The sequence below is a fragment of the Aedes albopictus genome, chromosome 2, assembly GCF_035046485.1.
Source record: "Aedes albopictus strain Foshan chromosome 2, AalbF5, whole genome shotgun sequence".
In the NCBI taxonomy this organism is placed as follows: domain Eukaryota; kingdom Metazoa; phylum Arthropoda; class Insecta; order Diptera; family Culicidae; genus Aedes; species Aedes albopictus.
This window is the reverse complement of record NC_085137.1, coordinates 538,405-682,583: the sequence shown is the minus strand read 5'-3', so window position 1 is coordinate 682,583 and position 144,179 is coordinate 538,405. Positions and strand designations below refer to the sequence as shown.

The window sequence follows — 144,179 nt, the reverse complement described above, 5'->3', positions numbered from 1 at the left end:
AGCTTATTGTTGAAGTCTTTTAAATGAACAATTTGAAAGCTGCTTTTATGGCGGGTTTTATTATGGATGTTTGAAATTTATAAACGTTATATTTTCTCAATTATGAATAAAGAGATGAGTCTAACTACTAGTATTCTTTTTATCTAGATGAACTCAATTATTAACAATTAAAAACTTATTCATGTAAGCTTTTTTAGATAAACATTTGTTGCATTCGTGAAATTAATGTCCTAAAACCTTTAAATCTTTTGGTCCAGTTACAGTCGGACTAAAAGTTGAGTCACACGAAAGACTAACTGGTGGACTAACTTCGCCCGATCAAACTTTGCTTCTGTTGCTAATTGAAATAACACAAGCGTATAGAACCCCAACCGGTCGAATGAATTCGGGCAAAAGAAAAAAAAACTTTGGTCGATGTTGCAGCTGAATTCGAGAAACTAATCCGTTCGGAAAATTGTCTTCTATTCTGGTATGTACACCGGTAGCGCCGGCATCTGTGTATTGATACCCTCAGATGAAGATGTACAGGTAGGTCGGATAACGATCATTATATGTTTGAGAAGTTTTATGGTTGGTAGTGATTGAATTGAAAACAAATTGATTGCAAAATGTGAGAAAGCCACAGTTTCTTAGTTACTGAAATAATTCATTGTCCGAATCTCATTTTTTGGTGTCAAACTATTGAGAGATAAGCAATTCAACTCTAACTTTGCGCTAGTGAAATTTTAAAAAATAGCATTGTGCCAAAAAAGTTACTTTTATATAATTATTTTTATAACCAAACAGAGTGCACTATTTTTTACTTTGGGACTTTGAAATGTTGGAATTCAACGGCCCCTACCCGAGCAGGAATGAATAACTGCCACATAACTGGAGCATACCAAAGTCAGGTATCATACCAAGACAAGGTATTGGTCGGTTGTCCAGGTATTGAAAATAACTTATTTTGGTGTTTTGTAGGTATTGATACAATACCTCAACGAGTTATTGATTTGGTGTTGAGGACTGCTTGAGGTATTATTCAAGTATGTAAAAATTGCAATTTGTATGGAAAAATCGCCGATTATTATTTAGGTATTGCCATACCTGATGTTATTATTCACGCGTTATGCACAGAATACACACCAGTTATTATTTTAGGTATTTTACCTGTTATGTAGGGCTACTTAATACCTCATTCAGGTTGTAGGTATTCGGTTTTCCATACCTTAGTTAGTTATTCTTCAGCTATTTTCTCCTGCTCGGGTACTGCATATCAGTATCTATGTTCTCCCGAGCAGAGAGGAATACCTTCCAAATACCATGCAAAGAGCAGCCTGTGCTCTAATACCAAAAAATTGTAATTGCTATGTTATTCTACGAAATTTTATGAGAACATCATAATAACAATTGGAGGTATTTGAGCAGAGTTTGGTATTGATGCGGCATTCGTTTATTTAGCAGTGAAAATGACCGATGAACAAGTTATGCTATTACATCTTAGAGCTATCTGAAAATGTTCAATTTAATAGCAAGAAATGTTATTACTTTGTTATTCAATACCTTTTGAATAAGGAAAACTGGACTTGAAATTTTAGGTATGCATTCATTATCGAAATAACAAGACTTGTTATTTTCTAGGTGTTCCTTATACTAAATTATGGTTTCCGTTATTTTGCCTCTTATTACAGCCTAATTAAAGACGTATCGAGATAATTTATTTAAGATAAAAACCATGATATGTTATTCAGTTGCTATTATTTTTTGCTCGGGCTCTTCGCTATTCAAATGTTTGCCATAGTGCTACTTCTACCTTTCAATTGCTTTACGTCTGTCCCTCAAGAGGCTCCCGTCTTTATCCCGACATATTTCAGCCTGCAAAACGAAGCCGTTGTGATATGTGTTGAGCTTGTGGAAGAACTTTCATGTTTCTTGGGAATAACAAAAGTTTGTTTCTCTAGAAAGAGGAAAGGCTACTGTTTCTGCTTCTGTAGGTATCGTTCCATGTTCGAAGCTCTGTTAAAAAAAATCGCTCTGCACCCTTCGCAGAGCCACCCGTTCCATCGACATTGCTGCAAATGTAAGTTTTTGCTCCAGAGATCAATAAGAGGTACGATCTGAATACAAGGTTTCTTAAGAAAAGCGATGCACAATTTTAGGCGCGTTTCTTCAATTATGTGATGTTTTCAACTTGATCACATTTACAGAAATTGTGACTTTACTTACAATTTAACTGAAAAATAGAATTTTGATTTTGCAATCACCGCATTTTCCTCAGCGGTGGCCATCCCAAGCCCCCCAGCCACCCTACGAAAGGAGGCCATGGAGGATTCGGTGATTCACAACGCGGCAGACCATAGCATTTTCATTTGAATGTACCTACATTTTCTACAAAACTTGTGAATATTTTTCATTAAAACTAAACAGTTTTAATCAATTGCTTGATATCCCTTTCGTGACGAACCATCACAATTGTGCTGTTGATCAAAAACAGTTTTACATATTGTTTCATCTGTTTTATCATTGTTTTATGTGATGTAAATAAATTTAATAATTGAGCCATCACTTATACTTGTATGTGTACAAGCATTCGTTAGTTTATGTTGCATGCTAGATTTGCCACAAAAATGTAAACAAATCTGAAAACATGGAAAAGTTTTATCTGTCCATTTTTTTTATTTTCGATTTTCCAAGGTTGGCAAAGTTAGAAATCAAAAGATAAAGAGTAGTTCTTCCAAACGTGGAAGAAAAAGTGTTGTGTTGCGAAGAGATATTTCGGAGGTATTGACTTACATTTTAGTCTTATAGTTCACTCACAATCAATTCGTACAGAGAAATTCAAACTGTATTCTTAATACTACAAATGAAGACATGATTGAAATAACATCTACACTCTATTAAACTCTAATAAGGCTACCTTGATAATTCACAATAATCCACTATATAGCAAAACAAGATTTTCCAATTCACAATTACGAATTACTTTGACTTTAATTTCGTTTGTCATCGTCGACCCTCATTCATCACGGTACCGACCATCGACCGTCGGTCGATGACAGTTCGTTGGGTCTAGGTAGTGGTTCACGTTGACTCGCTACAGGGTGTTCCGTACGAGAGGCTGTTGCAGCGAACAGTTGTTTTGTTAAAAGCTCTAAGAGTATTGGAGAGCCAAAGTTTAGCATTTTCTATGGAGATTTCACTTTTTTGTGCTCCATCTCGAAAGGGATATGTTTTGTCAAAATCATCCTGGAAATATCAGAATGTGTTCTGATGGTTTCTTGACAATATTATTATTTGCAGAATCAGCGAAGATATCATACAAATATGAAAAACGTCAGGTCCACAGTGCAGATTGATGGGTTCAAAGAAAGTTCAGAAACTTGCGGCAATCAGATTATTCGCTTGTGAATAACATAACTCCCTGCTTATCAGGTTATGTGACCCAGTCACTCACCATATTGCTAAATATGATCGTTGAAGCTGATCGGAAGTTCTGGAAGCAGTCTGGAGACATTTTCATTTAAACGGAAAATCCAAGAGGCACGGTGAAGAAAAGAAGTGGTTCTTCAACGGAACCAACATTGACTTCTGGATGTTTGGATGAAGATTTTGCTGAAAAAGAGGAACTTGATAGACTGTATAGATCTTGATACACTACCCCAGCAAAGGCGGATAACAAAATGATAACAAGTTCTGTTACCTGGTTATCATTCGTTTGATAATTGAGTTTGTTATCATTTAGGTTGAATTAAGAGCCAACATAACAAAAATGATAACTCATATTTACTTCTCGAATACAAAAATGATAAGAAGTTAAGTTATCATTGAGTTCAAGTTGATAACTAATTGTGTTATACAATATTTTGTTCAACATTATATTTAGTTATCAACATGAAAAAATACAGCTGATTGATAACTGGTTTTGTTATCAATTAGTTATCATTCAGTGCTATTTTATCGACCAAAATAGAAAAACAATCTACTTTACCGACATTGCCACCTATTGAAAAAAGTTTCTTATAATTTACAACCAATGTTTTCAACTATTGCGCCCAGGCGGGTCTCGAACCCTGATCGAGTGATTGTCGGCCGATAGCCCCTATACCAACGGGACTCATTGAGAGTGAGAGTAATAAAAGGCTACGCTTTCGTACTGCAGTCGCATTGAAGGTGGAAAGCGGAATCTATTTTTAGATTCGAGGTTCATCAGACTCTCAGTTTTGGGAAAGCTTTGAAATATGCGTTTGGAAACAGATAACATATTTTGTTATCATTTAGTATTTTTAGGTTATCTCGATATACCAAAACGATCGATAACTAAATTGGTTATCATCTGGTTATCATCAATTGAAAAAGATGATAACAAAAATAACAAAATGATAACACCGATAACACAGTTTATTATCAAAGAGATATCACTTTGTTATCCGCCTTTGCTCGGGTAGTGTATCACTGTTCTTGCCTCATAATATACAAATTCATGTAATGGCAGGTAAAGAAAGCCCTTCAATTTATAAATGTGGAGGTGCTAAAAGAACACTAAGTTGAAGAGTTTCAGGTTCAAGTTTCAGTGATAATGTGCATGCAATTATCAATTGAGGAAGAACCGTTTGCAAAATTTTTGGTAATCGATACTAGACGTGAAGAATAATGGTTCCAGAGGAATCGGGAGTGCAGGTCGGTCATCGTGCGTCGAACAGAGTTGCACTCTGTCACTGTCAATGATAAGCAAATCGCTGATTTTGATAGGCCGACTGCGATTATAGTCAGCGTGTGCTCTATAGGGCACTGCATTGTTTTGATTTTATATGGGATTTTGACGTTTCTTGGCCTTGTTGTTTACAAAATTTCTGTAAGAGTGAAAGAGAAGGAAAGATTTTCATGCAGTCCCCTATTGAGTCACCATCACTTTCCTTGTTCCATCAGAACTGGAATGACTGTGATGGTGTAGGGATATCACTGATAGGCCATCTTTAAAGTTCGATTAAAAATCCAAATGAAGATTTACCAAGATAATATTTATGCGTTTTTACAAAATAACAAGTTTTACATGTTGGTCACAAAAAAGTTTGAGTTTTGGCGATAATTACTAAAATATCACATCAGTTGAAATGATTGTGATCTAGAGTGCGGGTCAATATCAAGTCGTTGCCTGTCATTGTCATTTTGATATTTAGTGATAATGACGAGGGTGCAATAGCAGTAGTCATCTAACAAGACTGATAATGCGCAACTCTGGCGTCGAATCGCTGAAAGTCATTTGAAATACGTCAGGATACGCTATGAAAGGTGTTTCAACGAAAAAATTTCGGAAGTCAGATTTTTTTTTTGTAACGGAAGCTATTTATGATGAAGATAAGTGAAGGCGTTAGAATGCAGAACCATTTCCTGCATTTCGACAAGCCGCTACGTGATCTGTGATTCGCTACGGAGCGAAGATAGATGAGTAAGATACAATTTGTTACCTCATGTTGACATTACCATCTTCGTACGACACGCGTGTTACGGCATTGTTCTGTATGACGGAGGGAATGAGAGACGAGACCGCACTGCTAACTTACCGATGTACTTTATTAAACGGTTGAAATACAAAAGAGGCATATTCTAGGTGGTGCAGGCTATTTATATCTAAACAATCGGAAGTCAATAAGTAGATAGACAATAGGCAATATAATTATTCACAATCAAGAAAGAAAGCTACTTCTCCTGACATCTATTGCTAATTCTACAATATCATAATTATAGCTATAAAAGTAGGCATTTGATACTGTGATACCGGATTTGTGCGAACACGTCTGCTGGATGAGGAATCTAGGTTAGCGAACAAAAATGCGGGTGAAGCTTCGGGAAGCTCTGAATCTGCGTTTGTGAGCAAGAAATGGAACTTTAAGGCGAAACTGGAAGCATTTCCTCACTTTTTGGTTTTTGATTTTTTATTCAATAACGAAGCAATATTTTCAAAATCGGTTTTCGTGCACATGTAGAGTATGGATCAAGGTATCTTCTGAATTTTTTTTTGTAGTGGAAAATATTTTTCGTTTTTGTAGAAACCATTTTTGAATAAAATTCTACAAAAAAAATGGTTTCTGCAAAAATGGAAAACATTTTCGACCTCAAAAAAATTCAGAAGATACCTTGACCCATACTCTACATGTGCACGAAAACCGTTTTTGAAAATATTGCTTCGTTATTAAATAAAAAATCAAAAACCGTAAAAATGAGAAAATGCTTCCAGTTTCGCCTTAAGTACTGTAACTGCGGAAAAAATAGGGCATCAACAATCGGAATGGAAGGAGTAACCAACGAACGAAACAAATCGCAATCAATAAAGTAAACCAAACAATCCGCGATCCAAGTTTGAAACCTGAAGCAAAGCAAATATTGGTATGGAAGTAGACATTGCGTTTTTGGCTACGTGTGGTGAAGAAACATTAGTTGTTGGAAGCTCTGAAGAGGAGAAGCAGATTAAATGGCATGTAGACTCCGGGGCGTCGAACCATATGCTGAACTTGGAAGCGTACTTTTAAGAGCTGCATAAACTACCAGAAACTGTTCGAATTGCTGTAGCCAACAGTGGAGAATAACAGATGGAAACGAATCTGACTATAAGCGTGAAAGCTGAAATGCTGGTTGCGGGAAAGCTACTGAGAGCTGTTCTGGGTAATATACTATGTTTCCTAGCTACGCTGTTTTGTTAGAATGCTGAAGCAAGAAGGCAAGAAAATAATTTGATCAACGGATAGGTTCTGATTGAGAAGAATGATCAAGTTGTTGCGACTGGCACGAGAGGAAGATATTTGTTCAAGCTGGAAGTTCATCTGGGGAATCGTGAGGAGAATGCAATGTGCCGAAAACTGATGACTTCCAGCTCTGGCACAGGAAGCGCTTTGGACACGTTGGTGAAGCCAATCTCCGTAAGCTGTGGATGTTCGACACGGCGAAGAATAAGGTGAATCAAGTGAGTGGTACTGATAAACGGTTTTGTGGAGTTTGTATAGCGGATAAGCAGACAAAGAAAATGATCTTGTACCGACTTTTCGAACCCTCTACGCAGAATACCCTCTTCGAATGAGTGTAATCAGTTTCGTACCTTTTAATTCCGCACTATGTTGCTTATTCTTTGACAGATACGGGTATTTCGACTACCGCTTGTAATCTTCCAGTGGATAACTGACACTGAGGAAGATTACAAGCGGTAGTCGAAATACGCGTATCTGTCAAAGGATAAGCAACATAGTGCGGAATTAAAAGGTACGAAACTGATTACACTCATTCGAAGACGAAGAAAGCCTTTGACGAGGTGCAAAAGCCGAAATCCCACAGACCTCTCGAGCTAATTCATACGGATATATCAGATACGGATGATCAGATCAGAAGTGGTACTTCGTAACATTTACGGATGACTACACGCATTCAAATATGACTTATCTGTTTCTATAGAATTCAAAGAACATGATACTTTAACATTTAATCGAGTATTAAGCCAAGGAAGCAAGATTGTCAGGCTGAGATGCGATAACGGAGGAGAATGAAGCCTGTAGCCATAATAATCGGGACACAGAAATACGGCTGTAGCTCTGTAATGAATCGGTAAAATTGGCCAAATAATTGACTGAGAACTCTTTGGTGTATGTTTATTATTTGTGCCAAATTTCATAAAAATCGATGCATTACTTTTAACTATGGGTGAAAAACAAACAGACGTGGTTTTAAGCATTTTGTACAATCATGACCAATATTCATTCGCATGATAGATGGTTCCTTTCCGCTACTGTTCAAAGTTCTGTGTTGATAATTATGAAATTTCGTTAGCAGTTATGATACTTATAGAGACACTTTCTTGCAAAATTTCATCAACTTTGATTAATTGGTTTGAAAGCTACTGGAGTTGATAGGATTGAGTGTTAGTGAAAATTATTCTTGTTTTTTGTGTGCGATGTTTGCCTATCCATAACTTTTGAATTTCTCTGCCAATTTTCATGAAATTTTCACAGAAGGTAGTTGATTATATGTATTTTATGCTTGCAAATTTTGATGATTATTGGTATAGTACTTTCAATAGTACAATCGAAGCAATAAAGGGTGCTGACTAATTGCTGTCTGAGAGGCTAAAATTACGTTCAGTCCCAATACATGTTTCGACTATAACATTGTTGATAGTGCATCGATTTTTTTGAAATTTTGCCTATGCAACAAATGTAGATTGAGAGGTTTGTGTTCAAAATTTCAGCCATTTCCTTTGCCAAATTCAAAAGTTACAGCGCCGACAAGCAAAACTAGGGGCTGTACAAAATTCATTACTACAACAAAAAGAACTGCACCGATTCTCATGAAATTTTGTAGGTGAAATGAACACATCTTAAGATGTTATTAAGCCAAATTTGAGCAATTTTAATGAAATAAATAAAAAGAAAATCGGGTTAAGTACGGTTCCTTTGAATTCCACTAAGAATTTGCATCCTTTGACAGATACGTATTTCGACCTCAACTGTAAGGTCGTCTTCAGTGTCTTGTACTAGACTCGTACTTGACTTGAAAGTCGAGTCAAGTACAAGACACTGAAGACGACCTTACAGTTGAGGTCGAAATACGTATCTGTCAAAGGATGCAAATTCTTAGTGGAATTCAAAGGAACCGTACTTAACCCGATTTTCTTTTTATTTACAGATATTCCCCTAACAAGCCCAGGTTAATCATCAATTTTAATGAATCTATTGCAGAGTTACAGTTGTACTTCTGTGTCCCGATTATTGCGGATACAGGCTTTACAGCAGTATGTATAACGATTAACAACACAAACAACGGTTATCGCATTTGGAATGTCGAAAACAGGAAGCTTTTTATATCTCGGGACGTGGTTTTTCATTAAAAGCCTTCATCGTCCATACTGAAACATTACGTGGAGATAATTGAAGAAGAGGAACTCTAAAGAACGTTAATAGAAGAACATGCTAGTGATGTTGTTGGGCCGGAAGCTCGACCAAGGCGTACCGCTTCGATTCAACCTTAGTATAAGGACCATAAAATGTCGTTGCAAGCTGAAGAAGAAGTTAATCTGAGCGCTGAGGCTTTCGTTGATGACCTGCCGTGGAGCGTGGATGATATGAGCAATCGTGATGACAAACAGTTCTGGAATGAGGACGACAAGATGAAATCGTTGTATAATCAGAAACATGGGAACCTGGTCCCAAGACCAACTGGTAAAAGCATTGCATTGTGGACTGCAAATGGGTATTTCGGATTAAGTGGGGTTCTGAATTAAGCAAAATGCTACTCACAGCGGAAAGATTTTGACTACAATGAGACGTTTGCCTCGGTAGCGCGGATTACACTTACACGAATTCTCCAGGCCATTGCAATCTAAAAGAATTACCATATCCACCGAATGGATGTGAAACCGCTTTCCTGAATGGTCATTAGAAAAATGCTATTTTTATGAAACAACCTGAAGGATATGATACCGATCGAAACCTTGTAAGAAATCCTATATTGCATCGTCGCGTAATTTACGCGTCAGGCAGTTCCGCGCAGCCAATCAGGAGTAAGACAGCAGAAGACGCCAAAGGTTTGACCAAGAACCCTAACTAACATTTGCGTGAGAAACTTGGATTATTCTATTGAGGGGGATGTATTATGAGGTGACAGCTTAAATACAATTTATTAATTCATTACTAAACCTCCAACAACAAAGGACGTGTTCCATTTAAATTCTTAATTTATCTGTGGTCGTGTAGAATTTCTTCCCAACTCATGACAGGTTTAATATTTTCACATTTTTTTCACTTTTGTTGTTGATTTTCGCAACTTTTTGTACCTATAAACAGAGCCCTAAATACGGATCGAACCATTAAAAAATCATGCTGATCGGTTCAACTTATTTTACATATAGGGAAAATCATTCATGTTTTGGAGATACGTGCTGGCCATGGTGCTAGTGGGTCGCCAAATTTTATTGCAATTAAAAGTGGGTCACAAGCTAAATTAGTTTGAGAACCCCTGGCTTATGCAATTTATTTAGTGAATGCGACCTTAAAGTTCGTGTTTTTGATTCTATCTCTACAAAAGTTTTGACTTTTCCAATGTGGTACTTATCATTTTTTTTCATCCCACGCTCATTCTTTGCCAATAAACTAGCATCAACCACTGACTATGACCCAACCGGGATGGTATGAATATTTTTCAGCTTGCTCAAATTATCATGACCTAAAAAAATCAAAGATCAAGTCTATTTCAAATGCTGTGTGCAATTGTGCATTCACATTGAGGTGGAGTTCATTGATTATTCAAATTCAGCTCTCATCAAAATTGCATTTTTGTCTCGGTTGCCTCCCTACTGGAAATGGAAGAAAAGTTCATTGGAGAAAAATCTCATCATAATATCATTCGCACGAAACGATGATTGAAAATAAAGGAAGCAAAATGAAAGAAAATAATATAAACCCAAAAAAAAAACAAAATATTTTGTTAATTTTAACCTTGAACTATTTTGTTAAAATAAAAAAAAATGAATGAAAAAATAAAAGAATATTGTAAAGGATTAAATAGAATTATGTGTAATGGGAAAGATATCCATTTGAAAACTGAAAAGTGGATGTCTTTCTGAATTGCCAGTATTGACGTAGGTACAGTCTAGACTCCTACTACACGGCTTCCGTCTACACGGTCACCTAGTACACGGATTCCCATTACACGGTAGTCCGTGTTGTGGGAATCACAGAGCTTATGGGATTTCGCCTAATTGGGGGTGTGAGCGAATATCTCAGGCGTATTACAAGATACCAAGGATGGGAACACTCACTTGCAAAGAGTTACACTCACTTGCTATTTCCTCAGCTCAGAAGCATACAGTCAAAAAACGATGTATGGCCGACTTTTGCATTGTGGTTTTGTCTAAAACTTTGCCGAATATAGTAGGGGTCGCACACGCATACCGAAGTCGTGAGGGAGCTGCAAAGGCAACTCTCCACGAGGTGAATGTAAATTACACTCACCTCGTGGAGAGTCGCTTTAACAACTCTGTCACGACTTTGGGATTCGTGTGCGACCTCTACTCTATTCGGTAAAGTTTTAGAAAAAACCACAAGGCAAAAGTCGTCCATACATCGTTTCTTGATTGCACGCTTCTGAGCAGAGAAAATAGCAAGTGAGTGTAACTCTCTGCAAGTGAGTGTTCCCATCCCTGCAAGATACCACCATACTTTCTTTGGCAAAGTTGTAGTATTAGAATAGATCTACCACACAATGCCAACTATCATCCAATTGGTTAGCAATTTGGCCGATAGAGGCGCTATGTAAAAGTTGTTGCTATATACACTTGCCAGTAGAAGCACGCATAAGTTATCACATGCGATATCTCTAGATCTACTTTATTTGGAACAATGCTGTCTTCGGCAAAGTTGTTCAGTAGGTCATAAACAATCTGGTGATTCAACAACTAGTTTGTGATTTCGCCGCTAGGTGGCGCTAGTTGTCAACTAAAGTTTCAAACTTCGCTATCTCGAGATCCAGAGCAGATAGAAAAGTGCCGTCTTCAGAAAAGTTCTTCAGGAAGTCAAGAGCAATCTGGTGATTTAACAATAATTTGGTGATTTCGCCACTAGGTGGCGCTAGTTATCAAGTAAAATTTCAAACTTCTCTATCTGGAGATCCAGAGCAGATAGAAAAGTGTCGTCTTCGGAAAAGTTCTTCAGGAAGTCAAGAGTAATCTGGTGATTCAACAATTAGTTGGAGATTTCGCCGCTTGATGGCGCTAGTTGTCAAGTAAAGCTTCAAACTCCGCTATCTCGAGATCCATAGCAGATAGAAAAGTGCCGTCTTCGGCAAAGTTCTTCAGGAAGGCCAGAGCTATCTGGTGATTCAACAATTAGTTTGTGATTTCGCCGCTAGGTGGCGCTAGTTGTCAAGTAAAATTTCAAACTTAGCTATCTCGATATCCATAGCAGATAGAAAAGGGCCGTCTTAGGCAAAGTTCTTCAGAAAGTCAAGAGCTATCTGGTGATTCAACAATTAGTTGGCGATTTCGTCGCTAGGTGGCGCTAGTTGTAAAGTAAAGTTTCAAACTCCGCTATCTCGAGATCCACATCAGATAGAAAAGTGACGGCTTCGGCAAAGTTCGTTAGGTAGTCAAGAGCAATCTGGTGATTCTACAATTAGTTGGTGATTTCGCCGCTAGGTGGCGCTAGTTATCAAGTAAAATTTCAAACTCCGCTATCCCGGGATCCAGAGCATATAGAAAGTGTCGTTTACGGCAAAGTTCTTCAGGGGCCGTTCATAAACCACTAAGACCAAAATTTGGTAATCTTAGTTACAGATCCTCCTCCCCCCTCGTACACTGTTGTCCATACAAAAAAAATGAAATTTGTATGGATCGTAGTCTTTAGCAAGTCTACGTTGTTCATGAACGGGTCCTCAGGGAGTCAAGAGCAATCTGGTGATTCAACAATTAGTTTGTGATTTCGCTGCTAGGTGGCGCTAGTTGTCAAGTAAAATTTGTAACTTCTTCACCTCGGGATCCACAGCAGATAGAAAAGTGTTGTCTTCGGCAAAGTTCTTCAGCAAGTAAAAACCTATCTGGTGATTCAACAATTAGTTTGTTAGTTCGTCGCTAGATGGCGTAAGTCTTCAAGTAAAGTTTCAAACTTCTTTTTCTGGAGATCCACATTAAATAGAAAAATTTCTTCTTCGGAAAAGTTCTTCAGGAAGCCAAAATCTATCTAGTGATTCAACATTAAGTTAGCGGTTTTGCCGCTAGGTGGCGCTAGTTGTCAAGTAATGTTTAAAACTTCTTTAACTCGGGATCCAGAGCAGATAGAAGTAGGTCATCTTCGGCAAAGTTCCTCAGGAAGTCAGCCACCTGATGATTCAACAGTTAATTGATGATTTCGCCGCTAAAATTGCTAATGAAATGGAAAAAAAATGACAATATTCGCTTAAGTGCGAACATACAGCCTCCATGAGTCGATGTTCCATGAGTCGATATTTTCCAGCAAAGGAGCCTCAATGACACTTTGAAGATCACAACTGATTGAAGTACGGTGCGCGAAGTTTTGATTTCCGGTGCATATTTTCGCATTGGGTTCAATTAAATTTTGAAGTTTACTGTCCATTTAGGGAAATAACTTATTCAAAGAGAAACTTGTCGACCCCGGGAGTAATGTGCGATCCTGGAAAGAACCAGTCTTGACCTCAAATTCCTGGTCTGGACAAAGGCAGAATCGTAGTTCTCTGGGTGCAAATGATCGAAAAGTTTTTGGATGGTACAAAAATTACATTAACTGGGATCAATTCATTGCTCGATGCTGGGGGCGATGAAAACCGGATGGCTTGCTCAACCGGATGGGCTAGCACAGGTACATTGATTAAGGTAGTCGGAATCAACGGCAACCCACGTATAACGGTGCATCTTACGGCGTTGTTTTGGTCAGCCAGCGATTCTCAGCATCCTAAACACCAAAGATCCTCCGTTGCCGCAAATTTGCCAAAAATTCGGGCATATAACTCAGCTTGATTGGAAAGGATTTGAAGCCAATTCTGAGCTCAACAAGTTTAAAAAAACCATGAAGAAGAGAACGAAACTTCCTTAGATAAATATATAAACTAGAATAACATATGCACACCTAGAAAAAATCATGTAATTTTAGGTGTCTTGAACCTGACATATACGAGCATCTTCAAAGACATAAATTTAGAGGTCAAAACATGTAAATTTACGTCCTCCAGGACTTATGTTTTCTTAGCGTCTAGCAATCGCTAGAACCGATCTGATAGATAAAACATAAAAAAGTAAAATATTGACATGCCTGGATTCGAACTCAGGATCTGCTGATTGAGAGCCATACTTCTTACCTCTCGGCTACTTCACCAAGTTAGAAGGTGGCAGATGAATATGCTACTGATTCTACGTTTCTGGTGAAGTGTATTTGTTGACATCTAACGCAACCAACCAGGACTTACATGTCACGCGTAAAATTGGGGGCAATTTGTGATTCAGTCTTGATAGTAATTACGTTCTTTGAAGTTTCTGTCAAGTGCAAATTTCAGAATTTTTAAGTGTGTGTGTAAGCTAGATGAAGCTAGATAAAAATATAATTTTAATTAAAAAGTCTACACTGCCAGCTGAGTCAAATTTCATTTTTCCTTTTTATATCTTTGGTAGATCGACTGGCGGATTAATCTAGGAATCACGGCTACGCAGTCTTTGATTTGGGGAAATGAGGTTTATTATGTGCCCGACGTTTCAACACTGGGGACTGGGGTTTTTTGTCATTTCCAGGTGTAATTAATTTTTCGCTTTTGGTCTTATGTTGCGTCTAACTGTAACTGTCTTGTCAGGTTGTTGTTGCTACATAACTGAATAGGTTTGTCTAGTTCTGTAACGAATTATACGCAAATGGTTCAAATCTACTTCGTTTTTACAAATTAAAAGCCTGCGTAGCCGATAAAATCGAAGATTTTCTTTTGCCTGAAAACTCTGCGTATGTTGGAATTTTTTTGTATGCATTTAAAACTACGTATCTAAATATACTCTTATATCTGCTCTGGGTACCGAGACAGCTAAGTTTGAAACTATACTTGCCAACTTTCACCACTTAGCAGTAAAATCACAAACTAATTGTTGAATCACCAGATTACTCTTGACTTCCTGAAGAACTTTGCCGAAGACGGCACTTTTCTATCTGCTCTGGATCTCGAGATAGCGGAGTTTGAAGCTTTACTTGACAACTAGCGCCGCCTAGCGGCGAAATCACAAACTAATTGTTGAATCACCAGATAGCTCTTGACTTCCTGAAGAACTTTGCCGAAGACGACACTTTTCTATCTGCTCTGGATCTCCAGATAGAGAAGTTTGAAATTTTACTTGACGACTAGCGCCACCTAGCGGCGAAATCGCCAACTAATTGTTGAATCACCAGATTGCTCTTGACTTCCTGAAGAACTTTGCCGAAGACGGCACTTTTCTATCTGCTCTGGATCTCGAGATAGCGGAGTTTGAAGCTTTACTTGACGACTAGCGCCACCTAGCGGCGAAATCGCCAACTAATTGTTGAATCACCAGATTGCTCTTGACTTCCTGAAGAACTTTGCCGAAGACGACACTTTTCTATCTGCTCTGGATCTCGAGATAGCGGAGTTTGAAGCTTTACTTGACAACTAGCGCCACCTAGCGGCGAAATCGCCAACTAATTGTTGAATCACCAGATTGCTGACTTCCTGAAGAACTTTGCCGAAGACGACACTTTTCTATCTGCTCTGGATCTCCAGATAGAGAAGTTTGAAATTTTACTTGACGACTAGCGCCACCTAGCGGCGAAATCGCCAACTAATTGTTGAATCACCAGATTGCTGACTTCCTGAAGAACTTTGCCGAAGACGGCACTTTTCTATCTGCTCTGGATCTCGAGATAGCGGAGTTTGAAGCTTTACTTGACGACTAGCGCCACCTAGCGGCGAAATCGCCAACTAATTGTTGAATCACCAGATTGCTCTTGACTTCCTGAAGAACTTTGCCGAAGACGACACTTTTCTATCTGCTCTGGATCTCGAGATAGCGGAGTTTGGACCTGTCCATAAACTACGTAGACTCTTAGGGGGGGACGGGGGGTCTGATCAAAGTCTACGCTCCATACAAATTTCAAAAAAATTGTATGAACAAAAGTCTACGGAGGGGGAGGAGGGGGGTCTGAGATAGCCCAAAATGAGTCTACGTAGTTAATGGGCAGCGCCTTTGAAGCTCTACTTGACAACTAGCGCCACCTAGTGGCGAAATTACCAACTAGTTGTTGAATCACCAGATAGCTCTTGACTTCCTGAAGAACTTTGCCGAAGACGACACTTTTCTATCTGCTCTGGATCTCCAGATAGAGAAGTTTGAAATTTTACTTGACGACTAGCGCCACGTAGCGGCGAAATCGCCAACTAATTGTTGAATCACCAGATTGCTCTTGACTTTCTGAAGAACTTTGCCGAAGACGACACTTTTCTATCTGCTCTGGATCTCCAGATAGAGAAGTTTGAAATTTTACTTGACGACTAGCGCCACCTAGCGGCGAAATCGCCAACTAATTGTTGAATCACCAGATTGCTCTTGACATCCTGAAGAACTTTGCCGAAGACGGCACTTTTCTATATGCTCTGGATCTCGAGATAGCGGAGTTTGAAGCTTTACTTGACAACTAGCGCCACCTAGCGGCGAAATCGCCAACTAATTGTTGAATCACCAGATTGCTCTTGACTTCCTGAAGAACTTTGCCGAAGACGGCACTTTTCTATCTGTTCTGGATCTCGAGATAGCGGAGTTTGAAATTTTAGTTGACAACTAGCGCCACCTAGCGGCGAAATCACAAACTAGTTGTTGAATCACCAGATTGTTTATGACCTAATGAACAACTTTTCCGAAGACAGCATTGTTCCAAATAAAGTAGATCTTGAGATATCGCATGTGATAACTTATGCGTGCTTCTACTGGCAAGTGTATATAGCAACAACTTTTACATAGTGCCTCTATCGGCCAAATTGCTAACTAATTGGATAATAGTTGGCATTGTGTGGTAGATCTATTCTAATACTACAACTTTGCCAAAGAAAGTATGGTGCTATCTTGTAACACGCCTGAGATATTCGCTCACACCCCCAATTAGGCGAAATCCCATAAGCTCTGTGATTCCCATAACACGGATTCCTACTGCACCCCCGAACCAACCGTGTAGTAGGAGTCTAGACTGTAGTTGTTTTTGCTATTGGAAAGTTATTGGAAATATCTATATCAACAAATCCAAATGGAAAAATCGGTTAATTAAAATAACGAAGCCCCAATAATGAGCTCTGATGAATCGATATGTGAAGAATCTTCCTGTGACTGGTTACCATAAATGTAGATTGTAGGTACACCGCAAAGGACAAAAAAACGGTGAACCAGAAATGTCCATCACTCCATCATCACGCCCGAATGAATAAGCCATCAGAAACGCAATAAAGGAAGAATCCGTCCGCATAGCCAAGGGCAGCCAACCGGAATTTCGCGCACCACCTTTCACTTTGCGTGACGGTGCGGTGGTGGGTGTTGAAAGCACATTTTATTTTCTGATATGTGTGGGAACGTTCAACGCATGATGTGTTTTGTTTTTTTTGTCCGCTGTCACGAAAAAAGGGTTGGATTTTAAGGCCAAAACTGGCACATTGTAGCACTGATTGGATGTACAATTTAATGCAGGAGTTATAAGTTCTATTATGAGGTATTCTCTGATGTTTTATAAAAATTGGAGAAATAAAAAGCAGTTGGAAGTTTTATCACAAGTGCCACCGAACAACATTTTTTCAAACTGCAGAAATTTTGCAAACCACACATTTTAAAATGTTTCTTTTTTCCCACGCCAACAGAGGTAGGGTCTTGTACCATTTGGGCATCTGTACCTATTTTGGGCACTTGCCGCTATAACTAAGTCAATTTCAAACCGATTGATTTGAAATTTTGTCCAGAGTTAGGCACGTACAGTATCTAACTCTGTACAAAAATTCAAATCAATTGGTTTGAAATTGACTTAGTTATAGCGACAAGGATTCAAAATAGGTACACCTGCCGAAATGGTACAATACCCTATGTAGTTTAAAACTGTAAAACGCGGAAACATGTTCTATTTATTATTCAAAACTAAAAACTTTCTCACTTATATCAGGGGTTCGAGTCCGATGGAAAATAGACAATAGTTTGAACGCACGTGTGCACGCAAGCATGAACGCACATCCCAACAATAATGTCAGAAGTAATTAAATTTTGAAAACCAAAAAGCAGCGCAGGATATGAATATAATGAGAGCTAATGCTTAACGCAAAACATTAGTTTGGCGTAATTTTACACATGATTGAACTCTGATCATCGAACTCATTACAGTTTGCAGTATACAAAGCAGTTACTCGCCATTCAGATAGAAATTTATGGCAATTTGCAAATGAAGCACTTTTTTCTGATTTTGCAAATGTTTGTTCTGTGGGTAGCAAATGCGGTAGAAAAACAGCAGAAAAAAATGGGCTACATTTATCTGGATACTATTCAATTTTTTTTTTTTTTTTTACTTAATCGTTTATTTAAGGCTCATGCGCCATCAGGCATTACGGAGCCGAATTCATTTTGGATCTATTTTACAATTTCATATTTGTGACTTATTAACTAGGTTAGCTTTGGGGAACCGTAAAACTCGCGGTTTGGTCGAGGTTAGGGGGAACAATAATGTTTAAGGAAGGGATGGGGTAATAGGGGCATTCGTTGACTTTCAGCAGCGTGGCGTGGCGTCGTTGATCGGATACTATTCAATTGAGGCAGCTTCACACTAATACATCGCCGTTACCGCTAGCCCGCTGACTTTGTTCTAGGTCAGAGATGACGCCAGCAAGTCTCGTTAAAAGTTTTTTTTTTATTTCATCATCAGGGGCATACAACATTCGCATTCAGAGGAAGTTACACAACCTTGAAAGCTTGAAATAATCGTGTCTAGAGCTGAGTATATCTTTAAGTTCAACATTCAAAGTGCAAGTATTCATTGCACTGAATATTAAACGGTGTAATTGCATTAATCGATACCGTCGTTGGAAGTGACAATGCAATGGGTCAGAAGGGTGAGATTCGGTGAAAACATTTTCAGAAATATTTCATCATTTTCTTCATTTTTGGGACATTTGTGACATCGCCATAATAATAGCCAATTTCATCATCTACCTGAGGGAAAAGGAAGGAAAAACCCAGATTAATCCACCTAGTGGTGATAGTGCCTTTCTCGTCGAACATGTACTCATGATCTTTCCTTGATTGGGATACGATTGGGATGATTTTGCTTCAGAATGTTGGTTTTGCAGTCATTTGGGGGAATCGAAAACACTTGTTTATGATTTTTTTTCCGACGTATCGATCCGTATGGGGTCTTTTCAAGGGTTCAATCGGTCAAGGTTTTCTAGTGAAGATGGCTTTGCTAAATTTAAAAATGTCATACGGAAGTTTTGCTATGTATTGAGTCCGTTCGGTTTGAAACCGTCGTGATGCGGACAACCTCCTACTAATCGGGTGGTCTAGAATTCGGTCCCTGTTTTTAGAATCTTCCACTATTGCTTTGTTTAGCAAGTTTCTGTGCATGGGCTATCATTCCGAAGCATGATCTTTCCGTCGACGCAATCCGAACTCTTTCTGAATCCTAAAAAATACTTTATTTAGAAAAGCAATAATTTTAATAAATTTGGGAAACTTATTCATGGAACATATTTCGACGTTATGTTAAACGAATAGACAGAGCTGAAAAGTATCGAAATTTTCAGTTGACTCCTTAAGCACTTTCACTACATCACTGAAGGCCGATCAACATCAAGACAATAATTACAAGCAAGGATATAACTTCTTTCACAATCACAGATGACTTTACGGTCTTCGAGAAAGTTTTTTCTCCACACTTCAGGCTATATTTTATTATCATCGGTCACAAGATTCATGTAAAATTTGACAAAAAATGCAAGCAAGTGAAATTTACCATACTAAATTCCATAAAAAGTTGGATTGAAAAACTTTGTCCGGGGTTGATGCAATAATTTTCATTTTCCCATATATCGTTGACCCATCCTGTAAATTTTTACACTTCAGGAATCTGAAATGGTGTGATTTGATGAGATTGCTTTAGTGCAGATAAACATACATATCATTTGGAACATATTTCCATTATATTCATCGTCACGAAAAAATAATCTCCAAATGCTAATCAGGTTGCGTTTCACAAGCCGCTGCTGGCTTGATGGCGGTAGTTAGTAAACGTTAAACGAGCAAAAACGATTCATATTTGATGCAACCGTTGAAAACAGCACGATGGGTAGTAAGTAGAGTGAGACGTCTGTATGCATGTCCCAATCAACCAGTAATCGTATAAGATGTTGAATAAGATGTTAAAGTGGAGGCGATATGCGTACATTTTACATGCGCCTAAATGGAGGCATGCACGCATATGGCCTCCACTTTATCATCTTATGCAACATCTTATTCGATTACTGGTTGTCTGTCTGTCTGTCTTCCTTAGCTCAGTCAAGATTTTGTTTTCTTACACATATTTATCGCTTGCATTGACTTTGTTCACTTTTGTAGTTCCTGCGAAGCACCCCATGCTGGTTTTGCATCACTATCGGTAGCCTCTAATGTGTTCTGAGCCTATTTTCTTGCTAATCGTTCCTCAGGTTATTAAAAAAGCCGCGGTTTGATGAGTCGCATGCATTCGTTTGGTTCACTTTTGTATTTGGCCACATTCGGTAGGATACCCGAGAAACCGAATCCGGAACACTACCGGTAGTTTTAAATGCGGTCTAAGCCAATTCGGGTTATCGAAAAAGTCACGATTTGATGTATAGCATGCATGGATTAGGATCACTTTTTCATTTGATCACTTCCGGCGGGACACCTGGAACCGATTTCGGGACAGAACCGATTATCCTTTATATGGTTTGAGACTAGTTTCTTGCTAACTGTTCATCAGGTTTCCCAAAAAGCCATGAATGGATGGGTTTGATTCATTTTTGCATTTGACCACTTCCGGCGAAACAACCGAAACGGTCCTGGAACACTACCGATATTGTCCAATGTGGTCAGAGCCTATTTTCTTGCTAACCGTTCATCGCGCTATCGCAAAAGCCACTGCCTGATGTGTCGCATGCATGGGTTTAGTTTCATTTGGCATTAGACCACTTCCGGCAGGACACCCTAGATCGGTTCCGGAACACTATCGGTAGTCTTTAAAAAGATCTTAGATGTAGTCTGAGCCTATTTTCTTATTAATCGTTCACTACAATATTGAAAAAGCTGCTGTTTAATGTGCCGCAGATTTGGTTCCCTTCTACATTTGACCATTTTCGCCGGGACACCCAGAAACGGTTCCGGAACACTATCTGTTGTTCCAAATGTGGTCTGAAACTATTTTCTTGCTAACCGTTTATCAGGTTGCCTAAAGGGCCGCGATTTGATGCGTCGCATGCAAGGGTTTGGTTAGCTTTTATACTTGGCTACTTCCGGCGGGACATCTGGAACCGGTTCTGTAACACTACCGGTTCAGATATGGTCTGGGAATGTTTTCCTGCCTACTGTTCATCAGGTTATTGAAAAAGCCGCTGTTTGATGTGTCGGATGCATGGGTTTGGTTCACTTTCATATTTGGCCACTTCCGACGGAACACCCGGAACCGGTTCCGGAACACTTTCGGTTCAGGTATAGTCTGAGAATGTTTTCCTGCCTACTGTTCATCAGGTTATCGAAAAATCTGCTGTTTGATGCGCCGCATGCATTGGTTTGGTTCACTTTCATATTTGGCCACTTCCGGCGGGACACCCGGAACCGGTGCCGGAACACTACCGGTTCAGATATGGACTGAGACTATTTTCATGCTTACCGTTCATCAAGTTGTCGAAAATGGCGCGGTTTGATGTGTCGCATGCATGGGTTTGTAGCGTTTTCATATTTGGCCCCTTGCTGGGGTACCGATCCGGAACACCTAAATGGCCATAACTCCGGAACGGCTGGACCGATCCGAACCATTTTCAATAGGAAACAATGGGACAAGATGCCCCGTTGAATGAGCCATCGGTCGTTGAAATCGGTTGATATTTACTATCTAAAAATGAAGTGACCTTTTTGTACACACACACACACACACACGCACATACGCACACACATACATACACACACACACATACACACACAGACATCATCTCAACTCGTCGAGCTGAGTCGATTGGTATATAAGACTTGACCCCTCCGAGGGCTCTATCAAATTTTCGTTTTTGGAGTGAACATATAGCCTTTCGGTACACCTTGGTGTACGAGAAAGGCAAAAAGATTTGGATGGGGATAGGGACAGGTAGGGAAATAGTAAAAATACCCTGGAAGAGGGTACTAGCGCACAAGCGTACCACACTAACGCATAAAGCGAAAGAAAGCCTATAGCTCTTTACCACAGCGGGTTAAGAACAACAGAATATCCTGAATATTCAGGTTTCTGAAGTCGGTTTCACTTAATAAGTGTTTACCGAATACTCGAAAACGCAGTTGCGCAAAAACTGGACATTTACATATCAAATGATACAAAGTTCCATGATCGGATTCACAGCTATCACATGCAAATGAATCAGCTCGCTGAATATTCGCCATGTGATAGCTGAGTCGGCAGTGGCCAGTCAATGCTTTGACCAAAATGCTGCAATTCTGCTTTGACAGATTTGTAAGATACTTCGCCACCCTTGGAGATGGCTCAGTACAATGCAATTTGGTTTGACGACATGACTCCAAACTATTCCAACATTGTCTGTGTTGAGTGACAGCCCAGGTGTGAATCTGAAGCTTAATCCAACACTTCGATATCGGAATAGCTGGCTCAGGGCCAATGAAGTCATGTGATGCTCCAGAGCGAGCTAACTCATCAGCCAATTCATTTCCAGCGATGGAAGAATGGCCAGGTATCCATACAAGGTGAACAGCGTTTGCTGAATTCAGCTCTTCGATTTGAGTTCGACAAGCGATAACTACCTTCGACCTAAAGTTGGCCGAAGCAAGTGCTTTAATAGCAGCCTGGCTATCTGAACAGAAGTATATTACTTTGCCCATTACGTGCTGCTGAAGTGCTGATTGCATTCCACACATAAGAGCAAAGATTTCGGCCTGCAAAACGGTGCAGTGTCTTCCAAGCGAGTAAGATTGATGTAACCTTAGCTCACAAGAATAAACACCAGCACCTGCTCGACCTTCGAGAAGGGAGCCATCAGTGTAACATACGATGCCGTCTGAAATACTTCTATCCAGATAACCACATGTCCACTCTTCCCGGAAAGGAAATTTCGTGGATAATTGACAACTTTGACCCAATTCGTCAAAAGTGGAAACAACGAAGTGTGTGTTGATCTACGGTTTACAGGAGTTTCCTATAGTAGACCGAGTACCCGTAGACGGTAAGTGCAAAAAAACGCTTCTTGTTTGAGATGAATGTGTAGTGGGGCATCGTCAAAGAGAACTTCAAGCGTGCCGTAGGAGTTGCAGAGAACGCTCCAGACATCGCCATTAAGCACATCCTTTGGAGATGGCCTAATTTTGATTGGACCGTTCTCTCTTCGCCCTTTTGCCACTACACAAGACATCCATAAGCCAATATTGGCCGAACCACAGTTGTGTAAATCCATTTGATATACTTGGGTTTTAGACCCCAAGTTGTACCAAAGGTTCGCCGGCATTGGCCGAAGGCCGTTGAGGTGTCCAGGAAAGCTTGGAATCAAGAATGACTCCAACGAACTTTACCTGTTCAGTCACATTGATTTCAGAATCAAAGAGACGCAAAGGTCGAACGCCATTACGGTTTCGCTTTTCCGTGAAAAGAACAATTGATATTTCACTCGGATTTACCGAAAGGCTATATTGGCGACAGCAACCCTCAACTACCTGAAGAGCGTTTTGCATCGGGTCGAAAGGGTGGTGATACACATACCAACTAACAATGCTAGGTAGTCGTCGGCAAAACCATAAGTAGGAAAACCGCTATTATTGAGTTGCCTCAATAGCGTATCTGCTACGAGATTCCACAAAAGTGGCGATAAGACTCCCCCTTGGGGGCATTCACAAACACTCAGTTTCCTAATCCCTGCTAGACGCAATGTCGAGAAGAGATATCGGTATTTGAGCATTTGGTGAATCCAATTGGAAATCATTGGAGATATACTATGACTCCGTGCGGCTTCCAATATGGCATCGAAAGGCACATTGTCAAAGGCACCCTCGATATCTAAGAAAACACCCAAGCAGGATTGCTTTTCAGATAATGCCTTCTCGATATCGTAAACAACTTTATGTAAAAGAGTCACAGTGGACTTTCCAGATTGGTAGGCATGTTGGTTCACATGAAGAGGCACGTTGGCCAGATGAACATCACGGATGTGATGATCCACAATGCGTTCTAAGCATTTCAGAAGAAAATAGGTGAAACTGATAGGTCTGAAACTCTTTGTTTCTTCATACGACACACAATCCGCTTTCGGAATAAACTTTACAGTAACACCCCGCCAAGGTTTGGGAATATACCCTGTTGCAAAACTGCAAACAAGTTTTTTTTTTCAAAACATGTTTGAAATAATCAAATCCCTTCTGAAGCATAATAGGATAAATCCCATCTGCCCCACGAAATTTGAAAGGAGCAAAACTATTTAGTGCCCACTCAATCGATTCTATAGTTACAATACTCCGGGCCGAAGCCAGAGAATCATAACTACAAGAAAAGACATCAGGTTCATCTGAAGATGTAATACCCACACATCCAGGGAAGTGTGTGCTGAATAAGCATTCCAGAAGTCCCTCATCAGAGGAAGTGAAATCATCATTTGGCAAACGAAGTTCGTTCACTCGAAAATAATTAGATTTCGCAAGGATTTTGTTTAACCGACTGACTTCACTCAAACTGGAAACATTTGTACAAAGGTTTTTCCAGCCGGATCGTTCAGCAGATCGGAGAGCTTGCGGGTAGGCCTTGCGAGCCGACGAAAGCCTCTGAGCCAGCTAAACGCCGTCTGTTGCAATTCTACATTGTTTCCTGAGCTTCGCCAGATCGGAGTTCCACCAAGGGGTTCCTCTTGTGGTCTTCACAAACCGCAGAGGGCAAGTTTCTTCAAAAGCTTCCACGATGAAAGTCGTTGTTGTATCGACGGCATCATCTAAACCACTTGGAGTGTCAATGGATGGTGAGTATCCATGAAATTTGGCTGCAACCAAATCAGTATAGAGCTCCCAGTTTGTTGACCGAGGATTCCTGAAACGCAATGTTTGCGAAGTAACATTTAAATGTTCAAAAAAGATGTAGCGATGGTCAGATAAAGATTCTTTATCTAACACATGCCAATTGGTCAGCTCGTGACTAATTCTGCTAGAGCAAAGCGTTATATCTAACACTTCCTCTCTAGCAGATACCATGAAGGTTGGGCGGTTGCCTATGTTAAGTAATGCAAGATCTGTACTACTTAAGTACTCCATCAAACTGGAGCCTCTCAAGTTAATGTCTGAGCTGCCCCAGATGATATGGTGAGCATTAGCATCACTGCCAACAATTAGCGGAAGGCCTTTTGATGTGCAGTATGCGATGACTTGTTTGAAAGCATCCGTAGGGGATGGTTCATCATGCGGTAAATACACAGAACAATAGACGTATTTCCTGTTGAGGTTTCCAACAGATACATCAATTGTGATAGCACATACATCTCTGGTAGTTAGTTCAGAGATGAGTGTAGCAACTATTGCGTTGTTGACAAGCACACAGGCTCGAGGCATGACACGCGAGTTTGCCATTTCATGTTTACTGAAAGTGACAAACACCGGGTTCACAAGGTTTCCTAGATAGATGGATTAACCAAAAGGCCATATTGGCGACACCAACCCTCAACTACCCGAAGAGCGTTTTGCATCAGGTCGAAAAGGGTGCTGATGCACATACCAACTAACAATGCTAGGTAGTCGTCGGCAAAACCATAAGTAGGAAAACCGCTATTATTGAGTTGCCTCAATAGCGTATCTGCTACGAGATTCCACAAAAGTGGCGATAAGACTCCCCCTTGGGGGCATTCACAAACACTCAGTTTCCTAATCCCTGCTAGACGCAATGTCGAGAAGAGATATCGGTATTTGAGCATTTGGTGAATCCAATTGGAAATCATTGGAGATATACTATGACTCCGTGCGGCTTCCAATATGGCATCGAAAGGCACATTGTCAAAGGCACCCTCGATATCTAAGAAAACACCCAAGCAGGATTGCTTTTCAGATAATGCCTTCTCGATATCGTAAACAACTTTATGTAAAAGAGTCACAGTAGACTTTTCAGATTGGTAAGCATGTTGGTTCACATGAAGAGGCACATTGGCCAGATGGACATCACGGATGTGATGATCCACAATGCGTTCTAAGCATTTCAGAAGAAAAGAGGTCAAACTGATAGGTCTTTGCTTCTTTATACGACGCACGATCCACTTTCGGAATAAATATAACTGACTTTATTGGGTTCATTACTTGGTTTTATACAATATGTCTGAATGGATTGATACAATTGGGTTCTTTAGGGGTATACGGGTTATTTTATAATCGGATTCTTCGCCCAAAAATTTGTCGAAATCCAAAATTTCATAATTTTTGGAGTCCGGGAACTACTTTTAAAATGCATTTAAAGTTTGTATGAGGAAAATTTTTTGTTCGGGTCGAACTGTCACTTTATCGATTGAACTGTTATTCTATCCACAAAAATTAAAACTGTTTTGTCAATTTTACCATCAAAACAAAGGTATTGAAATCCAATAAAATCACATTCTCAGAAAAATGAGCTCTTTCGATTAGGCTATAGAAAATAGCAATATTTTGTTCACTAAACAACCCAATTGGGTACATTTCAGGAAGAACACAAGTTCTCCTGTTCACCATGGTTATTGTGCTATATTGTGTACAGAGGGGACTATTTGTCTATTATTTCGTATTGGTAACGCTCTAAATCTGTACACTTGGATTTTTTCTTAATGGAATTCAGTTTGGTGGATATCAACACAAAAAAGGGGAAATCGGCGTAAACAGTCAGATAAAGATTCTTCGTCCAACACATGCCAATTGGTCAACTCTTGGCTAATTCTACTAGAGCAAAGCGTTATATCTAACACTTCATCTCTATCATGAAGGTTGGGCGGTTGCCTATGTTTAGTAATGCAAGATCTGTACTACTTAAGTACTTCATCAAACTAGAACCTCTCAAGTTAATGTCTTAGCTGCCCCAGATGATATGGTGATGATTAGCACCACTTCCAACAATTAGCGGAAGGCCTTTTGAAGTACAGTATGCGATGACATGTTTGAAAGCATTCGTAGGGGATGGTTCATCATGCGGTAAATAAACCGAACAATATACGTATTTCCTGTTGAAGTTTCCAACGGATACATCAATTATGACAGCACATGCATCTCTGGTAGTTAATTAAGGAACGAGTGTAGCAACGATTCCGTTGTTGACAAACACACAGGCTCGAGGCATGACACGCGAGTTTGCCATTTCATTTTTACTGAAAGTAGCAAACATCGGGTTCACAGGGTTTCCTAAATAGAAACTACCCTTATGAAAGTAAGGTTCTTGGACTACGGCCACTTGGGCTGTACCATTTTGCATATGTCTGCAAAGATTGATCGTTGCTGTTCTTTTTTGCTAAAGATTGATCTGAGCCACCCTAACCGTAGCCACTACCCAAACTAGGCAAGATTTAACTCTGTATAATCACAGCACAACAAAGAACAACAGCAATAAAACCAAATCGGTATCGATTGGAAAACGCCAAAGGCGAGGATACACAGAATATTCTGTGTAAATCGCATAATGCGAAACCATATAGGTGACAATTCAAACTAATTAACTACATCTTCATAATCCCGCCCTTATTTAGCCTCAAGTTTGAAACTGAAGAAGGGCAGCTGATTGTCTCGGAGAAACACAAGGTCCACTGCGCTATTGCTCCGGTTATAAGGGCAAAATACTGTGGAGGGCGCTCTGGTTCTCCACAGGCTCCGTTAGCGGTTAGGTTTTTAATAGACCCCCCTAACCATTCATTCCTCGACCTGACTACGTGTGTATCCTATCCTAGCTTTCAATAAACGATAGTAGCACATCGTCTGTCAAATACACATCAAGCAACTTAGTAGGCGCACAAACTGTCGTCGCGTCACTACTTCGCGAACGTCAAAGTTACTTCCTGGGGCACTCGCTTGTCCACAATAATTTCAAGCCCCACAGCACGTCGTTACAGGATAGAGAAAAAGAAGGTTCTAGGGGCATTTCAAAGGCCTCAAGGGTACTTGAGGGTAATTCAACGGACTGAACCGAACGAACTTCAAAGAATAGATTTTTTTATAATTTTTATTTATGTGTATTTCAACTTTCTTGCTAACTGTATACTAATGGTCGCAAGAGAAGTCAGGGGCGTTCCAGAATGGCCCAGGAGTTTTCAGCAGCGTTTCAGGGGTATCAGGGGGCTACAGGGGGTCTCAGAGGTATTTCAGAGTGCTTCAGGGGCGTTTCAGATAATCTCAAGAGGCTTAAGGGGGTTTCAAAGAGGTTCCAGGAGGTCTAAGGTGCTATTCAGTGGTGTTTAGAACTTTCAGGGGGTTTTAAGAGGTGTTTCCATGTGTTCTTAAACCTCTTGAAACGCCTCAGAAAGAGCATTGAACTCTTTAAAACAAATTTCAAACCCCTCGAACCTAAAGTTCATTCATGCCAACTAAAGCCTTCTTAAATTCCTCTGGGGCCTAAGCACCCTGTAGTCCCCTGGAACCCGCTCTTTTAGCCACCCCTGAAATCCAGGAAACTCCCTTGGCCTCCTCTGGAGCCCTGAATTAAGACATATAAAAAGGTTTCACTGTATTGTTAAAGTGATATTCTTGTCGTTTAATTGAGCTATGTCATAAAATGAATGGAAGGAAAATCATAATATAAAGCAATTTCTGACACTCAAACCTATCAATTATTATTAACGGTATACTCCCCAAATTATCACCTATAAGACATATCAACTCAAATGTAGCTCACACGTGGCAATTTGCCACGCCCACCACTCAAAGGTAATGATTTCAAAATGTCCAAACCTTAAAACCCAAAGCGACATAATGACTCAATCCATTCGATGCCGGGCCACTGTCAGGAATGTCCGCCGAAAAGATTCTCGCCTGTCCAATCATTTCGATCAACGCCCGCGTGTGGCGCTTTTGGTCGTTTTTCCTGAAGCATGACTACATGCGCTACATCAGCATCATCCCGGTTACTGCGATGACCGTGCTGATGTTTACGGATTTGTACCGTGCGTGGGGAAACATTGGCGAAGTGATTATCAACGGCTACTTTGCTGTACTTTATTTCAACGCTGTGGTGAGTATTGTAGGTTTCATTGGATAAACGAATTCTACAGTTTTTGTGTGAGTTTTTAGCTGCGAGTGCTGATCATTGTTCGCTACCACGAGGAGTACGAGTCGTTCTTGGAGAAAATCTCTGACATTTACGAGGAAATCAACGTAAGTAATGTGATTTACCTTGTTGGAGTACCGCAATAACGAAATTTCCCCCCCGTCAGTCAATGCCGGATGAAAGAATCAAGGAAATGGTTCAACTTTTCACGAAACGCGCTCGTATGATGTCAATATCGAATCTAGCGTTGGGTGCTTTTATCAGCGCTTGCTTTGTGGTTTATCCATTATTTACCGGCGAGCGTCGACTTCCGTACGGGATGCACATTCCCGGCGTGAATAAATTCGAATCGCCTTTGTATGAAATCCTGTACGTGATGCAAGCTGTGCTCACCTTTCCGGGCTGTTGTATGTACATTCCGTTTACGAGCTTCTTTGCGTCGACGTCGCTGTTTGGATTGATTCAGATCAAATCACTGCAGCATCGGTTGGAAAACTTCAGGCAACATGGCAGTGGGAAATCCAATAAAGAACAACGCTCGCAGCTGGAAGCCATCATCAGTGACCATCAGAGGGTGATTGCCTATGTCGGCGAGCTGAATGGTTTGGTGACTTACATTTGTCTGGTGGAGTTTTTATCGTTCGGAATGATGCTGTGCGCTTTGCTCTTTTTGCTGGTCATAGTAAGCTGTGAATGTTATTGTTAGATCGTTTGATTCGATTAATATCTCATTATGTTCCGTAGATTGACCACTACGCTCAGCTCGTTATCGTCGTGTCGTACATTTTTATGATAATCTCGCAGATTTTTGCTTTCTATTGGCATGCCAATGAGGTCCGTGAAGAAAGTATGGCGATTGGTGAGGCTGCTTACAGTGGTGCATGGATTGATATGAATCAAGCGAGTAAGAAGAAGCTTTTGCTGGTCATTCTTCGTTCGCAGGTTCCACTAGAAGTATGTATGTTATGAAATCAAAATCGACTACTTTAAAATTTCTTGTATTTGCAGATATCCGTCGGTAATGTTTATCCCATGACGTTGGAAATGTTTCAATCATTGTTAAATGCTTCTTATTCATATTTTACTCTACTGAAACGAGTGTATGGTTAAATATTGAAATGTTTTATGATAAGTATTGCGTTGAACTAAATTTCAAATAAATGTATCTCATGATCTGTAGAACAGTTTGACCTATTAGCATAGGTATAGTATATATAACTTTGCTTTTCTTGGTAGTTTAGTGGTTTTTTTAACGATCGAGGAGGTGCTGCCTATATTTTAGAGGGCCAAGCCAAAACTTACAAGACTTACCAAATTGTACAAATTTTGGTTGCCTGGAGACCACATTGTTGACTTCCATTAGCATTTTTCGGGTCTCCAGCTATACCGTTCAAAAATATGTACATGGAATTACAGTATTGTTCTGATTTTATCACGCTCCTTTACGAAAATGCTTTTTAATATTCTACAAAATCTATACGCATTTTCAATATTTTTAACGTTGCAAATCGCGCTTTCAACATTAATTTTGAAGAAAAGGGGAAACACTTGCTCTCAAATGTAACATCAAATTATTGCGTCAGTCCTTGCGTGGAGGGTGTGATAAAATCGGAACATTACTGTAATTGGAAATAAAGCGAAGTAGCTGAAAACGCAGCCTCTCGCGCGCACAGCCTGCTACGGTTATCCTCGAACAAATTCCGTGGTTCTTAAAGCCCAGTTTCGTGTTCGAAGCATTTATGAAAATACTAATAGTTTGTGGTTACTTCTCACTTTGAAATTAGTTTGGGAAGATGTGCGGTTTATCTCTACACTACAAGAGTGCTTACTTATCGTAGAAACCTCAATCTCCATAAACTCTTCTGAAACTCATTTAAAACCCCCGTAAATTTGTGGAATCCTCTGAAAATCCACTTGAAACTGCTTAGATCCTACTGAAACCGATTGAATCACTCCCGAAATCCCACGAAAACTCCTGAAACTCTTCCGAAACCTAAGGAAATACGTTTTAAACCCCTTGAATTATAAGAAATTCTCGAAATGCTTGCTAAAAATATTAGCCAAAACTATTGTTTTACTATTCTAAAATTGCATAGGCAAAATAAATGTTCTAAAAATCGATGAATATATAATGCTCATGGTTCTAATGACTGGAGGCACTCCATAAATTTCACCGGATATTCCTATAGTAATACTAGATTTCTTCAAAAATATCAAAAATAACTCCAGGTACTGTTTGAGTGTTTTAAGGTTGATAAATTACATCGTGAGATCCTGCTGAAATTGTTTTTGAAATTTTTACTGCATCCCGTCAGAAATATCTTCTACAATTCCTTCAAGTAGAGTTTTTCAGCAATTCTTCGAGAAATTGTACAAACAAATACTGTTGAATTTCTTGAATAATTCTTTAAGAATTTTCACAAAGAATCCCTGAGAGAATTCCAGAAGATACCTATGGAAATTCATAGAAGAAATTCTAGAAAAAAATAGAAAGATACCTGGACTAAAATTCCAGAAGCAATTTTTGAAAAATCTCTGGTAGAATTACTGGAATAATCCTTGGGAGAATACTTGAAGGAATTTCTTGAGACATCTCTGAAAGACAAATAACTCAACGTACATATGTACAGATGGGTAAATTATTGGTTAAATTGGGAAAAAATCCACAGCTCAGGTGAGATTTGAACTCACGACCCTTATTCGCTTGACAAATGCTTTACCAACTAAGCTACCGAGCCAATTAATGACCCGGCAACTTAGTTGTCATAAGGTTCAATTCTAATCTCATCGATCTATATCATCTTCCCCTAAACCGCAAATATAACCATCTCTGTCGCCTTCCAGGTAGCATTGTTCTTCCTCTACAAGTGGTTGAGGAAGCGTTGCCTGTACGATAGGCAAACAGTTTCAAACAATAAACAAATCGCTTTCGCTCTTCGTACATATGTACAACAGAGATGGTTATATTTGCGGTTTAGGGGAAGATGATATAGATCGATGAGATTAGAATTGAACCTTATGACAACTAAGTTGCCGGGTCATTAATTGGCTCGGTAGCTTAGTTGGTAAAGCACTTGTCTAGCGAATAAGGGTCGTGAGTTCAAATCTCACCTGAGCTGTGGATTTTTTCCCAATTTAACCATTAATTTACCCATCTGTACATATGTACGTTGAGTTATTTGAATTTCATAATTTGACCACACGGATTGGTATTACCGAAAATTTGCACTTCATATGAATCTCTGAAAGAGTTTCTAGGAGAATTTCATCAGAAACTTCTGGAGAAATTCTAAAAATAATTCTAAGGAAATACTCCACAAGGAATTTCTGAAGAAATTTCTGCAGAAATTTATTGACAAATTTCTGGAAAACTTCCCGGGAAACTTCTTATGGAATTCTGAAGTAGTTTCCATGGAAATATCTATAAAGATATATATCTAACGGCCACCCCTGAGGAGTTTCTGAAGGCATCCCTGGTGAACTTTAAATAATCCCTAAAACAAAAAACACCTAAAGATACCACAGCAAAAATGCCTCGAAGAATTTCTTGCACAATTTCTCAAAATATGAGAGGAAGTCCTGCTGAAATGTTAGAAAACCAAAGTCTGGTAAAATTCCTAGAATTCTTGAAATCTCAGAGGAAATTTCTGAAGAAAAGAAAGTTTTCGAAGGAATCTCCATTCAAAGGAATACCTGAAAGCACTCAAGAGTCCTCCCTAGGTACTCCTAGAATTATTTCTCGAAAACGTGCTTGAGAAATCTTGGGAAAAAATCTGAAGACATTCATAGATAAATTCTTGCAAGAATCTCTGCAGAAATCTGCGAATGAACCACTGCAGAAATTTCTAGAAGAATTGCTAGAATTTCCAGATGTAATCCTAATAGAAATTGTAAAAAAAAAATCTGTCGGAATAACATTTTTATGGAGTCTCTGGATGACTATCTAGTAGAATTCCTTAGGAAATCCCTAAAGAGATGACATTTTTAATAAATTTCTTGCTAAATACCTGGTGAAATTTCTTAGGAAACTCCTTGAGAAATTCCAATAAGAACTTCTAGAGAAATTATTGTCGAAATCCCTCAATAACTGGAGGAAACAAAATCTCTGAAAAAGTTTCTTCAGAAATTTATGAAGGAATACATGGTAGAATTTCTTAATTGGCCTATCGCCTTGGATTTTCTGGTCATCGCTTTTAAACTCCGGAAATCTTTCCCATTCCGAATATACTTATATAAATCATATGATTTCATAGCCCAAAACTCTTCAAAACAGCCACCATCTTGAATTTTGGGCCACCATTAAGGTATTTTGTGGTCATTTTTTGACGCCGTGCACCGGTGCTGGTCCAGTTCACTACAAATGGTCAACACAAAACGTGAAATCGGCCAATGGGAAGTACCTTAAAATTGAGTGACCTATTTTGTACACAAACATACATACACACATACATACACACATACATACACCAATTTAAGGTGGAGGTGAACTAGGAGAGTGTTTTTAGTGGGTAGGCGCACATTCGAATCCCACACAGCGTCTTTTGAAGATTTTTGGACTCCTAGAATTAAAAAAAAACACACACATACATACACACATACAGACATGACCTCAATTCGTTAAACTGAGCTGATTGGTTACGTGACTTGACTCTCCGAGCCTTCTTCTTAAAATTCGTTTTTTGAGTAAACATACAAGAAAACATAGAAAAGTCGAGTCAAGTACAAGACACTGAAGACGACCTAACAGTTGAGGTCGAAATACGTATCTGTCAAAGGATGCAAATTCTTAGTGGAATTCAAAGGAACAGTACTTAACACGATTTTCTTTTTATTTACAGATATTCCCCTAACAAGCCCAGTTACATCATCATCATAGAAAAACTTTAAGCAGCATACGAGAACATTACAAGTTTATATCCCCTGAGGAAGGCCGAGTCCAATGGCCGAAACGTCAGAATTGAACAAGTAGCACTTTTATTAATTTAACGCTAGAATGAAAAACGACCCGGAACAGTATAGGGGACGCTGACAACCATGAGTAATCAGCTTTGATTTAACCATGACAGCACTGACAAGAATCAATTCAAGGTTTAACACATATTCTGCAAGATTTTTTTCAACAATGTTTTGGAGCTTGTCATAAATTTGTTTCAAATTTTAACTTGAAATAGTTCTCCACCACTAAAAAAACTAACTAACTTTAACGATCCTTAAAAAAAGTTTTGCAGGGATTTGAGGTCTTCTTCTCAACATATTTTTGAGGAATATTTAAGTCTTCGCCCAGAATCTTTCACTGGTTTAAAAGTCTTTTAGCAAAGTTGCAATCTATTCTATTAATTTTTTTTCCATGAACTGTAAACTACCGCTAAAATACTGCCAGTCATTTAAACATAATGTAAAAAAATATCTTCGGTAGTGAAAGCCAACCCTACTAACAAAAGTAGTTGAATAAGCTCTTTTACAGCAAAAATGTTAGTTGGGAATCCAGCATCGTTTATGGAAATTAACCATAGCAATTCGATTTGTTTTTTCTCAGCTCTCTGTTTTTTTTTTCGTTTTCATTTTGCCATTATAGAAGATTTGTACCAACAAAAGAGATACATAACTGCTTGAACAGGAAAATACAACAAACTTGGTTACTAGCTTAAAGAGATTACATTTGTAAAGAACTGCACAAACAGCAAACCACTGCAACAGTTTTGTCGAGAAAAACCGCACCAAGAGATCAATGCTTATCTTTCTCTGGAATGAAACTACAGAAAACCACACTTCAGAAAAAAATACTCCCACAAGGCTTCCCTCATGATGCAATTTCCTGGCGACAGTCAGACGCCCTTACTCATATTTGCTCTCCACCATCCGGGCGCTCCCCCCATATACATAGAGAAAGTGTGCCAAGCCAAGCGATTCGAAGAAAGGATAATAGAGTTATCTGTTGATCGGAGCACCCTTCAAAGAAAACGTGCCTCGTTGTCCCACTGACTGAATGACTGGCTAAGGAAACCGTACCATCCAAGCAGGCTTCGCATTCCGTTCGGTGTTAGCTGTTGTTATGGCTTCTTATCTTGTTATGAGTTCGTGCTTGCTACGATTACTGCGTTAACCCTCTGCTGCTTACTTCAAGACATCTGCCAAGAAGGCTTACCGAAAAATCAATAATTCCAATGAACGCATCATCGGCCGTACCAAATTTTCCGGTACCATTCGACCAAACTGATTATTTCAACAAACTCATAAATATTCACAACACAATTCCAAAACCGGACCTTCGCTGTGGTCACTTCCACCAAATCCCCAAAGCCAGAAACAATGGAATTTTCTCAAGTTGCTCTTCATATTTATATTTGTGCCCTCGAGCCGCCTGGCAGCGCGCTATCATCGCAGTAGGCGAAAAACAAAAAAGATCCTCCCGCAAACTAACTCTGACCAAAGTTTGTCTCTCACATTTCATACTCGCCGCCTGCTGCTGCTGCTGCTTCTATAACCGGCCTGCCTGGGGTGCTGTGTCGAAGAAAGTGATAAGGAGCAGTTTTTGAACGAGGGCAAAATATGGATAAACAATTTCTCTCCGGGAAAACTAGTTTGGTGAAACTTCTTTCAAACACCACAGACAAGAGTCCACAAGGACTCGGCGCTTGGAGCACATCATCGCATCGCCATGGGTATTATTAAACTTCTCTGCTCCAATGTTAAGCCTTCCATGCGGCGGACGGACATCGACACTCAATCTTGTGCATTCTGGCCATACACAAAAAAAGTATCTATGGATGGACTACTTTTTCGACACACAGAGAGTTTCTGTTTTGAACGTTGTTACAACGAAAAGGATATTGTCGCCGAATAACTTGGGGTGGTTGAGAGGAAATTCTATATTGCTGTTTTTTTGGGCTAGTCTTGTTGAAATGCTCTTTTTGATCTAGTTTGTTTCGACTGGCACGAGGAAGTGTGGCATGAACGGTTTTTTTTGGGAACAGTTTCTTTGAAATGACTTTTGATGGAATGATTCAAAAAGAAGTTCAAGAATATTATTGCGGACTAGATTACTAGAGGCTGCATGTCTGTTGTAAAAAAAGGGGTTTTGTTGTTAGTCACGATGAATCCTACATGTCCTACGTGACGAAGAGAACAGGCCGAAAAAAAACAGGTTTCATTTTTTAACGTGTAATTCTAGCACTTAGATAAGTTGATTTTCATGATTTTTTTTCGGATAAACTTCTAATGAGATGCTATAGATTTATAGAGGAATTCTAGCTGAAGGCACGAATCGCGTTGGTGCGACATAGGCGAACTGACGTATTTTCGGTCGTATTGTTCTCTTCGTCAAGGGTTTTTTTTAAACCGATTATGGCTCAAAGTTTACCTTAAATCTTTCCAAACCAAGCTGAATCGTACGACCAAGTTTCAGGTGATTTGGCCGAAAAAAAAAACCCTCATGACGAAAAGAACAAACCTGTCGATAATACCCAAAGTCATCCTATTTCAATTCAAATGAGAAATCATGTTTTAAACTAGTCATATTGAAATCCTAGTTGAAATCTTAATTTGAAACAATGACATATTTTTTGGGCAAATATTGTCTCGAAAAGGGCGGTGAACAGCTTTCCGTAATATAATCTGAAATATTGAATTGAAAAGCAATGAAATAAGTTAATTTCATGAAAAATAAGCTATTAAAAATCCCAGATTTATACCATTTTCCACCAGAGGAAGCACATTTTCCGCAAACTACTCCAACATTTCCCAAATGAATAATTTAGAAAATCTTGCATGGATTCCTTAAACAATTTTTCGAGAGATTTTCCCAAAAGTTTCTGAAAGGGTTCATTGAGAAAAGCATCCATGTATTTCTTCACAAATTCCTCCTGCGATTCCTTAAAAAAAAACTTTCAAAAAATCTTTTAAAATAATCATAAGGAGCCTTAAACGTTCCTTTAGAAGCTTCTCCGAAATTTACTAGAATTTCCATCAGAAATTTATCCAAGAACTGCATAACTTTATAAACCTTTGCATGCATTTCTACTGAAACAACTCCATAATATTCGTTTAAAATGCACTCATTTAGAGAAATTTTCACGAAATTCTTCATATGTACATTTCAACAAAGTTTGTTTCAGAACCTTCTCCAAAGTGTTCTACAGAAATCCAGAAAATTATCCATTGTTTTTATTTTCATATATTTTTATTTTATTTTTCAGGATTTCTCCCAGAAAAATATTTCAGATTATTCCTTAAATATTTTGTGGATTCCTTTTAAAACTCCAGAAAATACTTCAGGAGTTCTATCTCATATTCCGTTAGAAAATCTGTCGGAAATTTCTTCAGGAATTCCCCTAGAATTCCTGTTGAAGTTCTCGCAGGATTGTCTCCAGTAAATTACAGTAAATTTATCAATGATTTCTTCAACATATTCTACCACCAGTTTCCCAAAGAGTTTCTCCAGATATTCCTTTAGAAACAGGAATATGTCTGAAGATTTCTTCAGAAATTGTTTAAGGCATTTTTAGACACTTCTTAGGGAATTTCTTCAGAAGTATCTCCAGAGACTCCTTTTGTATTTTTAACATTCGAGAATTTGGACAATCGAGTTCTTCGGGTTTTGGATTTTTTTTCCCGAGGGTCCTCTATGAATTCCATAAAAGAACTCATCAGGAATTCCTGCAAAAATATATACTTTGAATTTGCTTCTGTGGGTTTGTCATAAATATCTCCTGATGCTACTTTATAGATTTCAACAGGAAACTCGAGTAGACACTGTACAAAAAGTACTGAAGGAATTCTCAAACAAATTTCCAAAAGAATCCTTCTGAAAGTATTGCGACATTTGCACCCATTTAGACTCGGCCAAAATTTATTTTTATCACTGTCGAATTTCGCTCACTACTTCGCAGCGGCTAGCGTACATAAGTTTGGTTGAGTCCATGACAGGAGGGTCGGATGCTTAACAGGTAAACAAAATAAGTTTGATTAGTGTGAAATGTCGCTGGATAATGATGATTCAGTGGACTTTCAAATTATCACAGTAGTCTAAACATTAATGAGAAACCCAATATCACTGGAAGAACTCCTTTGACCTTTGAAGCATCCTAGAGGGAATTTCAGAAAATTTTCTTAATGGTCCCTGAACAATATCTGATGGAATTTATCAAGAAATCCTTACTATTCCTTTTGAATGCTGCGAGAAACTTCTGGTGAAGCTTTGGAAGTAATATCGAGAAAATAATCCTGAGAGATTGTCTGTAGGAAGTTCAGGATAAGTTTCTGGAAATAGATTCCTGAAGAGTTTTCGAGAATATTAGGTGTACAACTTTGCTTCCGCCGTTTTCCAATAGATGTCTCTGGTAGTTAGTGTTTATCGATATGAATCAAACAAAAGCATTTCACTACAAGCTTGGAAATCCGTAACAATATCGCGTTATAAAACTTGTTGATATCCGTTAGCATCATAAAGTAATTCTTGAATAAAAATGTCTGAATTCAAGCTAAATTCTCGCCATTTGCGGCTTTCCTTTTTATTTCAAAGAAAAATGCTCACCGAATGCTCTCCGATACTTACGGCGAGACCGCTTTTAGAGAAAGAACGTGTCGTGAGTGGTTTCAACGTTTCAAAAATGGCGATTTCGACGTCGAAGACCAGCATGGTGGTGGAAGGGAGAAAGTTTTCAAAGATAAGGATTTGGAAGCATTACTCGACCAAGACGCATTCCAAACACATGAGGAACTGGCAGATTCGTTACATGTGACTCAGCAAGCCGTATCAAATCGCCTTAAAGACATGGGAATGATTAAAAAACAAGGGCACTGGGTTACATATGACTTGAAGCCAAGAGATATCCAGAGGCGTTTATTTGTGAACAGCTGCTTGAAAGGCACAATCGGAAGGGATTTCTACATCGTATTGTAACGGGCGACAAAAAATAGATGCACTACGATAATCCTAAGCGCAGAAAGTCGTGGGGAAAGCCCGGACATATCGCCAACACGACGCCCAAACCGAATATACGCAGGGCCAAGGTCATGCTCTGTATTTGTTGGGATCAACTAGGCGTGATCTATTATGAGGTGCTGAAACCAAAGTTAAACGATCTCAGGGGATCGATATCGAATGCAATTGATGCGCTTGAGCCGAGCACTGCAGGAAAGACGGCCACAATACAAGAAAAGGCATGATAAAGTAATTCTTCAGCACGACAAAGCTCGACCACATGTGGCAAAAGTGGTAAAAACTTACTTGGAAACGCTGAAATGGGAGATCTTACCACACCCGCCCTACTCTCCGGATATTGCTCCTTCTGATTACTACTTGTTCCTATCGATGGCACACGGTCTATCTAACTTCTGTACTTATGAAGAAGTCAAAAACTGGGTTGATACACGGATTGCTTCGAAAGATGAAAGTTCTTCCGTCACGGGATCTGAATGCTGGCAGAAATATGGGTAAAAGTGATAGCTAGTGATGGCCAGTATTTTGAATAACAAGTTTACATTTTTTAGAAATAAAGTATAAAATTTTGAAATAAACACGGCGGAAGCAAAGTGGTACACCTAATAAATTTCTGAAGGATTCTCAACAAGCGTTTAGTAGGAGTTCATGTACAAATAACAATCAAAAGCTATGGATAAAATCTTGGAAACCATGAATAAATTTCTGAAGGGATCACTGGAGAATTTCCTGACGAAATCCCTAGAAAAACTCCTGGAGATGCTTCTGTGAAATTCTAAGAAGAATTTCTTTTACAATTCCTGAACAGATTAGTGAGCAAAAACCCCAAAAGCAATTTCTGAAGCAGTGTCTGTAAGAATTAATGAAGAAAATCCTGCATTAGTTATAGAAATTAAAAAAAAAACTGCAGATAGGTCTGGAGAGATGCAAAACAATAAGCCATGGAATAAATTCTAAAAGTGTCCCAGAAAGAATCTCGGGTTAAGAGTTTTATTTATTTATTTTATTTTTTTTTCTATCTGAAAATTTGGAAGAAAAAACTCGGGTGAAGAAAGATCTGAATAAATCCTATAAAAAGTTTATGAAGCAATCCCTGGAGGATTTCTGAAAAAAACTTTCAGAAAATTTCTTGAGAAATGCCCAGGAATAATTTCCACAGGAATTCCTGAAGGTATCCCTGGAGAATTATAAGAAGGAATACATGAAGGAACCTTAAAAGGAAATTCTGAAGGAATACCATTAAGGTGAAGATATGACGAAGCCACAGCTCAAATTTTCAAGAGCACAAATCTGAAGAACCGAATGTCGTATTGCACTGAAAAGTTGATCGATTGGTCACCACCAGCGGGTAACCAATCGATCAACTTTTCAGCGCAATCCGACGTTTGGTTCTTCAGATTTGTGCTCTTGAAAATTTGAGGTGTGGCTTAGTCATAACTTCACCTTAACGAGAATTTTTGAAAAATCTGATTTACTGTAGAAATCCATAGATCATAGAGCAATAATTTCTACAAATCTATTTAAAAAAACTCTCTTGATGAATTCCTGCATGATATTATAAAGAAACTTCCACTGCAACGACATTTTCTAAAGGAATCTCTGGAAGAACACCTGGAGAAACCAGTGACCTGGTTCCAAGAAGAACCTTTGAATAAGTATATATGAAACTTATGAAGAAATCCCCAAATTCATGCTGGAATTCCTGAAAGAAACCCAGTAGAGGAGTTCCTGCGAAAATTTTCAGAATTGCATGAATAAGAATATTTTCCGAAGGAATTTCTAGAGGGATCATTGGAGAAATTCTGGCTGACACCATTCAAGAAATTTCTGCAAGAATTTCTGCAAGAATTTTCTTTCTGCGTTCCAAAATAAAACTACGATAAAAGACAAAAGAACCCCTGATGCAATTTCTGATAGTTTTCCTTGAGAATTTTTTAAATATTTTACCAATGTGCTATCGTAAAGATTAGGAAAAATTAAATGCATCATATGCAAAAGCATGAGCATTGCACAAAGGACCAGGATCGTAATCTTGCAAAACAAAGCAAAGCAAAGATATCCGTACGCATCGTAGTTGCTACTCCGTGATTGACCTGAACAATCGAAGTTGCACAGATAACCAATAAATAGTGCTTGGTACTAGCTACACACTCTCAAGGTGCAAAAAAGCGAGATTTCAATATTTTAAAGTCAATAATGGCGCCAGCCACGTCCTTACGGTCTTCGGGAAAAGGAAAGAATGTTAGTTCATCAACCGTTGTTACTAGAAACCGTGGAATCTACAGCATCCCAACAGTTGTCTCGGGAAGAAGTATTTGTTAGTAGGGTATGGTAAGGTGTGGATCTTGCAGCCACTTTGGTAGGTGATACGATCCACTAGTAATATGAAAATACACGACACGGTCTTCATCTCGATTATGATTTGTTTGGTCGCGATAGTAAGGGAAATGTACATACGTCAACGATCGTTCAATATTAAGGCGAAACTAGAAGCATTTCCTCATTTTTTTGGTTTTTTTTGGTAGAAAATGTTTTTCGTTTTTGCAAAAACCATTGTTTAGTGAAATTTTGTTCAAAAATGGTTTCTGCAAAAACGAAAAACATTTTCTACCGCGTAAAAACTTCAGATGATACCCAGATCCATACTTTACATGTGCACGAAAACCGATTTTGAAAATATTGCTTTGTTATTTGATAAAAAATCAAAAACCTAAAAATGAGGATATGCTTCCAGTTTCGCCTTAAACGTGAAAACCAACTTTCCCACGAAAGTTATCGCGCGCTTCTTATTCCGCATTCAATATTCGCATCCCCATCTCCCTACCGAGAAAACCGACCGACTCACGAAATAGTCGCACGTTTCTCACAGTATTGAACTTAGAGTATACGGAGAATAAGCTTCAAGCTTAGATAGCTATTTCCGAATTATGAATTTTATAAAGAGTACTCATATGTATTACCTGTGATCGACAGTCGTTGAGGTAATTAAGCCAATTATTTTTAATTTTCTCAATGATTGTTGTGAACTGCAATTACTTTCTTCTAACATTTTTATCGCTTCAATATTAGGCCAGCACCAGAGCACCAAGATTTATTTGCAAATATTACCAGACTCCAGGAGTCCTCATGAATAAGCATTGGCGAATTTACCCCAACTCCTTCTAGGATATGAAGGAAAAAATCGGAATGATCTTACCATGTTCCATATCGTTGGATGACCGCAACCACTTCTTGACTCCTTCAATTTTCTGTAATGCTGTTGGCTATCAAGTGTGCATCAATTTTTATCACTTCACGAGGAAGGACAATGTGCCCCTGCCCAAAACACGCGTCACTTTTCCTTCGAACAATGCAACGCGACCGAGATCTCCATGGCAACTCGCATATTTTCAATTCTGGACACCTCCTGTGTAGTTTTAACAAATGGGTGAAAATGTGTTTTAAAATTAAAATAAATTGTATTAAAATACTTTTTGCCATAATTCAAATGTTATCCAAATGTTGTCGTGTTTGAGAAAATAAATACTATACTATTAACTATTTTCCATCTCTGGAGAGGACTCCTACGAACAACAGAGGACACTCTGACCTTAGTCTGACCGGTAATGGAATGTAATGTAATGTAGACCAATGCAGATTTTGAAGTTTTCGTTCCCCTATACTTAAACGATGACAATTCTTTATTTTTTTTCCATAGGGTAGGTAATCAAAAGTTGAACCAAATTGCAGCTTTCCGAAGTAGCGCAAATTTTGAGTGATTTTTTCTTCCACATGGAAATAATTTACTACGGCAAAATTTTATGTACATGAAAGCCACGGGTATAAGCTTTCTGTTAAGTGGTAAAAGTTTGTATTTGCACCGAATTTCATTGAAAAATTCGATTATTCGTTAACAACGATTTTAATCTTAAATTGAACCATCGTAATCATAATTTGAACCAATTTTAATCTTAATTTGAACTACTGGCGGCAGCAGCTCGAGCATCTCACACAACAGCCAATTTCGTGCTGAACATTAGAAAAACACATGGATCTGCTAATTCCCATAACTATTTTTTATTAGGCAATGAAATTTCAACCAAGAATGTTTTAAACTCTTCAGGAACTTGGAAACTAAATTTGGAATTTTTCATCACCCAAGAGTAAACAAAACAACCACTAGCGCAGTCTGTTGGCCAACACTGGAAGCTCGCCCCCGTTTACTAGTTCAAATTTAGATTACAAATGGTTCAAAACTTAAGATAACATTCACCAAGTAAGAATTACTTAAATTTGATAATTTTATGACAAATAATGCGGAATATTATTCGGTTGGTCGATTCTATGATAAATAAGCTTTTATTTGACGTGTTCACATATTGCGTGTGATACAATGCATGAGCTGTACGAGTGCACCGAAAATGTGCTTTCTCTGGGGGGAAATGGGTGAAATCACAGTGATTTTTCAATTACCATGACAAAAAACGCTTTTTTCAATGCTTTTAAAGTCCATGTTATCAGGTTATATTACGGAAAGCTGTTTAACATCTTTTTCGGAACAATATTTGCCTGAGAAGTGCGTCGTTTTAATGAATTTCGAAATGGTTCAAATTAAGATTACAATTTGACTAGTTCAAAGTTTGATTTCTTACCCTACTGTCTTTTGAAAGGGGCTAAGCTTTTTCACCGATTTTTTTTGCAGATGTGTTGAATAAAAAAAATACTACTCCTACGTAAAAGTATTGTTTGGGTGATTATCCCAAAATTGGTCGAGGTACAGGAAAAAAATGCTGGAAAAAAATCTAAATTGAGTCCTACACTGAATAAAATTTGTTTTAAAAATTGAAAGTCGATGTATAGAAAACACCATTTTTTTTATTTTGATGAAATTTTTATCAATACTAAGTTTTCTAACAAAAACTTTTGCATGTCAAAATGTATTTTCTCAGTGTCTTTCGTAGAACCACATTTTATTAGGAGATTTCCAGTTATTAACTATGGTCGCTAACTAAGAATTTTGTTTGCAATGAAAAAAAAAACGCATAGGGTAATTTTCCAATTATTGCACGACTAAAAATTCGCCAATTATTGCACACCTCATAAGCATAACATGAAGTGTGCAACAATAGGCGAGTTTTTAGCTGTGCAACAATTGGAAAATTACCCTAGTTCTAGAGGAATTTTCATGCAATGACCGTTTTCACGGATGTTCCGGATTTTCGATGGGCCTGGAACTCGTCCATCGAAACCAAATGATTCTCAACAATGTTGGACATTGTCATGTAGCTAAATTACACTTCTCCGGTGGGATTTTGGATGCTGGTTATTGAAATTACTAAGAAACCTGGAGTATTTGCTCATACAAGCAGAAAAAAACACGGACATATTTGCTACCCCGAAATGGGGGAGGGATTTTGTGCGGTGCCAAAAGTTAGTACAACTACATTTCAACTCAGTACAACTCTCTTCAAATAAAAGTTCAAGTTTTTGAGAATCGATGCACCGCTGAGAACGAGCAGTTTGAAATTTGTTTAATTTTGAAAGACTTTCTTCCGGGATTGTTTTAGGAACTACTTCGGAATTTCTACGGTAATTGCACCGGGAACTTCTTGCGGAACTGCTCCAAGAGCTTCTTCCAGGATTCTTTCGGAAGCTCCATCAGGAATTTAACCGGTTTTTTTTTGTCTAGACTTTTGCCAGGAATTGCCTCTGGAATTCCACCAGGTACTCTCCATGGATTCATGGATTTCTTCGAGATTTTTTTTTTTTTGGGATTCCTTTTGGAACTCATTCTGGAAATTTTCTTGGAATTCTTCCAGAAACTGCTTCCAGGATTTCTGAGTTCCAAAGATGGAATCTGTTAGGAATCTCAGTAGAAACAACAGGAAGAACCCCTGGGGTAACTTCAGAAGGAATCCCAAAAAGAATCTCAGATATAGCAAAAAGAAATCCTAAAGGTATCCTAGAAAAAAACGTGAAGAAATCACGGAAGAAATAACTGGAAGAATCTCAGGAAAAATTCCTAGAGGGATCTCGGAATAAATTTTTAAAGAAATTTAGGAAGGAATTAAAAAAAATCCAGCAACTCCTGAAATACTTTCGCCAGCACCTTCTACAATTCCAACTGTCCCATTAAGTACTCCTCAAGCAATCCTAGAAAGAATCTCAGGAAGAATCCCGAGAGTACTTCCTGGGGGAATCCTGGCAAGAGCTCTTGAAGTAATCCCAGAAGAAACCCCTTTAGATATCTTAGAAAAAAATCCTGGAAGAACCCCAGAGGTAACTTCTGAAGGAATCCGCGGAGAATCTCATTTAGAACTCCCTGGGAATCCTACAAGAGACTCCTGGAGGAGTCCTGCAACAATTTTGTGAAGAAATCGCGAAAGATTCCTGATATTCCGAGAAACCTCCTAAAGGGATGCCACCGCGCTGTCATCAAGTCATAAATCAGCAAAGGCACGCGCACCCCACATTTTGAGTCAAATCAAACCACCCATGAAAAGCTGGCTAAATTCTCCTAAGTCCGAAAGCTGGCGAAATTGTTCTAAGTGCGAATCGAACCGAAACAAGGCCACGAATCGTCAAAGACTTAGACAAATTTATCATAGCAACTGCTGTATGCCGTATGTTACTCACAAATTTAGGCCATTTCCTACAATGTCGTAACTCTCCTCGTAGACTTATTCCTTACCTTACCGGTCAGACTATGGTCTGAATCATAACATAAAAAAAAAAAATTTCGGCTCCACAAAGCGTTAAACGCGATAGAGACCCAAATAAATGAATTAGATAAAAAAAAAAACAAATAAGGCCTGAATGACCTTTGCTGTACATAGTAGTTGTCTCTATTCTAAATATGTACTCGGTCCATGGCTGTGTGTCTCCAGTTCCGCACTCTGTGGAGGGTCCACAGGTCGTAGACTTATTACCATACGGTAAAAACACTAGACTTCGCCTCCCTAAAAATCTGCTCTAATGTTTGCCACGTCAAACATAAAAATGATATTTGTATGATGGGGGCGAAGACTACAGCAGTGGTGAAGTCCAAGGCTTTTATCCTACACAAATTTAAAAATCAGTGTGGAACGAGGGCTTTGACCGGACCTCCTCTACCTTCCCTTCTAACAAGTCTATATTATTTAGGTTAAAACTAATGCCAATCAACGATAACTTTTGTGTTCAGGTCTTGTGAACAATTCCACAAAACATACAACCATACGACAATATAAGTCAAAATGTTTCAATAATCGCTGCTCTAACTTAACATTTAAAATCGGGCAGTTGTAATAATTATTGTTGATGGTCAAAGTGTTATTGAAGATATTTGTGCTTGCATCGGACGACAGAATGATCGAGAACTGTACAACGCATTCTACATTCACATTCCATATCCTCACGTTGCCAATCAGCTGTCTGAAAGAACACCACCAATAAATCGAAGTAGGGTAGGTAATCAAAATTTGAACCAAATTGCGGCTTTCTGAAGCAGTGCAAATTTTAAGTGATTTTTTCTCCCACATGGAAATAATTTACTACGGCAAAATCGTATGTACATGAAAGCCGCGGGTATAAGCTTTCTGTTAAATGGTAAAAAGTTTGTATTTGCACCGAATTTCATTGAAATATTTGATTTTTCATCAACAATGATTTTAATCTTAATTTGAACCATCGTAATCATAATTTGAACCAATTTTAATCTTAATTTGAACTACTGGCGGCAGCAGCTCGAGCAACTCACAAAACAGCAAATTCCATGCTAAACAATGAAAAATCACATGAATCTGCTAATTCTCATACCTATTTTTCATTAGGCAGTGGAATCTCAACTCAGAATGTTCGAAATTCTTTAGGAATTTGGAAACTAAATTTGGATTTTTTCATCCCCCAAGAGTAAACAAGGAACCACTAGCGCAATCTACAGGCCAACACTAGAAGCTCACCCCCGTTTACTAGTTCAAATTTAGATTACAAATGGTTCAACTTAAGATAACATTCTCCAAGTAAGAATCACTTAAATTTGATAATTTTATGACAAATAATGCGGAATATTATTCGGTTGGTCGATTCTACGATAAATAAGCTTTCATTTGACGTGTTCACATATTGCGTGTGATACAATGCATGAGCTGTACGAGTGCACCGAAAATGTGCTTTCTCTTGGGGGAAATGGGTGAAATCACAGTGATTTTTCAATTGCCTGTTTTCCATGACAAAAACGCTTTTTTCAATGCTTTTAAAGTCCATGTTATCAGGTTATATTACGGAAAGCTATTTAAAATCTTTTTCGGGGCAATATTTGCCTGAATAGTACGTCGTTTTGATGAATTTTGAAATGATTCAAATTAAGATTATAATTTGACTAGTTCAAAGCTTGATTTCTTACCCTAACTCATTTCCTTCGACACCCCAAATCACACTCAATTTTCCACAGCATGCTGTTACGATTATCCCCCAATCGGTAGGGCAGTTCATCGTCGCCTCACACCGCAGCGCCGGATCAAGGAACGTAATGGAAAATGAAAACTTGTTCACCGCACATGGCATCAGGCAGCAGGATGCACGGCACACTACGACGGAGTAGTCCTGCAGTATCGGTTGGACTTTCACTCGGTACGGTTCGAAGCGGGGGAAAACAGCTGGAAAAGTTGGTTGGATTTTCTTCAGAGAGAAAGAAGTGAGAACGCGCGGGAAATCGTCGGTGTTAAGGTGATACTGATTTAAGGAGGCTGCTGTTGTCGTTGAATTTGAGTTTCGATAGTGACCCGGCCCGAGGGGATTGGATTCATACAAATTTGGAATGCTGATGAGTGCATCCGGATTAGTGATATAATAACAGTGTATGTAGCGTTGTAATAATTCTTCAGTTGTAATCCAATTAAGTGTGAAATTTTCCACGGCGATTGCCTGCAAGAAGCAAATAAGTGTTGATATAATACGAGCAGGAAATACACGCAACCATAACAAGGCAAAGAGCAGTTTTCGTGTGGCGTGCAAACAACCAAAGAAAAAAACGAGTGTTCTAATGAAATAATTCAATAGTGTTTTCCCGAATAAAGGTGTTACGCTTCAGCCACGGCGGATTATCCATGGCCAACTTGAGGATTACCATGACCCGGATGCATTTTGGATTAAATTTCATCATACTGATTATCGGTGAGTGTCTCGTCTCGAGCTGGAATTTGTGTGCAATGCGGACGTTGTTGTGTGTACTGACCTGACCTCAGCGAAGAACATGCTGGACCGGACGACGACTATCGGAAAAGTCGTTTCCCCTCCTCGTCGTCTCTCTAATTGGATTTGAATGGCTCGTAACGAAGGAAAAACAAAAACGCCAAACTGCCGGATGGGAAACGACAAAAAAATACCTACGTGTGACAAAAATAAAATCGGGCAGGAAACTCCGCAACTGGATTCCGTCTCAAGGTCGCATAATTTCCATTTGAGGCGAGTTTTCCGCTCAGTGTTAACCGTTGATGTGATCAACCATTTCGGGAGGAAAAAAAAAAACAGTGACAATCTTTTGTGTCTCAGTAGGCGATGCGGCGGCTGTCGTTGGAAATGCAAGATTTATGGGGCGGCTGCTTGGATTGTGCACTTGCTGTGTGTGTGGCACGCGACATCGAAAAAGAGAGGCCCGTTCACAAAGCATTCGAATCAGACACAGGAAAAGAGCAGAGATTAATTCCTCGTAAAGATGAACGTCGGTGATCATTTGGAGTTTGAAGTGTACGTGCGACGGAAACGATATTGGATCGTAATTTAATGTGAGAGAAAAAAGATGTATGAATATGTGGATTGATGGGTAGTATGCAGATCGCAAGATATTTCGTGGCCTATCTCAATGCGTGAAAATTCAGGCAAGGAAACGTACAAAAAATAGCAAGCGTTTGATTTTTCTTTACCTCAGCACGGAGCTGAGAAGAGCTTGCTGTGTTAAATTTCTTGAGCTTTCTGGTCTAGAAAAAAGATTGCACTGAAGGAAAATTACGTGAACAATTCCGTTCAGCCAGGTCCAGGTCTAGCATGAAAATAAAATAACGGAATCACGAATATTACATGAAATGGTACATAGGGTTGTACCATTTGGGCAGGTGTACCTATTTTGGGCACTTGCCGCTATAACTAAGTCAACTTCAAACCGATTAATTTGAGATTTTGTATAGAGTTAGATACTGCACGCGCCTAACTCTATACAAAATTTCAAATCAATCCGTTTGAAATTGACTTAGTTATAGCAGCAAGTGCCCAAAATAGGTACACCTGCCCAAATGATACAAGACCCTAGTTAAAAAAAAACATGAATTTCTGCGACAAACATTTCGAAGCAGGTAGGATCCAGGACTCTTATCACCGTAGCGGTAAACGCACGAGTTTTAAGCAACATCGTGCTGAGAACGATGGGTTCGATTCTGTGCCGGTCCAAGAACTTTTCATAATAAAAATGGAAATACCTTATATTTATACCTTAAAAGCTATAGCGTAAACGCAATTGGTGATTTGATGTTGCATGAAGAACAAGAAGAAGACCTATGGTGTTTTGAAAAATCCCTATCCCTATAACACAGGGGATGATTTTAAAATGTCTCTATAAAATCTAAAACGAAATCTAATTAAAAACGGTTTGATGTATGGTGTTAGACTTTGAACGAACTACATATTGAACGTGTAAATTTAGATTTAACATTTTTTCTTGATAAGGTACTTAATTTGTAGTCCGTCCAAAGTCTAAAACCGTACACCGTTTTTAATTAGATTTTATTTTAGATTTTATAGAGGCATTTTAAAATCATCCCCTGTGTTATAGGGATAGGGATTTTTCAAAACACCATCGCTCTTGTTCTTCTTCTTCATGCAACCACCAATAGGGCTAGCAGTGGCATGGCAATGGTGCAGCTGTCGTCCCTTTTCAACGAAAGAGAGTCTTTCAAAATTCCTTTTAGGGAATTCTTCCAGATGTTTCACCAATAACTTGCCAGAATTTTCGACAAGAATCATTCCTGGCGTCTCTTCGAGAGTTCTTCCAAGTCAAGCCTAAGAGAGGTTTATTCAGCCATTGTACAGCAATAATGTTTGTTGGATCTGGAGCTGCCTCCAAAAGTTTCTCCGGAAACTTTTCGAAGATTTTCTTAGGAAACTTCCCAGAAACTCCGGCATAAATTCATTCGTATGTTCCTAGAAGAATTGCGTAAGAATTTCATCAGACAATAAACTCAGATGTTCCTCCAGAAATTCCAAATGTTATTTCCGTAAGTTCTTCGAAAAAATCTTCCAGGAGAAGTTGTTTCTAGAGTTCCTGCACAATTTCTTCGGGGAATTCTTCAAGAAGTTTCTATTAGAATTCTTCAGAGAATTGTTGATCCAGAAACTCTTCCAGAAGTTTAACAAATTAGTTTGTATGGCAGAACTCAAGAATATTTGAATAACTGCTTGAAAAGTTTCTAGATCAGCGTTCTGAAAAATTTCCAAAGAAACTTCTTGAAGAATTTCCCGCGGAACTTCTGCAAAATCTCTCGAAGTAAATTTTGCAAGCACTTCTTATTAGAAACAGGTATTAACAGAAGAATAATAAAAAAATCTCCAAGTTCTTTCGGGAAATCATCTTATATATAATAGCCCTGTTGGCGGCTAGCCAACCAGACGCAGGAAAATTCTCACTAAAAATAAAATATTTGACACTGCAATTCTTTTTACTATCAGGTTTTTACTATCAGATGCAGAGACAACCAGACACAGCAATTGATAAAAAAAATCACAGACAACAGACTTTGATTGTTTTTTTTTTTTTTTTTAATTGACATTTTAATTCTTTTTTACTATCAGATGCAGAGAACAAAACCAGTGACAACCTTAGACTACTAGACACAGCATTTGATGAAACAAATCACAGACAACAGACGTTGAAAATTTTGATTTTTTTTTAATGCAGAAAAGAACCTGTCACTCTTAGACAACCGAATGCAGAAGTTGCTGGAAATAACACATATAGCCCTGTTAGTCTGCCCAGTGACTTCAGCGAAGTTTTTCAGATATAAATATTAGCTGCATTGAACTCACCAAATAAAATACTATTCAAAACGTAGAAAAAAAAACACGACATATCCACTTTTTATACGCGGATAGCACCCGAACTATCAGTGTAATCACGAATGTATCTCGAAGAAAAGAATTCACACTATGGAAATCTAGCACAATCAGGAACTCCCGTGAACTCCAATTCTTCATATTCTTCGTACGATTACAAACACAACACAGAACCCGTTAATTCGGAACTAAATTTCACCAAATTTGTACGCGTGCTGCTACTGGATGGCGCAGTACCAACCAAATTATCATCGTAAATTAACACTAAACGGGAGCAAAAAACAAAACCTTGACAGCCAAACAAAAAACCGGGCATTAGCAAAGTAAGCTTTCAGTTAAAAGCTGTGGTAGTATTCATAGAACACTAAACTGACTAGCTGGCTTTGTCACAGTGGGGAGGAGGCCAAGAAGCAGAAACCTATGATGTTCAAAAAAAATATATATCGCATACAGACAGATCACCCTTTTTGGGTACCTTTAGGCCTGGGACACAGTCACTAAGGGCGCAATCTAGCGGAACTAAATTAATTACTCCAAAACGAAGCATTTCTGACACATGGTGTCTCGACAAAGTTGTTTGACTTCAGTAGGGGCATCTGGTTCTACCCCATTACCCCGAATACCACTACCCCGAACGGCATTACCCCGAAAGAATATTTTTTGATAGGTTATTCTGATGATGGTTTATACATGTTTTTCATAAAGGATATAGGTAAAGATGGGTTTTCTTTTTTATCATTCCTAGAAAGACAATACACCGTCTTCGATCTTGCGACCTCTACAGACTGAACATTACAAACATTCGACAACGGACAACACATATTACACCCAGTGGCTCAGGGGAAAACTTTCCGTTTGATGAAAAATTTTCCCCGACTGGAGCGAGAATTGAACCCACACTCCGAGGCTTGCGAGACACCTAAACGCCGCTAACCGCCCGACCACGAAGTCCACAAATTTTCCTCAATTTTTTCGCACTTTCAAAAAAATAAATGAAATAAAATAAACGTTAGCAAAATGTAGTTTAAAACAGAGCGCGACTATCCAGAGCCAGGCGATAATAAACTCAATTTTTCAAAATCTTTTACATTTCCTGGAAAACATTATGCGAAATGACCCATTCCCCAGAAAATTGTTTTCCGGAAATCCATTTTCCAGAATGCTACATTTCCCGAAAACCTTTATCGCATGTTTTTTTCGCAATCTCCATATTTTCAAGTCGATCTATACTAATTGTCACATTCTGGCTCAGACTGGTCTTCATTTGAGAATAAAAACATGCTGATATTCAAAAGTTCTGAAAAATAAATCTAAAAAAAATACAAAAAATAGCAGTTACGATGCCGACAGTATTATCACTACTGCAAACATTGTTAAAAGAAGGAATCTATATAAATAAAAATGGAATGGTGTTTGTATGTCACGAAGAGGCTCGGGAACGGGTCAACAGATCGACATGATTCTTTTACACGTACAAAAAATAATTAGAAAAAGTGACAGGGAAGCAAAAAAAAAAAAATAACGGGAAAATCTGAAATTCCATTTTGAGGGGCATTTCTTCATGGAACCGGATGTCAAAAAACAGAGTAGGCAAGCAGGACGACGTTTGCTGGGGCTGCTAGTAATACAATAAAACAATGACAACTGCAATACCAGAAGAAATAATTTGAAAGGATAGCCCTAAAATAAAATAAATGAATAATACCTATGTGATCTGATCTTGTATGAGATACAGCTGACAGAAAGGGCCCTTTAAATACTGTCTGTCGATACTGGTTCATTAGACCATGAAGACATTTGGCCAAAGTATCACTAAGCCAAATGATCACTCAGCTAGATCAAAATAAGACCGATCTAAAAGTGGGCCTCGAACAGCCTATTGCTTGAAGTAGGGAAAATCTCTTAAGGAAGAATAGAGAATTTGGTAATTAAACAACTCTGTAACAGCATAAATTAGAAAAACAACACATTCTTAAAGAGAAGAAAAATGTAGTTAATTCTTTGGCTGCGAATGAGGTTGGCAAGGATATAACTAGAAAAAACAGCCTATAAATTAAAGAAGGATAAATCTCCTATGGGATCAATCATAATCCATGTAGACCAAAATTTGGTCATCTCAGACCTCTCCCCCTCTCCATAGCGTAGACTTTGGTTAGACCTCCCTTCCACACAAAACTCTACGTACTTTTTAAACCACATGGCTACCAAACAGCTATATAACAATGCAAGACGAAATTACAACCCATATTTACACCAGATGGAATTAATGGAATGATCGCCAATAAATTCTCTAACGAAGGCGGAGTAACTAGAAAGAAAGGACAAATCTCATGTACAGTAAGAAGTAAAATTAGTCTAATCTAAAAAAATATCAGATCAAGTTGCCAGTTTGGCCACCAGTGAATTCTGAAAAACTTAACTTGAAAGAACGCCTTGTTATATCAAGAAGAACAAATCCCCTAACGCCCTAACTCGAAAGAACAGCTTCTGATGAGAAGAAGGAAAAAATATTCAGAGATATTAACAGTTTGACCGCCAAATAACTCTGCAACAGTATACGATTGGCCTGTGCAAACTCTAGAGAACAGCCTATTTTTAAAAAAAGGCAAACATTTTCAGAAGTGCAGTTTGACCACCAGCACAACCATTTGCCAACAGTTTACAACCATGTGTGAGTAACATAAAGCAGTATATGGAAAAAGACATTACATTCAAATGAGAATGAAATTTATGCTAAGTTCAGCTAACCTATCCCAAAACTCTCGGTGGCAATTAGGCATTTATCCTCATTACTTTCGGCCTAAAACCATTTTTGGCTGAATGGCTGAACATCTTTTCGATCATTCTCATCATCAAAAACCAGCCAGTTGGCATGGTCTAGAGAAAGTATTTATTCGGTACTAAATTATGTATGCCTACACAGAAAAAAATATTCATGTAAAATTCAGCGAAAAATCATGCACACAAAGGGAATGCTAGAGTTAGTGCATATTTACATGAGATATCATGTAAATTTACGTTCGTGTAAATTTCCGCTAATAGTCGCGTAACCGGTTGGAGTCCACGATGGTTTACGCGATGGTTGGCGAAAATTTACACGATGATAATGTAATTTTACATTATATCTCATTAAAAGTGCACTAACTCTAGCATTCCCTTTATGTGCATGATTTCTCGCTGAATTTTAATTACATATTTTTTCTGTGTAAAACGAATGTTGTGGGGATATGGTTATTGGGTTGTTTACTTAAATAGACAGTAAACTTTTAAAAGAAGGAAAAATTTAAGATTGAAATAATTGTAAGTTTCATAGCAATAACTATAACTTCGAAAGAATATGCAAGTTTAAAAAGGGACATTTTCGAATAAAACTTGAACTGCAAAATTTCTACAGCATTTTACAGCGACAGATTCAAAGAACAGCCATTGATAAAAGAAGAAAAAATGTGTGTATTATTATTATTAGGGACAATGCCAACAGCCGTTGAAGTAAATTTGAAAAAAAAAACTTAATTTGAGGTCGATTAGATAATTATATAAGCTTAAGCTTATCGAGCTCTTCAGGATCAATAATTGAATAGACACGTGAATCGTCGTTAGCCATCGGCTATAAAGACTGAGTATCACTCAAATTGAATGAATCTTTATAATTTCATTACATTTGCTTCTATCGTTTTCACGAGTGAGCGAGCATGCATGATAAAAAAGAACGCGAATAATCGGTATCTGACTGTTTTCGAATCGTATAAACTCATGGCCATCTTCATCAATTTCTAATAACTTTTCCACGGGCACCACTATTTGGGTGATTTTCTGGATGTTTCGGGGTAATGGTCCATTCAGGGTAACGGCTTTTGGGGCAATGGCTTTCGGGGTAATGACCCATTCGGGGAAGTGACTTTCGGGGTAGTGGCGTTCGAGATAATGGCGTTCGGGTTAATGGGGTGGAGCCGGGGCATCTATTGCTAAGGGTCTGTTCCAATTGGCGAATTAAAATTAATTTTTACTTAAATTTGACAGTTCGACACTTAAACATGACAGTTCTCCTATAGAAATAATTATCAAACTGTAAGGTTTAAGTGAAAATTAATTTTAATTCCCCAATTGGAACAGACCCTAAGATCGTAGAAGTTCGCAATTTGTCCGCATAGGTAGCGCCACCGTCTAACTTCGTTGTTTTACGTCCTAGAGACTTGGCGTCTTCAGCAAAGTTGTTTATTTTGGCAAAATAAACGGATGTCGCCGGTGTTTTCGGCTTTCTCGCCTTCGTTGGCTAGGAGATCCGCCCACTCTTTTTTGTCCCGTCTACACCAACGCGCCCTTGGAGTTTTCGAACGGAAGGTGTTGCGTACCATCTACGGCGGAGTGCAGATGGAAGACGGGACTTGGAGAAGGCGAATGAACCACGAGCTGCATCAGCTGCTGGGAGAACCAACCATCGTCCATACCGCGAAAATCGGGAGGCTACGGTGGGCGGGTCACGTCATCAGGATGTCGGATAGCAACCCGACTAAAATGGTTCTCGAGAGTCATCCGACCGGTACAAGAAGACGTGGAGCGCAGCGAGCTAGGTGGGTCGACCAAGTGGAGGACGATCTGCGGACCCTACGCAGAGTGCGGAACTGGAGACAAACAGCCATGGACCGAGTGGAATGGAGGCGGCTACTATGTACAGCAGAGGCCACCCTGGCCTTAGCCTGACCGGTAAGGTAAGTAAGTACATGAGCGTTTCAATCGAGAGCCGAATAGCGCTGACGGGCTACGGCTGTGGCTCCTCGTGTTTTCGCTCGCTCTATCGCGGCTTTGGTGTTCCTTCGCTCCTCTATCTTCCTCCAGGAGTCATCTGTGATCAACTGCTTTCTCTGGGTGCATAGCTCACTCAAATTATTCTCGCTGGTGGCAAAGAAGGCGTTCTTGATGGCGTTGCATTGATCTTCTACGCTTCCACATTCCGAAATATTTGCAACACAGCTCTCCAGCTCCTCGAACCTTTTCCTGTCGGCGTCTGTTGAACCGGCACCCGATTTTCTGCTCCTGTCGATGAATCCTCGCAATGCGCAGCCGGATCTCGCCAATTAGGAGATTATGGTCGGACGCAATGTCGGCGCAACTTTTTCCGGCTAATGCAGATGTGGTTGATTTGATTTTCCGTGACGCCATTACAGAAACCCATGTCACTTTGTGCACTGGTCGATGAGGAAAGAGCGATCCCCCAATCACCATGTCATTGTTGCCACAAAACTTTGAACACAGCACTCTATTTTCGCTCATTTCTACGAGTCCGTGCACTCAGAATATTATTTCGTTAAACCTCAACGAATATGCTTCGTAAAACCAGTTTTCGTAAATTGGAAGCAATTTGCGTAAAATGTACGGTCCATTCGTACCACCATACTGAAACAGTACAAATGGAGTTGTATCATGTACGAAATCACGAATCCGACAGACGCTAAACTTGCTCATTCGTAGATTTCAGCTCCCGCTTTGTAGAATGAAACAAAATAAACAAATGTTAAACATTTTTTACTAACCATGCGTAAAAAGAAAATTTCGCTTCGTAGAATGCAACAAAACTTTGCAGTCATCACTGACGATTGACTGGAACGCAGAGAAAACAAAGCAACATGTTTTAATGAGCATATGACGATGCGTGTGCGAGAAGAGGAAAGGAAACATGCTCTCGGTTGAAAAGTAAAAGTTATTTATAAACAGAACCAAAGTGGAAAGCGTTCTGGTTGTTTTCGGACGGCTTCAACAAGCGTCCACAGATGGGTGGCTAGCACTGGTAGGTATAAATCGGAAGATACGTGATTCGAAGCCTGTGATATCTAAGTGGATGAACGTGTGCTATTTTTTAAAGCATGTTTTATGTTATTCCGACAAAAAAAGAGACAGAAAAACTTGTCGGAGCGATTTTATACGAAACGAACTCATGCATATTACGAAGCTTTTCGTTGCAGAAAACAACGAATGGCATTTGTAAACATGACGACCATTTTCGTACAATGAAACAAAATTTATTTTCAGTGTGGGGTTCCATAAGCAGTTGAAAGCTTATAGAGTTTTTTTTATTGTTCAATTCTATAGCCCCAATTTATACCTCACTGCCATAAGTTTCAATTCATAATGTAGAACATGTTGCACGTTAGTTTTAAAGTTACCCAATTTGCAAACTGTACCAAATTTCTAAGACATTTTGAATCGATTCTAAACAAAAATAGTACAAAGAGGCTATTTGAACCACCTAGTGATTAACGAATGCAGTTATTCAGCACCGTGCCTTTCGTTACTGAGTGCATTTCTCTTCTCACCAAGTAATGCTAGCAGCTACTCAGTTTCGGTTAACCCTGCGGGCACATAACAATTCCAAAGCATGCTCTCCTGCTTTAGTAGGTATAGGTAGAACAGGTTTGCTTTCACCATCTTTGTGATACAACATCCCATAATACAACTGGCAAAACACTTTCAACACTGCGCGTATTGTAGTTGGTATGGTAGTAAGCCACAAACAAACGAAGTAGGAACATATGCTAGACCACTACCCAAAGCAAAACCACAATTTCCTTCTACCTTTGAGGTTTTCCCTCGACTGCGCCAAGGAAGGAAATGTTTGTGGAGGTGGAACAGTAGCGCAATAAACTATGACACGCTGTATCGATGGAAAAATCTTTAAAGTGAAACATTGGAGCAGGTCAGGCACGAGTTTGGTGGGTCGCATTGAGGAGTTTTTTTAACAATTATTTTTGGAATTACATTTCAACTGGAAAAGTACATGTTTCGCAAAAGTACATGTACACAATACGCGCGACGTGAGACGAGATTTAACACTTATAGTTCTTACAATGGTCAACATATTATAAAAACTATAAGTGTTATGTCTCGTCTCACTTCGCACGTATTGTGAATGTCGTTACTGTTCTTACGTTGGCACAAATCACGAAAATTTGATAGTCCTTTGTTGATTTCTCTTGGAATTCCTTCGGCGATTCCTCTTGTTATAACTTCGGGGTTCCTTCTTGAAAATCCGTCGATTATTCCGCTTGGAAATCCTTTGGATATTCCTCTCAAAATTCCTTCAGGGGTTTTCCCTGGCATCCTGCAGGAATTTCTTCTGTAATTTCTTAAGAGATTTCTCTTAAAACTCCTTCAGGAAATCCTCCTGGAATTCCGTCGGGTATTCTTTCTGGACTTCCTTCAGGGATTCCTTCCTTCGGAGATTCATCCTTGAATTCTTTTGGAGTTCCTTCAGAGATTCCTCGTAGAGTTCCTTTGGGGAATTCTCCTGGAATTATTTCGGGGATTGCTCCTGTACTTCTTTCGGAAATTGCTGCTGAAATTCCTTCAAGGATTCCTCCTGAAATTTCTACCGGAACTCCTCCCGCAATTACTTCGAAGATTCCTCCTGGATTTCCATCGGAGTTTCCTCTTGGAGTTCATGTTGTGATTCCTCTTCGAATTTCTTCGGAGATTCCTCCAGAAATTGCTCATGGAATTCCTCCGGGATTTCCTACTGGAATTCCTTGGAGAATTTCTACTGGAATTCCTTCAGTGATTCCTCCAAGAATTCCCTCACGAATTTTTCCTGGAACTCTTTCAGAGACACTCTCTGGATATTTTTCGTTGATCCCTTCTAGAGATCCTTTGGTGACTCTTCTTCGAATTAGCTTGGAAATTCCCATTGGAATTCTTTTGATGAGTGCTGCTGGAATTTCTTTGGGATTCACGCAGGACTTTTTTTTTTCGGAAATTGCTATTGAAATTTTTGCGGGGATTCCTCCTGAAATGCCTTTGGGGATTCCCCCTCAATTCCTTCGAAGACTCCTTTTCAATTTCATCCAGGGATTCCTCATGGAATTTCTTCGAGGATTCTTCTAGGTGTTTTTTTTTATGGTTCCTCCTAGAAATCTTTTGAGGTTTTCTTCACGAGTTAATTTAAAAATTATTTCTGGGATTTCTGTGGAGATTCTTCCTGGACTTCCTTCATGAATTCCTCCTGAAATTCTTTCGGGGATTCCTCTTGATATTCCGTCGTGGATTCCTCCGGGAATTTCTTCGGGGTATCCTCATAGAGTTCCATCGGGGATTGGTCTTGGAATTCCTTCGTAAATTCCTGCTGGACTTCCTTCAAAGTTTCCTCCTGAAATTTTTTCGGGTATTCCTACTGATATTCTTTCGGGGATTCCTCCTTAAATTTACACGGTAGCTCCTCCTGGAATAACTTTTAAGTTTCCTCTTGGAATTCCTGTGATGATTCCTCTTTTATTTTTTTTTCGAAGATTTCTCTTGAACTTCCTTAAATTCTTTATGGAATTCCTCGAGGATCCCTCCTGGAATTCCTTCGGGGTGTCCTTCTTGAAGTTATTCGGTGATTTCTCCAAAAAATCCTTCGGAAATTCTTTCTGGAATTTGTCGATTCTTCCTAGAGTTCCTTCGAGAATTCATTCTTGAATTTCTTCGGGGGTTCCTTCTGACTTCCTTTGGGGATTCTTCTTGGAAATCCTTCGGGGTTTCCTGTTAAAAAACCATTGAGGATTCCGCACGGAATTTCTTCGAAGATTTCTCCCGGAATTCTTTTGGTGGCTCCTGCTGGGATTTTTGCAGAAATTTCTCCTGTAATTTCTTGGGAGACTCCTCCTAGAATCCCTTCAGGGATTTCTCCTGCAACTCCTCCGGAAATATCTCTAAGACATTTTTCGTTGATTCCTCTTAGAAATCCTTTTGGGATTCTTTTTAGAGTTCTCTTGGAAACTCTCTTACTCCCTTAAACTTAGAAATCCTTGCTTTAAGGAATCCTTCTCGAATTCCTTCAAAAATTCCCGCTGGAATTCCTTCAGAAATTCCCTCTGGTATTCCTTCGGGGATTTCTACTGTACATCCCTTAGGACTTCTCCTTGAATTCATTTGGGGAATCCTCCTGGATTTCCTTCTGAAATTCCTCAAAAATTTCAATCATGGATTCCTTAAGAAGTTTCTGCAGGGACTCTTTAAAACAGATTCTTGAACCATCAGAGATTTCTGCAGAAATTTTTTCAGGGTTTCATACAGCAGTTCCTGCAGAAATAAGTCCAGAACTTTCTTCATGAATTTCTCCAGGAGTTTCTTTAGGGGTTCCTCCTGGAATTCCTTCTGAGATTCCTTCCTGAAATCATTCGGAGATTGCTTAGTGTAAATAGTGCGATCTTATTATCAAATTTTAAAGCTTCTGAATGCTCTCTGAAAACGAAACAAAAACTGTAGCAAAATCAATATTCTATTGTTTTCATTTGCAATGGAGTAATGCAACATGAACTACACTAAGGATACGGATAATGTCACAATAGGTCTAATCACTGGTCGCAGTGACGGATCTGAACAGGACTGAAAAAAGGTAGTGGCTACACGTTTGCTTCATAAGCAGATCGTCATGGGTACGATCCCAGCTCCGGCCTTTTGTCAGTTGCTCTTTCCCCCTAAGAGCAGCTGACATTGATTCTCTTCTGAGCCCATTGCTCAAACGGACCCGAATACTTGGACATCGGTGAACGAAAACTCATAATGAACCCCCAATCGGACTGGAAAAAGGAACAATCAACATCCACACACCAGCTCATCACTCGTGCTCATCATTCTACCATGATATGGTAGAAAATGAAAGCAACGCGAAAAGCAACCACTTCGAGATAGTAGAATTGGAATAGAATACATTTAGGCGCTGTACAAAGTGTAAGTGCAGCTTCCAATTGGAATCGCTCACGCAGTGCCCTAGAGGACAAAAGAGTTATAAAATAGGTTAAGTGGTTGAAGAATAAAAAAACTACTAACAAATGTGAGTTTTCGAAGTACGAGTGAAAAACTCATTGAATTAATATATTGAAAGTTAAGCTTAAGTTAAAACTCACTTTAATGAAAAAATAAACAAAGAACTGACATCTATACCGTAAGGGTATACTAACAAAAACAAAAGTCATCATAGAAGCAAATTACAAAGACGGATGGAATGATGTTGTGATAACCCAAAAAGCATCAACCCAGCAGCAAGTTTACTCAAAATTCCCATTGCTGCTGCGAGCATGAACATCATCTAAATCGACGGGGTCGTGTTTGCTTTTTATAACCCCTTCATCATTCGCAAGTACCAACTGCAGTCACTTGAATCCAGTGAATACACCGCACTCAACGTGATTTTAAGCTCCAGTTTACCAACGCGTACGGTTTATTGCAATCCTCGCTGCTGCTGCTGCTGCGCCAGAACCTGAGAGTGGAAAAGGGCTCGAGTTATTAAAACGAGCTTATATCTAGTAGGTACCAACTGCACTTTCTGCATCCATATAACCATCCAACCCAGCGAACCATTCTTCTAGTGCAGATGCTGACTACCTACTACTTCTGTTCCTTCACGGGAAGGGTATAGCGAGCTTTGCCCGTTTTTCACTTTTCCGGTCAGTGCATTTTAATTGCCAGCGATTTAAGAGACGTCGACATACTTTAGGAGAGAAGGGCATTTTTCTTCTGCCCGCCCGGCAAAGATGGAAACGACAAGAAGAAATTTCCACTGCGTTGAACCGCTAAAATATGATGGAGATTGGACTTAACGATGGACTAATGGAATCAGGTACGTGTGCGGTTTGTGGTTAGGAGATGGAAAAGTGGATTGTTCCGAGTGGGGGCTTCTTCTCGGATTTACTGAAGGACTGTGCTTTTACAATAAGTTGTTAGATGACAAGCCCATTTGGAACATTTATTTAGTAATACATTAAATTTTTAGGTATGACCATAATAAATGAACACGGCTCAACGCACGCTTTATTCATTCCACAATGGTGTCCGACCATTTGGCCGAATGCCGTTTGGCCGAATTTCGTTTGGTCGAATTTCGATCAAAGAATTTGAAAGCTTGGGCAAACTCTGCATAACATTCTAGCTGCCAAATGACTATGAAGAATATTTCCTTCTTATAATCATAAGCTTTTCTAGTTTTACCAATAAGGGATTAGCTGGCGTTGAAACTGTGAATATTTTTAGCAGAAAGTTTTCCTTCTTTAAATCATTGACTGCTCTTTCGAGAGTTGCGATAGGGATCTCGATCGGGATGCATTGTTCGGCGGTAAAAAACGAAAAGTTACGCGTGTTTGTGGCAGTTGCGATAATAATCTCGTTCGCGTTGCGTTGTTCAAAGGAAAACGTGAAAAGTGACACGTGTTTGGAGCAGGCAGCCTATTTTTTGCACCCATAAACAAAAAGAAACGCTCCATAGATATTCAAAAAGCGCTCCATACAGAATGAACATATTTTCCATGAAAATGTGCAATATTATCCATAAATAATTGAAAACGTTCCATACCTTATAAAAAATGTACCGGTAAAACATAAAATTTTCTCATTAAAAGTGAAATTTTGCACCAATAAATAATACTGAAATGTTCCATAATAAAACACAAATGCTCCATAGAAAAATGCAAATGCTCCATAAAAAGTTAAAATTGTACCCATAGAAAATTGAATATTGCTCCATAGAAAAATTGAACTGCACCATAAAAAATTGAAATTGCACCATACAAAATAGATGGAATCTCCATAAGTATTATCAAACTGCACCATAGAGAATATGAATTGCTCCATAAAAAAATGAAAATCCTCCATAGATAGTATATTCTCATAATTTAATTCGACAGGGTTGAATTGCTTTACATTGCACTGTTTTAGTGGTGCAAATGTTTAAAGTTATGGAGAGTTTTCATTTTTTTATGGAGCAAATTGTATTTTATGTGGTGCAGTTTGATAATACTTATGGAGCATTTGTCTATTTTCTATGGTGCAATTTCTTTTTTTATGGCGCAATTGAATTTTTCTGCGGAGCAACCCCAGTAAACATTTTGGTCTGTATAATTTTCGATTTACATCATCATATGAAAACCAAATTAATCCTATAAGATGCACAAATCTACTATATACGTACCAAAGTGGAGGCCATATATGCACTCCTGACGACTTTTTTCGACTTGCCATAATCGCTATTACGATGTCTAAAATTATTGGCATAAATTAAAAAAAAATACATCCTAGTCTAGAACACGGAGCCTCGAGATCCACAATTCGATCCCTTACCACTGTACCAACAACTCACTCTTGAGGTGGATCGAATTTATGCCCATGTTATTTTATCATATGCTTAACGTCACATACACAGTTTGTAAACCAAATCTTACAAGTCCATGCGATTTTGTTCGGAACTTTTCAGACTTGATAAACGATCTGTCAGTTTGTGGAAATTCTTCTTGTCCGTCGGTCTCCTTCAGAACAAACAAACGCGCTCGGTGTGAATTCGACGTCGTGTCGCGAAATATTCCGCTTGTGCAGTAATTTAGATCATAAAATCCGCTCGCGCTCATCCATCATCGAATTCCGGCAAAAAATAGCTGTGTATTGGCGCCGCATCGGACATCTTTGCACCGCAGAAAGCCCAAATCAAGTGTGATATCACCGAGTGTATCAGTGCGCCACCACCGTAGTGCCTACCGGAAAAGTGTTCCGTTGATACCTAGCGATGCAGTGTAGCAGTGATTATGTTGAGCGGGGGTGTTATTTGTAACTGTTAGGAATGGTCCTTAGTCTAGAACCGGATTATGTGTACAGTTTGATTGCCCTCGCAGGGTGCGTCTGATCGTTCAGAACAAGCAGGCAACAGATCATTTGCAGCACAGCCGGATGGGTCTGGTAAGGTGGCAAACATTCTCCACACTTTTAGGCGGCGCCGCCGTTTGTCGCTGTATGGAAATCGACGAAGGTGTATAATTCGGGAGGCATGTTAAATATGTAAGTTTTTCTAGTTTGTTTCTGAAATATAATCTTTCTCATAGCTCCGACTTTACAATGAACTTGAATTTCATCTGTTATGACTTGGTTTGTTTACATTCCAGTAAGTCGTTAAAGAATCGCATCGGCGATTTATATACAATTTGTTTAAGATGTCGCGTCGCATCATTTGGCGTATTGTGCGATGCTGATTTATAGCGAATGAAAATGCGATTCCGCATACACTTCGTTATACGATATGTGGTTATCTGGGACATTCAATTTTCTATGGGTACAATTTTAATTTTTTATGGAGCGTTTGCATTTTTCTCTGGAGCATTTGTATTTTATTATGGAGCATTTCAGTATTATTTATTGGTGCAAAATTTCACTTTTAATGAGAAAATGTTATGTTTTACCGGTACATTTTTTATAAAGTATGGAACGTTTGCAATTGTTTATGGGTAATATTGCACATTTTCATGGAACATATGTTCATTCTTTATGAAGCGGTTTTTGATTTTCTATGGAGCATTCGCAATTTGTTATGGTTGCAATAGCCTTTTGCCTTTGGAGCAGGTGCACATTGTCCTTCCTCGTGAAGTGATAAAAATGGATGCACACTTGCTAGCGAACAGTATTGCAGAAAATTGAAGGAGTTAAGGAGTAATTGCGGTTATCCGACGACATGGAACTGGGTGAGATCCTTCCGAGTTTTTTTTCTATATATACTAGGAGAAGGGGTCATTTCGCTAATGCGTTTTCATGAGGACTCCTGAAGCCTGTAATACCCGCAAATTAATCTCAGATTAATCATGATTATCAATCACAAAAAAAACTGGAAATGATTTTCTTGTACCGACTTCATGAAACATTTAAGCAGAATACCCTCTTCGAATGAGTGTAATCAGTTTCGTAGCTTTCAATTCTGCCCTGGTGATGATTAATCATTAACTAGATAAAAGTAAAGGTAAGCTTCCTGTTCCCAAGTACTTTTGATAACTATCTAGTATGAGTGGAAGCTTTACTTTTCCTTGCGGAATAAAAGAGCCGACTATTGTCCGCGAGAAAAAGTTACACCTTCATTTATATTGCACGGGAGACGTTACCACACCGGTGCTACACTTTGCTGGCCATCTGCGCACCACTCAAGCGGAATCATTATTTGACCATTACTTGTCCTATCTTTTTGTACTAATAGCTACTAAGTGGAAACTAGTCTTTAAAAAGTTATTCTGTACTAGAGATTTTTGGAAAACGGAATAATAAATTATATTACACTGGAACCTCTTTTAATGCTATTGGCTAGAGCATAAAAAGAGGGAAATTAGTGCGTAAATTAAAACGAAGCTTTAAAGAGGATATCCTGTTCGCGTGAAGAGTTCTTGCTCCTGGGAAACTGGGAAAATGGGCTTCCAAAGATCTTCAAGGGATTTCAGAAGTATTAAAGGGCATTCCTTTAGATTCCATTGACGTTTCAATGTGATTACGAGGATTTTATGGGTGTTTCAGGGGCGTCTCAAGGCATTACAGAGAGTTGCAGGATCGTTGAAATTTAAGGTTTTTATTTTTTAACTTTAAAATAGTTTCAATGAGGTTACGGAGATTTCAGTGGCGTTTCGAGGCGTTTCAGGTAGGGTCATATCAGGCGGGTTTCAGAAACATTTTAGGGTTTCAGGGGCATTTCAAATCGATTACGTGTATTTCAATGGCAATATAATAAGATTGTGGAAGTTTTAAGGGCGTTTCAATGCATTTCCGGGGCGTTTCCAAGGTTTTCGGAAGAGGTCTCTGAAAATCTCCTGAAATTCCCTGAAACGCCTCTGAATTCCGCTTTTGAATGTGCCAAACAATATCTGAAGATGCCTGAAAACCCCCTTATACCCATATAAGGCTATGGATCGCCAATCCGGAGACGGCGGGTTCGATTCCCGTTCCGGTCGGGAAAAAATTCTCGACTCCCTGGGCATAGTGTATCATTGTACTTGCCTCACAATGTACAAATTCATACAATGGCAGGCAAAGAAAGCCCTTCAATTAATAACTGTGGAAGTGCTCAAAGAACACTAAGTTGAAGCTAGGCAGGCCAAGTCCCAGTGGGGACGTAGATCCATAAAGAAGAAGAAAAAGAAGAAGTGTCACCAATTTCCTAATTTATACATAACTGATCTGAGGTAAGAATCATTCATTTTATAAGATTAATTAGGATTTGTGAGACACTTTTCATTAGGTAAAATAAAAAAATTTGAAATGATCGAAACCCTATACTAAGAATCATGCACTTTTCCAGTTGGTATGTTATTCCATGAACAATTTGAAAAAGAACTTCTCCATGCGATCCACCAAAATCGCGCTAGACCTGCCTCAATGTTTCACTTGATAGATTTTGATATCGATACAGCGTGCCATAGTTTATTGCGTTACTGTTTCTTCCGCAACATTTTCTCCATGCCGAGGAAAAACCTCAAAGGTAGAAGGAATTTGTGGTTTTGCTTTGGGTTGCGGTCTAGCATATGTTGTTCCTTCTTCGTTTGTTTGCGGCTTACTACCAAACCAACTACAATGCGCGCAGTGTTGAAAGTGTTTTCTATTTCTCCGGAATTGCCAGCTGTGTTGGGGGATGTTGTATCACAAAGAAGGTAAAAGCAAACCTGCTATACCTACATATACTGAAGCAGGAGCATGTTTTGGAATTGTTATGTGCCCGGAGGGTTAACCGAAACTGAGTAGCTGCTAGCATTCCTGGTGAAAAGAGAAATGCGCTCAGTAGTGAGACAGAAGGTACGGTTTTGAATAATCAAGTTCGTTAATCACTAGCTGGTTTCATATAGGAATAACCTCTTGTACCATTCCTGAACCAAACCAATAAAAACTGTAATGGAAATTGGTAACGGAATGTGAAATGCATAACTAAAATGCACGGTTCAATCTGGTTTGATTCATATGTTATCATCAAAATGTAGCAATCCCATAGGATTTGAAATTATTATTTTGCCTTTCTCGTACATTAAGTGTACTGGAAAGGCTATATGTTCACTCCAAAAATGACTTTTTGATAGAAGGCCCGGAGGGTCGAGTCACATATACCAATCGACTCAGCTCGACGAATTGTGGTGATGTCTGTGTGTGTGTATGTGTGTGTGTGGGTGTGTGTGTATGTGTGTGTGTGTGTATACTCACATCACTTTTTTTCAGTAAACCTCAACCGATTTTAATGACCGACGGTTCATTCGACGCGGCATATAGTCCCATTGTTTCCTATTGAAAATGGTTCGGATCGGTCCAGCCGTTCCGGAGTTATGGCCATTTAGGTGTTCCGGATCGGTACCTCTGGAAGGGACCAGACATGAAAATGCAACAAACCCATGCATGCGACATATCAAACCACGGCATTTTCGATCATCTGATAAATGGAAAGCAGGAAAATAGTCTGATACCATATCTGAACCGGTAGTGATCCGGAACCGGTTCCGGATGTCCCGCCGGAAGTTGCCAAATATAAAAGAAAACCAAACCCATGCATGCGACACATCAAACCACGGCATTTTCGATAATCTGATGAACGGCAAGTAGGAAAATAGTCTCAGACCATATCAGAACCGGTAGTGTTCCAGAACCGGTTCCGGATGCCTCGCCGGAAGTTGCAAAATATAAAAGAGAACTAAACCCATGCACGTGACACATCAAACAGCGGCATTTTCGGTAACCTGATAAACAGCTAGCAGGAAAATAGTATCAGATCATATCTGAACCGGTAGTGTTCCTGAACCGGTTCCGGATATCCCGCCGGAAGTGGTCAAATATAAAAGAGAACCAAACCCATGCATGCGACAGCGGCATTTTTGATAACGTGATGAACGGTTAGCAGGAAAACAACATCAGATCATATATGAATTGGTAGTGTTCCGGAACCGGTTCTGGGTGTTCCGCCGGAAGTGACCACATATAAAATTGAACATAACTCATTCATGCGACACAACAAACAGCGGCATTTTCGATAACCTGATGAACGGTTAGCAGGAAAACACTATCAGCCCATATCTGAACCGGTAGTGTTCCGGAACCGGTTGCGGGGGGTCCCGATGGGTAAATGCAAACTTTTAAAGGAGTGATGTGTACGCATATGGTCAAATCTCAACCGTTACATAGTAATTAATTTTAGATGTTTTTGACTTTGCTTGTGTCAAACTGGCTATAACTTGAAAAAGGTCAAACTTATCGCAGCTTTTTAACCCTCATTCGAAAGTTTATTTAATTTTCTATCAAAAACAGATCTTTCAATCTAATGGTTTAGTTAAATATCTTAGTTTTCTACAGAATTTATGCTCGAAAATATTGTTTTGCCTTTCTCGTGCACCGAAGTGTACTGAAAGGCTATATGTTCACTATATGGCTATATGGCATCTCAAAATTCAAGATGGCGGCAACAACTTCAAGACGGCAGCTGGAGGTTTACGCTCTAAAACCATTCAATATGGGTATGATATGGGGAAGAAGTCTGGAGTCCAAAAATAGCGACCAGAATTTCCAAGCTGCTGGACATAAATCTTAAATGGCGGCTCAAAATTCAAGAATGCGGCTGTTGTTTAAGAGTTCAAGGCTCAAAAATCCAAAACCAGATAAATGATATGATCTCTGATGCCATGAAATGGATTTCTGTTAAACGTATGAAAGTACAATATTCATCATCGATGTCACTTGAGTTGTGTTGAAATGTGTTTTCGAAGGCACGAGAAAGGCACCATCACCGCTAGGTGGATTAATTAGGGTTTTTAATATGATTTCGACTTCCTATCGAAGTTTGACAATAGTAGTTTACACAAAAAGGTGCACAATGGAGATTTTTAAAGCACGAGTCGTACATTTATCCAACGAGGCTTGCCGTGTTGAATAATTACGACGAGTGCTGTAAAAATCGAGTTCTCCACCGAGTTGCGTACAACGTTTTTTTTTGCAATTTCATAAATTATCGCTTGAGGATAGTTTTCAACAAAACTTTTACATTAAACTGCACAATGATGTTCATAGCCATGTTTAAGCAAGTCTGATCATTATAATGTGTAGTTGTCAAAATTGTTCTAAACTGGGTCCAGAAAGAACTAAAAAGTTGATCAAAACTGAAAAAAAACAGTGCTGTAATTGTTCATTACGCAAAGCAAATTTGTACTGGAATGAACCATTACAGCACTGCTAATTTGGTGTAAGAAAGCAGGGTTCTTACTGTCAAATTTGCGAGGATTCCTGCAATGTCTTAATTGCTTCATAGATCTCTCCAGGCCTTCTGTCAGGGATCTCCCTAGTAGTTCCTGATGAATTCAGGAGCTCCCACAGCTATTTCAACAGAAATTCGTTCAGAGATTCTTTCAGGAGGATTCAGGGATGCTATCTAGGATCCTCCAGAAGTTCCTCCAGGAATACGCACAAGAGATCCCTTGAAGATTAGTCTAGAAGTTCCACTGGTATTCTTTCAGAAGTTCCTTCAGGAATTCTTATAGGAGTTCCTATGGGGATCAGTCCAGGAGTTCCTTCAGAGATTCTTTCAGGAGTTTCAGAGATTGCTGTAAATGTTTCTTCATAGATTGCTCCTGGAATTCCTTGATAGGTTTCCCCAGAAGTTTCTTCAGTGATCTCTCCAGAATTTCCTTCAGAGATTCTGATTCTCACAGGAGAATCCAAGGATACCTCCAGGAGGATTCAGGGATTCCTTAGAAATTTTTCTTTTTAGAAATTCCTTCAATAGTTCGATCAGGGATCAGTCCAGGATCTCCCTCTAGGATTCATTCAGGAGTTCCTTCAAGGATTCATCCAGAAGTTCCTTTAATCCTCCTTTTTGGCATTAGAGTATTTTTTTTTACTCAAACCGTACACTACGTCAGCGAGCTGCTGCCAACGTGATGCAAAAGGAAGGTTAAGGATTCTTCCAGGAATCGCTCTTTCTGAGATTTTTTCCTGAGGATTTCCTAATGAGTTCCTATTTTTCCAGGAATTCTTTCGGGGACTCCTCTTGAAAATCCTACGGAGATTTCCCCTGGAAATCTTTCAAGCATTCCTCTTGAAAATTCTTTGGAGATCCCTCTTGAAAATACTTCGGGGATTTCTCCTGAGAATACTCCGAGGATTCCTTCTGCAATTCCTTCGGGGATTCCTCTAAAAACCATTGAGGGAATTCTCCTAGAAAACCTTCTATATCAAGTAGTAATGCGACATGTTATATCACAATGCACAGTGGTTCACGAACCAGATTTACGAGGAAAGATGCATTCGACGCCTTCAAATGAGTTTTTAGGCACATATGGTCTTCTACAAAGTTGTCCCTAATAATAGGGCCCTCTTTGAAATGTGCATGAAAATTAGGGTGGTCCATATTTTCAAAGAAATTAGTAACCAATTTTTTTTATTTTCAAGAATAACTGTATACATTCTTCAAGATAGTTGTAGATCTATCAATTTTCAGCAAGTTTGCTGAAGACACTTTTCATGTAGCTTTAAAATTGACCGATCTAGAGGTATTTTTTCTGAATAAGCTTAGGGTGGTTCAAGAACAACCGTTTTTCTAGCGTTAACTTTTTCAGTTTCGATTTTTCATCAAAGTCGCCCAAGAGTCACTTGTAAAGCATTTGAAGACGCGTCGTTTCGTGCGCTGAGATGATCGTTATCTCTTTTGGTTCAAAAGTTACTGGCATTTTTCTTAAAAAAACATAGTTTTTTAAAAAGGTGTTATGGCGGGTTGGGGCAAACATAAAAAATATCTTTTGCCCGCATTCAAGAGAAGAAATGTTGTAATAAAACATATCGAACAATTAGAGGGGTGTTATGTTTGTAACACATGTGAAAAATACTTGAAAAGTGCCTATTTTTTCTAGAAAATCGTCAATATCTTTTGAACGGAATGACGTAGCAACATTCTCAGCGCACAAAAATGCGCGTTTTTGGAAGCTTTAAAAGTGGTTCATAGGCGACTATGACGAGATATGTGAAACAAAAAAGATAAAGCTATAAAATGATTTGTTCTATCGTCACCCTATGAAAACTATGGGAAAATGCTCTAAATTTGGTCAAAACAGTTTAAACGCTTTATCTTCTTTGTTCCAAACTTCTTATCAAAGTTGTCTAAGAACCATTTTTAGAGCTTTAAAAAACGCACATTTTCGTGCGCTGAGAATGTTGCTACGTCATTCCGTTCAAAAGATATTGATGATTTTCTAGAAAAAATAGGCACTGTTCAAGTATTTTTCACTTTAGTTACAAAAATAACACCCCTCTAATTTTTTGATATGTTTTATAACAACATTTCTTCATTTGAATGCGGGCAAATGATATTTTTTTTTGTTTGCCCCTACCCGTCATAACATCTTTTTAAAAAACTATGATTTTTTAAGAAAAATGCCTGTAACTTTTGAACCAAAAGAGATAACGACCATCTCAGCGCATGAAACGACCCTTCTTCAAATGCTCTACAAGTGTTTCTTGTGTGACTTTAATGAAAAATCGAAACTGAAAACGTTAACGCCAGAAAACCGGTTTTTCTCGAACCACCCTAAGCTTATTCAGAAAAATACCACTAGATCGATCAATTTTAAAGCTACATAAAAAGTGTCTTCAGCAAACTTGCTCAAAATTGATAGATCTACAACTATCCCGAAAAATGTATATAGTTATTCTTGAAAATAAAAAAGTTTGGTTCCCAATTTCTTTGAAAATATGGACCACCCTAATCGAGGAGGGAAGGGATTGTTAGTAAGACAACCGTTATCATAGAGACCGGGAATCCCAGTGTATCCACAATTGTCTTGGGAAGAATTTTTTGTTAGTAGGGTAGGGTACATTGTCAGGTCTAGGAGTCACCTATGGTTGGTGATTTGATCTGACAATTGATCACGTAATAATTTATGTTATCAATAATCATGAAAATGAGACTATACATTCTAGTACTGACAATTGCTTTGCTTCGCTGATGTTGACTTTGTGGCTTCGTGGCCGTGCGGCTAGTGTCACCAAGCATTTTAGTCGTATCGTGCTGAGGAGCGCGGGTTCGATTCCAGCCGCAGCTGTCAGGAAAAGTTTTTCGCCTATGAGCCCACTTGAGCATCCTATTCAACAGCATATGCGATCGTGTTAGAATATGGCATTCTGTCTTAGGGTTCCTTAGGGTTAGAATAAAACATTCTTTTAGGAGTTCCCTCAAAAATTTACCTTGACATATCTTCAGGAATTTCAAAAAGAAAAATGTCAAAAGCTGCTGAAATATAGTCAGACTTGTTTCAGTCGATATTTTTTTGGATTGCTCTTCTAGTAAGTTCTCAAGGGGATTCCCCTGAACGTTTCTTTGAAAGATACATTTTTTTTTTTTCAAACAGATTCTATGATTCTTTCAGAAATGCCTCTAGGGGTTTTCTTTATGAATTCACTTCTTTTTCAGAATCATTCTAGAAAGTTATCGCTTGTATTTTTTCCGAAGATTTTTCAGGTAGGCTCGGTGTACCAGTTATGGCTATAGTACCCCAAATTCGCCATAGTTGATTTTCAACCTTTAATGATGCAAATTAACAAGAAAAAAATCGTGAACAACAGATCACGATCACAAAATGTGGCTGCAATCATTCAAACTTCACAATTTGCGCAAATTGTGATAGAAATAATTCATTTTCCTTAACTTTTCCGCTTCCTTGCACCCAATTTCGCCATTGTGTACCAGTTATGGCTAATCCCATAAGGAATGCATGTAAATAGTGCGAAGTGGAACCCAAATTAACAATTATGTCCATAACTGGTACAGGGTTCCTATCATTGGCACACGCCGTAATAAATACTAAAAGTAGTTTTGGCTCGGTTTCTATATTCTTCCTGTAAAGTATGAAAACTTATCTATCACTAGACATATCGATGACATTCGTCGGTCTTCTTCTTATTTTTGTAGAAATAGTATGGCTTAGGTAGTGCGATAACTGGTACAGGCACCCTATTCCTCCATTTTTTCCTCTAGAAAATTTCCAAAAGATTTTCTGGTAGTTACTCTAGGGGTTTCTTCAATAAGTTCTTTAGGTATTAATAAAGGCATTGCTTTGGATTTATTCAGACCTTCGTTCAAGGTTTTTTTCAGAATTTCCGAAGGTTCTCTTAACAATTCGGGCAGAAATTACTTCGAAATATATTCCTCAGAATTGAAATAAATAAATATTTCTAGAAATTTCCCGATGATAACCTGCACAGGGTTCTCCAGTTATTCTATCTATTTTTAATTCGAAGATTCATTCGAATTTTTGTTTTTCTTACTTTAGTGCAGTGGTCCTCAGGCGTACTGTCTACGCGGGCCACAATTGACTTTCACAAGAAGGCTGCGGGCCGCAAGGCATTTAAAAATTTATTTTGATAAAACTTTAATAGAAGGTTTAACTTCGACGAACAAGTCATCCTTTATATTCATCAGAATAATGTTTTAGAGTCAAAATATATGACGTTTTATATTTTTTGGGCATAATAATTTGGCAGATAAAAATTATTTTTCAAGTTAACTATACTGATTTAAAATAGCGTTTTGTTTATTTGTATCTTTTGCTTGGGAATTAATTCTTTACTTCTTAAAAGGGCTCTGATAAAAGTGTCTGCTTTTAGTTTTTGAAATCATTCTAATATATTCGAAATCAGATCGCGGGCCGCACTAAACCTTCTCGAGGGCCGCATGCGGCCCGCGGGCCGCAGTTTGGTGACCACTGCTTTAGTGGTTCTCTGAAGAACTCCTCCAGGATTGTTTATTGCTTCTGCAGGATTTTCTTCAGAAAATTCTTCAGGTAGAAGTTAATAGATTTTTGTGTACGAATCCCTTCAGAAATTGTAAATGTAATTTTCCTAAGAATTCCTTCAGATGCATCTCCAGGAGTTCTTCGCAGAATTACTTCAGAAAACCCTCAAAGGATCCCTCAGAAATATATTGAAGAATTTCATTTTTTTTTTGGTTTCTTTCAGGAATTCCTCTTAGGGTTTTTTTTCCAGAAGTTTTTAAAGGATCCTCCCTGATCCTCCAACAAAAATTCTGATTGAAATTCTAGAGGAAACTCTCAAGCGATCCATGGACGATGTTCTAAAAAACTTTCAAAAGCAACCCCCTGAATCACTAAAGATTTTTTTTATAGAGATATCTAAAGGATTTTTGGATTGGTTTCAGATTATGTATACGAGAAATACAAGAAATCCCTGGTGCCCTGATTGATTATTTAAAAAGCACGTAACTTTTTTTGGCGTGACGATAAATATAGACGATTATCCTATCTGAAGAAATATTTCCGCTATTGTAACTTAAATATATATTCATACATGCATGTGAGAGCGAACAATTATTGGAGGGTGCCAAGCTTGTACTCAAGAGAGGGCTTTTAGGGGTAAACTCTTCCTATTACCCACGATCCAAAAACCTGATAGACAATTTCTTTTATCCAGTAGGGCGTTATTTCAGTTATTCCACTAAAAAGCTATTTCATTACAGAATCATTTTTTTTATTTGCGAAAGTGCTTGAGTTGTTTTTTTTTTGATTGATTCAATGAGCTGGTTACTCAATAAGTAACCTCGACGATACCACTGGGTTTGAGCTCACATAGAGGGTTTCATACTGTAGTTCTTGTCATCGAGCTAGGCATCATTTGTCTTCACTTTTTTTTTTTCAAAAAATGAAAAGCAGTTTCATATTCCAAAATGTTTATTCACATTCAGCTTGATTTGAGAGTGTCCATCACACGTTCTAATTCGCCAAACCTCATGCGGTGGCCCGTGTCGAAAAGCTTTCTCCTTTGTATCCTTTGATGAACCGTCGGTCGTCCTACAGATAGGCGTACGCCGGATATGCAGTCTGATAAGCCAACGGAGCCTGGTATGTGGCGTAGTAGTTGGGCAGCAAGGCCGGTGCCGAATAGAAAGCCGTGGCAGCTGGTGCCCTATCGATGCGCTCACTGTACGAATAGGAAGCCGGAGCGGCCGCCAGCAGGATCGGCTTTGGAGCGGCCAGAGCTGCAGCAATCAGAGCCAGAACAACAATGACCTATACACCGGGAGAAATGGAAAGGAAAATTTTAATTTTTCGCTAGGACGCCGGATTCTCTGCCCATCTGTTGTTTGTGCAGCACTCACGTATTTGAACATTCTGAAAAGATGGGGAGGGTTTTGTTTTTTCGTTCTTGCAAGAAGAGATTCACTTTTGAGCTTTACTCGCTAACTGATGCCTATCCTAGCTCAAACGGGAGGCTTTTATACTATGCAGACTATGCAGTTGTCATCACTACATTGCAAACGAGTCCCACAGGTTCTCGCAGCCCATCGCATCGGGATAAAAGTTGCACAAGGAATCGTTCCGCGCCCGGTTGGTTGAAGAGCCTCAAAGCGAAATAATAAAAACCCGATAGACGAGTGGGTGTTCAACGAGCAGCGAGCAATGCAATGATGATAGACAGAGCGAGCGATGCAAAAACTTGACTTGTTATTTCCACTTCACTGGAGAGATTCGCACGATCCTTTCACAAAAGTTGGGCGCGCTGAAGCGTTCTTTGTGCACTGCGATGCGGCGTTCTTCTCGCTACTGATGCTATTTCAGGATCTCCAGAACTTTACGCGTTCGTTACCCTGCCTGCTGGTAGTTAGTGCAGTAGTAGCCGGGAGTGGTTGCGGCTCTCCAGATGGCACTGGTTTATTCAAAAGATGGAATAGATGACTTCTTGCAGTTCAATGTTTGTCTACTGAATTAGTTAAATGGGACATTGACGGGATGTCATCTCAACTGCAATCTGTTGGATGGAGCGGAATTTTCCATTCGCTCGGTTACTTAATTAATGCATGTTTTAATTGCATATATTTGCATTTCATTCAGTACTTCATACATCAAATTATCAATATTTATATGTAACATATTTGTTGAACACACCCTAACATTTTTTCTGAATCTGCGTTCACGAATATTCTGAAACTATTGTGTAAGAATTCTATTGTAAGAACTCATTATCGCGAAGAACTTGGCCTTTTGCCATAAGAACGTTACCCTGTAACTAGCGAGCCAAGTGAACGGTTGTGTTTTGTGTTTTAACCCATATCCGCCCAGCGTCCTATTTATTTATAGGACAGATGCCCCGAACGCCCAGCGTCCTATAAATAGGACAATCTTTTTGATGTGAATATCTCCAGAATTACACAATATTTTAGAATACAGTGGGGACCCGATTTTGTCAGCCCCCGATTTTGTCTACCCCCGATTTTGTCAGCTTTTTGACCCGATTTTGTCAGCCTTTTTTGGAGTAAAAAAATAAATTTGTATTTCATTCAGAATTTCAAGTTTATAATCATTATTAATGCAGCTGATGTCTTTAGGCGCCATAAAAAAAATACGCAATGAACAAAACTCGTGTAACTTTTGAAAACGGCCAAACTTGTTTTGCAAACTACCACACTGAGGCAATTTTAGCACCAAACCCATTGCCAATGTTTTGAACCAATATTGTTTTAAATTGCTAAAAGATTCCAGCTCTCTTTCTCTTCTTGGCGTAACGTTCCAACTGGGACACAGCCTGCTCCTCAGCTTATTTTACGAGAACTCTTAAAAATTTTAACTGGGATCCCCCACATCCAATGTTTATTATACATTTGTACATATATCGTGTGGTAGTCGTGAAGATATTTTATACACAACGTGGTTAAGGAAATGTCGATTATGAAGTGGATTCTGAGCTAACCGGGAATCAAACTCCTCACCCTCAACATGGTTTTGCACGTGCAATCTGCGCTTACCACATCGGCTACATGGGCTTAAAGACTATTCTTCTGAATTTGCTCAGGAACAGAACAAACAATAAACGCTGTCTGTTGTTGTGATTACAAGTCAATCCTTTTACTTTTTTCCGGCATCTCTGGGATTCCTCTAGGTTTACTTGTTTAGATTGATCCAGATAGACTAACATTTTAAAAGGGCGCAATAACCATTTCGAATTTTTGCTTCTTCCTTCCTTCTGAGCACATGGCCCATTTTTCATGTAATCTCTGACCAGTAACAGATAGAGCAGACTGCCCTATATCTGATAACGGGATAAATTTGCATAAATAAATTGAAATACGCCTAGACGGAGACGGAGAAGTTGAGAATGCAATGGTTGTTCCGCCCTTTTTACATGTTGGTCTAGATTTATTATGAGATTTGTATTGTAGAGTTCCTGCTTGGATTACTTCAAAAATTGCTGTCAGAATTGTATTCATTAGAAACCCTTAAGAAATTCGAGATGGGATTCCCCAAAAAAATCTTGCTGTGATTCCAAGAATTCGATTCAAGTACAAGACACTGAAGACGACCTTACAGTTGAGGTCGAAATACGTATCTGTCAAAGGATGCAAATTCTTAGTGGAATTCAAAGGAACAGTACTTAACGCGATTTTATTTTTATTTACAGATATTCCCCTAACAAGCCCAGGTTAATCATCATAAGAATTTTTGCTGGTATTTCTCCAAGAATTCCGCCGGAAGTTTTTGAAGGAATTCTTCCGGGAATTTTTTAACGATTCATTAAGGTGTGTCTCTTTGAGATTTTTTCAGGCATTCCTCCTGTGATTTCTCCAGAAGCTTTTCTTATTTTTTTTTAAATAAGCTAGGATTCCTACAAAAGTTTTGCTAATATTCTTACAGTATTTTTTTTTTTCAAAAATTTTCTACATGAACTTCTACAGCTATGTATCTAGGGGTTTCTCCAAGGATTTCTCCAATAATTCCTCCTACATTTGCTACGTGGATTTATCCAGGGATTTTCCTAGCGATTCTTTCAAGATATCCTGCTGACATTTCTCCATCCATATCTGTTTGGATAGTCCATGAACTTCTGCTGGAGTTCCTCCAAGAAATTTTCTGGAAATTTCTTCAAGAACCTTTTCAGATATTTCCCTAAGAATTGTTCATGCATGATACCCCCAGGTTGACTAACTCCTGTTGAGATTCCTTCAGAAATTCTCCTCTAGTTATGTATTCAGAGAATTCTGTAGATATTTCTGAAATAATTCCTATATAAATTACTGCGTGCATTAGTCCATGAATAAATTTACAGAAGGCACAAATTTCCCAAATGGAGGAGAACGTGCCCCTGGAGCCAACCTACTGATGAATAAATCTTGCGATTTTCCTAGGGATTTTTTTCAAGAATTCCTTTTAGGGTTCCTTCAGGGATCCTTCTAGGAATTTAGAAAAATGTTCTTCTATTCATGCCTTCAGTTTTTACTCATACAAGAATTCTTCTAGAGATTTCACTATGATTCCCCTGTTAGATTTCCAAATTGGGCATCCTCTATAAATTTCCCGGAGGTCCCGCTTGAGATTTTTCCAGGGTTACCTCTTGGTATTTCTTTACGAAAATCCATTGGTATTGCTTCTGAAATTCCTTTAGAAAATTTTGTTTCAAATTCTTCTGGAATTCATGCTAGACTTTAACAATTCATTTTTGCTATGGTTTCTCCTCAAACTGCTCCTGATATTTCCCCAGTACTTTTTTACAGGAATTCCTCCATGGATTTCTCAAGAAGATTTCTTGAAAGATTGCAATATGGATTCTTTCAATGAGTTTTCAGAAAATGCTGAATAAATGCCTCTAGAGATATCTACGGAGATTGCAGTTAGGATTCTTTCAGAAATTACTTAACTGATTTATCCGGAGCTCCCTTAAAGGTTTTTGCAGAAACTACTTACGGGATCCCTCCGGGAATGTCTTGGGGGTTACGTTCCGTATATCCTTGGGTAGTTTCTCTAAAAATTTCCCCGAACATTTCTTCAAAGATTTCTCCAGAGATTCTTTAGAGATTAGGCTCCGGAAATTGAAATGGAAAGGCAGCGGAAACTAGGCAATTCGGACAGTTTGAGTGTCTATACTTGTCAATCAGATGTTGATTCATTTTCATTCGTTGACAGCTAAAGTTAGATGTTATGATTTAAACTGCGCTAACCAGTGTCAACTGTCTTCTGTAGACCACAATTGCTATAAGCTAGGAGAAAGCTGTGTTCCAGTAGGGATGTTATGACAAGAAGAAAAAGAAATAGAAGATTTCATAGTTTTGCTGTAAAAAAGAATTGAATGTTAACTTTGCCAAATACCTTTTTTTCTGTGCCCTTAACATCCTTTTGATTTTTTCACCACAAAAGGTTCGTTCAAATATTACGTAACGCAAAATTTTGGCAATTTTAGACCCTATCCGCTATCCCTCCACCGCGTAACTATTTTTGAAAGAGAAATTTTAAAATTGTGTATGTAGCGTAACACAGCGCTGGGCTCCCCCTCTCATTGGCGTTACGTAATATTTTAACGAACCCAAAGCAGACCCTCCACACTTATCTCCGTCTCTGACGTGCTCAGAACAATTTTTCATGAATAAAAAATGATTTTAAAAAATGTCCCGATTTTGTCAGGTACCCGATTTTGTCAGCCCAAAATGCTACCAGGGGCTGACAAAATCGGGTCCTTACTGTAATTCCTTCACAGAAATTGTTCTCCACATCCACACCTTGCTCATAGTGGACAATATAGTTGGTGACTGGCTCACTAGGTGGCGTAAAAGATGCTGCAAAGATTACATATTGGCACAATCTATGAGCTTCATTTCGAATGCGAAAAAAAAAATATTTTCCTGGAATCTTGACAATGGTTAATAATTTATAGTTCATTTCTTCGGCAGAGTTGTTAATCAAAACATACAAAAGTGTTTGTATGTTTGGATATTCGTATGTTTATATGTATGTACGTATGTATATATGTTTGTATGTTCCGGCATAACTCTGGAATGCATCAAGAAATTAAAATCAAATTTGGCATGCACATTTTTTTAGGATATTAGCTGATCCTACGTGGCTAGCCACGTTTTCACAATTCCGAGAAATGTCTCTTCATTCCTTCGAAATATATCATAAATATCTTCTTTTCCTTGTTTTTGGAAATTTCTTCCAATTACTAAAGGAAAGCATATTCAATTCATTCCTCCGATGAGTGTTCTAGAATTTTCTAGATACTTGTTTATCTTCTTCCTGGTAAGCTCCAGAAGTTTTTTGTTATCCAATCTGAGAATTTTTGAATATGCTCATATATTATCCATAATGCTCGGAAACCTCTCGAACATTTGTAAAAAAAAGAAAAAATTCGAGCACTCGTGGAAAGTTCTGGAACAGTTTTTAAAACCTCATCTTCCTTCATATTTTTTTGTTGTTTCTTCTCCTTATTCTTTTTCTCTAGTTCATACAATGCTATTCTTACCATTCCACTTTACGTGAAATATTTCAGTAAAACTTTGCTAAACGTCTCAGGAGGTTAGATAACTCCGCGTTTTATTTCATGCAGCCCTATTTTGGTGCACCTGGTTTTGATCTTCTAACATAAGAATTTTTACCCATCTAGGAGAATTTTTAAACTTCTAGAATAACAATTGGAGCCAGATCAATAAATAAGTGAAACATTTCGCTCAGCATTGGACTTACCAGAAGCGCCAGAATTTATTCTATCTTGTATCTACTTTGTGACAGTAGGGTAAGTGTGCCCATCGTTGTGGTATTAAGGTAAATCTATCTATCTATCTATATATATAAAAATGAGTTTGAAATCCCTTCGAGGCAACAAAACTCACAAACGGCTGAACCGATTAGGATGGCTCTTGCACGGTTCGATTCGTTTTCATGGTGGCTGTGTTTATATGTACAAAAAGTTACGAAAATCAACTAGAAAAGTAACAAAATTGAAAAAGAACTGATTTTCTATGAGATGGGAAGGAAATCAACACGACCCAAATGAAATCAATCTAGATTGCGGTGCTATTTTGAGGCTCAACAGTTGCCAAACCACCACAAGACGGCAAGACAACGTTTGCCGGGACAACTAGTTCATTTTAAAAACAATGATCGTATCATCTTATGAAGGGTTGCAAAACGTTAGTTGATAGTTTTTTATCCAAATTTGCTTGGAAAAATATAAAAACTATCGTTTCTCTCTGTTTTTGATCATAAATCGCTTACCAGAACATTAGGCACACTGTTCCTATTATGGAGGTAAAATTTAATTTTGGTTCCTATTGTTGCGGTATCCCATTGAAATCATATGGGATACCGCAACATTAGGAACACAGCAGCAAAAAATTTAAGGGAAATATTTTTTTAAAATAGGTTTTTGGGCAAATCTTAAGCATACAAATGGTGCAATCTCATAATTTAAGCATAATACATCTACATAAAAATGCCTTTTGGTAACATTTCAGTCGAAAAAGTGCTTAATTGCCACTACCACAACGAAGGGAACAATTACCCTAGACGACTATTGTAGGGTTGTTGTCCATCGAATGGGAGAATGTTCTAGAAATGTAAACGCCTGAAAGTATACTTCAAAAGTTCGATATAGCTATGGTGAAACATTTCAATGAAACATTTCAAAATGTGACGGAAGGACAGACAGACAACTCTGGGATGTATATAAATGATGGAGCCCAAGCAACACACATGTCATATAAAAGTTACGGCAGCGCAAGTTTTGGTTGTATAAAAGTTATTTTGACGTTATTTTAACATGATGTTAAATTTACGTAAAATTCACTACTATACAACCAAAACTTGCGCTGCCGTAACTATTATATGACATGTGTGTTGCTTGGGAGGTGGTAATAGGGGTATTGGAATTCAAAATGGCGACTTAGTTTTGAAGATGGCGGCCAAAACTCCAGAATGTATGCTATTTAACGACAATGCTGCTTCGGATACTATACAATATGGGTATCTATCGACCGGGCTTCATGAGTAGAACTCAAAAATGATTATCCGACGCCATTTTGAAATCCAAGATGGCGGACCATATCCAAGATGGCGGCCACGGAATGGTAGTTTGAGTTATAATACCATGCAATATAGGTATCTATCGATCGGGCTTGATGAGTAGAAGTCAAAATCGATATTTGACTCCATTTTTAAATCCTATATGGCGGACCATATCCAAGATAGCGGCTAAAAGATAGGGCAGTAATTATGGTAGATGATAGGGTAGATGGTAAGGTTGAAAGTTATGATAGAGCGTAGGATAGTTTGCCGAGATTTTTTTCAGGCAATCCTAGATCATAAAGACAACTTCTATGGTTCTTGCAGGTATTCCTTCTCAGCTTCCAGCCGGCATTCCTGTCATGATCCCTCCAAGGATTTACCTGATGGTTCTTTACAGAATTCCTTCAGGAATCAGCAGAGATTCTACCAGAAATGCCTCCCGGAATTCCTTAAGTAAACCCTCTCGGGATTTCTTCTGGAATTTCTGCCGGGATTGTTTTGGAAAATCTTGAAAGGTTTCTTTCAAGTGTTTTAGTCAGCGTTCCTTTAGGGATTACTGCTGGAGTTCCTTCAACGATCCCATCTGGGATTTCGTAAAAGTTTCTGCTACGATTGCAGGACCAGATCCAAGATGGCGGCCAGGGATTCCAACTTGTATTCATAAAAGATATCTGTGATTCTTGAGAATCCTGCGGGATTCTTTAAGGTTATCGTGCCAGGAATCCTGCCTGCCGGAGTTCCTCCAAAGATTCTTCCCGTTTTTTTGACATTCTTCCCGGGATTTCTTCAACTATTCTTTCAGGAAGTCCTGCCGAGCTTCCAGCCGGGATTCCTTCTGTGACTTAAATAAGGATCCCTTCAGGGATACAGCTTGAGAGTGGGAGAGTAAGAGAAAAATAGAGAATCAGGGAGAAATAGGCTTTTTGATGCTCTTAGATATCTGTAATAAACCATGATATAAGACAATAATTTTCTTATTTTCTTTAGTAGTAATCCTCTCTTTCACTACTAAAAGGTGCATTGTATTTCAACCGATCAGAATATAACGATAGTACACAATTTATGCTTAAATTGTATACTAGAAAAAAAATATCCGATGTCGAGGATCTACATTGAAGGTATTTTTTGGAACTACCCAACTAACAAAATCATTTTACAAGCACCTTTACGACGAATTAATTCAGCATAATGCTGATTAACATCTGGATAATTTTCAGGAACAACGTTTGTTCGGGTTTTGTTTACACAATTTTGGGGAAACTATAAAGCACAGTGTTTTGTACCAACTGAACTGTTTGTTGTAAAATCGTTTTACAACTATATAGTGAAGCTGTTATTCAGCTTTAGCAAAAATGATTAAAAATAAAAGAAGCAAAATTTTCCAATTTCCACGAGAGTTTATGATTGGAACTTAATACTGTGAACAAATGTTGCGTAATAATAACTACATATAAATTTACCTAAATCCAGATTCGAACTCGAGACTCGCCGATTGTCAGCCGCATGCCTTCCTATCTGCGCCATCCTAGAGATGATGAATTGCATCGCTCAAATCGAAACATAAACTTCTCGTGGTTTAATAATGATCAGACTTCGACTCCTATTCAGCAGTGGTGAATTAGCAATACATTATGGTTAATGACAGAACAACAGATTAATTCAGTTGTTGTTCAGTAAAAAAAACACGTGTTTTTCATCATGTACGCTGAGTCGAAGTATGGTGAAACGAAAGCGCTTATTTGACTTGTAAAAAACACATTATATAGATACATGTCCTAATTTGTACATGAACTTAACAAGAAGCAGAAAAAAGTCTCGTTAAACTATGTTGTATAGGAATTACCTACTGTGAGTCGAATAAAAATCTTATTAAACGCTTGAAAAGTATTTTAAATTATCATTGTTAATACCAATACGAAAAGTTGAACATTGGCTACTTTTTCAATTGAAATAGCATTTGTACTGTAATATGTACAGCATAGTTTTAGTTCAGCTATAATTACTATTATAAAGCAACAATTCAGCATACATGCTTGTTTGCGGCTGGCGATTGTTAGTTGGGTAAACCATAGACTTCCCTGTTTTTTTAGTGAAATCATGTTTATTTTACTGGAACTTGACTGCTGATAATAGTTTTTCTATGAAAATGAAAGTAAGATACCTTAGTCGTTAGGGGGTTAAGTATAGGTTTCTGTTTTGAGATACATTATCGTTATTATGTGACTCATCAATAAAGCATAGCATGAACTTGGTTGATCTTCTTTTGAATTGATGGCGTTTGAAAAATAGTCTAATTATTTTTTCAGCCTTTTGTAATTTCAGCCTTATGTATTTCAGTCTTTTGTATGCAATTCTCAATTGCAATTGGTAGATGGAATAAAATTGATTTTTTTGGTGGTTAATCATTTTTCATGTAGTCGAAAGACACTTTATCTTTTTGATGTAACTTTGATAGTGCTTGAATAACACCATAAAACCTATATATTGTTCACGAATAAAAAATTATGGAGTAGTATAAACATAAGTGGAGAAGCCGTGTAGAGTATACCTGGTTGTAATTTTATATCAAAACATGGAATGATGATGAATCTGGGCGTGTCAGTGGAATACCTGTAAGTGGGAGACACTGAAGACGACATTATAGATAAGGTTGACATACATATCAGTCAAAAGATGCAAATTCTTAGTGGTATTAAAAGGAACAATGCTTAACTCGCTTTTCTCTTCAAAACATGCACTATTTTTGCAAATTTAACTTATGATGAGAACGTAAAGATAGTTTGTGGGGTACTGAATGAAAAATTCAATTGCTTTATCAGAAATCATTATCTGTGTAAAATCTAACTTCTACAGTATTTAAACGTTTGGTTATGCTACACATAGTGAGCACTCTTTATTCGATTTGTTTTAGAAAATTAAATTTGAGAAATGTTGAACACTGCAGTTGGAACTACATGAAATTACACGGGCCATGCATACTGTTAGGCGTTTATCGGGTTAGATTTCTACCCCAATTTATAAGTCCTTTTTCTATTCTTTTTGAGTGGTTATCATCTCTCTCACTTGTTTAGAGCTGTATTGTATCTATAACGATAGCGTAGAAGTTGTGCTGAAATAGAACTTGAGAAAATTATCAGATATTGAGGACCTACAAAGAAGATTTTTTTTTGGAACTACACCATAGACTTCCATTTTTTTCGTCAAATCATGCTTATATTATCGGAACTTAACCTTTGATATCAAATTTATTTAAAGATATGAATTGTGAGACACCTTGGGCGTTAACGGGTTAAAGTCTTTTCGGAGTATGTGATTGTTAGTGAACAAAACAAGTGTATTTTGTGCCACACCGAACGACTCGAATCGGCAGTGAATTATACCCAACGGAATCCCAATCCCAAGGCGGCCCAAGAATCGGATCCCAGGCATCCCAGGATCGACCAACCAGGACAATTTCCGGTACTGATTCCCAAGCTATCGATCAATATTATTACACTTTATTTGCTGTCAAAAGTTTTGCAAGCTTAATTTTTGACAGAGCTAATCGTAAAAATAGAAAACTGCAACAATTTTTGGATAAAAAAATGATATTAATTTAGACAACATCTGCCATTTTTTCTTAATTAAACGTTTTCTGTCTATTTTTCGAGAGAAAAAAAGAGGTTTTCGAGAAGACGTATTTCGGTTATTAGAAGTGTTTTACGTTTTCCGATTGCGGTTTTCGTTGAAGAAGTTTTACGGTCTTGTTATTGAAGAAGAAATTGGACGCCGGGGACAGTTAGGGTGGCGAAGTGGATTTGTCCGGATTTTTGTGAAGGGCTGAGAAGAAGAGGAAACAGACGTTGAGGTAAGCCGGGGTCCGGGGTGTAGTGGCTACACGTTTGCTTCATAAGCAGATGGTCATGGGTTCGATCCCAGCCCCGACACTTTCGTCAGTTGCTCTTTCCTCCTGAGAGCAGCTGACACTGGCCCTCTTCTGAGCCAATGGCTCAAATGGACCCGGATACTTGGACATCGGCGAACGGCAACTCATAATGGACCCCAAATCGGACTGGAAACAGGAACAACCAACTCGTGCTCATCATTCTACCATGATAGGGTAGAAAGTAAAAGAAGCACAACGGCAGTTGGATATAGTAAAATTAGAATAGAATAAATTTAGGTGCTGTACAAATTGTAAGTACAGCTTCCCATTGGAATCGCTCACGCAGTGCCCTAGTAGACAGAAGAGCTGTAAATTAAGTTAAGGACAAACGTCTTGAAATCCCACTTGAACAGTTTGTCAGAACTTCCAACGCACAAATCTCAAAAAGCAAGCTTCAGACAACGATGCATTTTATTATTCAGTGCTTGCTCACTTGTAAAAAGCTTCAAATAAAAAGATCAGGTGCGCTAGTTTTGTTTACGAAGAGATTTGTGCGCTCGAAATCGTGAGTAGGTCCCAAAGTCGGCCATTGTGACGGCCATTTTGGGATTCTACCAAGTCTGTCCTTAAGTGATTGAAGAATAAAAAAAAAGTATAGGTTTATTTGGGATATAACTTAATTTCAAAAAAATGTTTAAACTTTCTGACATTTTGCTGAACTGAATATTGAAACTTAAATTTTATTGTGAACTCACAACAAGGCCCATACCCTCCCAATTTTCTAAAATAACCTGTCGAAACAATGCTTGAGCAATGAAACATGGGTAGGTTGACCGATTACCATACCACGCATATCGGTCCACCCCACCCACGTGAGGATGGTTCTAGATGACAGAACTGCCGTTGTTTATCATCGATACAACATTCCATTCAATCCTGTGACCACATAAATACGGGCAAATATTTGGTCGTCACGCATTCATGTCCACCATTAATCGTATTAGTCATGCACAATTGCTCGTGAATACCGTTTTATGTGTGGCCGAATTGGTTAGAGTGCGTAAACATGTGCACTTGTTGTTGGCCAACAAAAGGGAAGCGTTTTCCCCTAACGTGGGTGTGGGTATGTTCTCTGTTTGTTGCGTGTGGTAAGAAAATGCATATTTAGGAATGGATCGGAATTTCTGCAAACAGGTATTGTGTGTTTCTATCAATGGGGGTATTTTCATATAAACCAATTCAACAAATATGTGCTTGATGCCTGAAGGTTTAGGAGCTGGAAAAATAGTTGTGGGTGGTTTCTCTCTATAGATAGTTTCCATTGTCTAATGAACTGTCTGTTCTTTCTCTGAATAACCAGTGGTTATTCTGAGAACAATGTTCGATGCATCACATGACATTCTAGTTTGAAATTCCTATTCATGTAGATTGCTAGACATTGTTAAAAGAATTAAAATTCCATTATACGGTGGCAAACTTACGTATAATGCAAACGATTTATGCTTTTCTAGAATGATAAGAACAAACATAAGAGAAATAATGAGAACAAAATTACATATATTACAGGAAATCATAATGTTGGTGAGAACAAAACAAAACTTGCGGAATTCTTTTTGTTTTATTTATTTTATTTATTTTTTAATGAAGAGCACATGACAATAATTTACCGCTATAATTGTGAGAATTATAAATCCTAGCACTACTTCTATACAAATATACGTATAATACAAGAATATTCTTATGTTGATTAGCGATTATTTCAAACATTGTGTATTCTTATGTGTTTTATTTCGTAAATTATTTTCATTGCTTCGGTAATTCATCTGGAAATTTGATTCCACAAATAAATTGTTTCAGGTTTAAAATTATATTCCACAAGATTTTTCGAATGCCACAATGCCAGAGATATTCCTGAAGCAATTGCTTAAGGACTCCTCAAAAGAATAACATTTATGTGGCCTGCAGCTTCAGGTAACCCTTATGCCTTTTTCGATTTCAAATCTCGATATTTAAATGGTATTTAAGAGTAGCAAGTTGAAACTCTGCTAGATCTAATAACTCGTGAATATATACATATTAATGGGGTTGACCCAAGTTAAAAGTAAAGAGGAGCAAGGGAGAGGCTTCTGATTTTTTAGAAAGCTTGTTCTTATACTTTTTTGAAGCTATATTTGAAGCCACTATATTGAGGCTAGGATACCTTGAAATCACAACTCGAAGTCGACATGTTTTATAATCCCAGGCTGGTCAGATACTGTATGCTGAAGCAGTTTTATAATGATGGATACCGATATTGCTAACCTTTCAAAAATCCAATAAGTATTTGTTCTATTTTTAAAGACTGTCGTCGATAGCTGTGGCGGCTTCATAGCCGTAAACATTATATGGCCCTTAAATTGCACTTTTCAAGTAATTTTTATTTAAATTACAAAAATAACACCCCTCGAATTTTTTGATATGTTTTATAACAACATTTTTATCTTTTGAATGCGGGCAAAATATATTTTTATGTTTGCCTTAACCCATCATATCACCTTTTCAAAAAACTATGATTTTTTAAGAAAAATACCTGTAACTATTGTACCAAAAGAGATAACGACCATCTCAGCGCACGAAACGACGCGTCTTCATATGCTCTACAAATGTTTCTTGGGCGACTTTGATGAAAAATCGAAACTGAAAAAGTTAATGCCAGAAAACCGCTTTTTCTTGAACCACCCTAAGCAAATTCAGGAAAATATCTCTAGATCGGTCAATTTTAGAGCTACACAATTCAGCGAACTTGCTCAAAATTGATAGATCTTCAACTTTTCCGAAGAATGTTTATAGTTATTCCTGCAAATAAAAAAAGTTAGTTTTCCAATTTATTTAAAAATGTGAATCGCCCTAATTTTCATGTACATTGGAAAGAGCGCCTTATTTTTAGGGACACCTTTGTAGAAGACCATATTTGTCTAAAAAATCATTTGAAGGCGCTGAATGCATCTTTCCTCAGTGGGGTCACACTAGAGGTTCAGTAGTGAGAATCCCTGGTGAAATTTCAAAGAAATCACTAGAAAATTGAACCTTAGGTAAGAGTTCAAGTAAAGCAATTCTTGGGTGTCTATGAAAAACCACCCTCGGCGAACAACGGCGCTTGAGCCAAGCTATTGAGCACTGTACTTGCAGTAAATGCCAATGTAGAACTCCCGGGGATGAAAACGCATCCAATATGTAGACCAGAGCAAGACGAAACCGAAGAATGCGATCGCCCGAGGAGGTAGCTCCTACTGGAGCTGGTCCTGGAACGGGGGACAAAGCGAGCGGCCGGCGTCCACAGATCATGTAGACGAAGGAGATGAATATGTACGTTGTAAATACATGATTCGCTGCTATTTTGTTTGCACGAAGATGGAGGCTTTGCCAACCAGCTTGACTTGAACAAGCTGTACACACGGCAGCGAGCAATTAAAGCTGCAGTAGTGGAGTGCATCAAGCTGGAAGCACAGAGGGAATTGGGAGAAGAAGACAAGATCGAGCGATACATCGAGAAGGAGTTCTGTTAGGCTGGATGCATCGAACGCAAGTGAGAGTCGTGATTCGACTGCACCCACTGCTCCCACAGCGAATATATGAACCACAACAGCAACTACGAGAGCAACTAGCACACCACATGAGTCACGCAGTTCCGTGGGACAGACCCCATGTCCCAGCATCGAACCAAAGCTGCGGAAATCTTATCGATTACCAAGTACAGTAAGCATCCTAAACCAGGACATAGTGATATTATGAAGCCCGCAAAACTCCGAGATCTCACGGAAGTCAACATTACGGAGATCCTTGACACCTATGTACAGCGGTTGAGTGCTCTTGCGAAGCAATTGCGGCGCTATGGAGAATGTTCGAAGCGGAAAGAACAAAGCCGGATGTTCAACATTCCCGAAAGGAAGCTCTACAACTACATCCGAAATGATAAGGCTGATTATGGTTAAGGCCTTCCGGAGATTGGTGACGTCACACGGTTCTGGGCCAATCTATGGGAGAACCCTGTCCAGCACAGCGACGATGGGATGTGGTTAGCAGAAGAAGAGCGACAGTGTAATGAAGTTGGAGACATGACCGCGGTCGTAGTAACCGTCCAGGATATACGTGAAGCTACCCGGTATACCAGAAATTGGGCTGCACCAGGACCCGATTTCGTGCACAATTTTTAGTATAAAAAACTCACGACGATTCACGGGCGGATGGCGGAATGCTGCAATGTGGTGCTAGAAGACCCCACGCAGCTACCAGAGTTCATTACCAGGGGTATCACTTATCTTCTGCCGAAGGACCAAAACACAGCTGACCCAGCAAAGTACAGACCAAAAACGTGCCTTTCAAGTCTGTACAAAGTGCTGTCGTCGGTAATAGCGAGGAGGATATAAGCCCACTGCGATGCCAACAACGTGATGACCGACGAACAAAAAGGGTGTCGCAAAAACACGCAAGGCTGCAAAGACCAGGTCATCATAGACGCATTCATTGTGGATCAAGCCACCGAAAAGCAGAGGAACCTGAGCATGGCGTACATCGACTACAAGAAGGCGTACGACTCAGTACCGCACTCGTACCTTCTTAAGGTACTCTCTGAAGCAATACCTTCTTGGTGGTTCCGGAGAGACGTAGGGTTTGGCGACCATAGGAATGGTTTAGTGGGTACGAGGAGAGAGTAGTCCTGGATTTTACTTTTGTTGTAGAAGACGGCCTGTCAGACCTACACTACCCTAACCTTCTGTTAGGGTGTCTGTTGAGCAGATTATCCCCCTATGGTTTAGAAAAAAAAAAGAAACTGCAGTTGTACAAGGTAGACGGGAACGTCATCAGGCTGATGCAACACGCTATGGGGATGTGGAGCACGTCCCTACAAATTACCGACGGAACAGCTGTGTTGCGGTCCAGAACTCTCAGCATCAGGAGGGGGATATTTCAAGGCGATACCTTTAGTCCGTGTTTGATCTCGCACTGTCGCCGGCGTCGTCGTTGGCTGCTTCTAGCATGCAAAGCGTGTGCAGAAGCAGCCCATTGAAGAGCCACCGCTTTGACACCGCAGCAGCCTGATCATGCGTCGGGCTCCCTATATGCAGCAGAGCAGCGCACGGCTGCTATTCTTCTATTCACTTGATTTGATTTGTATATTGTACGTACTATCGCTGTCGCCTATAAAAGCGACAGCGTGATCAATGTAACTTTAGTTGTAAGCAATATAACAGCACAGAGCAGGAGCAGTGCCTCTCTGTGGTGCGCAATAAACGTGATTAGTCTAAAGGTAGTTCGTAGAAGTAATCCCAACAGGGTAATAAACTTCATAAAACGAGTTGTGCCTAGTTGGGATCAGGTGTTACATCAACCATTGTCCATCACAGCTCAATTGTGACAGGATATTTGACTAGCACCAAATTAAATATGGGTCATACCACAATATTCCTAAATAATGGACGCAGTGGTTAAAAGGCTCTACAGATGAGGAAAAAAAAAGGTAGTTCGTTCCTTCGTCGCCCTGTCCCCGGGGGAATTAAACACAACGTGGGGCCTAATTCACCGCTGGACGAAACAGTCCGCTATGGTTCTGCCTTGCAATGAACCCCCTCAGCAGAGCACTCAACCAATGCAACTATGGCTACCAACTGAAAAGTGGGGGAAGGAGTACAAGAATAACCCACACCTTCTTTATGGACGACCTGAAGCTGTTTACGGAATCAATACCAGAGGTTGCATCAATTATTGCAGCTTGTGACGGTGCTCAGCAACGACATCCGGATGGAGTTTGGAATTGACAAATGTCGGTCAGTCCATCTTCGCCGGGGTCAAGTAGTGGACACCAGCTGTTTCCGCGTCAACGAACAGGAGGAGATTCGGAATATGGTTGAAGGCGAAGCGTAGAAATACCTCGGCTTCCTGCAACTGAGAGGTATTCGCCACACACCGATCAAGAAGGAACTGCAGGACAAGTTCTTGCATCGCATCGTGTCAACTGTGTTCTGAGGAGCTTTCTATCAGCCAGCAACAAGGTGAAGGCGATCAACACGTTTGCTGTGCCCCTGTTGACCTACAGCTTTGGGGTGGTAAAGTGGACCAAGACTGACCTCGAGGAGTTAGAACGAGCAGTACGAGTGGCGTTCACCAAGTACCGCGTGCGCTTTCCAAAGTCGTCCATCGAGAGAGTCTCCCTGTCACGCGCAGTAGGAGGAAGAGGCGTCACCAATATCCAGGCACTATGTGTCTCCCAGATCCAGCAGTTCCGGGCATATTTCATAGAAAGCCAGAATCGTCATGAAATGTATCGTACTGTATGTGAAGCTGATCACGGTTACAGCGCTCTGCATGTGGCGCAGGAGGATTAAATACCAGTTCAACTGCGCCATCCAAACCGTTGATGAGATGATCGTAGCGTGGAAGCAGAAGTAGTCGTATGGGACGCACCCCGATCAACTGAGCTCGAGCACATCGATAAGGCGGCGTCAAACGCGTGGCTGGTGCGGGTGACCTCTTCTTGGAAACAGAAGGTTCCATGGTAGCCATCCAGGACCGGGCAATTGCGACGAAGAACTATCAGCGATACTTGATCGGGATGGCTTTGCAGTCTTTTGGGGGAATCTAAAACACTAGTTTAGGATTTTTCCCGACGTTTCGGTCCGTATGGGACCTTTTTCAGCGATAAATACTGCATGAAGATGTGGAGGACCGCTGTAGGAAGTGCAATTCAGTAGGAGAAACGATCGAGCATGTCGTTGCAGGCTGTTCAGTGTTAGCTGGATCAGCCTACCTCGATCGTCACAATGAAGTTGCCAAGATTGTACACTAACAGCTTGCTTTGAAGCACAACTTGGTCGACAGACCAACATTGTGGCTTACGACAAATTAAAAAAATGAAAAGATGAAACGGGTAACCGTCATCGACATCGCTGTAGGTACCGTTAGACCATAACGTTCAATCAACGTTATCCGGTAAGATACCCAAGTACCACGGTCTAAACAGCATCCTAAAAACGGTTATTCTTAGAACCTGTAGCACAGTCACAACTGACAGTACATCCGAAGCAGACTCATAAGGATATAACCAAAAAAGGTTAATGAGATTCACAGAGCTTTATCCCCTTTGGCATTCGAATTGCGCGGGGTAGGCGAAAGTTTCCAGCAATTTTTGCTGAGACGTACCAAAACTCTATATAATAATAATAATTAAAGTAAAAAGACATCCCTAATGGAACTCCCGGAGAAATTCTTTGGTTAAGTGACCTTCCCGAGAGCATCCTTAAATTAATTCCCGAAAGAATCAGTGAATGACTTTTCGATGAAATCCCAAGGAAAATTCAATAAGTGGTGGTGTTCGTAGCTCGGGAAGGTTTTGCCGAAGGTTCGATTACTTCTTCTTCTTATTCTTCTTTATGGTTTTACGTCCCCACTGGGACTTAGCCTGCCTCACTTCAACTTAGTGTTCTTTGAGCACTTCCACAGTTTTTCATTGGGTTGTTTAGTAAATAAAATATTGCTGTTTTCTATAACCTAATCGAAAGAGCTCATTTTTCTGATTATAACGTGCACGAATCATGATTTTATTGGATTCCAATACCTTTGTTTTGATGGTTGATTTAACAAAACAGTTTAAATTTTCGTGGATAGAATGACAGTTCAATCGATAAAGTGACAGTTCGATTAATGATTGATTAACTTGTTTTCTTATGATTATGATTACTGATTAATGATTAAATTGCGAAAAGAGTGTGATTAAGATTAATGATTAATGATTAAATGAGATTTTTTTGTGATTATGATTAATGATTTTTGATCAATCTTAATCATTAATCATTAATCATGATTAAATTTATGATTAATCATTAACGCTCTGGTCCAAATCACTGACGAACTTCTGAAGACCTTGCCTAACTATGAAAGAACCTATTCTGAAAGAAGAATTTAACTAATTGCCACTGTGAGCAAATGCCAGGTTTATCGTTTTTTTATAGGTCGTACTGTAAATGACGTAGCGTTTTAGGGGGAGGCTGGAGTGTAGGATTTTGCAACGAACGGTGTAATAGGTAGGGGGGGTGGGGGTAAGACGGACCACCGACTAGTTCTGGCACTTAAGAGCTGAAATTTGACTTTCTTTTACGATTAACTCTATCTTCTTATCAGTTGATGATTATTGAACCACTCCATGAGATAATACATATGTCAAAAGTGCAAAAAATAATCAATCATTTACCAGGCTACACGCTTTTGTGCTGGGATCTAATTTTGAGGCGGCAATAAATAAGCTTTTTAACATTAAATTGCTAAGTTTTTGCATTTTATTTTGAGTTTCCCAGTAGTTTTAAACTGTTCCATTCTATACACAACGACATTCAGGTAAATTTCATGGATTATAAATAACGGTGGTGGAATGAATATTTTGCATTGTGTGGGGGTAAGACGGTCCGCCTTGAGGGTGGGTAAGACGGACAGTGTTGGGGTTACTTTGATAGTGCCGTAAGAAATACATTAAGACCCACACATTGTTCACAGATTGCAATCTATGGAGTACAAAAATGATTGTGGACGCCGTATAAAGCATTTCAAATTGATTTTTTTGTTCAAAAATTCATTATATTAGAATGTTTGTTGTTGGAACAGTTTGCACTTTGTAAAATTACCAGAGCATTGCATACTGTTAGGCGTTTATCAGTCTATGGAGGTTTCCAATTTACAAAATAGATTTTAATTTGCAAAAACGCGTTTCGCTAAGAGATTTAAGGCCAAATTTAGATTCTACTATGATTGATCTACCGAATACAAATGGCCACAAACATCATTTAACACAATTAGAGGCGTATTAGCTAAATTCCCAAACGTGTCCATCTTACCCACCCTACCGGTCCGTCTTACCCACACTGTCGAAAAACATACATTTGGAGATCACTTTTTAATTATCTCAAAAGTCATGGAAAATAAAATTTTATTGCAAAATCGGCTTGCAGACTGTAAAGTACCTTAGTTGAAGTAAATAGTATGGAGATAAAATTTTAATTATCGCATTGTTTACACTGTCAAAATAGAGTGTTTACTAAACATGTCCGTCTTACCCCCACCCCCCCCCCCCCCCCTATGGGAAAACACGCAATGACTGTGGAACGGAGGTGGGTGCCAGAAATACTCCAATAAAACCTCAATTATCCACCTATGGTGAACAGAAGCCGTCTTACACTTATCAAAATTATTGTTGTATTATTCGTATGTTTGATTGAGATTTTTGGTCATTCAAGAAAATATTGTAGATTTGGCATTAAGTTGATTGCTTTCCATAATAGAATCATCGACCAAGGGCTTAACTACCAGAAACGCCAGACAAAATCTCCTAGAATCTTGTATGGAATGTTTAAACAATAGCTTACATATTCTGGAATATTGTACACTCATTGCACAATTATGGGTCACTCAAGGAACAACCATTTTATAATATGAATCGTTTTTTTATACAAAAATAACACTTTCATTATTTTTATTTTATATTTTTATCATTGAAACCCCTCTTTATTGTTTTATATAAAAATCTGCTTGTAAAATTATCTTTAGGCGGTGAAAATTACTAAAATGTTGGTGAATAATGAAAACCACAATAATGGGTCAAAATTGGCTGTGTAACAATTATGGGTCAATTTGTTGCCTATTATGGGTCACTTAAGAGAAATCGGCTCAAAAATAATGTTTTGTCTATTTTTTCAATGAATGATCACTTATTCTCGATAGATCAACTATAGTAGAATCTAAAACTGGTCTTAAACCTCTTAACGAAGCGTGTTTTCACGATTTGGAATCAATTTTTCAAAATTGGGTCAAAATCTCCAACACAACCACCGATAAACGCCTAAAAGTATGCAATGCCCATGTACGCAGAACTGTCAATATTATGCTGTACAAAAAGTGGCCCATAATTGTGTGATTTTCGGTGTTCCTTGGCACAATAATGAGTCACTTAAATTTTGCCAGAAATAAGCTTTAATTGGCTGCAGTCACATGAATTTCTACATTTAGAACGTTAATTATACCTTTGTTCTGGTGACGATACCATTTCGCACATGAAAATCACTGAAGCCCGCTTTTACAGAGCTTACGAAAGCAGCGCACGCACTGTCCGATATTCACAATCGAAGCGTTACTTTGACAGCTAGTTTTGCGCCGAACAAAAAAATATTGAAAATATGTATGTTTTGATGTATAAGCCCGTGTGCGATACGTATAGTGACACAAAACAAATCAACTTATGTGCGAAAAATAATAATAGCTTACAAAAGCTTGCAATTAATTAGTATTTATCTATTAAAGTGGAAAGTGACTAATAATTGTGTGTGACCCATAATTGTGCAATGAGTGTATCTCTTGTTAATTGCCAATCGATTAATACATGGATAAGAAAATCATCGAGATACACTTCGTCTAATATTCTTTATCAGTTGAATCAGTTAAATAAATTAGAAACAGACGTCTCACTCCGCTCGCTTCCCATCGATCACCTTTTTAACGGTTGATTCAAATTTTCGGTGGTAGGTCGATTGATCACTCGCTGCGCCAGCGTCGTTTCTGCTCCTGCTTGACGTTTTCTCACTACTGCCACCTAGTGATTGCCCGGCCAAGCACAGTACGTTTAGCATTGGGCGGTTATGTTTTGATGACAATGTTTTTCAATGAAACTTGTTCTATAAGTTACGTCATTTATACAATTCTTATGGTATAAAAAGGATAAAAATAGCCGGGGCCCGTGGCGTAGTGAGCACACGTTCACTTCATAAGTGGATGATGGTCATGTCAAGAAAAGACTGTGGTATTTATATATTGTTGAATAAACTTCAATTGGACCTGGAGCCATTTGCATTATCATTTGTAGCTCATTTAAGACAGCAAGCAAATCTATCTTATACTAGCTGACCCGGCAAACCTTGTATTGCCCATTTTAATTGTTGCTCTTGCACAGTTTTTCTAATGTTTTTGTTTATTTTCTTAACTTGTTCTACATATGAACATAGCCACCCACCATGAGGACAAATTGAACCGTTCAAAAATCTTGTTGATCATTTCAATAACCCTTCAGCGCGCGCGCTGTTGTAAAAAGTACAACACTACCAAAAAACCTCGCTCGTCATATGCAGCGCGAGCGCGGTGCAGTTTCGGTAGCTTGATGGCGCGCGTCCTGGAAGGTTAAATAATTAGTTGTATGGCTCCAAAGGGTATGTAAACTCATTTGTATAAACATCGGAAGCCCGCCTCCAGAGGCACGTTATTTTCCATTCGGTGCATTTGTGATAAAGAATACTGTTTGGTGGTTTGGTTGCTAACCAACTTTTTATCAATGTAACTTAAACGGACAACTCGACCATAGAATTTACAGTTCAAGTGCCATAAACTACACAACAGCACCACTCGAAAGAAAAACCTTCTATAAAAAGAAGGAAACATTTAGGTAGGGTATGGGACCATTTGGGTAGGTGGACCTATTTTGAGCACTTTCCGCTATAACACAGTCAAATTAAAACCGATTGACTTCAATTTTTGAACATGGCTAGATACTGTACGTATCTGATCGTGTCCTAAAAATCAAGTCGATCTGTTCAAAGTTGACTGAGTTATAGCAGCAAGTGCCCAAAATTTGTCCCCCTGCCCAAATGGTCTCCGACCCTATGTTGTAAATTTTAGCAGTTGGTCCGTAAAGAAAATGGAACAGTGTGACTTGAAAGTTATCTGTATGCTAAGAACCTTCCCCGGCCCAAACATATCAACCTACAAAATTCACACCGATCGGATAAGTAGTTTCCGAATGCACAATGGTCAGACAGACAGACAGCGCGAGTAATAAATTCCTAGAGAAATTCCCAGAGGTATTTCTGCAGTCATTCCATGAAGAATTCTTGCATGAATATCTGGATGAATTACTGGAGGAAGAATCTTTAGTGGAATCCCTGAAGGTATTCCTGGTAAATTCCTCGAGAAATTACTGGTAAAATACTGGGAAAACCTGGTGGAATTACTGGAGGTATCCCTTGAACCAATCCCTGGATTCATGGAATAATGCGTGTATAAACTCCGGGAGGATGATTTCTTGGATAAATTGCCGTTATAATTTCTGAACGAATTACTGCTTCAATTTCTGCGAGAATTCCTGAAGTAATATCTGCAGGAGTTCCTGGGGTAATTCCTGGTGGAATTCTTAAAGGTATTCCTGGAGCAGTCCCAGAATCATATGCTGAAGAAATACCTGCATGAATCCCTGTGGGAATCCCTATGGAAATCCCTGGAGGAATGCCTGGAAGTATTCCTAAAAAAAAATCCTGGAGGAATTCCTAGAGCGATCCCTAGAGGATTCCCTAGAGAAGCTCCTGAAGGAATGCCTGGAGACATGCCTGTGCGAATTCCTGGAGGAATATCTAGAGAAATTCATCGAGAAATCTTGAGAGGAACTCCTGGAGGAATTACTGGAAGATTTTCTTGAAGAATCGTTGGAAAACTTTCAGGTAGAATCCCTGGAGAAATTCTTTAAAGAATTTCTGGAGAAATTCCTCGAGGAATCCCTAGTGGATTTTCTACAGGAATTTCATGAGGTATCTCTAGAGAAATACGTGGAGTAATTCCTCGATGAATCCTTGAAAAATCTCCTTGAGGAATCCCTACAGAAATTCCATTAGCAATTTCCAGAGGAATGTCTGGAGGAATTCCAGGAAAAAATCTTAGAAGAACATCTGGATGAATTATTGGAGGAATTATCGAAGGAATTCCTGGAGGAATCTCTGGAAGAATCTTTGGAGGAATCCCTGAAGGAATTTCTGGTAAATAGCTGGACCAATTCCTTAAGGAATTCCTGGAGGAAATGCTGGTGGGATTCCTGGAGGGATCCCATGAATCAATTTCTGGTGAAATCTCTGGAGGAATCCTTAAAGCAATACTTGGAGGAGAAATTTCCAGAAAAACTCCTCAAGGAAACCCTGGAAGAATTCCCGGAAAAAATCCTGGAGGAATTACCGAAGAAATTCTTAAAAGAATTTCAAAAAGTAATCCCTGGAGGTCTGGAGGATTTTCTGGATCAATTCCTGGATCAATTTTTTGGGGTGATTTCTGGAGGTATTCTTAGTGGCAATCCTGCAGGAAATGCCTGGATGAAATCCAGAATTCCTGAGGTAAATTCAGCTGGAGTTCCTGATTTAATATCAGCAGAAATTCCTGGGGTAATTCCTGGTGGAATTCTCAAAAGCATTCCTGGAGGAGTCTCAGAATTAAATCTAGAATGAATGGCTGGATGAATCCCTGGAGAAATCCCTATAGAAATCCCTGGAGGAATGCCTGGAGGTATTTCTGAAAGAATTCCTGGAGGAATTCCAACAGCAATCGCTAGAGGAACTCCTGAAGGAATGCCTGGGTGAGCTTCTGAAGGAATTTCAGTAGAAATACCTGAGAGAATTTCTGGAGAAATCTCTAGAGAAATTCCTTGAGCTATCTTCTAAGGATCTCCTGGAGAAATCTTTAGAGAGATCCCTAGAGGAATTTCTAGAGGGTTTTCTTGAAGAATCACTGGAGAACTTCCAGGAAGAATCCCTGGAGGAATTCTTAGACAAATCCCCGAAAGGTTTCCTGGAGAAGTTCCTGGTTGAACTCCTGGTGGAATCTCTAGAGGAATTGCTTAAGGTATATCTAGAGGAATACCTGGAGGAATTTTAAGCGGAATCTTTAGCGGACTTTATAGAGGAATTCCTGGACGAATCCCTGTAGGAATTCACAGAGGAATCCTGGAACAACTCCCGAAGAAATTTCTGGAGGAATCCCAAGCAATCCCGAAAGGTTTTGTACCAGAAGCCTTTACCACTCACGTGAAATAAATGGCCACCTGAACTTCGTCTGGAGTCCCGTTGCATTCTGGGCTTTTAGCAAATAGTTTGTCTCGTGTTGTCCAGAAGTCCGACCTACAGCACCAGACCATGTATTCTGCCTCGAGTCCAGAGGAGTCCAGTGTCGTCTTCGCCGGACCGTCAAGTTCTACGTGGTGCCAGTTACTGGACACCACTCACGTCGCATTACCCTCTGTTGTAGAATAAATAGAAATAAAATAGGTACGTACTAAGCGAATTTAACCACTTTTCAGGACCACCCACATCCGAAAACTTCCCCACACTTACAACGCCCTGAGACCCGGGAGCATAAGAAGCCTGCTGTGCCCACGCCGAAAGCGGCCGCGGCTCAGACCAGCTGCTTGGGGCCTAGTGAAGTTTCCTTCTGGAGCGTCAAGATTCTCCCGGGTCAAAGGCGGGTTTCACGTTCCATTTCCTGTGCCTTTAGTTTTAAAAAATGAACTACTTTTGAAATGTTTATTGCACATACCTAGCTGTCCCGACAATAGTCGTACTGCCTGCCTACTGTGTTTTTTGACACACAGCTCCTTAGAGTAGTGCCCCGAAGACTCATCTGCATGGGAGCCTCCCGTTCCAGAGACCGGAGAGGTCTCGCACCAAGCTAAGAACCTTCCCCGGCCTCAAACATACCCACATACAAAATTTCACACCGATCGGTTTAGTAGTTTTCGAATGCATAGAGGTCAGACAGACAGACAGACAGACAGACAGACAGACAGACAGACGGAAATTCATTTTTATCTATCTTATTATATATATTATATATATCTATATATATAAAAATGAATTTCCGTCTGTCTGTCTGTCTGTCTGTCTGACCGCTATGGATTCGAAAACTACTGGACCGATCGGTGTGAAATTTTGTATGTGAGTATTTGTGGGGCCGGGGAAGGTTCTTAGCTTGGTGCGGGACCTCCCCGGACTCTGGAACGGGGGGCTCCCATATAGATGACTTTGCGGGGGACGTCCCTATAGAGCTGTATGCCAAAAAAACACAGTAGGCAGGCAGTATAACGTTTCCTGGGACAGCTAGTATAATAATAAAATAAAAAAGGAATTTATTGAGATTACTCTCAAATACTTTTCAAAAGAAATCTCGGTAACTTAATTTCCAATCAAAATAAAGTTCAATACAATTGTACGAGGATGTTGTAGATTTCATTTGATACTAAGAGCAACCAAATCGGTTGACAGACGGCTGAGAAATTTATTTTGATACATTTTATCAAAAATCTCTCAAAAGCGTAAATTTTATTACTCAAAAGTACTCCTCGAAAGATATCTCGGTTGGAAATGTCTAATCGGAATGAAATTCTAAAGCGTTCTTCTAGGATCCAGTGATTTTCGATTGGGGCCTTAAGAACCCAAATCGGTTGATAGACGGCAGAGAAATTTATTATGATGCATTTTATCAAAAATCTCTCAATAGCGTAAATTTTATTGAACCTAAGTACTCCTCGAAAGATATCTCGGAAACAAAATGTCCAAACGGAATGAAATTCAAAAGCATACTACTAGGATGCTGCACTTTTCATTTGCTGATGAGAGAACTCAAATCGATTGACACACGGCTGGTCAATTTATTATGAAGCATTTTTCAAAGACCTCTTAAAAAGTTAAGTTGTATTACTCCAAAGTACTCCTCGAAAGATATCGGTTACAAAATGTCCAATCGAAATAAAATTTCTGGGCGATCTACTAGGATGCTGTAGCTTTCATTTGGTGCCAAGAGAACCCAAATCGATTGATAGGCGGCTGAGAAATTTATGGTGATACACTTTGTCAAAAATCTCTAAAATAATTAAGTTGTACTACTCCCTAGCACTCTTTAAAAGATATCTCGGTAACCGAACGTCCAATCAAAATAAAATTCAATAGCGTTCTACTAGGATGTAGTAGCTTACATTTGCTTCCAAGAGAACTCAAATTGGTCAACAGACGGCTGAGAACCGTGAGTGACTTTTTTTTATAACATACATACACACATACACGGATCGAAAGTCGGTTTTCCAAGCGGTATTTATACCCTTCTTATGAGTGTAAGAAGGGTAATAAGAAGGGTAAAAAATACGTCATTTATGGATGGTCCTTGAACACACTAGACATTTAATTTAATGATTCAGCATATGAGACGATCCTACCAAAAAAAAAAAAGAATTTGGTAAATATTTGATTGATGCAGACTTTGTAGACAAGTTCTTTTCTCCTGTTCGTAAATAGTAGTTTACGCAACAAGGTGCAGAATGAAGATTTTTACAGCACGAGTCGTACATTTATCCAACGAGGCTTGCCGAGTTGGATAATTACGACGAGTGCTGGGAAAATCGAGTTCTGCACCGAGTTGCGTACAACGTTTTTTGCACCTTCATAAATCACCACTTGAGGATAGTTTGTAACTAAACTTTTTCATCAGACTGCACACTGATGTTCATAGCCATGATTAAGGAAGTCTGATCATAGCAGGTTATACTGTGCAGTTGTCAAAATTTTTCAAACCTGCGTCCAGAAAGCATCAAGAAGTTGATCAAAACTGAAAACAGTGCTGTAATGGTTCATTACGCAACGCAAATCAGTGCTGTAATGAGCCATTACAGCACTGTTAATTTGGTGTGGGAAAGTAGGCCTTTTCCTGTCCGATTTGTGTGAGGTAAAATGGCCTATTACGATGAGAAGTTGCAAAAAAATCTTTCTAACCTTATCCAGTCGTGATGATATATTTGTTTACCCGTCCTCAACTACTGTTGTATTTTAATCCTGATTCTTAGTAGGCCATCATTGTTTGTGAAAAGAAAAATCAGTTAAGTACTGTTCCTTTTAACTCCACTCAGAATTTGCATCCTTTGACAGATACGTATTTCGACCACAATTGTAAGGTCGTCTTCAGTGTCTTTTACGTGACTCCAGTCGTTGCATATTCTAGTGGGATTAAAAGGAACAGTACTTAACAAGATTTTCTTACCAGTATTCCACTAACAAGCCCAGGTTCGTCATCATCATTGTTTGTCTGTTATCACATTTCTTACCCGTTCATTACACATGGCGAACAATACAACCTTGTGCCGGCGAGAAACCGTCGCATATCGTTCCGATCCATGTTGTTGTGGTTGTTCAGTCATCTTTGTGTTACCTTTTTTGCTCTGGTGGATTTGTTTTTCTTTTGTATATTCTGCGGTGTGCCTGAATGCCTTACTGGCAATACCACACACCACCCCCTGATTGGCCATCGAAAGCCGTATCCATTAGACTTGCATATATATTAGTTTACAGAAAGTTTAGTGATAAGAGATGCGCCCATTATACAACTAAAGAAGGATCATTTTTCCAGTTTTTATTAGTCTGAAATGCATCGTGCTTTGTTACGTAAGGAATCAACACAAGAGCATGAAAGTCAATTTTTCGCCCTATGAACTCTTAAATGCGTGAGATTAATTTACACAGAGCACCGGAAAATGTCCCAAGCTGACACGTGTTTCAAATTTTTCCTTTTTTTTCTGCAGTATCCTCCATCTATGGCAACCACACGCTGGACAGTGGGAAAGCGAACAAAAGTAACAGCAATGGCAGTGCGGGTCCATCGTCCAGTGCTCCGGCGGCGAACCACCAACCGCCGGCAGCTATCTCACTCATCCCAGACGAGGAGATAGCGCACTTTGTGAACCAATCCCGCATAACGACTTGCAAGTTCTCCCATCCGGACGTTAGACTTCAGTGGCGCAGCCCAAGGAACACCATCGTCAGCGACACCAAAGGTCGGGTTCACATCGAAGAGATCGGCGGAGCGCTGCTGCTCGTCTTCGAGTCCATCGTCCGGAGCGACCAGGGCAGCTGGACCTGCGAGGCGGACACCGGTGGAAGCTCGATGAAAAAATCCTTCAAAATGATAGTTAATGGTAGGTGGAGATGAGTGCATAACTCTGTGAGCAGAATCATAAATGTTGCCATGAATTTTGGTCGCTTTTTCGAACCTTGGGCATCGGCACTTGAGCTTTCCAAACGGAAGAGCACTCATTACTCATTCATGTCTTCCAGAGCCAATCTCGTTCCGGGACACCAGCACTGTCCAAACGGCGACCGAAGATAAGGACGCCACCATCCGCTGCGAGGTGAGAGGCCATCCGGAGCCATCGGTCTCGTGGTACTTCAACGGGCAGCCTTTGTTCCGTGAGTATTATTATTATTGGCTGGCAACCGGCAAAAGGAGGAGGAGAAGAGCAAGCAAAAACCGACGGAAACTTCTGCTCCTCCTTTTTGCCGCTTTTCAAACGGTGTGTACGGAGGTTGTGTTTTTCCACCTGACCTGGCAATGGAGAAAACGGTGTTCGAATCGTGTTGCCTTTGGGCACCTTTTTTGTTGTTCATGGTAAAGTCACATACCTAGATGTTTCGTGTGTAAAAGTTCGATGCAGATCAAAGGAGTAACAAAGTGTCTTTGTTTGGTGGTTTTTGATCTACGTTTTTTTGGAGTTTCATAAAATGGATGTATGTAATGGGTGTTTATACAGGGTTCGTGCGATAATGTTGCATTAACCTTTAAACAAAGATATTCCATCAATGAGTTTTACACTAGCGCGCCATATTTCTAATTCTACTATTTGTTGTGTAAAAACCCAGATTAGTCCACCTAGTGGTGCTAGTGCCTTTCTCGTCGAATATTTACTCATGATCTTTCCGTCAACGTAATCATCCTTGCCTTAGAGCCAGTGATTAGCCCCAAATTGCTGTGCTTCAGTAACAGATGGAAAGAAGGCAACTCTCATTACAACGGTCTGGGACTGTACCACCTACGAATTTGTGCGACTTCCCTGATAAAAAAGATCAAAGAGATGCGACATACTGTATTGTTACAACACACTGAAATGATTGCTAGTTACCATTAATTCAATTGTTTAAAATGATAGAGTAACAACAGACCCTATGGTTTTCCACTATATCATGTATTGTAAATGTCACTTTTACAATAGAAAATAAGGGTTGTTATGTATCTTTACTATAGAAAAAATTCAAATTTTCTGGAACAAATTTAAGTCAACTACCATTCAATTTATGGTGTTTTTATCATTGAAATCTCTAGTGTCATTGATTTTATTTTGCACGTATTGAAGTTTCAATAGAGAATTTTCAGCAGGAAAATACGTACACAATATAATTTGTTGTCGAACAGTCTAATCTATCATTAATCAATGGTAGTTTATGGTGATTATGTTGGAATTGTTTATCAGCGTTGCTTAATGCTAATGCTAATGATCGTTCCGTCGACGCAAGTCGAAAAGTGTCTGACCACTGAAGTCTTTTATTCAGAAAACCAAGAATTTTTATCAACGTCATCATCGAATTGGTAAACTTATTGATGGCACTTGTTATGATGTTATGTTCAACGTATAAGCAGAGCTGAAAATATCAGACCTCTCAGTTGACTGCTTGACCACCTACACTGGAGGACGATCCATATCAAGACGACAATTACAAGCTAGGACATAATTGTATTGACAGATCACTTTGCGGTCTTCGCCAAAGTTTTTTCTGCACACTTCATGCTATGTTTTATTATCATTGGTTATAACATTCTTGTAAAAGTTGCCAAAAAAGGCAAGTAATTTGAATTGTCTGTACTGAATCCCATTCAAATTTCAACCAAATTACAGGGCACACCCTTTAGTCGCATTAACATTTTGCGCAGTTATTTTAGACGCAAAAGGGGATTGAAAAAACTGGGTTCGAGGCTGATGCGAATAAACTTTAATTTTCCTATACAACGTTGACTCATCCTACTGGATATTTATACCTCAGGAATCTAAAATGGTGTGGTTTGTTGAGATCGCTTTAGTTTTTTTTAAGTATCTGGATCCTTTACACATGTCTTTTACTTGCATAGAAAACCGTTCATAAGGTTATCGAAAAAGCCGCGATTTGATGTGGTTTGGTTCCCTTCACCATTTGACCACTTCCAAAAGGACACCCGAAACCGATTGCGGGATACTACATACTAGTTTTCCCAAATATGATCTGAAGTTTCTTTTTTTTTTATTGACCGTTCATCAAGTTACCTAAAATCCATTTAATGTGTCATGAATATTGGTTAGGTCCTCTTTTACATTCGGCCAGTTTCGGTGGGACACCCGAAACTGGTTGCAGAACACTACCGGTTGTCCCAAATATGGTCTAAAGCATTTTTTTTGCCAACTGTTATCAGGTTATCTTAACAGCCGCAATTTGACGTGTTGCATGTGTGGTGTTGGTTCACTTTTATATTTGTACACTTCCAGCGGGACACCTGGAACTGATTCCGGCACACTACCGGTTCATAATTGGTCTGAGACTAATTTTCTGCTTTTCGTTCATCAAGTTATAGTAAAAGCGGCGATTTGATGTGTCGCACGCATGGGCTTAGCCCACTTTTACATATATTTGGTCACTTCCAGCGAGACACCTGGAACCGGTTCTGATATGGTCTAAGACTGTTTTTCTGCTCACCATTTATTAGTTAATAGAAAAAGCATCGATTTGATGTGTCGCATGCATTGGTTTGGTTCACTTTTATATTTGGCCACTTCCGGTGGGACACCCGGAACCGGTTCCGGAACACTACCAGTTCAGATATAGTCTGAGACTATTTTCCTCCCTACTGTTCATCCGATAATCGAAAATGCCGTGGTTTGGTATGCATGGGTTTGTTGCATTTTCATATCTGGTCCCTTCCTAGGGTTCCGGTCCGGAACACCTAGATAGCCATAACCCCGAAACGGCTGCACCGATCTGAACCATTTTCATTAGGAAACAATGGCACAATATACCCCGTCGAATGTTCTATCGGTCGTTGAAATGTGTTCATATTTTATATCTAATAATGCGGTGACCTTTTTGTACACATGTAAATTGAATCTCTGAAATTAGTATTGTGAAATGTATTTGGCCATAAGATGATCGCTTTGTACTATGGGCATGCCGCTGCTACGGAACCGGTTCCAGACGTTCGGATTTCCGCGGAGGAACCTGCTACATACAGTAAACTGTGACTAGCATTCATAATCCTTTTTTGTGGCTTCAAGCATTAAATTTAGAGGTATGATGTCTTAGAAGAGTTTTTTTTCTACCTACTTAACTCTTTACATTGGAATTTCCACCTTGATGATTAATCCACCTAAAAGTGCGGTAGGAATTCACTTTTCTCAAAATGAAGAAGATAGAATATTGGTGTCAACTACAAAGTTGCAGAAAATGGTATTGTTGGAAAGTTTGCCGAACAAATCATTACCATATTTGCTCAACTGGGAGAGTTATGTGTCATTGTTTGTGGCCCACCCCTTGTAATAGCTTTTACCCAAGTAACACTTTATAATCAAATAGACTAAAAGAGGTTCTTACAATGGATCATTGAAGCCGACTTTTCCGCTACTCACCGCATCAAAACAACAGCGCCACCGTATACGGACGGTAACACAGTGACAGCAGTCGAGTAATGTCAAACACACAAGGCTACGGTGGCGCTATCTGTTCATTTCATAGCGGCCGTTTTAGTTATTTTAGCGATCCATTATCATTAAACCAAAATAAAAGGTATTGGATATTATCATGGTTCTGAAAACCACTACAAGACTTATTGGGCATCAAAATTTTTCTTTGGTATCCAAGGTTTTATCATAACTTTTATAATATATCTTTTTTACGGATTTTTGGGATTTTTCCAATGTTTTATAAAGTTGTTTTTTGTGATGGAATCCTTCTGCTTTTTCTTCCTACTGGAATAACGCTCCGAGTGAAACAGCGCCTGCATCTCAACTTGGTGAAATCCCTAAAAGCCTTCCTCGAGTATGCTTGGAGGAATTACTGTTGGGAGCCTATGGTTTTTGCAGAAATTATTGTCAGCCACTATCTTCGGCTTATTTTTCTTTTTTTTTTTACTCATTCTCTTTCATAAACAACAGAGAGACAGAGAGGAATGGAAGAGAGGGCATACCATACTATACTTTTCTTTCTCGTGTTTGATCCGAAGAATGAGTAGAAAAGAAGTAGCTGGCCATGCTAGTGATTTCAGCTGAGATTCCTCAAAAAATACTGTTTTGATTGCTTCGGGGATTTGTATTACATTTATTTCAGAAATTTTTTTACAAATGTTCCAACTTGAAATCAACATAAAATTCCTTTAAGAATAATTGCAAAGATTTCTTCAGAAGTTATGCTGGAAACTTCCAGAAATTTCTAGGAAGTTTTGTTAGGATTGTGCAGGCAATTTTTGTTGAGAATTCTCTAGAAGTTCTGGAAGGGCTCTCAAGAGGAATTTCTAGAGCAATCCCAGGTAAAAATGTTTGAGAAATTCCAGCAAGAATTCCTGGATAAATTCGAGTAGGAATTAGTGCTAGTATTCTTAGAAAAAAAATCTTAAAAGAATCCTTGATGGAATCCATGAATGAATCACAAGAAGAATTTCTATAGAATAGCTTGGAGAAATCCCTGGAGGAATCCTTGAAGGTATCACAGGAAGAATATGTATAAAAATATGTTTAAAGTTCCTTGGAGATATTCCAAGAGGACCGTCTCCAGGAATACCTGATGGGCTTCAATAGGTGACTCCTGCGAGAACTGCTGAAGAAATAGCTTCAAGGGGTTCCTTCAAGAATTTCTCCAGGGATTCTTCCACAAAAGTTGTTGCAGCAAGATTTTCTTCATGAATTCCTCTAGGGACTTTTCTAAATATGTCCACAATACTTCCTCCAGTGATTTCTGCAAGGATACATTCAGATTTTGCTCTAAAAAAATCTCCCAAAAGAATGTCTGGATTGCTCCAAAAATTCTCATTGAGACATTTGAAAGGAACCTGTGCTTCCTTCAAAGGTTTTTAACAAAAATTCCTCCAGGAATTCCTATTGGGACTTTTCCAAAATTGTCTTCAGGGATTTACACAAGAATTGATGAGGGTAGAAGCAAAGGATTATGAGTGACAAAACTCTACTTTCAAGTAGATGAGGTTTTACCAATTTTTCATCCCATGTATCCGATTGATTGTATTTTTTTTCTAATCATCATAAAAATAGTCTTGAAAAAGTTCTCCAAAGCATGAAATTATAAGATTTTTTATATGTTCTGCTTAAAATCGACATAATGGTCACTTGCACCCCCCTGGACCCCACAATTCTTCTTGCATTACCAATAGGAAATTCTTTCTGGGACTCCTCTAGTGTTTTCTGCTGTAATTCATTCATGGATTTTTCCAGAAATAAGTTATTCCTCCTGGGAATCCTTTTACTGGAATTGCTGCAGGACTGCTACTGGGGTTTCTCTAGACATTTCAGGTAGGTATCCTCCAGGATTTTTTTTGGGTTTTCCATGCAATATCTGCAGGAATTCCTGCAGAACTTTTACGAGCAGTTGGAGATATTTCATGAAAATCTCAGCAAGTATTCCCGAAGAAATTCCGGAAGATGTTTTTGGAATCCCTGCTGTATACTGGATGCAATGCAGGAGGAATTACTAGAGGAATCCTTGGAGAAGAATCCCAGGAAGAAATCCTGGAGGGATCCATAAGAGGAACCGTCAGAGGAACCCCAGCAGTCATCCCTACAAGAAATGCTGGAGAAATCTTTTGCGAAATCCTTTTGGAATTCTTCCTGTAATGCCTGATGCGATTCTGCTAGAAATTTCTTTCCCTCGGAAATGAATGTCCCTTTATGAAACATTCTACAATTTATCCAAGGGTTTCTCCAGAAATTGTTCTAATGATTTCTTTAGAGATTTCTTCAATGATAACTCTTAGAATTCCTCTCGGAATATCTCCATGAATTCTTGCAGGGATTCCTTCAGGAACTCCTACCAGGGTTTCTTCAAGCATTTTTGCAGGGATTTCACAAGCATCTCTAGATGGTATTTTTGCAGTTATTGCTCTTAAGAATCCTCCAGGAATTGCTGAATATTTTCCGCCGTTAATTGCTTGAGAAATCCCAGCAAGACTTCCTAAAGGTTTTCACCACAAATTTCTCGAGAAACATGAAGCAATTTTAACATAATTTCCCACAGGCATCGGAAGACAAATTAGAAAAAAGAATTGCTTCTTTAAAAGAGTACTGCATCCACTAGAAGCACTTTTTATAACTTTTATTTTTGTTTTGTTCTCTCCAACAGTTTTTTTTTCTGTGTGAAGAATTAGCCTAAGTTAAAATTCACGAATAAAAAGAAATTTAAAAAAAAAAATCCATTTTTTATTTATTTCTCAGCCTTAAAGATTTTAGTATATTTTGTTTAATTTTGTAATGTGTTGCCATGGCTGAGAATTGAGTGTCCATTACCAGGGAGCTTTTTGGTGTGAGGGAAAACGGAGGGTCACTTAAAAAAATAAAATAAAAAAGGAAAAGATGATTTTTTAAGAAAACGAAGAGAATTCCTGAAACAATCCCTAGATATATACTTTGAAGAATAGCGAGAGAAATTCTTAAGAAATTCCTGGAAAAAATCTCTGGGTAAATTTCTAGAGGAAACCATAGAGAAGTTACAGTAATGTGGTTGGTGGATGAATCCTATCAAAAAATTTTCGATGAATCCCAACAAGAATGTCTAGAGGTAATCCCAGAAGAATTCTTGGATAAATTTCACGAGGTATTACTACATGAGAAATTCGTGGAGAAACCCAGCAGATATTTTTTTAAGCGCAATTTGTGGAGGAATGTTTAAACAAAAAAACCGTAAAAATTACACTTTCATGATGGGATTTCTCTAGAAATTAATGCTGAGATTGCCCCAGAGGTTTCTCCAAGGATTCCTGTGCATATGCTGCCTGTAATGTTTCCAAGGGTTCCTATAGAAATTCCCTTTGAGATTTCTATAGAGACTTTTCAACGATACCTTTAGAAAATTCTCTTGTAACATCAGCTGAAATTCTTGCAAAAAATCCTTCAGATATTCTTACTAAATTTTCAGGAATTCTTGCTAGAATGCCTCAAACAATTCAGTAATTGTACTTAAGAGTTCTCCAAGAATTCCTGGTAGATTGCCAACAGGAAAAGACTGAGGAATTTCAACAGGCCTTCCAGGTGGATTCTTTCTAAAATTCCATGAGAGATTACAGCAATCATTTCTGAGGAGTATTATAACACTAGTCTACAAAATAAAACGAAAGTAGTGAACTTGTGTCAACGACCAAAATTTTTGTAGCATAATTTAGCGCTGATTTCGAAACCGTGCTTCAAAAAATTTAAAGTAGAACAGTTTTTGAGTTTTAGCTCAATATAGAGTTTTACAACTTTTTAAAATATGGAATTTCATAAAACTCAAATATCTTGCGTTTTGTTCAACCAATTTTAAATCTTTTTCCATAAATTAAAAGCTGAATATAATACCATTCGATTTTCTGAATGCAGATTATCAAAATCAAGATATTGGCGAGTTTTGGGGACGATCTTCTTAAATTTTAGCAAAATTTTCCAAAAATTTATGTAGAAATGTATTTGTTTTTTTTTTTTTTAAATAAGAAAAGGACAATTTAAAAATTCTTTTTCAACGTTTATTTGACATATCATATGTGGGTGAGTTACAGTAAAAAATTCAGCTCAATCGGAGCATTGATTGCAGAGAATGAGATATGTGAAATGAGCGACTTTGCTTAAAAATAGAACAAAAATCGATTTCAAATCATCAACCTTGTATGGAAAGTCGAAAAAAATTCCGCTCTACTGTAATTTTTTTCCTTCGCGTTTTCGAACTCAGGGCATGATTCTACACCAAAAATGATCATCAGCTTACCGAGTTCAAAAATGCTGTAAACTAGTGTAATCATTACAGGTATTCCTCCAAAATAATAGGAATTTATTCAAAGACTCCTCCAGGCTCTGTTCTACTTGAAGCGTTATTCCAGTATGAATAAAAACGCAGAAGGAAATGTATTCCATCACAAAAAAAAAAACAACTTTTCAAAACACTCGAAAAATACTAAAACTCCATAAAAAATTATGTCATAAAAACAATTACAAGGGTTCGTCCATAAACAACAAATATCTCATAAATCTCTAAGTTGAAAAATACAGTAAAACCTCCATGAGTCGATATTGAAGGGACCATCGACTCAAGGAAATATCGAGTAGTGGAACAAAAATCCTTTGGGAAGCTTTTTCTGGGGACCATCATAGTAACCCAGAAATTAATTTTCGTTATGAAAAAATTTACCTCCATGAGTCGATATCGAGTCAAGGAACATCGACTCATGGAGGTTTGACTGTAATGTAATAGTTTGTTATAGAACAATGTTTTCAGTTCTATAATGTTGCATACTTATCACTTAACACAGCTAAAGCACATGCATGGCATGTGCAACCAATTTCTTCGGACGTTTGAACTAAGTTGAAGATTTGTGATGGAGACGAAGACTTTGTCTCCATCGAAGAATGTAACTATAACATGTATCGAACCGACTCCATTCCGACCCAAATGCCCTACTTTGAACAAACAAGACGCCATTAACTGTGCATAATTTACTACATCCCTTTCTTCACCTTCTCTCCGAACCAGCCCCGAACACCAAATACACAGCCCTAGCCGACGGGCTGCTCGTCAAAAAGGTATCGAAGAACGACAGTGGCGAGTACACGTGCAAGGCGTTTCAGGTTTCCTCTTCCGGCAGCAGCTTCGAGGAGAAAACTATCCGGCTCAACATCAAACGTACGTACACTCAGTAGTAGTTAAGCCTTGCTCAGCCCAGGCTCTCGCTCCTAATTGCCATTCAATTTACGTGGAAATTTGATTCATCCCCTCTCTCTCTCTCTTTCACACACAGACAGACCCTACTTCCAGGTGGCCCGAGGAGCATATTTCTGGGGCAACGTCACCTACGGCTACGTGGGCGGTGCGGTTAATTTAACGTGCGATGCCGTGGCCCAACCGCCGGCCACTTTCACCTGGTCGTCCAACAATAAAAAGTTTTCCCATAAAAATCACATCATCTACAGCGGACCGCACGTTTCCATGCTGCAGGTGAGTTTCGCGTTCGTGCTGATTGTGGTGCGGTGGTCCATTATGAATTTGTCCCAAAAGGGGACGTGGTGCTTTTTGCGCGGTGAAAATGATTTACGCAGGATTTCATAGAACAAGGCATGGTTTTGGATTACAGTAGAAGTGACATTTAACCCCCGTAGGATGTTAGGATTGACATGCCACGCTGGCGTAGTGCACGTCCAGCGTGCCTGCCTAGGTCATAAAAACCCCAACATCTTACTAGGGTTAAAAAAAAATAAAAAAAATCACCGGCAAGGGCAATCAAACAATCATTTTATTAAGGTTGCAGAGATCATCTTTGATATTATCGCCATTTTTGTTTTTAATTTTGAAAGCGGATTTACAAGCAAAAATGCATTCAGTGCCTTTGAATGTTTTTTTATTTGATCAAATATGGTCTTCTTCAAAAAAATTTCTTATATGGTGGGGACCCGATTTTGTCAGCATTTTTTTTTTTCAAGTAGAAAAATAGAAGTGTTTTTTCACTCTGCATTGTCATTTTATAATCAATATTAATTCAGTTGATGATTTTAGGCGTCATATAAAAATTACGCAATGAACAAATCGCGTGTAACTTTTTAAAACGGCCAAACTTTTTTGCAAACACATTTATGCTGTTTTAGGGCGCAGCCCTGGCTAATATTTTAAGCCAATATCGCTTAAAATTGCTGATAGATTCTCGCTTTCTCTCTTCTTCACTCAGCGAAAAAAACTAACGAAATTCATCAAAATACCTTATGTTTTTTGTTGCTATAAGGTACCCCGGGGCAAGTGGGACCTAAAAAAATGCTAATTTGGTTTTGTCATGCCAAAAGTTTCGGAACACAAATTCTTTAATAATTCTAATGAACCCAAAAGACGTTGTTGGTATATTTGTACTTATTAACGTGCATTAAAATTGTTTCAAAATTTTTACATTCCATATATTATGCATATAATGAAAAGTGTAGCAGATCTTCATTTACTGCGTTTCACGGGGCAAGTGGGACCTATTCAGAGATTTTGTTCAAAGGGCTTAATATAAGTTGCAACAAATAAGGTAACATAAATCATACATCTCTTATATGAATGACTATGTTTAGAGATTAAAATAAGAAGAGGTTTATGGTATCATGCATAAATTACGTAACACATAAAAATCGCTGGGGGAAATTGAATCAACTCTAGCAGCTCATGCAAAATAAATTGATTTTTTTTTATACAAAAAGCGCCGTAAAGTTAAGAGACAAAAGATTTCGAAACTTGGTTTCTATATTATATAGTTAATGATTCTCACCAATAGTAAATCTAGGGTTTCGAGATTTTCAGTAATATCTTCTCCCTTACATAATCTTACGATCATTAAATACTGTTTTTTTTAATCATGAATTTTGAAAAGGCCATTTCCCTATTTTATTTTTTTATGGATGGTTCCCGAATGCTCAGAAGAATACATTATGCAGCGTTAAGTGGAAAAAATGGAAGATATTAAAAAAAAACATAAAAAATACATGCTTTTGATTTTTTTTTGTTTTACCCAAGGTTTTACCATTTTTAACAAGAATTTCATCATCTAAATAGAAGTAATAAAGTATAATTCAACAGTAGATCACTTAACGCGTCAATTTTAATTGACTTTCGTGCTAATTTCATCTTAGATTGGACAAGGTGAGATAAACCCATAAAATTGTCTTTGTTTATTCTCATAGGTCCCACTTGCCCCAGATAGCAAAATGCACTGGGGCAAGTGAGAGCAGTAAACTAAAGGTAATAAATAAAAATAAAATTATGCATTTTCGCTTGAAATCATTTGCATGAACTCCGAATACTATCCTGAAACCAAAAAAGTATTTGTAGAATAAGAAATCTATTTTTAAATGACGAATGTAGTAGAGCACGTCAATCTTACCTAGTGAATTGAAAATTGTATATGAGCAACAATAACGTATATGGTCTATTTATGGTTGAAACAATAACACTTTTTTGTATTCAAAGTATCCGTAGGTGTGATACCTGTATTTTCCATGAAGAATGTTAGTCTTAAAAATAAATAATAAAAAAAAAATACTTGCCCCCGATTCTCACTTGCCCCGGGGTACCTTAACTAAAACTTATGGATGCTATAAGAATACCTTATGAAAATTGATCGTGCTTGCTATGACAAATTTCATAAGATAGACTTATGAAAAGAACAAAAAAATCTTAAAAGGATGCAGACTGGATTCGATCCATGAACGTCGGGATCACCAAGCCCGTGTTTTATCCACACGGCTACCGACGCTTGAGAATACCATGTTGCTAAACATGAATAAAAGCCACGCTGTGAGACGATTTTACGTCACAGAGTGACCTTATGAAATTCATCCGAATCATTATGAATTATTTAAAGGCCGTTTCATAAGTTGGGCCTTATGGAAATCTTAAGGTTGAGGTTGTTTGGCTGAGTGTTGGTGTAAGACGCCAACTGGGGCAAGCCTGCTCACTATGTTGTGTTATAAGAACAATTATTAACTGAGATTCTTCACTGCCAATGGCTATTTTGCATATGTTATCGTGGTAGTCATATCGTGTGGTAGTCATGAATATATTCTACTCGCAAGGAAGTTTGTGGGCCAACCCGGAATCTTTACCGCCACCCTCATTGCCACCCCAGCATTGTTTTGCTGATTGTCCGTGTTCTTACCATATCGGCTATATGGGCTCAAAGACTATTCTTTTTAGTTTCCTCTGGAACAGAACAGACAATGAATGCTACCCGTTGTCGTGATTACAAGTCAACCAATTAACTTCTCCTTTCCAGTATCTATGGGCTTCCTTTTTTTTTTTTTTTTGATATCCTACAGCATTCAGCGGTTTCTCTAAGGGTTTCTCCAATAATTCCTCCGAGAACTACTACGTATACTTATCCAGGAATTTCTCTAGGGGTTTTCCTAGGAGTTTGTGGTATTTCAATAACCAGAATAATGTAACACATTCTATACATTTTACTATTATTGTTTATTGTTTCATCATCAATATGACATTTCCATAGACAAATAGACAACCAATTCGTCACAGACAATAGACATACAAATGACAAATATAATACAAATATCATTACCACAGAGTTCTTTCAAGAAGAGTCTGGGGGAGAATCCTGCTAAGATTTCTCCATATATCTGCTTTGATTATTCCAGGAATTTCTGCTGGAGCTTCTTCAAGATTTTTTTCTGGAAATTTCTATTAGAACCCTTTCGGATGTTTCCCTAAGAATTGTTCATTTATTCTTTCTATGATACCTCCAGGGATTCCTTCAGGAACTCCTCCAAAAAAGCTTTCTGGTATTCCAGCTGGGCCAGTAAGTTATCCAGAAATTTATACAGGAACTCCTCTTGTGATGTATTCAGAGCAGAGCTTGGAAGATTCGTTCAAAAACGAACCATTTACCAATTTTCAGGCTGCTGTGAATCACGTTCTTCGTTGCCTCTCCGCGTTGGCGCACCCTCACATACGGCGCACCACACGAAGAACGAAATAAGCAAGTAAACAGCATTCACATTCATCGGTGGATGCAAGTATCTCTTGCTCATGTATATTCACGTCCAGTCCGAGATGTGAATATTCATCACTCGTCGGGCCTGGCTGAAGCGAATAATACCAGTTCGGCTCTCGTTCGCTTGTGAACGAAAAAACGCAAAATGAACGAACCAAATGCACACACAACCAGCAACAGAGACAGATGTATCCAAGCTCCACGCAAGAGCGAGAACGCATGTGTCGATAGACGAGTGAGTTGAGCACCAGTTCAGTGATCTGGACGTTCATGGAACGATTCCAGTCTGCATCATTTTACGATTTTCCTGCTCTTTTCATAAGCTTTACAATTTTCTTAAGGTATTCTTGGGGCATCCATGCTCTTCAGTTACGCTAAATTTCATAACGTATTTTAATGAATTTCGGTAGTTTACTTCGCTGAGTGTATATTAATGTTCATTGATTCCTCCAGCCAAGCCCTGATTCAGAGATTCCTGTAAATATGTCTGCAGTAATTCTTCTATCAATTACTCCGTGCATTCATTTGCATCTACGAATGGCACAAATTTCTCAAATGGAGGAGATTAGATTTCCAAATTGATTATCCTCTATGGATTTCCCGGAGGTTCATCTTTAGATTTTTTCAGGGTTACTTCTAGGTTATACGAAAATCTATTCTATATAAATTTCATGAATTTCTCAAGTAATGTCATACGATATCGTAACAGAAAGTTCTTCAAAGATTGCAGTAGGAATTCCTTCAATGATTTTTTTATGAATTGCTCCAACAATTCCTCAAGCAATGCCTCTAGGGATTTCTATGGGGATTGCTAAAAACTATGAAATTTGAATTATTTGTCATAAACCGTTAATTTAGATGTTAATTGACCAATTAACACTTTGATTGCTTAAAAAAAATAATTCTCATGCTTAATGGCCTGTAGTCAAAAAAGCCCAAAATCACACATTCTACCCTATAAATTAAGGTATAGCTCAAAATTGTGACGTGCGGGAGCAAATCTGAGCCCGCACTCGGATTCAGCGACCCGAAATCTGTCCGAGACACATAAGTTTGCTTTTGAAACAGACCAAACACAAAATTTTGTTTCGCTATGTAATTATTAATATATAAAACTGAGTTTGAACTCCCTTTGAGGTAAAAACTCACCAGTCGTTCCCAAACGACCATTTGGCGTGCTACAATGTTTGCTTAAGGACATATATGAGCGAATCCAAATATGGCCGTCACAATGGCTGCCTTGCAATTACCGAAAGCACGGATCTCGTCATCTAAACAACAAACAGAGTTAAAAAAGTAATGAGTTGCCTTGCTCACTCTTGGTAAACATTGAGTGGCATTTTCGTTTTCGCGAAATTTGTGAATGACGAGATCGGTGCTCTCAAAAATGCGAGGCAAAAATGCACCTGTACGCGCTCCCATTTCACCTCAAACCCGTTATATCGCCATTCTAATAAAAGGTGATATTTGAAAAAAAAAAAAGCCTGTATACTTAATTTAGAATGCCGAATTTCGGTTTAAGAATGTCGAGATTCGCACAGCCGAGTAGTCAGCTAAATGTTTTAATGAGATCTCAGCTTTTAAATGCCGAGAATCAGTATAACACGCCTTATTGCTAGGCAACCGACCATCTTATTAGCTGAGTCTCGGTTAAAATTCAGAAACCGAGATTTGCACAACCGAGATCGGCAAATAAAACTGAGGGTGTACGTTTGAACCAAATGAGATAATGACACTATGAGCACTGCGCACGAAAAAACGCGTTTTCACTTGATGTTAAGGGGCCATTAGACTGTTTGTCGTTATGACAAATATTTGTCATTCAAGCCCGACATTCATCCAAGGTTGCTATGATTCACGTTGTGTTGGTCATTTGTTGGGCTTGTTTGGCCAAATATTTTTCATGTCTAATGTGACCTTTAGAGGTCTGTTTACCTGTTGAATAAATATTTAACTGATTATCCTCCTTAGCCATCGTAAGCATGTAGTCAGATCACTTTTCGATCGTGACCTAATCCTAACAAAGTTGGCCTACTGCTTTCCGAGCGCTAGAACCACTTATTCTCTTATTTTTTCCCCAATATTTCTGCTGAAGCGCTATGACTGTTTGTTCACTAATCTTACTTTCAGGTTACCTTTCCTGAGCCAAACTTTCACAATCCAATAGATAAATCCATTAAACTAAAGCTCTTACTTAGTTTAGTTACTAAGCAACGCAACCAAATTATTGTGTTATCTTTTTCAATCACCACACACAAAATCGCAAGTAATGTTGTTGACGTCACTTTACTAAAGTACTATCAAACAAAATTTATGAATCAAGATTTGTGTGCATAGTGAAAAAAACAGTCCTCAATATTTGGTTAAACGTGGACCATTTATAAAATTATTATTATTCCTTGAAAATAAATATACAAGCTCGAAGCATTGTCTTTCACCGTCACTACTTATGTTCAATTGTTTAGTTATCGGTCAGTTTCAATATATTCCAAGATCATGCCATTTATGATCATGTGTACGAACTACCCACATAGCCAATGGCGTCTATAGAGACTAAACAAAGTGACATTTTCATTTTTAAACTAAGCGCTGAAATTGAAATTATTGCTTTTGTTTCACGCATACATTTTTCGAACTCTGCTAGTTATGCGTATTTGTTTGTATTTTCGGTTGACGTGTGGGATAGGTCGAACGAGGGTAGGGTCAAGTGGGGTAAAATGCCATTTTTCAAACTTTCAATGGTAATTAGCCTCATTTGTTAGGCTTTCAAAGCGGTAACAGCAACTAGGTAATATTTGCTCGATACTTCAGCAAAAAATAATCACTAAACTATTGCATTTTCATCGATTTTAGCGATTTTAAAAACTGATTCGTAGAGCGGAAGTGGTGCAAAAATACCATCTGCCATGGGGTAAGATGCCACTTCATGAAAACATTCAAAAATTACGTCCATCAATTTTCGGGCATTTCCGACTCCTTTTCCCCCACTATCCCGCTTTTTTTTCGTTTACTCAATAAATGGAGTGTTATCCCCCTCCCCGCAAAACGATGATCGTATTATTTGAATGACTCCTAACATGGAAAGCGTAGACATCAACAACCATGCGTCTCCATGTGTGCCTCAATCTCGTTGGAAACACTTGGCTGGTAATAAAATCATCAGAAAACCTTAATTGCAAGCACGAAAAAACGTAAGTTGCCAATTTTCATTGGAAAATCAAAAGATTTTTCGTGGGTTTGGTGGCCTAGCTTCTAGATGAATATTCGATGCAAACATATCTTGACACCATTCACCTATAGTAATGATCAAGTCCCATAGGAATGATTTTATGAGTTGAGCCATTTTACCCCATCTTGGCATTTTGAGCTTTGTTCCCCTACTATAACAACGAAGCATCCCAATCTCCTACCTTTTGCCATTTCTTTCACGCTGTTGAATTAATCTCTCGACTGAGATTGACGAATCAGTCTTTCGCGGCGTTTCGCTCCTAATAGACATACTTAAAACCGCTCAACGCTGACAACAGACCGCGAGAATTATTATTAGCTCGCGGATAAGCAGTCGAAATATAACAAAAGTGTACGCAGTCAAAAAAGGCACCCGGTGTGTGCTCGCCGGGAGTGAAACCAGTTCTCTTTTTGATGAAATAATATAACTGCCACGATTGGTATAATGTTGTCGCACTATCGAAAAACAGTAATCGCGCTTACTGTTGTTGTGTTACAAAGTGCTCTCGTATGGCGGTCCAATGTAGCGCTAGCATTCGCGCAATCGGATCTGGAGGAGCATACTACGGATCTTTCTGTGCTCGGCGAAGACACCGTCGATTTGGAGAATTCACCAAACTGCACCGACATTCACGATACAGATGTAAGTGTATACAGTGTCGGACAAAATAAAACAAAACTTTTTAACGCGTTATCGAAGTTTCACATTTAGTTAAAAAAATCGAACTTGGATCAAGAATTCCTCCAGGGACTCCTCAAAGAATTCCTCCAGGAATTTCCCATAGAATGTGAACAGTAATTGCTCCATGAATTCCTTTAGAGATTCCTCAAGGAAGTTCTCTAGAGATTCCCCCAGGAATTCCTACAGGCATGTCTCCAGGAAATTCATCAGGGGCTCCTCCAGGCTTTTCTTCAGGAATTCCTCTTGGGATTGCTCTAAGCATTCCTCCAGGAATTCCTTTAGGAATACCTCCACAACACCTACGGCAATTTCTCCAAAAAGCCTCTAGGAATTTCTCCCGGAGTTTATCCCGAAATATTCCAAGAATTTCTTCAGCGATTCCGGCATGAAGTCCCTCTGAGTTTCAACAATAAATCCCTTCAAGGATTTCTTCAGGAATCCTCCAAGAATTCCTTCAGAAATTCCCCCTCTCGGAAATTATCCACGAATTATTCCAGGCATTCCTCTCCAGGCATTCTTCCAGGCATTTCTGCAGGAACTCCTCCGGGAATTCCACCAAGTATATCTCCAGGAATTACCCCAGGTATTTCTTCAGGAACTCCTCCAGGAATTCTTCCAGGAATTTTTCCTGGAATTGATCCAGGAATACCAGCGGAAATTCCTACAGCAATTCCTTCAGAAAATCTTCCATGGATTCCTTCAGAAATTCTTTCAAGAATTTATTCAGGAATTCCTCTAGGATTTTCTTCAGGGATTCATCCGGGATTTCTTCCAGGGTTTCCTCCAGGAATTCCTCTGCAAACTCCTCTGGGATTTTCTTTAGAAATTTCTCCAGGGATTCCTTTATGGGTTATTCCAGAGATTCCTCCAGAAATTTCTCCGGTGATTCCTTCAGAAATTTCTCCATGAATTCCTCCAGAAATAGTTCTCGGAGAATTCCTCTAGGAATTTCATCAGAAATTTCTCCAGGGATTCATTCAGGGATTTCTTCAAGAATTCCTCTAGCGATTTCTCCAGGAGTTCTACTTAGGATTCCCCCAGGAATTTGTCCACAAGGTCCTCCAGGCATGCTTCCTGAGGTTATTCCAGAAATTGCTTCAGGGATTCCTTCAGCGATTTTTCCAAAAAGTTCTCCAGGAGTTCTTCTAAGAATTTCTCCAGAAATTTCTCTAAGAATTCCTCCAGAAATTCCTCAAGATGTTTCTTCTCCAGGGATTCCTCCCAGATTTCCTCTAGGGAATTCTCCAGGAGTTCATCCAGGGATTCCTTCAAGATTTCTTTCAGAATATGCTCCAGGCATTTATTCAAGAATTCCTCCAGGGATTCCTTCAGGTATTCTTGTTGGAATTCCTTCAGGACTTCCTTTAGGAGTTCCTCCATGGATTCATGGATATGAAAACATCGATTCATATCATTCGATTTAATCGGTGAATCGATTCTGCTGGTCCGATCCAAATCGATTCACAAAAATCGATGTCTCAGCCAAACTTGCCCAATGCTACATTGGACTAGAAGTCATAATGACAATATGTGCGCACGTAACAACACGTTTCCACATGATGTGGAGATCTTTGTAATTCAGTTAAATAAATGTTTACCTATCATCCACTGCCATCCTGAGCAGTCGTAAGTATGTAGTCAGATCACTTCTCGATCGTTAGAGGATGTGACAGTCTTTTTTTAGAGTTAGAGATACGCAATTTAAAAAAAATTAGTTTCATCCTCATGATTGAACGAATACCCACCATTCCTTCAAGTCAATACAGTCTCTAGAATCGGATGAAAATTTAAGACCACTTATTCATTCAATCACATTGCTACCAAATCAATGTGATGTGTGATCGGCTTTAATGTTCCGTTATATTTGTGATTAACCCTCGAGTGATCGCGCTGTTGTGTTTTGTGCAACACGTTGAAAAAACCTCACTTTTTGTACTCAGCTACGCCAATGCTAACGTTACGTGTTAACGGAGGTGGACAACGGCGCGAGCTACGGAAGGTTAATACCTTTTGCCATTTCTTTCACGCTGTTGAATTATTCTCGACTGATATTGACGAATCAGTCTTACGCGACGTTTCGCTCCTAATAGACATAGTTAAAACCGCTCAACGCTGACAACAGACCGCGTGTATTATTATTAGCTCGCGGATAAGCAATCGAAATATAAATAACGAAAGTGAGCGCAGTCAAAAAAGGCACCCGGTGTGTGCTCGCCGGGAGTTAAACCAGTTCTCTTTTTGATGAAATAATATAACTGCCACGATTGGCATAATGTTGTCGCACTATCGAAAAACAGTAATCGCGCTCGTTGTTGTTGTGTTACAAAGTGCTCTCGTATGGCGGTCCAATGTAGCGCTAGCATTAGCGCAATCGGATCTGGAGGAGCATACTACGGATCTCTCTGTGCTCGGCGAAGATACCGGTGATTTGGAGAATTTGCCAAACTGCACCGACATTGACGATACAGATGTAAGTGCATATATCAACCAGTTACATGGTAGTGCAGACCAACAGAAGAATACATATTACAAATCGAAGAAAGTTTATAAAACTAGATTAATCCACCTAGTGGTGAATGTGACTTTCTCGTAAAATATGTACGAATGATCGACGTACGCTGAAGTGTTCTTGAGTCCTGTTAATGCTTGATTTAACAAAGCAACAATTCAAACTCATCATCGGATTGGGTAATCTGTTGATGCCACACATTGTGAATTTAGCACCAAATTACATGTAATCGGATTCGCTACATTGTCTTCCACTGTCGTTTCTATACGTAGACATAACGTCAGAAATAACGTGTTGTACATATAGCCCATATGGTGTTTTGTACAGGCCACTTCTTTACTTCAGACGTAGTATTCAACGTATAAAGGTATAACATAGCAGAGCAATACCAGTCCTACAAGTTAGTTGCTGACTTGACCTTCACTATCACTGGAGGCCAAGACACGCCAAAAAGGACCACGCGAGAGAATAAACGCTTTGTTCTAAGGAGAGCATGTTGGAAACAACCGCTTATCAGGCGATGAAGACAATAAAACAGAATTCACTTGCCGTGCATCTGTCTGTGTTTCAGTGTTTCTGAATTATTTTCTATTCCTGTCAATGAATTCATAAAGTTATACGTACACAGGGTCACTCAAGAAATGAACTAAGGATCAAACACCTGTTTGACATTTATGAAAATCCGATCGAGTCAAACTAGATGTTTGAGCATTGGTTTCTTTTTGGTCAAATATTTGACCCTGTGTACTGGGTTCTTAATCATTTGGATGAAATAAGACTTTCTTGCCCAACACAAATTTGAGTTTCACTTGTAAAACAATGCAAAAATCACAATGTGAACAGTACGCGACATATATTGTTACCGTTTTTTGTTACGAAGTCTGGAGTATACTTTGACAGGAGATTTCAGAAGCGTTTTAAAGCGCTTCATAAGCGTTTCTGGCGGTTTCAGAAGGGATTCAAAACGTTTCGTATATTTGATAACCTATACTCAAGGGAGCTCTTGGAGATTTGCAAACTAACGTTGAATTCGCCACTTGACAGCACATAGTTGCATGAGCGGTGCAAGCATGAATTTTATTCAAACACTCGAGTTATGCTTGTATATTCGATGACTGAAGCTCAAGGAAGTTTTTATGGAAAATCGTCAGTGATTTCTATCAGATTTACACTTAAAAATTCCTCCTCAGATTTCTATAGAACTTCCCTTAGTAAATTTTCCATGGAATCAGTAGTTCTTCCTTCTTTTAAAAATCAGAACGTCAAAATTTCCTCAAAAATTGTTCGAAGTAGTCAAGGCGCCATTCACCATGTGCCTTCGAATATTTTTTCATTATTTCCATATTATGATTGAATGATATGACAATTCCCCTTCAATTTCAGCAATACAATGTTGTATTGGTGAAATTGAAGGGAAATTGTCATATCATTCAATCATAATATGGAAATAATGAAAAAATATTCGAAGGCACACGGTGAATGGAGCCCCCACGGTGAATGGCGCCTTGACGGTAAAATTTTCCAAAGTTCCTAAAAAAAATCTTCAAACGTTTCTTTCAAAGATTTTCCCAAAGATTCTTTCAGGAATTCTTCCAGAGATTCCTTAAGAAAATCCTCTAGAAATTCCTCGTTTCCTTTGAGACATCTTGGCAAAAATTATCTTATCTCAAAATGGCTCTATTGGTTGTCCTCCAGGGATTCTATTAGATATTTCAAAAAACAATTCGAGGAATTTCTTTATAAAATCTCGCACGGAATCTTTCAGAAATTCCTGCAGCCATTCTATCAGTTATTCTTCCAGGGATTCTTTGGGCAATATATCCGATGAATCATTCTAAAATACTATAGATTTCTATGCAAATTTCCGGAAAATCTTCTAGGCGTTTGTTTGAGAAATCCAGCAGAGATTCCTTCAAGCATTTTTCCAGGGATTCATTGAGACAATCAGAAATTCAGAATTTCTTCAACAATTTCTCTAGAGAATATTTTAAAAACTTTAGCAATTCCTACTGTTTTCTTTAGAAATCCCTCCAGAGATTCTTGCTGAAATTCCTTTACGTATTTATTCCAAAATTGCAGCCGCTTCAGCGGAGAAGACGGAGTAATCGGTGGGCTAGACTTAGGTTTTTTCTTTCATTCCTGGGCCGTTGATACCTAGGCCAACTCCTCGGCTGGAGAGTGGGCCGTTGGGATAGCGTACTTCTTGAAAATCGTAACGGGTTCCAATCAGTTCCCATAACGGAATTGTTGCCCTTGCGGAAGCTGTCCTTTATCCGCCGATCGATGTGGATTGTTGGGGACATTCAGCTTTTTGCTCCATACCAGTGAGTCTTGGCAACTGGTGTAAGGCTGGCACTGGTAACCGCATGCAGGATACGGTTCGCCTTATTGAGGAGAAAGATACAAATTGAGGCAGAAAGGGGGATTCCAAGTTCCGCTCAAGCAGAGCCACTGAGGTAATGCCTGCAGGAAATGTTCCTCAAGCGATTGTTTCAGAGATTCTTGCAGAGATTCGTTATGACACCTTGCCAGGGAGTCCTATAAGAATTTCTTTAGAAACTTCTGCATTCTTCTAAGTACTTCTTCAGAAACTTCTCCAAAGGCTTCCGTCAGAAGATCATCCAGAGATTTTTAAGATTTTTTTTTTAAATGAGGGGATTTCTTTAGGATTTTTTTACAAGAACTGCAACCGTAATTTCCGCAGGAATGTATCCATAAATGTATACAGGATTTCCTCCACTGATTCTTCCCAAGCAATACTTACACTACCCGTCAAAAGTACGAACTCACAAAAAGTATTGCAACAATATTGCATCACCCTGCCTCACCTCGATACCTCCAAAACCTGAGGACTTACAAAGATGCTGCCTTCAGCAAAGTTATTCAGAAGCCCAGAAGCAACAACTTTTCTGAAGGCTGCATTTTTGTAGGTGTTTTAGTTTTAGAGATATCGAGGTGAGTCAGGGTGATGCAAAATTGTTGCAATACTTTTTGTGAGTCCGTACTTTTGACGGGTAGTGTATGTCACATAAATGAATCGGCAACGCAAGTTTTAGATGCAAAGAAGTCATTGAGACTTACTTCTAACATAACGCTATAAGTAAGTCACAGACACTTCTGTACAAACAAAACTTGAGCGGCCGTCTTTTAAATGGCATGTGTGTTGTTTGAGTTGCATTGTATCATTCGGTGATTACAGTAGTAATTCCTTAGAAATTCATTCAGAGGACATCTCTTGGAATTTCTCCATGAACACTTTTATTCATTCAGAAGTTTCTCAAATAATAATTCAAGAGGAATTAATTTACAAATTTTCAAAAAACAATATTTCAGAATCTTTGCAGAGGTTCACGACAATGATTCTCCGGATATTTCTCCAAGAATTCTTGAAAAAAAATGCGAGAGATTCTTTCAGGAATTTAACCAGGACATTCCCCAGCAGTTTCTTCAGATATTTCTTTTAAAACTTCTTAAGAAACTACAATGGTAATAACACAAATTTTTCACCTTTTAGAATAATGATAATACTTGTTCTTAGTTATGTTTTTTGAGAATTTTAGATTTTGAGAAACTGTTGGCGATTATTACTTTAAGGTATTACATAACTTGTGTGGATGAAAACGAACTTTTCTTGTTGCATTATCTGAGAGTAAACAAGCTAGACAATACACATTCCAAATTTCATAAAGATTGGAGCACCAGAACCAAAGTTACATTTTATTGTAGCGTGGCCCACCATTATGTTGCACCCGCAATATTGCATCACCCTGACTCACCTCGATATTTTTAAAACCAGAACAGAAGTTGTTGCTTCTGGGCTTCTGAAAAATTTTCCTGAAGACAGCATCTTTAAAAGTCCTCAGATTTTGGAGATATCTAGGTGAGTCAATGAAGTGCAATATTGTTGCAATATCTTTTTATGAGTCTGTACTAATGACGGGTAGTGTATGTTTAAATTGTTTACACCAAAACAACTACTTTTTCATTAAACAAACCGAAAGTGAACCGTTCAGTAGATTTGAATAACGAACAATTAACAAAACAAGTGCGCAATCGGTCAACTAGTTGTTGAGATATCGTGATCACCGTAACCGTTGAGTATGTCATCAACTTGAGAAGTTTAGCATCACTTGAAAACTAGCAAACTTATGCTGCTATATCTCGAAATCCTGATTATCTACAAAGATAGAGTCTTGAGCACAGAAGGTCGTTGACGTAATAGAGACAAGCAGTTTGGTTCGCTATTCTGTCGCTAGGTGACGCTACTCCCAAGTAACACAGAAAACATCTTTGGAAATTAAAATTCCAAAAGATGTATTATAAATGTACTATAAGTGGATTCTCAAACATTCAGAGTCCTAGACGAGCTCAAATAGTGTTGTTCGATAACACTAGTTTACAAAATAAAACGAAAGTCGTGAACTTCTGTCAACGACCAAAATTTTTGAAGCACAATTTAGTACTGATTTCGAAATCGTGCTTCAAAAATTTTTATGTAGAGCACTTTTTGAGTTTTAGCTCAATATCGAGTTTTACAACTTTTAAAAATATGGAATTTACTAAAATTCAAATATCTTGCGTTTTGTTCAACCAATTTCAAATCTTTTTTCATAAATTAAAAGCTGAATACAATACCATTCGATCATCTGAATGCAGGTTTTGCGTCAGATTGATGAAATTCAAAGATATTGGCGAGTTTTAGGGACGATCTCCTTAAATTTTAGCCAAATTTCCAAAAATGTATGAAGAAATGTATTTTTTTCAATAAGAAAAAAACAATCTAAAAATTCTTTCTGAACGTTTATTTGACATATCATATGTAGGCGAGTTACAGTAAACAATTCAGCTCAATCGTAGCATTGATTGCGGAGAGTGAGATGTCTGAAGTGAGCGACGTTGCTTAAAAATAGAACAAAAATCGATTTCAAATCATAAACCTTGTATGGAAAGTCGAAAAAAATTCCGCTCTACTGTATTTTTTTCCCTTCGCGTTTTCGAACTCAGGGCATGATTCTACACCAAAAATGATCATCAGCTTACCGAGTTCAAAAATGCTGTAAACTAGTGTAACAAACACAAAACCTAACCGCAGTCTTGGTCATGGGCTTTACAAACGTATGAAATATGTTGGATATACAATTATGCAACACAACTGAAGCAACAGGCGCACAAGTTCACATTTAGCGGTTTTATCATCAATTGCTCACTTTGAAAAAATCACTTTCATTTAGTAATCTGCGCCTGGCGTTATGATCTCCGTAAGACCAAGTCAGCCAATGTAGCCCTCGCAAAAGATCCGGAACACTACAAGCCAGCTCCGTTTATTCATCCCATACGGTATATCGGATACTATTGCAGATGTAGTGACAGTGTTCTTCCGGCAGTGTTTTGCTGACCTTCTGACTTCAGTGCAGAGTTGCTTATTTTGAAACGGTACACGCAAATTAGCCGGGTAGCTTTTTAGATATAGAAATAAACCTTCGAATTTAAACTGCACCGGGACTGAATATGAGCGGAGCCGTCATTCATTGATCCCAGAATCTACACACGGGGAGCTGTTTTGATAAGTACTACCATCTTCTCTCAGAAGTTTCGTGATTTATTCGGGTGGACTTTCAAATTAGTTATTGACCGGGTAATAACAATGAATCACGGACTAATAATTTACGATTTCTCAATGAAAATTTCACAGAAACTAAAAATACTTTGACGAGCCTTTGGGCAGCAGCGCGATTGTTGACAAAAACACATTTTGACGTTTTGATGGACTTGGGAGTCCCAACTCAAATATGTTGTAATACAGTTTTTTAGCTGTTGCGTTGATTACTTCAAAATCAAATAATAACATATTTATGTTTATATTGGAAAGAAGCTATCAAGATGTATTATTAACGTTGATAAAAGATCTATCACATTTCATTATTGAGTTTCTCTCTGAATGTAATTTTAACGCTATTTTGACAATGTTTCTACAATCAAAGAGCAAGATTAGTAGAAATGTTTTTATTTATATGAAAAATAATTATGATTACAGTGCTGGCTAAAAATGTGAAGATGCAAAATTCAAGTCAAGCAAATTGAGATTATTCATTTCCTTGCTTGTTGAGAATAATAAAGACAATCAACAATAAATTTCCTAGATTCTAAATATGAAAATCTTATATGAGTGATAATTAGTTTTTCCAAGAATAGTTCGTCATATCTTCCATTCATATGTGTATAATCAAAATTTAAATTATTATCAACATTTTTGATCGGCACTGTTAGCTTCACGAAGCGTCCGCCATATTTTTTTTTCTTCACGCGGATTAAAAATAAATCTCCAAACCAAGATTATTTCGTTGATTGATGACATATTTTATAGTCATTTCAATGGCGCTCAAATTATACGCAAGTAAAGTGATTGGTTTCACAATAAATCTTCAACAGCATGGCGAAACGTGATTACCACCACTGTGCCTAAGCATTCCTGAATTAATTTTCCGAACCGAATAGTAAACAGCCATTAACGTCATCACTTATAAATCACATTTTTTCGTGGACTTAGTAGATTATATTATTATATTTTTTTCGGAAACTTTCTTCGCTTCAAGTATTGGTAAGAACCCCAATAAGATATCAGTTTGTTTCAAGAAGATATGCTGCAAGCTATATCGCTTTTAAATGGCCTAATTATAACATATGAGTTATCATCTAAAATTAGCTTAATTTCAACTAAAGAATGTGATTGAATTATGTGAGGATTTTGTCAGTTTTTACTACAGAACAAATAACTTGATTATAACTGATTATTAATGATGCGTCAGGTGTGAACGACATAATTAGTATTATAAGTGTATCACAATACATCTTATATAACTTGTAAGATGTTTTATAAGCCGCCATTTTTTGCGCTGTTTTGATTTTATAAGTGTCTGAAATCAAGTAAATACTACAAGAAAAATACAACAGATTATGTTTTAAACGTTGAATTTTTACTATTATATAACAAGCTGTGTTACTTGGGCTGAGTATGTAAATGCAAGCATAATTAGATGGCTTTATCTCATGATCTTGATCAAAAAGGAGGCCTAAGTTTTCGGCAAAGTAGTTAAGAAGGCAGTTAAGTAGTAGTTAAGTAGTTAGTAGTTAAGAAGTTAGTTAAGTAGTTAAGAAGTTGCAAATGGAAGGCAAACAGTGTAGTTTAATGTTCTGCCACTAGGTTGTAGGTATCTTTATTTGATAATGTTTAACAAGATTCACTTTGCGGTCCTAATAAGGTAATAGTTATTTATGTAGCGAGTTGCAAAAAGTTCCTTCACGATGTTCCTTCTTCCCAGCACGAGTCGTACATTTACCCAAAGAGGCTAGCCGAGCTGGATAAATACGTTTGCAACGTATTCCATACAAAATTTTATGCAATGATTTTTTCATAATGTTCATAATGCGCATTATGAACATTTGACAACTATTTTCCATTATGATGAGTTTCATAATGAAGCAGTTCGGAAAATTGACCATTATGATACCAAAATGAGTTATATAATATAAAAATTATGATACTGAATTGCATCAAACATATTAATCGAACCAGGATCATTTGAATATGAAATTAATCAAACCTAAATCGCCGAAATTTGAACCCAAGCAGCACATATGTCATGAAGGAGTGTCGACAGCTCAGGTTTTTGATTGGACACGAGTAATTTTCAAGTTATTCTGCCTTTGGGTTAAAATAACATGAATGTAGCAGCTATACAACCAAAAACCTGCGCTGTCGACAATTTTTTGTGACATGCGTGCTGCTTGGGAAGTAAATTAGGCCTAAATCACTACCATTTGAAGTGAATCAGACGGCAGCCCATTGTTTGCGCAGTTAAACTTAAGAAAACGATCAATGAAAAATAGGTGTAGAATAAATACTGATTTAACTTTCATGTGTATTAACTGCAGTACACCGAACACCGAGATTTGAAATCTTGAGTAACCCGCTTTAAATTTATACCTTTATACCCTGTAACCAAAAAATCAAACATTCAGGCGAAAATGTTTTAGATTTCATACCATCATTCGCGCAAATATTCGCAATTATGTAAACGGCCCTTCAAATGTAATGGCATATCCATAAAACCGTATGCATGCTTTTAAGCTCTTAACCGTAGTTTATTGAAATGTTCTGTGTCTCTTCTATTTCTTTATACTCCACAGATAGTGATAAAAAACAGCACCGCTTTCGGCAAGTACAAATGCGAGGCGAAAAACGAGCTCGGTACGATATCCCGAGAAATTCAGCTCCGCGAAGGAACAAAGCCGGATCCGCCCAGCAGGGTGAGTTATTCCGTTTCTCTACTGCGGTAATTAGAATATGGTTCCCTCAACACACATTATGTCCATTTCCACAGTTCCAACTGCGAGGAGTGAATTCCGACACGCTGGACATCGATGTTGGCGCCACAAAGTCGCACGACGTCGATCCGGACCATTCGACCATCATTGGCTACCGTTTCGAGATGATTCCAACGGAGGAGTTCGCCAAGCATCGCAACTGGGACCGAGCTCATCGACGTGACTTCGACGTCGAGGACGGAGTCACGTACTTGCTGGTGAACCTCATTCCGGATACCCGGTACCTCATCCGGGTGGCAGCACGTAACGCCGCCGGTCTTAGCGATTGGACCGAGGTGAAAGAATTCACCACCCACCCGTTGCAGCCCCATGGGTTCAATTCCGGTGCTGCTGGACCGGATACCGGCACTTTGCTGCTGCTGCGCCTGCTGACCGCCCTGGGCTCCATACTGCTCTCGACGGTGGTGAAATTAAAATTTTAACCATGGACGCTCGGATAGAATCCAGCTGGAGCTAATAAAAAAGTAGAATTTCAATCAAAAGACTTTGAGGAAAATCGCACGGAAGGGAGGAAATTGACGTCACGTACATTCACACATACACCGCCACACACACGTACATTCGAACGCCCCCAGCTACACTAACATACCTAACTATGTAGGGGTACCTACTACTGAACGCTAGAACAATTTTCCTTTCGCCAGCCAGCCACAGACTGCGCATCGGAATTCCGCGCTGATAGAACAGTGACCAGCGAATGCAGTGCAGTGGTCAGTGCTGTCCCGAGCAGGGATTGGTAACAGAATGGTGGCGAAAACAAACGCTGTTCTGTTCAAGTCAACTGAATTTCATTTTGTTCTCAATCTCTACTCGGGAGAGTGCCAGCCGCCAACCTCCCACCCGCCGTCAACTGATTCGACGACGCTGAGAGAACACATGGAGGTTGGCAATCAAACTGGACCACAATTTGTGCTTTCTTTTTTTTTTGTCTAATTCCCTCGTTAGGTTGTCAAATCCAGTGCAGTAGTTTGCAAGAAATAGGAGGAAGAAAAAAAACGAACATACATGCATTCGAAAATGATCCGGGAACGGACCGCTCTTTAGTCCTTAAAGGGGGAAATGATTAGGTAACACGAATTTTCCATAAATAGGTACATCGTAAATGTAGGCATAGGAGTACACATTGTAAATTTAGATAACATGGCGCGAATGAGTTGGTGTTTTGATGGAGAGAGAAATTGTGTGATTCGGACAATTAGCTTGCCCCCTACAACTAGGAATCGGAATTGTTGTTGTGTACTGCAATTGCTTTCTTCTCTGTTCGAAATCTGACGGTTCTATGCAGAGTTAAGTGAATGTCGGTCGATGGAGGCGCTTGAAGTATGATTGAATGATTGTTGATTGTGAATAATATTCTAATTTGTTTAAATTATCTTCTGAAGGGGGGGTTGAGGAAATGTGTTTTAGTGTTCAGTTTTAAAAAATCATAAGTACGAGTAACTAGTTACATCATAGTTGCAAACCCCGATTATATTTATGCTTCTAATGCTCATTCAATAAGGTAGTGTCTTTTTGATGGGAATTCTTTGCTACTGAAGACCCAGTACTAATCCATTAATTCTTTTTTTTATCATTTAGAAACAGCAAAGGAGGGAGAAATCTCCTCAAGTGTGTCCGTGGAAAATCTCTTCAGGAATTTTCTCGGAAACTAGTCCAGAAATTCTTTAAAAAGTGCCCCCAGAAATTTCTTTATAAATTCCTGTGATGCTTTTGAATTATTTTCAGAGTTCTTATAAAAAGTTCTCATGAAATGCTCTTAGGAATTTATTCAGAGATATCTAAGAAAGTACCTCCAGAGATTGCTGAATTGTATCAGGAATTTTCGTCCGGGAAACCTTTCTTAAACTTTTCATGTTTTTATAGGAATCCCCACATATAACTTCTGGAATTCTTTTATGGATTTCTTTAAAAAATCCCTAAGGGATTCCTTTAGAACAGTGGTCACCAAACTGCGGCCCGCGGGCCGCATGCGGCCCTCGACCAGATTTTGTGCGGCCCGCGAACTGATTTTGAAACGTATAAGAAAGCGGCCTACGTAAAAATTCCATAATGAAATTTTGGATATTTTAAAACTTTAATGAGAATGAATTTTGTCAATATCATGGAGAGTATTTCAAAAGAAGTAAGATTTTTCAGTTTTCCAAACCGTACTTTTTCGAATTCTGTTTCGAAAATATTAGAAACTGTTGTTAAGAACGATGTGTTTCGCTTTTATAATGAGTTTAGGTTAAATTTCACAGGTTCTCTGCCATGGATTTTGGACTCGTTATTAGTAATTTATTTGAATTCACGAAAAAAAGCTTGAAATAATTTCCATTTTGTTTCAATCGGCGAAAAAACTTTCTTGTATATACTTTATATTCACCACTTTTGCCAGGAAACTATTATTTTTTTACAGAATTGTTGCCTATAATTTCTTTAAAAAAAAAAGGGTTGCTCAAACATTCGGAATTTTGCGGAAAATTTCAGGGATTGGGCAAGATACTCTTTATTCTCCTAGCGATACTTTTGAGATTTCCTCTTAAAATATCTATTTTAAATCAACTACAAATACTTGTTCACATTGCTCAGAAAATCATGTCTGCAGATTTTTCTTCATTGGCTTCTAAAGGAATCATTCTAAAATTTCTCAAAATCCACGAGAAGTCCCAGAAAACCTTACAGTTCCAATATTTTTTAAATACTTCTCAGGAAATCCTTAAGCTGCCGTAAGAAACTCCATTCGGAAATTTGTCAAAACTGGATCCAGAGGTTTTACAAGAAATTTTTCCATGTCCGTGTCTAGTGTCGTAGTTCGTGTCTGTTTTAATACCATACGATTTCCGATTTTTTTACAAGTAAAAAAATCTCCTGATAACTCCAGGTTGTTTAGTTTTTTGCTCTTGTTCAATGTTAAAAAATATAATTTCTTTTCATTTGTGAATTTTAACTAATGCTTATTCTTCGAAAAATCACACAAATGTATTTTGTGTTAAATCTTGAAAATTATTGAAAATAAACTCTAAAATGATTTGCGGCCCGCAGGCTCTTTTCAAAATTCAATTTTGGCCCGCAAAGACAGTTAGGCTGAGGATCACTGCTTTAGAAACTCAAGACACCTTCCAGAAATTGTATGTGCAATTTTTACAAGGACCGCTGAAAAATCTCTGGAGAGCTCTCTTTGAAGGAATATGGATAGATGTTTCTGGGATCCCTGAGAAAAATTCCCAACAAATTCCTGGATGAGCTCTTGGAGAAGTTTCTTGTTAAAACTCGTAAAGTATTTTTAAGGAATTTCAAGAAATTTCCTGAAGGAAACTCAGAAAAAAATACTTTAATAAAATCCTGGAGGAATATCAAAGGAATCTTCTTGGGAAAAGCTAGGTGGAATTCCAAGACACTTTATAGATAAACTTTCAAAGATTTTCCCGAGAAATCCTTCAATAGAGTACCAGAAGGATATGTTTCAGACCCAAGTAACACACTTGTCATTGAAGAGTCACGGCGGCGCAGGTTTTTGTTACGCAAAAGTCACCGTGACTTACTTCTAGCAAGTAACTGTTTATTTGTTAGAAGTAAGTCACAGTGGCTTTCGCGCAACAAAAACCTGCGCCGCCGTGACTCTTCGGTGACAAGTGTGTTACTTGGGGAAAATCCTTTTAGGAGTTTATTCATGAATCAGTGGCAACAATGGCGCGCAAACCTAACGGTTGGGTCGACGAGAAATACCAACGAGTGACAAACGAAAAAGAATTTCGTCAGACGTCGAATACTTATGGGCGGTACGACAGACTTTAGTGGGCTGGACACGTAGTGCAAATGCTTGAAGAAACAACTGCGAAAACAAAATTCAGCAAATAATCAGATAGAGGTCAGCGACTTCGTGAGCGATCGCGAACGCGCTGGCTGCACTTGGTTAACCTTCGAGCGATCGTGCTGTTGTATTTTGTACAACATATAGCATAGCATAGCATGAATACTTGCTCAAATCTTGGATGGAGTTGCAAAGTTGAATATATCCATTGGCATTGCTGATGTCGCTACTATCTACAATGTCATAGACCCACTAAGTTGTGTGGAGCCTTGCCAAGTCCTTGCAAGCATTTATAAATTCCTTCATCAATTTAGAAAGAGGACAGAACTGAAGCAGCTTCCAATAGATGAAAGGATGTTGAAAATTGCGAGTTTTTAACTTACATGTAGTTATATAACATTAGAAAGTACGTAAAGTGTAATCAGAAAGATCTCACCTAGTTCCACGTAGTCAACTGACTCTGAGGGTTGCACCTATATTGATCAATTATTTCTTCCGGATCCATCTGCGAAATCCGAAATCCGAAACACACATCTTCAAACGAAGACGATTCTTCCAAATTCCGAGCAGTTTGCACAAATTGACACACTAAAAGTGTTCACGTCCATTACCACTAAGTCGCTGTACATTATCGCAGAAAAAGAGTACACCTCACTGATCCTCTTCGATATCCCACGCGGAATCATTTCATCGGCCGAATCGACGTTCACCGTGGACGAGGAAAAAGGTCGACACCACGGCAAATCGCCAAATATACAAATAAGTCTCTTCATAAACCGACACTACTAAGTTGCCGCACATTATCATTGTTACAGAAAACGAGTACATCAACGATCTTCTATGGTATCACAAGCGGAATCTTTCACCGGCCGAATTGAATTTTCAGCGGAGACGAGCAAAAACGTGACAGCTAATCGAAAATGCGTCCATCCGCGCGCACAGCTTACTACGATTCGCTGTTGTATTTTGTACAACACTTTGAAAAAAATCTAACTTTTTGTATAGAAGTAATAACGTTCAAATGTATGCGTGCCTTTTTAGTAGATGTAGTTGTGAAACTGCGAGGAAAATATTTGCACTCTTGCCCCGGACGTTAGTTTTATAATCGGCGTGCACTTTTGTGTGAGGAAAAATTTGCGCTAGTCTTCGTGTGTTGAAATGTCACTTATCTCTATTCAGCATAAGCATGGTAGTCAACCGCGCGAGTTACCGAAGAATAAGGACAAGGTATTTGGAGTGCATAGCTCAAATTTTCTAGAGCACCGTTTTATAAAACCGTTCAACGAATATGTCTGGAAATGTATCATGCTGATCATTCAGTGATTGTCAACATCTTGATGTATTTTCATTAAAATCCGCTGAACGATTTTAAGAAACGGTGCTCTAAAACTTTTTAGCTTTGAACCCCAAATGCCTTGTGCTTGAGGGTAGTGTTTTTTCCATTGCTGACGTTGGAGGAGTTCCCACCACTTTCCGTGATACCTTGCTGTCTATTAAGTAACTTTGTTCCAGCGCCGAGCGTGCAGTAAAGCACCATCTTCGTCGATTTTGGACGATGTTCCTTCAGTGTCCCCGATCGTGCAGGGTTCCCAGGTCTTCCATAACGTTGAACGATTCTTAAAAAACGGTGCTCTAGAAAATTTGAGCTATGTATTCCATAGTCCTTAAGCTTACCTTCAAAGAAGGGCTGGTGCATTTCGCACCCTCGAGGTTAGACCTCATGAGCAGAAGTGTTGTTACAGCAATGGTTTATTGGCAAAAAGGACCATACATAGGTTGGGACAAACGGTACTCATACTCTAGTAACAATTATCACAGCCTACTAAGTAATCAACCTAAGGTTTGCTTTGCCACTCCCCCTCTAAAACCTAACGCCTGGCGACGTTTCTTGAAAATATCCGTCGGTAGGCCTTTGGTGAGTAGATCAGCAACTTGATTTTCGGTTGGAATGTACTGCACTTCGATCTTGTGTTTTTCAATGCGTTCTCGTACAATGTCCACTCCGAATTCCGTAGCAATATTACGAAATCACATTGCTGCACATGCCGCTTGGCTTAGCGACAAGTATTCTGACTCGGGTGAGAATAACGATACCGCTAACGTCTTGCATCTTACCGAGGTTACATTATTGCAGAATATCTTGAAACAGGAGTCCGATGTGGATCTCCCATCGTTTACATCGCCGCTCCTATCTGTATCCGCGTAGCCGATTAGTGGATATGCGACTGCAGGCGAGTAAGATATCCTTCGTCCCTTGAAGATACCGAACAGCTCGTTTCATGGCCTTCCAGTATTCGTTCTGGAAGCGGCTGAGGTGATGCACTGCCGCATCACAAAAGTTCAGCCTATTGGACGCAGTGGCATAATTTCCCCAACAGAGGAGGAAAAAAACACATGTATATCCGGACGAAGTGACAGCAAAAGTTGCGTAAGGTCCGCTAGCTCACAAGGGCACTTTCATGGTTCTTGGTCCTCTTGCAGTGTTGCATCAGCTTGGTGCTTGGCTCCAGTGGGCATTAAACGGTTTGCACGATTGCATTCCGAAACACTTCAAAGCTCAACCATACATATGTGGGGTTTGCATCTTTCATCCTATCGTTTTCAATCTGCAGGCTCAGAAAATGGTTAAGCTCTTGAAGGTCAATCATATCGGATTCTGCAGCCAACATCCTCTTGATTCTTTCCATCAAGTCAGATGCCAGAATCATATCGTCTACGTTGAGTTTTGAACGTTGGAAACCAATCTTCACCATGAATTTGTGGAACCGCTCATTCCAGCTACGAAATGCCTGTTTCAATCCATACATAATTTGTTGAGTTTGCAGACTTTCTTTTCCGTTTTTGTAACTCCAATCCATATATTTTAAAAAGATCTTTCAACATTTCTTGATATGTTTTCAGCATAAAATCAGCACGTGGAAGTCCCCCAAGTGTAGTAAAATTTTTGCGTTACATGGCAATTGCGTTGATCACAATTGAGTGCCAGAGTACCTCTATAGCTTATGCTCTATAGGCGTATCGTTAATCATCTACCCCACCTGAACTTCAAACCACGGTAATAGAGAAATAGTGGTCCATGGCAGTTACTTGACGTCTACTTTCCGCTCACTTCTTCCACTCTTCCTTCAACTCTTTCCTCTATGACTTTGGTCTTCTTGAACTTGTTAACACCTCTTGACTTTTAACTTGCGATTAGTCCCTTAAACTGTCTCGTTCAGTGAACGAGTGGACATTTACCATTGGCCTTCAAGTATCTTGACCTAATTCGGGTTTGTTGTAATGGTACCATTTCACCCTCCTAATGGCCGTCTGAATGGACCTCTTGGAGACCTCTGGTGGTGGGTTTCTAAAACTGGTAGGTGATTGTTTCGCTTACTAGTGCCACATCCGTATGCTATGGAAAATCCTAAACATCCATCACAAAATCTACCTGTTTCTTATAAACTTTCGCACATAAAAATACAAAATTACTTCAACACCAACTTACTAACATGTGGTACAGGGGTTATCAAAGTTTTTGTCCCTAACATCTTGGCTCAATGAAGTGATATAAAGAAGGCGTGTTGAACAAAACCGTTCATGAGCATTAGAAAAGCACCAGCTTAAAAAAAAAATCACCGCACTTGATAGCACTGATGTAATTCATTGCACAGATATTTTAGTTTACATAAAACTCTTTCTGCAGGGGGTTCGGCCAATGACCATTTTGTATGGACGAATAAAAAAATTTGTATGGACTAATGACCACGCGGGGAGGGGGGGGGGTTTGAGAAGTCCCCCGATATTCTTGCTGGGATTTTTTCCTCGATTTCCCCGAGTATCTTTTAGGGATTTATCTAGGCATTCTCCCTGGGAGTCCATTCGCTATGCAACTTCTTCAACGATTTTCCCCGATATTACTTCAAGTGTTGATCCGTGGTTCTTGCAGGGATTTATCATGAGGTTCTTCCCGGGATTTTTTTTTCTTATTCTACAGGAGGTTTAGGGAATATCCTCCTAAGTTTCCCGATTCTATTTCAGGGATGTCCTCGTTATATCTCTGTTGTTTTTTGTTTGATTTTTGATTTTTTTTTCCTGGAATTCCCCAAGACTCTTTCAGAGACAACGTCTCCTGGCATTTCTTGGGGATTTCTCCCGGGATCACTCACGGAATTCCTTCAAGGATATCTTCTGGAATTTCGTCGGGTTTTCATCATAGATTCTTTTTCCCGCACTGATTCTTCTCGCAATTCCATAAATGATTTTTCCCTGGATACCATCAGGAAATTCTTCTTTGAATTTTCCGGTGTCCGTTTTAATCAGTTTTAAAACCCTTAGGGATTTTTGAATTGATTTTTCCCAAGATTCCATAAGACATTTTTCCAGAATTCTTTGACAGGTTCCTCCGTGAATTTTTCCTTCAGGCTTTTCTTCAGAGATTCCATGAACTCCATCCGGTATTCCTGCAACGACTATCCTAGTAAGAGTTAAAGGACTTTTCCGGGATTTCATCCAAGATCCTTTCAAAGATTCCACACGAGATTCTTCGAGATATTCGAGCAGAGTTCTTGCCGGGATTCCTTTAGATTACTGATTCTTGTCGAGACTTCTTCTTGGCATCTTTCAGGAATCCCTCTCGGGATTTTTTCCGGGATTTACCCCGGAGTTCCTCCAAGGATTGCTTCAAAGATTTTTTTAGTGATATCCCTTAGCAGGATTCCTTCAGAAAATCCTCCAAGATTCTTGTAAAAGTTCCTCTTGGGATTCTTTCAGTGGTTTCTCTTAGGTGGATCATCCAGATCACCCAGAGTTCTTCCAAGGATTTCCACTGAGATTCCAAATACAAGTTTAAGTCCAAAAAATACCTTTCAAGGGTCCCTCTCAAGCAGGGGTGCCATATATACAGATTAATCTGTATTATACAGATTTTTGAGCATTCGTACAGATATCATTTTATATGAAATACAGATTTTTGAGCTGGAGGGGCCATTTTATTTTTGTATGGGATACAGATTTTTGGAAATAGTGATACAGATTTTTCAAAAAATCATCTGGCATCCCTGCTCCCAAGATGCATTCAGGGATACTTCCAGGATTCTATCTGGGATTCGTTTAGCAATTTCTCTTAGGATACTGTCGTGACCGCAGCGGCTATTCTTACAGCCACAACACCGACCGCAGAGAGGAAACTCTTTAAAACCTCTGTGTGGTGGACTGCTGTGTACTGCAAATGCCATTGCTGTTGCCTTTTGGTGCGTCTGTTCGTATCCACTATCGTCTATCAACTGAATTGAATCCACGATGCGCAGCTCTTTTTGTATGTTCGCTTTTGTTGTTCATTCTAGCTTTCCACTGAGTCGGCCAATCAGAAGGCGCATATTTTTCGCTTCAATCATTCTCTTCTCTGTTTCTATTACTACAGATACCTTCAGGGTTTTTCCTGGTGTTCGTTCATGGATTATGATACGGATTTCATCATAGATTTCGCCAACATTCTTCAGACATTTATTACTCGGAGGATTCTTTCAGCGAATTTTCCGTTTTTTCTCATGGGTTCTTGCATGAGTTCCTCCAATGATTCCTCTCGAGATTCTTAAGGAATACCTCAAGAAACATTCAAGGATACCTCTTAAGATGCTGCCAGGGATTCCTCTCAGTATTTCAGGGATTTCAGCGGGGATTCTATCGGGGCACCTCCTAGATTCTTCCAGACCTCCCACCATGACAAATGACCTTCGGCCTAATGGCCTGACACCGTTTTAACCTGATTCCAGTTTTACCAGATCAGGCATAAACCTTTAAACAAAGTGCCAATGAGATCAACACTTGGAACTTTGAATAAATCCCTTCAATCAATTACTGTGGATGCTCGGAGCATACGAAGTTGAAGTAAGGCAGGTAAAGTTCCAGTGAAAACATAGAGCCAGTAAGAAGCAGATGTGATCGAGATCGAAGAATATATCGAGATATTCAACAGCATTAAAATACATGGATGGGCCTCAGGACCGTTAGCATGCAAATCAGAAACGTTGGCAATGAGATCTTAAAGCCTGTTTGTTATGTAGGCTACATGGAGCCAATAGACATACAGGGGATAGACAAAATGATCGGGACAGGCAAAATTTTCACTTTTCAAAAAATGTTCAACTAGCTGTAACTTTTCGAAAAATCATCAATTATTTTCAAATTTTCGCTGTAAGTTGATCAACTAGTTTTGTATCAGTGGACAAAATTTGGAAAAAAATCAGGCTATTTTTCACGAAGTTACAAAAATTCTAGAAAAAGATAAAATAATTCGATAGCCAACTTTAAGCTGTTATATCTCCGGATTCAATGAACCGAACGCAATGAAATTTGTACCATTTATGACTTGTATAATGAGCTTTGAAAAACGTTTGACACAACTTCAAATTATTAACAAGAGAAAAAGTTATAGCGATTTTATTTATTTTATGATTTTTTTAGTAAATTGGTGTATTTTTAGTATGCATCCCAATACTTTTTCTATTAATTGAAGGCCATGTTGTTACTTTCCTTTGAAACATATTTATATTCAAGACAACTAGAGGGAATTAAAATGAACTATAATTAGCATCTTGAATTTTGAAATGATGTTGAAGTTTTAGAAAATTTGGTGTTTTATTAGAAAAATAAACTAATCGTAATAATTTTCTTCCGTGTTGAGAATTTTAAGTTGTGTCAAGAGTTTTTCAAAGCTCATTATATTAGTCATAAATTGTCAAAATTTCATTGCTTTTGGTTCATTGAATCCGGAGATATAACAGCTCAAAGTTGGCTATCGGATAATTTTACCTTTTTCTAGAATCTTTATAACTTCGTGCAGAAGAGCCCGATCCTTTCCAAATTTTGTTCACTGATACAAAACTAGTTGATCAACTTGCAGTGAAAATTTGAGAATATTTGATGCACGTTTCGAAAAGTTACAACTAGTTGAACATTTTTTGAAAAATAAAAATTTTGCCTGTCCCGATCATTTTGTCTATCCCCTGTATATATGGAGCCATAGTGGTTTCGCATCTGAAAGTATGATTTTTATATTCTGCTTTGGTAACATGGGCCAACACCTTTACCCTTAATTGAAGTATTTTTTCGTTCCTTTTTCACCATTCGATTACATTCTGGAATTGCATTTTCTATTTATAAGGGCGTGATTTTTCCATTGACAAAGTGACGCGAAGCATAGTTAAGCCGTCACTCCGTCACGAGGTAATTGCGTGCGGAAGGTGGGATCAATGCCTACTACGTACTGTTGTAGTTGGCAGCTGGGACGTGGGAAAATGCAAAACTTTTAGGATCTCATGCCAGTGCCAGTGCCACACCATCGATGTGCCTTTTGGACGGTTGAACCAAAGCAAGCCAAGCCATAGCATAGTGCGAACTTCCATGCGAGTGTGAATATGTGAGTATTGTGAGTGCATCCGCCGCCGCCGCCGCCGCCGCAACGATGATAAATTGCATTTTTCGTGCAGCAATGACGCGTACATTGCGGCGCTCGCTGGCTGCAGCGAACGCGTGATGCATTGGAATATAAATTAAATTGGATGAAGACGTATATGTACATACGTAGCTACGTTCCATCATTGCGTCTGCCTCTCTCTCTAGATAGAGCGACTGCTAACTAGTTTTTCGCTTGCCACAATTGGCACAAACACATATTCATCCCGACCGGAGGGTGCATAACAGCAGAACGGATGGATGGGAAAATCGGTTTCACTCTCCTCTTCGGAGGAGGAAATGGTGAAAAATTAAACTTTTTTTCCTTTCTAGCGTGAGTTTCTCCACCACTGCACTGCACTGGCTGCATGCTGGCTGCACGCTAACGATAATACCGAAATGGGAAACGATCTCAGTAGTCCAATAAAAAAGGGCTTGCTGATGGTGGTGCGCGCGGTTCAGGGCAGGGCAGAACTGCAGCGCGAAATGAAAGCCCAGATAAAAGGGAAAAGCTTCTGTTCGAGACCCCTTGGAGATATTGTATTCATTTGTTTATTATTAATATGATTTCGATGTATTTTTTTCTTCTGTGCTCTTTTGTGGAAATGGTGCAATAATTCTATCGGCCGTGCAGCCAAACAGCGAGTGAAATGAGGAAAAAAAAAAACACGATCCCCCACGTTATCCTGATTGGCTTATTCGTTCGGGATTGTTTGTTCCATGGTGGTGTGGATCTGGCGTTTTCCAATCGAGGAATGATTTATTCATTTCAGTTGGTTCTATTAATAGCAGGCCGGCAAGTTTATTACTCCTGCTATTGGGTAAAAAATAAAATAAACGAGCAGAATGCATTTCTCTCAACAAAGAAGTAATAGCAGCGGCGTCATGGTCGCAATTTTTTCCGCAGTCAAGTTCGCAGATTGTGAACAATCCTCGGTACTCACTTTACGTAATTTATGTTTAGTCCCTTACTGTCAGAGCTGTCAGATCAGTGTAACACGCTAAATAAAATTTACACAAAAGGCAATTTACACGGTAAAAAATACACGGTTATGAATATTTATTGGGTACCGGACTGGTCACCGAAAATTTGATCGTTTTCTTTGGTACATCGAGGTCTTGAAATTAGTCTATGGTAATAGGCTGTGCTTTTTTTTTTCAAGCATAAGGGCTGTTTGCAGTTCAGAAGGAATTTCTCGGCCTATCTTGATGCATGGGAAATTCCTTGCCTGAATCGCCCAAGAAACGGGTTTTCTTCCATCGCAGTACGCAGTTGCAAAGAAATGACAATTCAAATGGCAGTCATCGTAGAAATTTTCTGCCAGGAATCGCTCAAGAAGTTTCTTGAGCGATTCCTTTTGAACTCGAAACTGCGCTATAGACATGAATCAAAACAGATCATAACTAAAGCGTATTATGATTATGAAGTTTATCGCAGCAAGCTTCCTCTTCTTCTTAATGGCTCTTCGTCCCCACTGGGACTTTCCCTGCCTCGCTTCAAATTAGTCTTCTTAGAGCACCTCAACAGTTATTAATTGAAGGGCTATCTTCCCGCCGTCTGTGGATTGGTGATCTTTATTAGGCTAACTGAAGACTGGTCAAGGCTATGGATCGCCAATCCGGGACGGCAGGTTCGATTCCAGTTCTGGTCGGGAAAATTTTCTCGACTCTCTGGGCATAGTGTATCATTGTACTTGACACACAATGGACAAATTCAAAGAATGAAGGTAAAGACAGCCCTTCAATTAAGAACTGTGAAAGTGCTCTAAAAATATTTACAAAGCTGAAGAGAGACAGGTCAAGTTCCGATACGAACAGCGAGCAATAAAGAAGAAGAATCACTACCAACCGTTTCATGATTGGTTTAGAAAAATTGAAAACAACGTGGAACCGAGCTTGAAAACAATGCTTCTCACTTTTTCCAAATAACAATAATGCGTACTCTCACTATTAAAATTCACGGGGAGACAAATACTCTTTCAGATGCCGAGGAACTATCCGGATTGCGTAACACCAGCCAAATCATCGGCGGAATTGTAAAAAAAAAAAACAACAAAAGTTGGCGAACGCGAAACGCCGCAACCTAGGATAGGATGTGACAACAGAAATTCGCCTGCCTTGTTACTTTTTTGTTCGATTTCGTCTATGATGAAAATCCAGTGCTGCCTTTTTTCTTTATTACAAATCTTTCAAACGATTTTAATGTAACGATTATAATTTGGATACATATTTCGCACCGTAAATCATTTTTTGCAAATGGAATAGCATTACTTGCAAATACAGTTGATTTCAAACGAAAGGTTCTTTCATTTATAGTGAAATATATCAAACATTCAATTGATTTTGCACCAAATCAATGGTTTTTAATCAATGTTCAACCATGGGAGCCACTTTAGATTGATTTACATTTGAAT

The 144,179-nt window shown here is 38.8% G+C and overlaps 2 protein-coding genes across 2 annotated transcripts; both read left to right on the top strand.

Annotated features, from left to right (window-relative positions):
- The first annotated feature begins 28,682 nt into the window (after positions 1–28,682).
- LOC109411769 (odorant receptor Or2-like) lies at positions 28,683–30,050 on the top strand. Its single transcript, XM_029872180.2, has 5 exons — positions 28,683–28,904; positions 28,964–29,047; positions 29,107–29,622; positions 29,685–29,894; positions 29,949–30,050. Exons 1-5 carry the CDS (start codon positions 28,683–28,685, stop codon positions 30,048–30,050), a joined length of 1,134 nt encoding a protein of 377 aa, XP_029728040.2.
- A 17,411-nt stretch (positions 30,051–47,461) lies between these two features.
- On the top strand, positions 47,462–131,335 carry LOC109416813 (neural cell adhesion molecule 2). Its single transcript, XM_062848977.1, has 7 exons — positions 47,462–48,012; positions 102,749–103,141; positions 103,281–103,412; positions 111,741–111,890; positions 112,006–112,202; positions 130,341–130,460; positions 130,535–131,335. Exons 1-7 carry the CDS (start codon positions 47,946–47,948, stop codon positions 130,958–130,960), a joined length of 1,485 nt encoding a protein of 494 aa, XP_062704961.1. The 5' UTR covers positions 47,462–47,945; the 3' UTR covers positions 130,961–131,335.
- The last annotated feature ends 12,844 nt before the right edge of the window (positions 131,336–144,179 follow it).

Coding starts and splice junctions, on each gene's coding strand:
- LOC109416813 (XM_062848977.1), top strand. CDS start 47,946: ATGGCCAACTTGAGGATTACCATGACCCGGATGCATTTTGGATTAAAT. Junction 111,891..112,005: donor TATCCGGCTCAACATCAAAC/GTACGTACACTC, acceptor TTTCACACACAG/ACAGACCCTACTTCCAGGTG. Junction 112,203..130,340: donor CGCACGTTTCCATGCTGCAG/GTGAGTTTCGCG, acceptor TATACTCCACAG/ATAGTGATAAAAAACAGCAC.
- LOC109411769 (XM_029872180.2), top strand. CDS start 28,683: ATGTCCGCCGAAAAGATTCTCGCCTGTCCAATCATTTCGATCAACGCC. Junction 29,623..29,684: donor TGCTCTTTTTGCTGGTCATA/GTAAGCTGTGAA, acceptor TATGTTCCGTAG/ATTGACCACTACGCTCAGCT. Junction 29,895..29,948: donor GTTCGCAGGTTCCACTAGAA/GTATGTATGTTA, acceptor TTGTATTTGCAG/ATATCCGTCGGTAATGTTTA.